Below are 142,467 nucleotides of genomic sequence, written 5' to 3'. Positions count from 1 at the left end.
AAGATTTATTTGTCCTTTTGTGGATCTTGAATAACTTGGTACATACATATCACTGATACCCATGGATTACAACTATAATTTCTGTGGCATTATTTGATCCATCATTAAAAGACAGTCATCAGTATACCACATCAACCTGTATTTATTGAACCTCTGGGCACATTACTATTTTGACATAGAAAACTCCTTCAGCCTCAAGTATTAAAACTGGTTCTATAAAGAAGCAATAGATGCTTTGAACTATTTTCAAAGTTAGGATGTCAGTAAGCATAAAGAAATACTGTAATAGTACAAATCAGACACACATATAATATATAACCTATAACTAGACAGATTGAATAATTCTATTTCTAACCACAGATGGAGCTTATGTCACAATCAGAAGATGGAAATTTTGCAAGGTCCCAGTGTCTTGGTAGCCCCCAGTTAAATTAGGGTTCTAGTACCACAGTGACAAGAAACTTTCCCCTAACAGGAAATGAAAAAGAGCTGGGCCTGGGTGTTTCCACTGTGACTTTCATGGGATACTTTTACCTGGAATGGTCCCGCTGTCCAACCTTCAACTAGGGTTCCCTTACACAGGAAACTTGTTTACATGGTAAATGCCCTTGTGGCTTTTGTCTGATCTGTGTCCAGTTTACACCTGCTTGTTACTCTGTCACTGGGAATCCAATCTTGTATTCTCCCCAGCATCATAGGGAAAACCTGGCCAGGGCCAGCCCCTGGTTCTTCAGAAGGAAAGTACAAATTCAGTATACCACTACAATAGGAAACAAGTTGGAAATTTTTTATTAATATTTAGAAATCTTGGGCTAGGAGAACGTAGTTAGTTGGGAGAGCAATCCTCCATCACTGTGTCATGCAAAGCAGGAATGAAGAGTCAAGCAAAGAGAAAAGAGAACAAGTGGCTATACATTTAAGGGACTGGTATGTAGACCACTTTAGGTTCCTGGACAAGTGCCTGAAGTGTCCATTTAAAGGAAAGGGGCGGAGTCCAGACCGCTAAGCAGGAGACATGTCCCTAATTATTCTCTCTTAATGGCTCAAGCCATTTAAGTGAGTATAGAACTGGGAACTGTCTTGGGCGACTGTGCACTGCTTCTAGTATGGAAAAGTTAAACTTGTATTCAAAACGGATACCAAGGCAACATAAAATTATAAGAATTCACCACACCTGACCTTTGCAATGCTCTGTTTTATGACCTAGAAGAAACAGATCATCTTTAGACATTCTGACTAAAACTCTGGTGACTTAAACATAGAAACCCCAAATACCAAGGGGAATGAATACATTTCTCTACATTCATTAAAATTAACAAGGAAATCAGAAGTTCCTTTAACAAAGCAAAAGGCTCAATGATAAGTTGTGGCTCAACCACCAGAGAATAAAAGGTCTCATTTATTTGATTCCATTAATTTTTAGCAAGCACTTTTGTGTGTCAAGCACTGTTCTAGGTGTTGGCAGAAACAACGATGAGAAAAATGGGCAAAATCTTCTCCCTTGGTGCTTACATTCTAGGGCAGTGTTTTTCAACTTTTTTTTTTTTTTTATCTCATAGCACATTTGACCCATAGTTAAACTCTCACGGAACACTTAAATTATGTTGATCAAAAAAAAAAAAAAAAAAAGAGGCTCAGTACCCATAGCACAGTGGTTAGGGTGCTGGCCACAGGCACCGAGGCTGGTGGGTTCAACCCAGCCAAGGCCAGTTAAACAACAATGACAACTGCAACAAAAATTGTGGCCGGCGTGTATGGGAGGCTGAGGTAAGAGAATCGCTTAAGTCCAAGAGTTGCAGGTTGATGTGAGCTGTGACACCACGGCACTCTACCGAGGGCAACATAGTGAGACTTTGTCTCAAAAAAAAAAAAAAAGACTGAAAAAGAGAATATACTTACTGTGCTTTGAACTTCTTTTGAAAATAATTTGATTAATGGTCTTTAAAATTTTTCGTGGCACACTAAAGATCCTCTCATGGCACACCAGGGTGCTGCAGCGCACTGGTTGAAAATCACTGTTTTAGGGGTCAGAAGAGAGACTGAAAACAAATACTTAAATAGAAGATATAGGTGTCAGAAGGCTTGTTGGAAAATGAAATAAAAATATGATATGGTATCCTGAGGCAGGAATTCAATTTAAAAAGACTGGTTAGGGAGGTCTCGTTGACAAGAGGCTGTCTGGGAACAGATCGGGAGGAAGTCAGGGGGTATAGCTGTGAGTGGGGAAGAGTATCATAGGCAGGGAGAATAGCAAGTGCAAACATCCCCAGGCAGGAGTAGGCCTAGTGTGTCAGAGGCACAGCCAAGGTACCAAAAAGAGTGAGCAAGAGAAACAGAGATAGAACCGAGACTAGAAGGATAATGAGGGGCCAAGTTGTGTAAGGTCTTCCAGCAGGTTTTAAGGACTTTCTCTCTGGATAACATAAAAAACCACTCTGGGGGCTCAGTGCCCACAGTGCAGTAGATAGGGCACCGGCCACATACACTGGAGCTGGCAGGTTTGAACCTGGCCCAGGCAAGCTAAACAACAGTGACAACTGTAACAAAAAAAATCCGGGTGTTGTGGCGGGCGCCTGTAGTCCAAGCTACCTGGGAGGCTGGGGTGGAGAATTGCTTAAGCCCTAGAGCTTGAGGTTGCCGTAGGCTGTGACGGCACAGCACTCTACCAAGGGTGACACAGTGAGACTCTGTCTCAAGCAAAAGAATGGCATGATCCTACACATGTTTTGAAAGGGATACTCTGGGCCAAGCGTGATGGCTCACGCCTGTAATGCTAGCACTCTGGGAAGCCCAAGCAGGTGGATTGCTTGAGCTCAGGAGTTGGAGACCAGCCTGAGCAAGGGTGAGGCCCAATTTTTACTAAAAATAGAAAAATTAGCCACACATTGTGGGTGGGTGCCTGCAGTCCCAGCTATTTGGGAGGCTGAGGCAAGAGGGTTGCTCCAGCCCAAGAGTTTGAGGTTTCTGTGAACTACGATACCATGGCACTCTACCCAGGGTAACAGAGAGAGCCTCTGTTTGAGGAAAAAAAAAAAAAAAAAGGAATATTCTGTTGTGTTCAGATTTTTCTAAAAAAAAGTCTAGGCATATAATTATTTCACTTTAAAATAAAGGTATATGAAAGTATCACATATCAATTGTAAAAGTAAATATTTTGTCCTTAGTGCACAAAGATGTGACTAATTCATGCTCATGTGGCCACGTGGCTGAACAGTGGTGGTCAGAGTTGGAACTGACCCATTCAACCTCTGCAGCCTGCCATGCTTATGAGCAGCTATGCGCACTGAGGAGCCAGCTGGTCAGGGTGAGGAAGACAGACAGACACGGGAGGTGTGGCCAGAACTACCTATCTATCCTCTCACTCCCCAGATGAACACCAGCTTCCTCTCAAGGACACATAAATAGCATTTTTAATAATAAAAAAATTGCACTTCTTTATTTCGATTCATTTATCTAAAAATACAGCATACAGTCAGCAGAACAAAATGAAGAATCCCAAACCTGACACCCAAGGATTCATCAGCACAGCCCTGTTCTTTCCCACCTTTTTTGCTTTTCCTGAACACAGACCGTGGGCTTTAGCAACCTGAGATACTATTTTCTGCTTCTTTGCTCATGCTGTTTTCTCACCTCTTGAAAGGCTTCCTTCCCTCCATTTCTCTTGGTCCAAATGACACTCCAAAAGAAGCAACAAAATGAAATTGAAAGGGCAACGACTCGGAATAAGAAGCCTGGGCAACTACTTGTTAAACTTTGATCATAACACTTAAGTGCTGCTTCTACTGCATTTGTTGTGCATCGAATAGATGACTTTCTGCCATACTGGAAAACAAACCCACTAATTTATTTAACCAACAAAATATGTACTGCATGGAAAGGAAAAAGTTGAGGAGAATCAGGGAGAGAATGTGGGACAATTTTCCGGGATGACGAAGCTCCCATGACAGTGGGAGGCGCTGTCATGAAGCTGCTCTGGGGCTTTTCGGGAGTCTCTCCTGCCCTTGTACCTGCTTACAGGAAGGACAGGAAGAAATCAGACCTACCGCCAACATCTGTGGAGCTTAGGGAAATAACACAAAGGGAGACCCATAGTCCATATGTCATCTACCTCCCTAGCAACAAAATTGCAAAACATGTATAAAATGTATATGTACATGTATAAAAACAGTCTGCAGAATATGAAACTTGACTGAGTTCAAATACTGTTAACACATGTCTGGGTGTTCTGTTGACAGACAAGTGAAGTGATAAATAATAAAATAAAAATAAATGTAATTAATAGATAATCATACACTCCATACAATTTATTTGTATGTCTTTCACTAGTGATGCACCATAAGTACGAAATACACACATATTTTTATTTTTTTCTTTTATTGTTTTAAATTATTATGAGGATACAATTTTTTTAGGTTACAATGTTCTCACTTCCAAGGTTAAGTTCAAGCTGTAGTTCAGTTCGTCATGGTGTGGGGGGCGGGGGGGGCGTATTAGATGAAACCCTGCCAATTGCCCACCCTTCTCCTTCAAATTGCCCTTCCCTTCTCTCCACTCCTGTCCCTCCTTTTCCCTCCCCCTTTCTAAACTATATTTGTATTTTATTGTTCCTACAGACATACAATTGTTTATATATTAGTATTGAATACATTGGGTTTCTTTTTTTCTATTCTTGAGAAGAATGTGTTTCAACTCCATCCACGTAAACATAAGAAATGTAAAGTCTTCAACTTTTCTTATGTCTGTATAGTACTCCATGGTGTACATATGACACACTTCGTCAATCCATTCAAGGGAATTTAGGTTGCTTCAACAACTTGGCAATCATGAACTGAGCTGAGGTAAACATTCTGGTTCAAATGTCTTTGTGGTAAAATTATTTTTGTTCATCTGGGTAGATACCTAGTAAAAGAATTGCAGGATCAAATGGAAGACAATGAAAACTGGTGGGTTGAGATCAGATTGGAAGGTCCCAGGAACTAGAGCTAACTGCCCCTTGCCAAATTAGTTGGAGCTTGTGCTTGTGGCCTTTCCCCAATAGCTTTGCAAAACTCCCTTTCAGGGCTGCAACCAGAGCCTCTGAGTGCCTACCTGGCGAGTCAGTGCAGTCTGGTTGTGTCCTGGCATCAGCTCGTCCTCCACTCAATCCCAAAGTGTTGCAGCACTGAGCTGGAATCTCTGCTGAATCAAGATCCAGACACCTACGCCCCCCCCCCACACACCCCCACCCTCACTGGTGGTAGCTGGAGGAGAATCTGCATTAGACCTATGGAATCTCCTCTCCCTATTACAATCTCCCTCACCACAGCACAAACGAAGTCAAACAGTAGTGGCAGGAGAGCAAGAATACATAGCCAACTTCAACTAAGATTTCTGGCCAAGCTTGCCCATTCAGTGCAAGCAAAGAGGGGATGGGGAAAGAACTCTTTCCATAAGCAAGGGAGGCAGCTGAGACCACACTTCTCCACACTGAAGTTATGACTGCAGCTGTTTCCCTGCCACTACTCAGCGACCCACACAATGGATCAGCCCCTTAGAATATTCCCTAAATACTCAGCTTCTGAAGGGGTCAGTGTGCCAGGCAAACAGATGGGGGAAAGGGTAGCCTATGGGCCCAGAATAGCAGAGACAAAGTTTTTCTCTTTTGTGCCAGGCAAGATGGACACTGGGCTCAGAGCTGGAGCTTCCCGGGTGTAGGAGAACCGGGAACTCGAGACCCTCTCCTGTGGACTGAGGTGAGTGGTCCTTTGTTCCTTGCTTGCTCATGGAAAACCCACCACATGGGCCCCCCAGTTGGGGTAGGGGTCTTCCATCCCTTTGACAAGAGCCTTCCAAGTAGTCACTCTGTAACTATATTCCGCTAACCTTTTTCTTCTTTTTCCTCCAAGTATGTCTCAGTGGGGATGGTGTGTACCTGGCATTCTTCTCCTTTTGTTTAACTCCTTTTAACTTCCCACCCTTGGCTTCTCCGTTCCCTCTGGGCAGGAGCTTCTGAGGAAAGCTGCCTCTAGTGGACATCTTGCTCTGCGCCCCTTCAAAACACGCTGATTTTAGACACACTACCAATAAAAAAGAACAGAATATCTCATTAATAACTTTTGTACTGATTACATATTGATATGATAATAGTTTTGATAAATTATATAAATACATTATTAAAAATTATTTATAGCGAGAGCTCACATTTACTTTCATGTTTTAGATAAAATTATTCACCGAGCAGTCTAAACCTAATTTTAGCTATATGATCCTTTGTCATTTTATTTCTGAGGCAGGGAACATGATAGAACATTTCTAGTGAAAATTGCCCCTTCAGTCTTTTCCTTGAATAGACCTAAGAAGAACATGTAAAAAGCTATGGCTGGAGATCAAGAACCTGGCACATGACTGGGAGGCCCAGGTTCAGATGAAGTTCACCATTGGCTATGCTGTGCCCTGATTTCTCCCTTTCTTATATACAGTTGCTATGATGCAGATTTTTAGATTGCTCAGGGTGAGAGGTAGGGAGGACTCCGAATTCAAATTGACTCTGTGAAGTATATGTAGCACCTGGGACATGGCATAATCTCAGAGATCCGATAAAACCACACCCAAGAAAAATCTTCTTTCTCACAGAAACTTGAACTACTGGAAAGCTTGTTTCTAGACTATGCAAAGTCACAGGAGGTAAGGGACAGCAGCATTCAAAACACATCCCATAAAATTGTATTTCATGTTTTATGTAAGTCTCTGAATGTCTTTTTAAATCAAGGACATCAGAGCCCCCCAAACAATCCTGAAATCGAAAAGGAATTGTAAGTGACTGATGGCCTATCAGATAGAGCCTACGTCTTTAAGCGTAGCACTGATATGAATTACTGTCTGGTGAATTCAAGTAAAGGTAGCAAATTCAGATAAGTCTAGCTTAAAATTGTTAAATCTTTCTTTTTAATATGAATTATGTAGAGTGTGGCAAGAACTCAGAGATTTAGAAAACTCAGGATGTTTGGGCATGGGGCAGGGGTTGGGAGTTGACCGCAGAGGTGGATAAAGTGAATTTCCTTCCAACTAGAAGTGGAGAGTTTGGGAGAAAAGTGTTGGGGCACTTCTCGTGGGACAGGATGGGAAGCAGAGAGAGTCAGGGTCAGGGATGTTTTCCAGCATAGCCCTGGAGTATAGCAAGGTTAAGACTGAATGGGCGAAGGGAAGATGGTAACCAGAGAAGTGATGGCAGGAAACCCCCTTTTATTCTCAGTCTCCCACCTCTTCCGTTCTACTCACAACACAAGCACACACTGTGGGAGAGGTATTTCCTGCCAAGGAGTTTATATACCAGCATTGTAGCCAGGACACGATCTTGTTTTCATCCGTAGGGTAAACAGGTGGCACGGACCATTAATAGGCCCATTCAGAGGCCATGACGCCAAGCAGCCAAAGATAGAGCAGAAATGAGAGAAAAAAGCAACTTTTTTTGAGACAGAGTCTCAAGCTGTCACCCTGGATAGAGTGCTGTGGCATCATAGCTCTAGGCAATTTCAAACTCTTGGGCTTAAGTGATTTTCTTGCCTCAGCCTCCCAAGTAGCTGGGACTACAGGCACCTGCCACAATGCTTGGCTATTTTTTGGTTGTAGTTCTCATTGTTGTTTGGCAGGCCCAGGCTGGATTTGAACCCGCCAGCTCCAGGATACGTGGCTGGCACCCTAGCTGTTGAGCTACAGGCGCCAAGCTGGAAAAAGCAATTTTATAAGATATTATTATATGCCCATGTGTGGGAAAGCAAAGAAATAATATAATTGGTCTCTAATAGGTGGGATTATAGGACTCCCTTCTGACCTTTTGAATTTGATTTGTGGCTTTAGACAAATCAAAGAGAAAAATGAGAGGAAAAGAATTAAATCAAGAAATCCTTAAAAACCTCATCCTAACTGAGGTTAAGTGTAACAAAACATTAATATTGGTATCAGGACCCCAATAGACACTAATTTAAAGGCAGGGCAGTCCTCCTCCCTGAATATTTTATGTTCTTAAATTTGTGTTATACTGTCTACAACAAAGTTAGCCTGTTCATTACTCTTCTTTCTGCAGGGCAAGTATGCTGAAAGATGTTGATATTTGCCTTTTTATTTATTCAACAAATTTTATTAAGCTTTTTCTTCTAGTTCTATCACAATGAAAAATTAAAACAAAAAACTTCTAACCTTTGAACTCATCTCTTTTTATCATATCCTATAAAAGTTATCCATCTAATTAAACATCTCTAAGAGATGACATTTGCATGAACTAATAACCTTTGAAAATGTAGAGTATTTATTTTGTTTTTGCTTTGTTAAGCGAGTCCAACAGAGCAATTTGAAGAGCTGTGCCAAAAGCCTTTGCAAGTTCTTACATGGGCAAAATATTGCTTCAGAATTGTCAAACTGGTTGTGAGACAGATATGAGACTGAGAAATCAGACCATTCAGTCCGTCATCAGAAGGAGGTGAGAGTTCAGGAACAGCTGCTAATCATTGTCAGTAAAGTGTTTTGCATCTGAACTTCCCACTTGACTGAGATTTAACCTTGTAATTATAAAGGATTGTTTAAATGTAAAAGAAAAATACCTCATGTAGTCCCTGATTTTCATTAGATAAAAAATAAAAACATGTATTAAAAAGATGTAAATGATTGTACCAAATTGCTATTGGTGTATGTTTTCATATGATGAAGTATGTTTTTCTCTCTTTCCTCTTTTCTAAATTTAAAATTTTTTCCAAGATTCAAATGACAAGTATTAGGAGAAGAGAGAAATATACATACCCTGTTTCCCCGAAAATAAGACATCCTCCGAAAATAAGACCTACTTACAGGAAAGATAAGACGTCCCCTGAAAATAAGACCTAGCACATCTTTGGGAGCACACCTTAAAATAAGACACTGTCTTATTTTCGGGGAAACAGGATACCTAGTCATCTCATTAACCTGGAAAGGTTGCAGATTTAGACCAATTTGGTAGTTTCTCTGCTCTTATCTATCAGGACTGATGATCAAGTTAGAGAAAAATCCTGCACCTCTACCAAGAACTGTGTTCTCACCATAGGCAGTGATAACACTGACTCTCTTCCTGGCCCTGTGGGCATTTTATTTCTCCACTTCTGCCCAGCCCTCTCCTTCACATGTTCTCCTCACCTCCTCATTTTCCATGCTGTACTTTATTTGACTTTGAATGGAGACAACCACCACCACAATAAAAACCCAAAAGTCCATAAAAATAGGATTATCTTTCTCTCCCACTTTACCTTGATTCCTTTTTCTTCCCAAGGGTTGAGTCATCTCCTGAATCCAAGAGGTATGTCCTCCTACCCCCTTAAGAATTTTCCTTTCATCAAACATCCCCTCCCTGTCTCTGCATCCTAAATCTTTCCCTCTCTATGATCTCTTTTCCATGAGTCTTTAAATATGTTCTCCTTAAAACACAATAGCTTTCCCGAGCTGACATGGCCACCATGCCCCAAGACATCTCCCTTTTCTTTTTCACAGCCATGATTCCTGTGGAGTTTTCTACCTCACAGCCATTCCTTCCATCACTGCACTATGATGTGCACCCACGTTAAGCCTATACAATTTCAATGATCTCCTTGTTGGAAACAAATTTGAAAAGTGTGAAATCATACTCAAATTCTTTTGCATCATGAAAGCACTGACTTGAAGGTCTTCTCTCAGCCACCAAAGCATACAGCCTTCCCATGTTCTCCCCTACTGTTAGCTGCTCCCACTCAGCATGCTTTTTTCTTCCTCTGATCTGCCCTTAAATATAATTGGTGCACCGTTTTATGTCCTCTCTGTTCTTGTATCAAGAAATCTTATCGGCCTGCTGGCTCAAGACCGGCGCAGTTGGGTTCAACTCTGCAGAGACCACGTTCACCAGGGGAGGATTCCTAGCCACACATTTGCAGTCAGCATACTCGGATCCAACAGGAAAAGCATTATAACCACATCCTATGAAGTACATGGCACCTGTTCCATCACAACTTCTCTACAAAAGTGAGAAAACCAACAACGAGTGGTCTGTACAGGAGAGGGTGGAGCAAGATGGCAGCCGAGTAACAGCTTCCTTGCATCTGGGCACCGTGAGTCTGGGGATATAGGACTCCAGGCATCTCTGGCTGGTGGGATCTGCCTATCATCACCCCTGAGAGGATACAGGGAGTCAGCGAGAGACTTCTGGACCCCAAGAGGAGGACTAAAACAGTGGAAAACCGGCAAGTGGTCGCGTGTGTTCAATCCGCCTAAACCCGCCCGCAACTTCCACAGGCACAAGAACTTAAAGAGCAAGAGGAATTGAAAGGAAAATTAGGGCAAGTAAACAGATAAAAGAAATCACCCATGAGGAAGAATTAGCAGAAAACCCAGGCAACATGAAGAACCAGTCCAGAACTACCCCGCCAAGGGACCATGAGGTAGCTACTGCAGAGGATTCCACCTATACAGAAATGTTAGGAATGACAGAAAGGGAATTTAGAATACACATGTTGAAAACAATGAAGGAAATGATGGAAACAATGAAGGAAACTGTTAATAAAGTGGAAAATAACCAAAAGGAAATTCAAAAACAGAATCAAATAAGAGATGAACGATATGAAGAATATAAAAAGGATATAGCAGAGCTGAAGGAAATGAAACAGTCAATCAGGGAACTTAAAGATGCAATGGAAAGTATCAGCAACAGGTTAGACCATGCAGAAGAAAGAATTTCAGAGGTAGAAGACAAAGTTTTTGAGATAACTCAGATAGTAAAAGAGGCAGAAAAGAAGAGAGAGAAAGCAGAACGTTCACTGTCAGAATTATGGAACTTTATGAAGCGTTCCAACATACGAGTTATAGGAATTCCAGAAGGGGAAGAAGAATGCCCCAGAGGAATGGAAGCCATACTTGAGAATATTATAAAAGAAAATTTCCCAAATATCACCAAAGATTCTGACACACTGCTTTCAGAGGGATATCGGACCCCAGGTCGCCTCAACTCTAACCGAGCTTCTCCAAGACACATTGTGATGAACCTGTCCAAAGTCAAGACCAAAGAAAAGATTCTGCAAGCTGCCAGCAGTAAGCGCCAGTTGACCTACAGGGGCAAATCCATCAGAGTGACCGCAGACTTCTCTAATGAAACTTTCCAAGCAAGAAGACAATGGTCATCTACCTTTAATCTACTTAAACAGAACAACTTTCAGCCCAGAATTCTGTACCCTGCTAAGCTAAGCTTCAAAATTGACGGAGAAATCAAATCATTTACGGATATACAAACATTGAGGAAATTCGCCACAACAAGACCAGCTCTACAGGAAATACTTCAACCTGTTCTGCACACTGACCACCACAATGGATCAGCAGCAAAGTAAGAACTCAGAAATTAAAGGACAGAACCTAACCTCCACACTGATGCAAAAGATAAAACTAAGCAATGGACTCTCACAAAATAAGACGAATAGAATACTACCACACTTGTCAATTATCTCAATAAATGTTAATGGCTTGAATTCCCCACTGAAGAGACATAGATTGGTTGACTGGATTAAAAAACACAAGCCATCCATTTGCTGTCTGCAAGAAACACACCTGGCTTCAAAAGACAAATTAAAGCTCCGAGTCAAGGGTTGGAAGACAATTTTTCAGGCAAATGGAATTCAGAAGAAAAGAGGAGTTGCAATCTTATTTTCAGACACATGTGGATTTAAAGCAACTAAAGTCAAAAAAGACAAAGATGGTCACTTTATATTGGTCAAGGGAAAAATACAACAAGAAGACATTTCAATTCTAAATATTTATGCACCCAATTTAAATGCTCCCAGATTCTTGAAGCAGACCTTACTCAGTCTGAGCAATATGATATCTGATAATACCATCATAACAGGGGACTTTAACACTCCTCTTACAGAGCTGGACAGATCCTCTAAACAGAAATTAAACAAGGATATAAGAGACTTAAATGAGACTCTAGAACAACTGTGCTTGATAGACGCATATAGAACACTCCACCTCAAAGATAAAGAATATACATTCTTCTCATCACCCCATGGAACATTCTCCAAAATTAATCATATCCTGGGACACAAAACAAATATCAACAGAATCAAAAGAATTGAAATTTTACCTTGTATCTTCTCAGACCATAAGGCACTAAAGGTGGAACTCAACTCTAACAAAAATGCTCGACCCCACCCAAAGGCATGGAAACTAAACAATCTTCTGTTGAACAACAGATGGGTGCAGGAAGAAATAAAACAGGAAATCATTAACTTCCTTGAGCATAACAACAATGAAGACACAAGCTACCAAAACCTGTGGGATACTGCAAAAGCAGTTTTGAGAGGAAAATTCATCGCTTTAGATGCCTACATTCGAAAAACTGAAAGAGAGCACATCAACAATCTCACAAGAGATCTTATGGAATTGGAAAAAGAAGAACAATCTAAGCCTAAACTCAGTAGAAGAAAAGAAATATCCAAAATCAAATCAGAGATCAATGAAATTGAAAACAAAAGAATCATTCAGAAAATTAATGAAACAAGGAGTTGGTTTTTTGAAAACATAAATAAAATAGATAAACCATTGGCCAGACTAACGAGGAATAGAAAAGTAAAATCTCTAGTAACCTCAATCAGAAATGATAAAGGGGAAATAACAACTGATCCCACAGAGATACAAGAGATCATCTCTGAATACTACCAGAAACTCTATGCCCAGAAATTTGACAATGTGAAAGAAATGGATCAATATTTGGAATCACACCCTCTCCCTAGACTCAGCCAGGAAGAAATAGAGCTCCTGAACAGACCAATTTCAAGCACTGAGATCAAAGAAACAATAAAAAAGCTTCCAACCAAAAAATGCCCTGGTCCAGATGGCTTCACTCCAGAATTCTATCAAACCTTCAAGGAAGAGCTTATTCCTGTACTGCAGAAATTATTCCAGAAAATTGAGGAAGAAGGAATCTTCCCCAACACATTCTATGAAGCAAACATCACCCTGATACCAAAACCAGGAAAAGACCCAAACAAAAAGGAGAATTTCAGACCAATCTCACTCATGAACATAGACGCAAAAATTCTCAACAAAATCCTAGCCAATAGATTACAGCTTATCATCAAAAAAGTCATTCATCATGATCAAGTAGGCTTCATCCCAGGGATGCAAGGCTGGTTTAACATACGCAAGTCTATAAACGTTATCCACCATATTAACAGAGGCAAAAAAAAAGATCACATGATCCTTTCAATAGATGCAGAAAAAGCATTTCATAAAATCCAGCATCCTTTTCTAATTAGAACTCTGAAAAGTATAGGCATAGGTGGCACATTTCTAAAACTGATTGAAGCTATCTATGACAAACCCACAGCCAATATTTTACTGAATGGAGTAAAACTGAAAGCTTTTCCTCTTAGAACTGGAACCAGACAAGGTTGTCCTCTGTCACCTTTACTATTCAACATAGTGCTGGAAGTTCTAGCCAATACAATTAGGCAAGACAAGGAAATAAAGGGAATCCAAATGGGAGCAGAGGAGGTCAAACTCTCCCTCTTTGCTGACGACATGATCTTATACTTAGAGAACCCCAAAGACTCAACCACAAGACTCCTAGAAGTCATCAAAAAATACAGTAATGTTTCAGGATATAAAATCAATGTCCACAAGTCAGTAGCCTTTGTGTACACCAATAACAGTCAAGATGAGAAGCTAATTAAGGACACAACTCCCTTCACCATAGTCTCAAAGAAAATCAAATACCTAGGAATATACCTAACAAAGGAGGTGAAGGACCCGTATAAAGAAAACTATGAAATCCTCAGAAAGGAAATAGCAGAGGATATTAACAAATGGAAGAACATACCATGCTCATGGATGGGAAGAATCAACATTGTTAAAATGTCCATACTTCCCAAAGCAATCTACCTATTCAATGCCATTCCTATCAAAATACCAACATCATACTTTTAAGATTTGGAAAAAATGATTCTGCGTTTTGTATGGAACTGGAAAAAACCCCGTATAGCTAAGGCAGTTCTCTGTAATAAAAATAAAGCTGGGGGCATCAGCATACCAGATTTTAGTCTGTACTACAAAGCCATAGTGCTCAAGACAGCATGGTACTGGCACAAAAACAGAGACACAGACACTTGGAATCGAATGGAAAACCAAGAAATGAAACTAACATCTTACAACCACCTAATCTTTGATAAACCAAACAAGAACATACCTTGGGGGAAAGACTCCCTATTCAATAAATGGTGTTGGGAGAACTGGATGTCTACATGTAAAAGACTGAAACTGGACCCACACCTTTCCCCACTCACAAAAATTGATTCAAGATGGATAAAGGACTTAAACTTAAGGCATGAAACAATAAAAACCCTCCAAGAAAGCATAGGAAAAACACTGGAAGATATTGGCCTGGGGAAAGACTTCATGAAGAAGACTGCCATGGCAATTGCAACAACAACAAAAATAAACAAATGGGACTTCATTAAACTGAAAAGCTTCTGTACAGCTAAGGAGACAATAACCAAAGCAAAGAGACAACCTACACAATGGGAAAGGATATTTGCATATTTTCAATCAGACAAAAGCTTGATAACTAGGATCTATAGAGAACTCAAATTAATCCACATGAAAAAAGCCAACAATCCGTTATATCAATGGGCAAGAGACATGAATAGAACTTTCTCTAAAGACGACAGACGAATGGCTAACAAACACATGAAAAAATGTTCATCATCTCTATATATTAGAGAAATGCAAATCAAAACAACCCTGAGATATCATCTAACCCCAGTGAGAATGGCCCACATCACAAAATCTCAAAACTGCAGATGCTGGCGTGGATGTGGAGAGAAGGGAACACTTTTACACTGCTGGTGGGACTGCAAACTAGTACAACCTTTCTGGAAGGAAGTATGGAGAATCCTCAAAGCACTCAAGCTAGACCTCCCATTTGATCCTGCAATCCCATTACTGGGCATCTACCCAGAAGGAAAGAAATCCTTTTATCATAAGGACACTTGTACTAGACTGTTTATTGCAGCTCAATTTACAGTTGCCAAAATGTGGAAACAGCCTAAATGCCCACCAACCCAGGAATGGATTAACAAGCTGTGGTATATGTATACCATGGAATACTATTCAGCCATTAAAAAAAATGGAGACTTTACATCCTTCGTATTAACCTGGATGGAAGTGGAAGACATTATTCTTAGTAAAGCATCACAAGAATGGAGAAGCATGAATCCTATGTACTCAATCTTGATATGAGGACAATTAATGACAATTAAGGTTATGGGTGGGTGCAGAAAGAGGGATGGAGGGAGGGGGGTGGGGCCTTAGTGTGTGTCACACTTTATGGGGGCAAGACATGATTGCAAGAGGGACTTTACCTAACAATTGCAATCAGTGTAACTGGCTTATTGTACCCTCAATGAATCCCCAACAATAAAAAAAAAAAGAAAAAAAAAAAAAAAAAAATGGAGACTTTACATCCTTCGTATTAACCTGGATGGACGTGGAAGATATTATTCTTAGTAAAGCATCACAAGAATGGAGAAGCATGAATCCTATGTACTCAATTTTGATATGAGGACAATTAATGACAATTATGGTTATGGGGGGGAAACAGAAAGAGGGAAGGAGGGAGGTGGGTGGGGCCTTGGTGTGTGTCACACTTTCTGGGGGCAAGACATGATTGCAAGAGGGACTTTACCTAACAATTGCAATCAGTATAACCTGGCTTATTGTACCCTCAATGAATCCCCAACAATAAAAAAAAAAAAAAAGAAATCTTATCACCACTGTGTTGCTTTAATTAACATCTTTATTCTAGTCTTTGATTTTTGATTGTCCCATATATATGTATAATGTCTAATATATATATATCCCTATATATATATTAGATAACTTACTCTTAAGATATTTTCCACACTCTAGAGGCACAGGATGGAACAGTAGCTCTTGCAACTCAGCAAACATTCACCTTAGGGGTGAAAGGGATGGAAGGGGTGGGGACATGCTATTCTTCCCATGGGAAGGGACAGATGAAAAGAGAATTTTCTTTTCTTTTTTTTTATTAAATCATAGCTGTATACATTAATGCAATTATGGGGTATAATGTGCTGGTTTTATATACAATTTGACATATTTTCATCACACTGGTTAACATAGCCTTCACTACATTTTCTTAGATATTGTGTTAAGACATTTATATTCTACACCTAGTAAATTTAACTAGTACCCTTGTAAAATGCACCGTAGGTGTGGTTCCACCAATCACCCTTCCTCCACTCGTCCTCCCTCTTCCTCTCCCCTTCCCTCCCTTTGCCCTCTCCCCTTCTTCTTGGGCTATAATTGAGTAATCACTTTCACATGAAAGCTATAAATTGGTTTCATAGTCGGGTTGAGTACATTGGACACTTTTTCTTCCATTCTTAAGATACTTTGCTAAGAAGAATATGTTCCAGCTCCATTCATGTAAACATGAAAGAGGTAAAGTCTCCATAAAAACATGGAATGCTTCACAAATTTGGGTGTCATCCTTGTGCAGGGGCCATGCTAATCTTCTCTGTATCGTTCCAATTTTAGTATATGTGCTGCTGAAGCAAGCACTGAAAAGAGAATTTTCACTGGTATTCCAAGAAAGCAATCTCTTTCTTTTCATCTCTCACTTGCTCTCAACAGGTGAGAATGAAAATATACTCTTTGCTGCCCAAACGTTTGTTGGCAAATCTCACCATGAGAATATCTAGTATCGTTGTTTCTAGACATGAGAAGTCCCTACAGTAAATACTCATTAAAGCCAGAAAGGTCTCAGTAGTTACAACATATTTATGCTTCTCATTCATCTATTTCACAATATGGAGTATCATCAAAATTGCTTATAAACAAAGTGGGAAGACACAAATTAAACCAGCAATTAGACAGATAATTATTTAATTATACTCTATTAAACTCTATGAAGTAAATATATAGGATGTTAAGAGTATATAAAAGAAGACCTTGGCTTACATTGGGTAAAGCTTCCCTAAGAAATGTCATTTAATTGAAAGGTAGAGGGTCAGTAGGAGTTACTTAAGCAAACTGATGGAGAAAGAGTCTTCCAGAAGAGCAACCATAAACTCAGTGTTTAAGTAGGCATAAAGGTAGATAAGCCTAAGAACTGAAAGTAGGCCAGTGCGTCCGGAATAGAGAAGAAGAATAAGGGTGAAAGAAAGGCCTATAGGCCTGCTGGGATTAGATCTTGGAGGATGTGCTAAGGATGTTGTTCAGACTGTAATTTCATTGTGGCTTGCATTAGAAAAGGGTCTATTAATCTATTTCCATACTTACCCATCTTTGCATTCTAATGTAACTTAACTAAGATAATTTTAATCAACAGCTATGCAATGTTTCATTTTGAGGAGAAACCCATTATTGGATCATTGGATGAAAGACCAGATTAAGAAAAATAACATTTGGTACTGCAAATTGTTTCAAAATCGGTGATCAAATGGTTTTTACTGCTGACAATGTGATAGGAGGCAAACAGCTTGTATCACCAGAATTGATAGGTGTAATGAGCTAATAAGCAGTTGATGTTGGGTAGCAAAATAAAGATTTTACACTTGCTGCTGTTATGGCAGTAATAGTTAATGTGCAATTAGCACCTGAGGTCATGATAACATGTCCTAGACATTAAAGAAAATATTCGGGTCAAGTATAATAATCTCTGATTTACAAGATTTCTTTTTTCTTGAATATTTTTATTTTTTCAAATTAATATGAGGGTACAAAATTTAGGTTACATTGTTCTCACTTCCAGGGTAAAGTTCCATTTGTAGCAGAGCCCCTCATGGTGGGGGGGTGTTATCCACCCTCACAGTGTGCACATTAGGTGAGTCCCGCCTCACGCCCTCCCTCCTTCTGCTGTAGCCTCCTACCGTCCCCCGCCTGCTTCCCTCTACCCCCAAACTGCACTATATTAGTGTTTTATTGTTCTTATGACATGTAATTGTTTATATATTGATTTCATATTAGCATAGAGTACATTGGATACATTCTTCTTAGTAAAATATTGTAAGAATGATTTACAAGTTTCATTACAAATCCCTTAGTACTAATTTTGTTAATCTACAGAAATGTGATTAAATTACACACATGCACATTCTACATTCTTGTTAAAAGGGAATATTCTAATATTTTTTCTCAGCACATCAAGCAAAAAGTAACAAGGTAAGCCTGGAACAACTCACATAAGAAATAAAAGACGTGAAGAGAGGAGAGGGAGAGGGAGAGGGAGAGGGGAGGAGAGGAGAGGGAAAGAAAGAAAGAAAGAGAGAGGAAAAAAAGAAGGAAGGGAGGGTGGGAGGGAGGGAATAAGGAAGGAAGAAGGAAGAAAGGAAGGGAGGAAGATGAATGAACAACACAGGAGCCAGCTTGGAGTGTCCATTGTTTTAGCATCCGAAACAATTTATTCAAATAAATAAGTACAGTAATGTCTTTCAAAGTAGGAATCCATAGGTCCATGTGAAGATTGATAAATAGAGAGGAAAGGGCTCTTAGAGTAGAATGACAACTGATAAACATGGAGGGTACTAGAGGCAAAATCATCCTTTTGCCTCCATCACCAATACTAATACTTACGTGGCTAGGAGTAATCCATAGATATGAAACCTGAATGTAGATGACTGAGTGATGAATTTGTTAAACAGAATATTTGCATTGTTTCACAGTGTCTCCCCATAAATCTCTGTTGCAAGGGAGAAATTATTAAGTATATTGTGGAGAAAACAGACAACACATTGGTGATTAAAATTAACATCACTAAGGAGACACTGGTGGATAGCGCATGCCTCTAGATATGAGACCCCGAAAAGACACAGCACACTTTTGTAGCATTCTGGCAAGAATAGCATTACCTGAATCTGACTAAGAGGAAATATCAAACAAATAAAAATTCAATAATATTCTATGGAATAACTTGTCTGTGTCCTTCAAATGTCAATGGCTAAGCGACTGCTTCAGATGATAGGAGAACACAGAGACACACAATTGTTTTGCAAGGCATGCTCCTAGACTGGTCTTGTACTAGAAGGAAAATATTATATAAGCACTGTGAAAAAAATGCCAAAATTATAATATAACCATAGATTTGACAAAACTACTGTATTAATATTAAATTTCCCAATTTTGATAACTGTATTGTGATTATGTTAAGTTAAATAGTCTTGTTCTTAGGCAATAGGTTGTATGATGCATGCAAACTATTCTTAAAGGCTTCAGGAAAAGTAAGTCATAATAAATCCGAAGGAAAGAGAATGATGAAGCAAATATGTTAAAATGTTAATAAGTGATGAATCATGTAAAGGGTATATGAGAGTTTTCTTGTGACTTTTCTGTAAATTTGAAAAACTATTTTAAAATTTAGGAAAAAGGAAACAAATAAATATAATATAGTATTCTATTTCAATCCTATGCATTAGTTTATAATTAATTATTTTATGTAGATACATCTAAAGACTAATAGTCATACCATAAAACTGTATTTATTGATATAAATAAATAACTTTTAAAAAATAATGGTTTTATTGATCCCTATTCATGATCTGACTTTTTTAAACATTAGTACCTTTCAACCTTGTTAGGCCCCATTTAGAATAATCTGCATCTATTCTAAAGTCAATTATTTTAATAGCTAATATTTCAAGTTGTGTGTTACAACTGTTTCAATTATTTAAAAAATGGATCATACTGGAGAGCTGAATCATGCTTATAAATAAGCCCCTGGTTTAATAAATTAAGTGCAGTAGAATCACAGTAGGATTGTGGTCCAGTTTTCCAGTATTATCTTTTGATAAGGTGAAATATAATTATTTTTTAAAAGTTAATATCTGCCATTGTATTTACCTATTCTTTTATTCCCTGGTTGTTAACACTACAATGTTATAATCGTTTTTACAACGTTATAACTGTTTTTTTTTTTTTTTTAGCTACTGAATAAAATAGAGCAATAATTGATCTCTACAAATGACCTCAGAGTTTTTATATTCTCAAATGTTCTACATTGAACTCCATGTTCTATTCTTGGACTTGCTCAAAGAAGTTTCTGCTATATGCACTCTTTATTCTGTTTCCTAAACTAGAAATCGTAGAGTTTCTTTTGCCAGCATCAAACCAGTCAAACAACTTCTAATGGAGCTATTAGATCCATCTCTTTATTTTGTCAACATTAACTCATTTATCATTTTCCACACATGGCCGGTTCCTTTTATGACTTTGTACTTTTATACATGTTATTACTTGCAAGGAAGGATCTTTTTTTATGTCTGATCAACTTCTCCCATCCTCCAAGTTTCTTCTCTGATGTTAGACTTTCGAGTAGAGTAGGCAACACCCTGTCATATGCTCCAACAGCAACCCTGTCATTCTTGTGCAATTGTGATATTGTGATTTGTTCGTTTATATGCCTGACATGCTAGATTGTAAAATCCTTCAGCAGCATATCTTATACATCTTTGTATCTCATCCAGTATATAGAATGTGTATCATACGAAGCAAGTATTCAAGAAGCGTGAAATAAATGAATGAAAGAATAAAGAGAAAACAAGTAAATGAATGAATAGCAATAGAATGAAATTAAGGAGATAACACTATGGGAGGGGGATGAGAGTTTTGGGGAGGCAGAAAGTAAGGATTTTTACCCATTTGAAGTTTAGTGATCTATATGTATACACATATGGTCATTTTTTATATGAAAATTTTTTAGATCCAAAGAAGAGTTTTTAGGTAGCACTCAGAAATAAGCCAAATTGATGACAGAAAGAAGGCCGGAGAGTCATCCTTTATCAACTGAAACCAGCCAGCTAGATCCTGTAGGAAAGGTCTTCCTCTCAAACACCCCTTTTGTACAGTCAGGCCAAAAGTCAGCTGGCTATGGGCCCATCACAATCCTCTGTTTTTATGCATTTTTGCAGTGTAGACTACTTCTGCTTGTCTTTTATAACTCCTTGCCTACTTCCCTGGATCGTGTACCTAAGGACTTCCTGCCCTTGTTCTGTATAAAACCCTGCAACTCTCATCCAATTTTGAAACTATCTGAGGTTGATATTGCCTAATTTGAAAATATACCTCCCTTTGGTTCATGGGCGAACTTGTGTCTCCAGCAACCCCTGGCCTGGCCTCTGTTTCCTAGTATCAAAAATAAGGGAGAGGAATACCAGTGACCCAGAAGTTTCCTTCTACCTCTAAAATGTTGTGATTCTCAAGTTAATAATGGTAATGGTAAATGAAACATTGTCTGTCCAGCTAAAACCACACTTTCATCTATCACTGTACCATGGATGGTCTCTGAGCTAGACAGTGACACAGTAAATCAAGGTGACTTTTTGCTGTGGTTAAGCTGAAAGAAGCCACAGTCCAAGTGAGTCATCTGCTTAAGGAGGCAGCCATGTCCGTGTGCTGGGTTTGACTGAAGGAGCCTGAGCCTTGAACATGTCCTTAAGTCAGAATGGCAAGCAGAGCTGAAATACCCTAAATAGCTCCTAAGTCTCTTAGTCTCAGTTCTTGCAGATGTAAAAATAGAAGGACCTTGTGTATGGGGTCTATTATAAACCATACACTGGAAATACCAAAACACGAGCTTCCTCTGGAGAAAAAGAGTAGGAGTTTATCATTCGCCTGTGTGAGGGAGACAGCAAGATCACTGATAGAATCATTATTTCTTTATAGCCAGGTGGTGATATCATGCTGATAATTTGAACTGTAAAGGAGTGTTTCTAACTTCCTAATAAGTCCTGGATTGCGTTTAAGTGATGTCAAGCTTTCAAATGAGGGGGAAAGACTTTGTTATAAAAAAACGGAAAAAATGCCTATTGGCTTGATGTTTTGCAGGCTACGTAGCCATATCTTTGACTGATTATTACACATTTACACAGATAACTTTTGACATTATACAGATGTGGCCTCAGAGGGGAGCACTAATGGGAAATTGTGAGCTTTGGGAGGCAAGGAGGTGAATTAGTTGCCTGTGAGCTGGGTTACATTGTCCTTATTCTGTCTGCTGTGAGAAGAATCCGCCTCGCTTGCTAGCATGCAGTCACTGCAAAGTTGTCACACACTTGCCCCGCCAACCAGTCTGGAAGTGAGGGGTTCTAAGGCGTTACATTCTTAGTCATGGAAATAGCTGCAGCATTGCAAAAACCGGTGCTACTCTCTACCCTATGCTGTAGTGAGTGCCTCTGTTCCTTATTCAATCACGTGAAAGTGTCCAGAGATTTTTTTGGCTCTATAAAGTGTGTGTTCTCATTCAAAGACAATTTCTGGCTTGATTCTGTCCTTATTTCACAAAAGGTACTTTAAGTTTATTATTTTATTTGTTCAAGTGAAGAACAGGATATAAAAATCTGTCTGATACATTCAATGAAACTCTAGGGGAAGTGTGCTTAGTATACATTTTTAAATAATGGAAATACTATGTAAGTTAAGAATAGTTTCTGGCCAAACAGATATTTCATTAGCTCCACTGTTTCTTCAACATCTTTTAAAGCATGACATGTTCAAGCTTTCTCCCATTTTTTAATGATTTATGCCATGATGACTTCAGAACACAGTCCTTAAAAATATTGTTTTATTAATTTTTATTTGCCTCCCACAGGGGATTACTAGTTAAGTGGTAACTATGAACCCTGAGGATTAATTTTAAGTGAGTTTTCTTAGTTTTTTAGAAACTAAGACAGAAATATTGTAAGAAATACATGTGGTAGAAACAGCATGATTTTAAAATCACACATCTGGAGTTTTGATCCTAATTTTGCTACTTAGTAGCTCTGGGCAATGAGAATGACTTCCCTCCATGGATTTTTTCCTCATCTTTGAAACAGAAAAATGCTTCTTTGTATTTATGATTTAATAAAAAAAGAAATAGAAAAATATTTATAATGGAAAAATATATTTTTAAATATTGAATGTGATTACATGTTAAGCTGCTAGCAGAGTAAGCCACAAACTGGACATTAGTGAATATCACTTCCCCGTCTACTCCACCACCCTCCTTTTTTAATAGCCTTACTTAATATTATTACTATTATTTTTTTTTTTAGAGACAAGAGTCTCACTGTATTGCTCTCCATAGAGTGCTGTGGCGTCACAGCTCACAGCAACCTCCAACTCCTGGGCTTAGGCGATTCTCTTGCCTCAGCCTTCCAAGTAGATGGGACTATAGGCCCCCGCTAGAACTCCCGGCTATTAATTAATATTATTAATATTACGTTTTTTAAAGACAGGGTGTTACTCTGTTGCACAGGCTGGAGTGCAGTGGCACAATCATAGCTCACTGAAGCCTCAAACTCTTGGTCTCAGGCAATGCTCTTGCCACAGCCTCCCGACCAGCTGGGATTATAGGTGTGCATCACCACATCTGGCTCTTTGTAGTTTTATGTTTTGCTGAACTTTCTTCTGCCTTTTTAAATTTCTACGTCAGGTAGAATAGCATGAGAACTGTCTCTAGGCTTTACCCACTATTTTGTTCAGTTCTGAGTCCCCACTAATGAAGCTGGTTTACAGCAAGGTGAGAACAGTTGAGCCTGGAGAACGCTAGGTCACTATTCTGTTAAGAACCTACCCTACACCACTCCAGAAATGGAACTGAGGCTGTAGGGTTTTCAGGCATGCACCACACTGACGTGTAGCTATACAAGAAGAATGAAAGTGAGCTAGAATCTCTCCACTGGGAAAATTCTCAGAGGCTTTCCCTGAAAAGTTGTTACTCTGCTTCTGGCCAAGAATTCAACAAAGCCACTTTTGAATTACTTAATTACCTGTATTAAGTGAGAATCTCTCTTTTTTATTAATATTAAATCGTAGCTGTGTACATTAATGTGATCATGGGGCACCATACATTGGTTTTATAAACAGTTTGACACATTTTCATGACACCGGTTAACATAGCCTTCCTGGCATTCTCCCAGTTATTGTGCTAAGACATCAACATTCCACATCAACTAAGTTTCACATGTACCCCTGTAAGATGCACCACAGATGTAATCCCACAAATCTCCCTCCCTCCACCCACCTTCCCCCCCCCTCCCCTCCCTTTCTCCCTTCTCCTTATTCTTAGGTTATAACTGGGTTATAGCTTTCATGTGAAAGCCAAAAATTAGTCTCATAGTAGGGCTGAGTACATTGGATACTTTTTCTTCCATTCTTGAGATACTTTACTAAGAAGAATATGTTCCAGAGAATCTCTTTAAAAAGCTATTCATCGGTTCATCTAGATTTCCTCACAATGTGTCTTTATGTAAATTTACCCTTAATCCAGCTATCATCTGGAGAAGATAGAATACCCAAACTGTTAATACCAACTCTACAGGGAAAGCTCAGTCGTCACCATTCAGACAGTATGTAGTGACAGCAGTAGGAAGAGATATCATTGCCACTCTTTCTGCTGTTATCACCATTCTTCATACAAATTAGAGAGCAAGGCAAGCCCAAATGATGTGTTAATTGAAGTAAATTCGGGAGCCAAGCTACCAATGAATCCTATGCACTTAGCACAGGGCTGGGCATTTATTTAAGTATGCCAAAATTGTTGAAAGAAAGAATTAATAAACTAGATATATCTACATCATACTCACCATGGTACTTTTGGCAAATAGGCTAAGCTCATTTTCCATTCCCATGATATAACTACCCATACTTTTTGTATTTATTTCAGAATTTCCATTTAGGATTGCCTTATAATTTTCTTCTACTAAATCTTGCATCTAAGTTATTTCCTTTGTTTTGAAGAGCTAAATTCATTCTGAACCCATGTTATAAGATCATGACTTCACTCAGAAACTGAGTTTTCAACATGAAAAATGAATAAAATGAACTGTATATTTAAAAAATAAGATAACTTGAGAGTAACTATAAGAGCTGACCCAGCAAATTATCTTTCTGGTCCTTTTTTCTGTGTGAAAAGGAGAGGAGAACATTTTCTATTTTCTTCTTTCTTTCTTTCTTTCTTTTTTTTTTTGTAAAGACAAGAGTCTCATTTTGTCACCCTTGGTAGAGTGCCATGGTGTCACAGCTCACAGCAACCTCCAACTCCTGGGCTTAAGCGATTCTTTTGCCTGAGCCTTCCGAGTAGCTGGGACTACAGGTGCCCACCACAACGCCTTGCTATTTGTGTTGCAGTTTGGCTGGGGCTGGGTTTGAACCCGCCACTCTCGGTATATGGGGCCGGTGCCCTACCCACTGAGCCACAGGCGTGGCCCAGGAAGAACATTTCTATCTATTCCACTGAGTCAGTGGAAAGTCAGTCATCTCTTGGTAGGCATCTAGCGTAGTTAATCAAATTTGCAAAGCATTAAAATCTGTACTCACGTGCCAAGCTGGGAAGGAAGAAGTGAGGGAAGTTGTTGTCTGCTGAGTGATCTGTGTCTGTACTGAAACAGCTGTGGAGCAGCTGGATGAGCCTTGATTATCTATAATTTTTTCTTTCCTTCTGAGATATAACACATATAAACATTGACCTGAAGACAAGGGTTCTGACTGCGGAGTGCCAACAAAGTTTTACAACTGGCTTTCTGGGAAGGAAAGGCAAAACCAAAAAGAAAAACAAAAAACCTGGTTGTAGCATTTGCCAATTTTCATGGTGTACATTGTTCTGATTCTCTCTGATTTTCATGGTATCCGTTGTTCTGATCACAGCCAATTTCCAGCCACCAGTGTGATGTCAACCTGCTCATAACATTCCTGAAAACATATCAGTTGGCGCTCATAAGCAAACTCCAGCACACCACTGATTCTCCTGCTTAGAGTGTGTAGCATGTACCTCCACCCATGATGGAGCTTGACTTCCCTTACTTAGGCATACATTCTTATATTCACTCACTAACCAATATTTATAAAGTGTCTGGTGACACATATGTGAGATAAAAGGATTAATCCTATCCTTTCAGGGTAAATAGTCTAAAAAACACAAATGTTTGAACAAGTGCATGTGATAGTACAGGTGTGTACAGCCTACACAGGCAACAGACATGAAAGTACATACATCTATTTGAGGAGATCACAGAACACATCATTAACAAGTCATTCAGTGGCCATGCTTTGAGTGACTACTACATGTCAGAAAATATTTGATAAAACAAAGGCAAATGAGATACTTCTTTTGAGGTCTTCATAGGAAAGATAGGAGTTTGCAGATACAGGCAACTTCCTTCCCAGTGGAGGCTGGTCTGTTGCATCTTTCTTGGGCACATATGTCAAACACTACAGTGAGCAAAGAACTATCCTTTCACCATCTATTACCCCTACTCTGTCTGTACCACATAACCTGTCACCATTCCAATGTGGGGCCCAAAGTATGCTTATCTGTCCTTGGGAAATTTAGATTCAAAGAGTTTGCATTACCAACTTTTATTTAGTTTTTGTTAAAAAGCATTCTAAAAGGTTGCCAACAGCCAAGAAAGAAAATCATGCTTTCTATTGTTGGAGTCATTGCTATCCTACTTGTAACTTTCTATCATGATAAGGTTTCAACTCTTCCATCATTACAAAAATGTACATCTTTTAGAATGAACTAAAATCATCTCTTTCTAGTTAACAGGTCTTTTTTAGGGGCCTATGATATTGAGATTTATACTAAGCATTATAAAATTTACCAAAGCAATTAAAGAAATAAATTCAAAATGACAAAAAGAAAGAGTATACAAAATTAAACAACATGAATACAATTCTAAGGGTACAGTGATAGGAGACGTATAAGATAGAGAGGAGCATTTTCTAACTTTTTTTGCAGTTTTTGGCCAGGGCTAGGTTTGAACCCACCACCTCGGGCATATGGGGCTAGCGCCCTACTCTGTTGAGCCAAAGGCACTGCCTGCATTTTCTACCTTTTTAAGTAAAATGTCAGTGGATAGCATGGCATTGCTCAGCCTGTACAGCATTTTAACTGATAGCAAGGAGACGGAAGGTTTCTCTGGGTCAGATAAATCTGCACAGGGAATGTTGAGGGGAGAGTGAAAGAGAGTGGTCCCCCTAAGAAGTATTATAACTGAGCAGGAATGAGACCCATGGTAAACCAGGTAAGAGGGATCGTGAACAGCCGCCAAGCACAGAGGTTAAAAGCACCAGTTCTGTGGCCACATAAAAATTTCACTCAATTAATTTTCAAAGGAGGTAGAAGCTATATTTTGTTTGTATCATGCTGTCTTTTAAAATGTAGCTTGCTACATTCACTTAAATGAAAAAAAAAAACAGTTGGTGATTAATTTAAAGAAAGATGGCACAGATTTTCCCCCACAGATTCTTTTTTCCAGTTAATTTAATTTTAATTAAATTAAAATTTAATTCTTAAAAATTTCAAGGGAAGCACTACTAAAATAAAAATAATGACTAAAGAAGAGGGAATAGGCACCCCGGACTTCCTTGTATTGATTGCATTGATTACTGAGCTCAACCCTAAAAGCAAATAAGTTCCAGTTGCATATAACTTGCTTGTTTATTATGGTAAGTCCATGGGGTCAAGTGGTCCTGAGATCAAGGTCAGTCTTACTTGTACAAGGGGGTCAGTGGCTTTCTAAACTATATTCCTTCAGGGATAACAAGAAGTCTGCCTACTACTCAAAACAACCCCCCTATGTATTGACTGATTCCTGATGCCTTTATGAGGAAAAAGTCTTTTCCTTCTCTCCAAAGAGAGGAATTTTAAATTAAAATACTCTGTACATCAAGTTAGTTTAAATTTGTTTTAAAATATCAATGAATGATGCTGATTTTATCATGCCAGTAAAATAATGAGTTTTGATCTAATGAGAGAGTATCCTAACATACGACAACTTTCTTTGCTCAAGGAAAAAGTTGGCTAGTATATTTGTGTGAAATAGCACTGGACCATTAATTTTCTTCTAAAAATAACTTACTGAAATACATTAGAAAATGCAACTCTTGTTTTCCACAACTTACAGGAAATGTATATTTTGAGTAAAATTTAAATTATAACCTCAATACCTTCACATTTTAAAAAATTAAACATTTTTAAATCTAAAGAGTATAGTCTCTGACCTCTAATAAGCACCATTTCTTAGACAGGAAGGACTCCATGTTATTGTAGAAAGATAAAATTTCATATGAAAAAGAGTCTAAAATGATTTACTTTTAGATTCTATGTCTATTGCTACAAAAGGCAGTTATAGTTGGTATCTAAAACCACACAGTTTTCAAATAGAATCCATATGGAATCACAAATAATCTCTTCTAGGCAAAAAAAAAAATGGGGGGGGAAATTCAACAGAAGCAGACCAGAAGGAGAACATTACAAGTTAGTGTAACAATAACAGGTGGATGTCCATCAATTTGGCAACTAAGTATCTATCTGTATAAGACAAATCTAGTGTATATTTTAGGAATAACACCTGTAGACTTAAGTATTACAAATTTCAAACATAAGTTCATGTTTTTAAATTTTTAGTAAATATACCCAGATATAAAATTACAGTAATAAACATGATTGTGTTACAGCTAGTGAAGTGTACATTGGGCTATCAGAATGTCCAAACTGCTACAAACTGGGATAATAAGCATTGTTTTTGGCTATACATTAAATAAGTAAACATTAATGGATAACCAAAAAGATCTATATATACTTCCGTGATCTCTGATGCCACAGATAAGCAAAATAGTCCTCATAAAAACAGCATGTGGCTGTGTAGTCACAGGTTGGACACCTTTGTACTCCAACCTTTCCAGAAAACAAATTGGAAACAAATATCAAATGTCTTTAAAACTTATTTATGATGATTAGATATTTCTAGCCAGCTATTTATAGATTTTATTAGAATTTTTTAAAGATTCAATTCTTAGTGCTATTTATTCATAAAAGCAAGAATTAACTCTCCAACAAAGAAATGGTTACACAAATCATACTATTTTCACATTATGAGATATCATGAAGCCAATAACCATTTTCTGAGAACTTAATAATATTATTTTAAAGGTTTGTGATTAATGGAAAGATTGATGGTAAAATATTACAGATATATGAGCATAAAATGTATTAAAGAAGGAAAGAAAATAAAAGATATTATGAAATTTCAGTTCTTGATAACTTATCATTGCCAGACAACAATGGCTGCTAACATAATTGATGGGGGGATCTTAATGCTTCTCATTTAATTCACATAGAGCAAATCCATTTTAATGCATTACTTTTTAAATATTAACAACTAGGAGAATTCTGGGAAGATAGCTGACTAGTAGCAACCCTCGGCAGAGGCTCCTGACCAGAGGAAGAAAAACTGGATGGAATCGAACTCTATGAAGCCAAAGATGGGGAGCTGAGCCAAGAAAGAAGTTCAACAAGCTGTAACTCCAAGGAAGAGCATTCAAGAAACCAAATTACGGGTACAAAGCTTATTGAATAGAGGATGGGAGACCCCTCCCCCAACCAGGGGGTCTGCTGCAGGTTATCTGAGAACAAGCAGGGACAAATAGACCTCTCATTTGACCTTGCTGGAGAGAGCCACTGAACTCCAGGTCTCTTTCTCCTGGGAGGTCCCACTTATGAACCTAGACACCAGTCCGCCAGGCATAAAATTAAACAGATATTTTCCCCCACAAGTCTAAACTCCCAGTCTACCCTTTCCCCCTCACATCATGGTCTGAAGTTCTGCCCCCTGCAGAGCATAGAGTGTTTGGTCTGGGCCTGAGAGAACTGGGCATAGTGTGGACTGCCAACCATCAGGACGGAATCTGTGACTAACGGGGAAGAAAGGGACACTTGGTGGGAGGGGGAGCAGTCCCCTAGTTATGACTATGCCCGGCCAGTCATAGTGTTGACCCTCGGTTCTGGCTGTGTGTGGTGGGACAGGGTGAGAACCCCCAGCTCTGATGGCAGTGACATCAGGAAAGTGGTTGCCCCGTGTGGACTGAGTTTGGCAGACAGGGCTGGTCCCCAGCCCCTGCTGGGCCTGTGAGCAGAGGCTTGATAGGCATGGACTGTGACCTGAGAGCAAGGGCGTGATCTCCTAATTCCAAGAGAACCCTCCATCAGTGGCTTACGGAGTGTGAACCAAGAACTGAGGGGTAGGGCATGGCCCACTGTCTCTAGCAGGGCTGGTGAGAAGAGGCTTACCAGGTGAGGACTGAGACTTGCGGGTGGAGTGCAGTGTCCTGACTCTAACAGAGCCTGTGAACAAAAGCTTGCCAGGCAGTGGACTGAGACTGGCAGGTGGGGGCATGGTCCCTTGACTCCAACTGGTCTGGCAAGCAAGGCTAGCTGTGTGTGGACTGAGACTGGAGGGCGGGCCCCAGAGCCCTAACTACAACAGAGGCTGCAAACAGAGGCTTGCCAGGCAATGGACTGAGACTGGCAGGCAGGGGCATGGTCCCCTGACTCCAACTGGTCTGGCAAGCAGAGGCTAGCTGTGTGTAGACTGAGACCAAAGGGTGGGGCCCAGTGCCCTGACTCCAACAGAACCTACAAACATAGGCTTGCCAGGCAGTGCACTGAGACTGGGATGCAGGGATGTGGTCCCCTGAATCCAACTGGTCTGGCAAGCTGAGACTAGTTGTGTGTGAAATGAAACCAGAGGGCAGGGCCGGTGCCTTGACTCCAACAGCACCTGTGAATAGAGGCATGCCAGGCAGTGGACTGAGACTGGAAGGTGGGGGCATGGTCCCCTGATCCCAACTGGTCTGGCAAGCAGAGGCTAGTTGGATGTGGACTGAGATTGGTGGGTGCAGGCATAGCCCCTGGCTCCAGCTGGGCCTGTGAGCAGAGAAGTGAACAACAGGGTGGACTGAGTCTGGCAGATGGGAGTGTGGATTCCTGGCTCCAATTGTGCTGCTGGAGACCCTTGAATCCCTCTCTGTTGGGCAGGGTTTGCACTGCCTGAGACAATTTGGTTGGAACCCGTGTCTGAGGCTGTCCAGTCAGGGATATTCTGAGGTTGACTTTTGAGTTCTGTAGTGGAAAAGAACTGAAGGGTGGGAGCTGGGCGCCAACCTGTTTGTATCTCTTCACAGTCGAGTTTTAAACCTAATACTGTGATTTCTTAGGATAGAGTAGAGGTTGGCTGATAACAAACAGAGCTAGCTTGTGCTATCTCACCAAGTAGGTCCTCAGAGTCTCTGGCTAAAACTCTCAAAGAGGCCTTTGTAAGGTTGTAGGAGATAAGGCACAATTACAAAGCCTAGAACTTTGGTAAGGTGCTATATCTACTACCTGGGAACTCCAATTCAATCTCAACCTACCAGTTTCAAATGATGGAAAACAAACATGGTAAGGAACCAACAGAAAAACTCTGGCAACATGAATAACCAGAGTAGATCAACCCCCAACCCCCCCCCACACAAGAAATGACAAAGTAGAGACAACTGAAGATGCCATGCAAAAACAAACCCATATAAATATGGATATACATATTTAACAAGCTATAGTAGGAGAACTAGCAATGGGACTTTCTGTCCTTTTATGGGGTCCATGTTTAAAAATGGCCATCCTGTATGTCAAAAAGGTGAAACAAGGACCTGAAAACCCTGTCTGTGCATGTTCAGTAAAGTGGTAAACACTTAATAGTTGATTGTCTTTTTTTTGCAGTTTTTGGCCAGGGCTGGATTTGAATCCGCCACCTCCGGCATATGGGGCCGGCGCGCTACTCTTTTGGTTGATGGTCTTTTATCAGGAAAGAATGCTCTTCTGGTCCTTGGAAAATAAACCTTGATATTTAGCAAGGGAGGACTAAAATGATGCATGTTCAACCTCCCGTCCCATCAAGGCTGGTAACTCAGTTTTAAGGTTTCTCTGGGGTCCCTTTGGCCAAAAGGGGTATGTTCAGGCAGTGGGGTGGGGGTTATGATTTTATTTTTAATTCACAGTTATTACAAAGCAATCATAATTGAGATAATATTGCATTGCCTCAGAAGCAAACAAAAAATAGGAATAGGAAGCCTAGAAACAGAAGTACAAGTGAAGAGAAACGTGATTTATGACAAGTAGCTTTACATGGCTAATCAATAATAAAAGATGGACAATTCAATAAAAAGTGCTTAATAACTGTAATTACACAAAACAGAATTACATCTACATCAAAAATCGCTGTCAATAAGATAAGCAAAAGCACAAGTGTTAGGAAATTATGAGACTACTTATGACTCTGGAGCAGTTTGGACTAAATAAACTTTAACTTATTTAAGAAGTTAAAAAATAGACGATGTGTAGGAAGAAGACTTTTGCAACATATATGAGTCCAGCTTCTGGCTAAAACCCTACATCTGGCTTTTCAGGCCTGAATGTGGGCGAGGACAAAAGCTTTACCTGAATCATTCAAAATTAACCAAAAGGAAACATCATAAATACATGGCTAGTACAGCCAGGAAATATCATCCCTCTGTTCAGGTTTTTGTTTTTCTTCTTCACTCAAAGCATTATCGTCATTGTATTAATCAGTGTTCCCCAGAGAAACAGAACCAATAGGAGGTGTGTGTGTGTGTGTGTGTGTGTGTGTGTGTGTGTGTGTGTGTGTGTGTGTGTGAGAGAGAGAGAGAGATTTATTCTGAGCAACTGGCCCATGTGATTATAAGGTTGAAACGTCTCATAATCTGCCACCTGTAAGCTGGAGTCCCAGGAAAGCTAGTGTTAGATTTCAGTCTGAATCCAAAGGCCTAAGAACCAGGGGAGAGAGTGATGAAAATTCCTGACTTGGGCCTGGAGTATATAGAATGAGGAGTTCCAGCTCCAGCAGTGAAGCAGAGAAAAAGAAGCAAATTCCTCCTTCCTTCATCTTCTATTCTGTTCTGGCCCTTAACAGATTGGGTAATGCACAATCATATCAGGGAAGACATACTCTCTGAATACAATGGAATAAAACAATGTAATATAAAGCTATGGGGAAAAAAAATCAACCACTTACAAATGTAAAACTCTCAGGTTTCATGATATTTTCATCTAAAAATAAAACCAATTCTACATACAAATTTCAATGATCTCAAGTAAACTGTCTAAAGATTTCAGACACAAAGTTTGAAGTCTCCTCTGATCTGGGAAAATTGCATACTGTATCCAGATTTCTCTTGCCTTTTCCCCTTCAGGCGTTGTTGCGTGAACCTGACAGCATTATTAATGCATCTCAGTCCATTATCCTGTGGCTTTACTAAATATGGGAAGATCAGAGAAACATGTCCTTAAATGAAGCAAATGTTACTGCTGTGGAGGGAGGAAAGCTCTGCTCCCCCTTTCCTACCACACAGGGGGCTGCAGGCATTCGTAGAGGAGTGTGTGCGAAAGAAGAAAAGATGAGCTGGCTCCCTCAAGTGCTCCAAAAAATGAGCTATAGGATAAAAATGCACCTTCTCAAAACCTCAGGAAATATTTTACCCTAATAAAGTGCTGATGGAGAGCTGAAATTTTCAACTGTGATGATCATTTTTTTTTTTTTTTTTTTTTTTGAGACAAAGTCTTACCATGTCACCCTCGGTAGAATGCTGTGGTGTCACTTAATTAATTGCTTAACCTCAAACTCTTGGGCTTAACCAAGTCTCTTGCCTCAGTCCCCCAAGCAGCTGGGACAAGGGTACCCACAATGCCCAGCTATTTCTTTGTTGCAGTTGTCATTGTTGTTCAGGCCCGGGCTGGGTTCGAAACCGCCAGTCTCAGTGCATGTGGCCAGCACTGTAATCACTGTGCTATAGGCACCAAGCCAACTGTGAGAATCATTTGACTGTGAGTACTATTTTGTGTTTATAAACCATTTTGTACAGTTATTGCATACCAATATTTTTAAGTTATTTTGGCTTTTTCCTCACGGCATTGTCTTTCATGTTCCAAAGCTGGAAATAATGAGCTGGATCATCTGTACCTAGAGACTGTCCTGAAGCTTGCAGCCCCAGGGGCTATTTGTGCCCCAGCCCCACTCATCGCATTGTAGGCTGCCCTGCCTCTGCTCTGGTCACACTGCACACACTGCACTAAGGCAAGTGGGACTGGTTGTCCCTTTGTTTTCTCTCAACAGACAGGTCTCTATTCATTCCTTTCATGTTTACATCACTGCCAAGTTCACAGCTGTTTATTCCTTTTTCTTTCTCCTTCCCTCCTTTCTTCCTTCTTCCCTTCACTCCCTCCCCGCTCCTTTCCTTCCTTTTTGTCTGCTAGCCCTTAAGTAACCTCTTCACTTAGTCCCTGTGATAGACTTTGTATACTTTTTCTCTCTTGTGCCAATCCTTCAACATCAATTTTACAATTCCACTAACAAAAAAAGATAGACGAAAATGGAGACACAACAGTGTTGATCAGTGACCTACATAATGCTCTGTCTAAAGATTTGAAATAGAAATAAAAAATACAGCACATAGTAAGTTAGAATGAGAGAGTGTTTTCTCCCTAGGAAGTCATGAGCAGAAACAGAAACATGAAAAATTAGATAGCACATACGGAGATGGAAGATTTCACTGTTAAGAGCCCGTGACCAAAAATGTAAAAATCAATTGAATATCCAAACTGATTTTTAGAAATCAGATCTTAGATTTTTGAGCTGAATTTGATTCAGCTCAATTTATGTTTAGAGAAGGACACACATGTTTCATGCCTTGAACTTGTTCATTAAGAAAAAGAGTAGGGCGCCAACCCCATATACCAGAGGTGGTGAGTTCAAACCCGGCTCCAGCCAAAAACTGCCAAAAGAAAGAAAAAGAACACATGATAAAATATAACAGTAAATGGTATCCTTAATTTAGAGTTGAATGAGAAAGATAGAGGGATTAGAAGAAAGGGAAAAGGGGAAAGATAAAGGAAAGAATAAGAGACAAAGACACAAAACAGAAGCAAGAATAGTGTAGGAGGCCAAGTGTCGTGGCTCATGCCTGCAATCCTAGCACTTAAGGAGGCCGAGGCGGATGGATTGCTTGAACACAGGAGTTCAAGTACAGGAGGCCAGCCTGAGCAAGAGTGAGACCCTATCTGTAAAAACAGCCAGGTGTTGTGGTGGACACCCATAATCCCAGCTACTGGGAAGGCTGAGGCAAGAGAATCACGTGAGCCTAAGAGTTTAAGGTTGCTGTGAGCTGTGATGCCACAGCACTCTACTGAGGGCAACAAAGTGAGACTGTCTCAAAAAAAAAAAAAAGAATAGTGTAGGGAAAAAATGTTGGCAATGATAAGAGGAATAATGGATGTTGAGCTCAGTCTGTATCAGGCACTGTTGTGGTGCTTTATTTATATGATTAATTTAACCCCCATAGAACTCTGAAAAGTAGGCCATTAATTACTCAGTCTTATAGATGGAGATTATCTTATGAGTAAAGCTGAAAAAAGGAACCAGATGTCTTCCCCCTTCCCCTAGGGAAGGCCTTTGGGATTAGCCTACCAAATACAGCCATCCTGCTCCAGTTTCCAGGGAAGAGTCTCAGCCTCTGTGTGCCAAACACGCTGTAACTGAGTCTGGAGAGCTGTGTGATTTCAGAGCTCAGTATCATGAAGCCAATGTTCAAACACACCTAAGGCTCATACTCTATACCATTGCAACAACACCATGAGAAAAAGAACCACAAAATGGTAATGGCATACAGCAGTAAGTACTTATTTCACTCTTGCACCTGTGAGTTACATGGCAAGGCTCTGCTCCATGTGTGCTCATTCTGGGGTGTCTACAAGATCAGCCAGCAGCAGCTATCCAAGGCAAGTTTTTGCATAGCAAGAGTAGAGCAGAAGAGCAGAGGTGCACGAGGGCAAGTACATTTCAAATTCACATCCACACCATCTGCTTACATCCCACGGACCAAAGTGAAATACCTGGGATTGATTCTGTGCATTAGAGAAAGGAAACATGGCAGTTACATGGAGAAAGGAGGTAACAGGGAGAGAGACGAAGAATAGGGCCAATACTTGAATCTACCATCCTCTAACATCCCCAGCAATTATAATCGAGAAAAAACAGAGAAATGCAGACAGCTTCAGAGGAATTTGAGGAGTCTGTGGTATTCCCCCATTTCTGTTACACAGCTATACTTCCGGTTATACTGAATGAACCATGTGTACGTCCACATCTTTGCTGCTTCCTATTTGAAGTGCCTTTCCCTCTACTCTTCTGCTTGGTAAAATGCTGCTAATCTTGCAAAATTCAGTTCATGTGACACCCCTAGTTTTAAGTCTTCAGTGATTTCCCACCTTGGTATCACTGTGTCATTGCAAATCTGCTTCCCTTACCACATTTGTAGTTCCTCCAAAGCAAGGAGTGCACATCATAAATCCTGTAGCTTCTTGTATCTAACAAAGTACCTGTAAAAATAACAAGGGCAACGAAGTTTAATCAGAACTGCTAAAAATTAAACATTTGTTTTAACCTGGTATTCACTTTGCTTCTGGGTGTGAAAGTTGGTTAGTCCTGAAATAACTGAATTTTGAAACAGCTTTTTCACTTATGTGACATATTTATTTAGCTCTCAAGATTCTCAGATCTAATGAGAGAAATAGGCATTTGGCAATTGTATGCACTTGAAAAAGAGAATGGAAAAAATGTTGTATGAGAACAGCAGGGTGTTTTCTAATGCCCTGTAGGTCAGAAGATATAAATTACCAGTTAAAAATAAAATATTGTTTTTCTTCTTCCTTTTCTACGCTTCTGTATCCCATCACCACCACCCATCCATAAACGTGGCGCATTTCCCTCCTCTCTTTTCAGGAGTGATTGAATGCCTAAGAAACTGGCAGGCATGCTATAGTCACCTGGCTTGAAATAGACAAAAGTTAAGCAATTTAAACAATATTATGAAGGGCAGGGGGCATCTTTCTGATGGAAGGATTGTGTGGCCTGAACTTCCCTCACCTCTCAATGTTTGAGCTGATCATTCATAACACCTGGAAAGAAGCTTTGTGCTCATAAGACCTTTTACATTTTCCACTGATCTTCACAGTCACCCTTAAAGATGAACAATATTTATACTTACTAACCCAAGATTGATACAACACACACACACACACAACTGGCTAGAGAGAATTTGGCTTTTTTTCCCCTTGAGACAGAGTCTAACTATGTTGCCCTCAGTAGAGTGTCGTGGCATAACAGGTCACAGCAACCTCCAATTCTTGGGCTTAAGTGATTCTCTTTGCCTCAGCCTCCCAAGTAGGACCTGCCACAATGCCCAGCTATTTTTTTGTTGCTGTTGTCATTGTGCAATAGCACAGCAAAGCTTGAACCCACCAGCCTTGGCACACGTGGCTGGCACTGTAACCACTGCACTATGGGCGTCGAGCAGACTGGCTAGAAAGAATTCGAATCACCATTGTTTGCTTTGGAAGTTAAATCAGAACCAGTATTTCCTACATCATTTTGAATCTTTCTTTAAATCTGTTCATGTCCAGTTGAGTTATATTATGATATGTAGTAGACACTTTTAAAAAATGGCAACTTAAACAACAAAATATAATATCAAAGAGTTTATTTTTTAAAGCCTTTCAATTGCCTCATACTGTGTGGTCTAAATGAAACCACTATAGCTATATATTGGAGATTGCTATTCTCTAGGCTGTACTATAGCTCACTATTTAAATATTTTTGTGAATATTTTAAACCAAGATAGCAAATGCAAGTTATCCTATTTTGATCGTAAGAACATCACAGAGTAACTTTCAGAATGTTACTGAAATGTTGCATAAAAGGATTTGGATTCCACATTCAAAATTGTTGCACAATTTTGTTATATAATCAAATTGGTTTTCTTTGGTTGTTTTTTAATGGTGACTAAATGATTTTTGCCCACATTAGGTACTGCCTCACTTTCTTCCATTTCTTTTTGGCAGGAACTTTTTTTGTAATTATGGCAAGCAAAGGACTGAAACTGTCACCTCCCTCTCTTGCCCACTATGGGTCCTTCCTGCTGTTCTCATGAAGAACGAAAAGAAGGAAGGAGAGAGAGTCCTACAGGGAGATGCTCAGTGAGCTCTGACGTGATCAAAATGTGTACAGATTCCACAGAGGCTGCCCACTTAATGACTTCTGGGGAGCATATATGCTTTTGCACTTTTAAAAATTAATACACATTGGGAGCAAGATGGCAGCCGAGTAACAGCTTCCTTGCATCTGGGCACCATGAGTCTGGGGAGATAGGACTCCAGGCATCTCTGGCTGGTGGGAACTGCCTATCATCACTCCTATGAGGATACAGGGAGTCAGCGAGAGACTTCTGGACCCCAAGAGGAGGACTAAAACCGTGGAAAACCGGCAGGTGGTCGCGTGTGTTCAATCCGTCTAAACCCGCCCACAACTAAGTTCAGTAGCAGTGAGACTGCAAACCAGAAAGGCCTTACCTGTGAACTGTTTTGATGTCCTTGGACTTGGCACTGAGTTGAACTGCCTTGGGGAAGGCCTGAGCGGGAGTGCGGAGAACTTTGGCCATTGTCTAGGGCCCCAGTCTGAGCCGCTGAGCCAGACAGAGCTAATAGTGTTTGGCGGTGGGTCACACGGATCCATTGTCAGTGATCTGCCCCGGCAAGCTCCGCCCTCAGGGTCGCAGAGCTAGAAACGGGTGGGAGCTGGTAACCCAGCAACCAAGTAGCCTAAGGGTGGGGTCTGAGCCGCCTTGCAGCCCTAACCCTCAGGGGCAGAGTGAGACCAGTTTTGGCACACTGGGTAAGTGGATAGCCACTTCAGCAGCGATTCCAGCGAGAAAGCTGGGAAAGCTTCTGCTCAGCAAGTTTACAAGTTCAAAGTGCCTTGTAAGCAGGCTGAAGAGAGATTTAGAGTGTCTACCTGCTGGGGTTTGAGAAATCAGCAGCCTCCAGTCGTATCAGAACTGTGACTAACATCTCATACCCCAGAAGACCACGTGTTGCCCAGACAATATTCAATAACATATACAAACTGCTTTGTTTTTGGTTGTGTATTTTTTTTTGTTTGGTTGTTTTTTTTGTTTGTTTATTTTGACGTTGCTGATGTCCTTTTGTTTTTTTAATTTCAATCTTTTCCACACAGATCCCTTTTTCTTTCTCAATTTTCCTAGTTTAATTATAATTTCCCATTGCTGCCTTTTTTAATAACTTCAACTTCATTTTTGCTAGTGTTTCTACCGATATAATTTGGTTTTTCACCCAATTTTATCCCTGTAAAGTTTTCTGTTTGCTTGTTTTGGTTTGATTTATAGCATTTTTGTCTTTCCTCTCTACTTGGTGGAGGTGGGGTACTGTGTCTGACCAGGTTAGCAAAGAGCTGCTGACCTCAAGGGAACCACGCAACTGGGCACCCCCAGAAGGTGGGGTTTTTTAAGGTTGTGTCAAAGTACCCTACTGTACACCTATATTGCCCTGTCTCCCTCTTTCTGTGCCTCTCTTCTTTTTGTCAATATTCCTTTTACCCACCCCCTCTCCTTTCTCTATCTTTCTTTTTTTCTTATCACTCGGTCCTCCTTTCTTTCATCCCCTTTTTTTTGCTCTTCAACCTTCTCACCCTTCTGGTCCTGTAACCCTTAGTCCACAGGCACAAGAACTAAAAGAGCAAGAGGAAGTGAAAGGAAAATTAGGGCAAGGAAACAGATAAAAGAAATCACTCATGAGGAAGAATCAGCAGAAAACTCCAGGCAACATGAAGAACCAGTCTAGAACAACCCCACCAAGGGACCATGAGGTAGCTACTGCAGATGATTCCACCAGTATAGAAATGTTAGGAATGACAGAAAGGGAATTTAGAATACACATGTTGAAAACAATGAAAGAAATGATGGAAACAATGAAGGAAATTGCTAATAAAGTGGAAAACAACCAAAAGGAAATCCAAAAACAGAATCAAATAAGAGATGAATGATATGAAGAATATAAAAAGGATATAGCAGACCTGAAGGAACTGAAACAGTCAATTAGGGAACTTAAAGATGCAATGGAAAGTATCAGCAACAGGTTAGACCATGCAGAAGAAAGAATTTCAGAGGTAGAAGACAAAGTTCTTGAGATAACTCAGACAGTAAAAGAGGCAGAAAAGAAGAGAGAGAAAGCAGAACGTTCACTGTCAGAATTATGGGACTTTATGAAGCGTTCCAACATATGAGTTATAGGAATTCCAGAAGGGGAAGAAGAATGCCCCAGAGGAATGGAAGCCATACTAGACAATATTATAAAAGAAAATTTCCCAAACATCACCAAAGATTCTGACACACTGCTTTCAGAGGGATATCGGACCCCGGGTCGCCTCAACTCTAACCGAGCTTCTCCAAGACACATTGTGATGAACATGTCCAAAGTCAAGACAAAAGAAAAGATTCTGCAAGATGCCAGGAGTAAGCGCCAGTTGACCTACAGGGGCAAATCCATCAGAGTGACCGCAGACTTCTCTAATGAAACTTTCCAAGCAAGAAGACAATGGTCATCTACCTTTAATCTACTTAAACAGAACAATTTTCAGCCCAGAATTCTGTACCCTGCTAAGCTAAGCTTCAAAATTGATGGAGGAATCAAATCATTTACGGATATACAAACATTGAGGAAATTTGCCACAACAAGACCAGCTCTACAGGAAATACTTCAACCTGTTCTGCACACTGACCACCACAATGGATCAGCAGCAAAGTAAGAACTCAGAAATCAAAGGACAGAACCTAACCTCCACACTGATGCAAAAGATAAAACTAAGCAATGGACTCTCACAAAATAAGACGAATAGAATACTACCACACTTATCAATTATCTCAATAAATGTTAATGGCTTGAATTCCCCACTGAAGAGACATAGATTGGCTGACTGGATTAAAAAACACAAGCCATCCATTTGCTGTCTGCAAGAAACACACCTGGCTTCAAAAGACAAATTAAAGCTCCGAGTCAAGGGTTGGAAGACAATTTTTCAGGCAAATGGAATTCAGAAGAAAAGAGGAGTTGCAATCTTATTTTCAGATACATGTGGATTTAAAGCAACTAAAGTCAAAAAAGACAAAGATGGTCACTTTATATTGGTCAAGGGAAAACTACAACAAGAAGACATTTCAATTCTAAATATTTATGCACCCAATTTAAATGCTCCCAGATTCTTGAAGCAGACCTTACTCAGTCTGAGCAATATGATATCTGATAATACCATCATAACAGGGGACTTTAACACACCTCTTACAGAGCTGGACAGATCCTCTAAACAGAAATTAAACAAAGATGTAAGAGATTTAAATGAGACCCTAGAACAACTATGCTTGATAGACGTATATAGAACACTCCACCCCAAAGATAAAGAATATACATTCTTCTCATCACCCCATGGAACATTCTCCAAAATTGATCATATCCTGGGACACAAAACAAATATCAACAGAATCAAAAGAATTGAAATTTTACCTTGTATCTTTTCAGACCATAAGGCACTAAAGGTGGAACTCAACTCTAACAAAAATGCTCGACCCCACCCAAAGGCATGGAAATTAAACAATCTTCTGTCGAATAACAGATGGGTGAAGGAAGAAATAAAACAGGAAATCATTAACTTCCTTGAGCATAACAACAATGAAGACACAAGCTACCAAAACCTCTGGGATACTGCAAAAGCAGTTTTGAGAGGAAAATTCATCGCTTTAGATGCCTACATTCAAAAAACAGAAAGAGAGCACATCAACAATCTCACAAGAGATCTTATGGAATTGGAAAAAGAAGAACAATCTAAGCCTAAACTCAGTAGAAGAAAAGAAATATCCAAAATCAAATCAGAGATCAATGAAATTGAAAACAAAAGAATCATTCAGAAAATTAATGAAACAAGGAGTTGGTTTTTTGAAAAAATAAATAAAATAGATAAACCATTGGCCAGACTAACTAGAAATAGAAAAGTAAAATCTCTAATAACCTCAATCAGAAACGATAAAGGGGAAATAACAACTGATCCCACAGAGATACAAGAGATCATCTCTGAATACTACCAGAAACTCTATGCCCAGAAATTTGACAATGTGAAGGAAATGGATCAATATTTGGAATCACACCCTTTCCCTAGACTTAGCCAGGAAGAAATAGACCTCCTGAACAGACCAATTTCAAGCACTGAGATCAAAGAAACAATAAAAAAGCTTCCAACTAAAAAATGCCCTGGTCCAGATGGCTTCACTCCAGAATTCTATCAAACCTTCAAGGAAGAGCTTATTCCTGTACTGCAGAAATTATTCCAAAAAACTGAGGAAGAAGTAATCTTCCCCAACACATTCTATGAAGCAAACATCACCCTGATACCAAAACCAGGAAAAGACCCAAGCAAAAAGGAGAATTTCAGACCAATCTCACTCATGAATATAGATGGAAAAATTCTCAACAAAATCCTAGCCAATAGATTACAGCTTATCATCAAAAAAGTCATTCATCATGATCAAGTAGGCTTCATCCAGGGATGCAAGGCTGGTTTAACATACGCAAGTCCATAAACGTTATCCACCATATTAACAGAGGCAAAAATAAAGATCACATGATCCTCTCAATAGATGCAGAAAAAGCATTTGATAAAATCCAGCATCCTTTTCTAATTAGAACACTGAAGAGTATAGGCACAGGTGGCACATTTCTAAAACTGATTGAAGCTATCTATGACAAACCCACAGCCAATATTTTACTGAATGGAGTAAAACTCAAAGCTTTTCCTCTTAGAACTGGAACCAGACAAGGTTGTCCTCTGTCACCTTTACTATTCAACATAGTGCTGGAAGTTCTAGCCAATACAATTAGGCAAGACAAGGAAATAAAGGGAATCCAAATGGGAGCAGAGGAGGTCAAACTCTCCCTCTTTGCTGATGACATGATCTTATACTTAGAGAACCCCAAAGACTCAACCACAAGACTCCTAGAAGTCATCAAAAAATACAGTAATGTTTCAGGATATAAAATCAATGTCCACAAGTCAGTAGCCTTTGTATACACCAATAACAGTCAAGATGAGAAGCTAATTAAGGACACAACTCCCTTCACCATAGTTTCAAAGAAAATGAAATACCTAGGAATATACCTAACGAAGGAGGTGAAGGACCTCTATAAAGAAAACTATGAAATCCTCAGAAAGGAAATAGCAGAGGATATTAACAAATGGAAGAACATACCATGCTCATGGATGGGAAGAATTAACATTGTTAAAATGTCTATACTTCCCAAAGCAATCTACCTATTCAATGCCATTCCTATCAAAGTACCTACATCGTACTTTCAAGATTTGGAAAAAATGATTCTGCGTTTTGTATGGAACCGGAAAAAACCCCGTACAGCTAAGGCAGTTCTCTGTAACAAAATAAAGCTGGGGGCATCAGCATACCAGATTTTAGTCTGTACTACAAAGCCATAGTGGTCAAGACAGCATGGTACTGGCACAAAAACAGAGACATAGACACTTGGAATCGAATTGAACACCAAGAAATGAAACTAACATCTTACAACCACCTAATCTTTGATAAACCAAACAAGAACTTACCTTGGGGGAAAGACTCCCTATTCAATAAATGGTGTTGGGAGAACTGGATGTCTACATGTAAAAGACTGAAACTGGACCCACACCTTTCCCCACTCACAAAAATTGATTCAAGATGGATAAAGGACTTAAACTTAAGGCATGAAACAATAAAAATCCTCCAAGAAAGCATAGGAAAAACACTGGAAGATATTGGCCTGGGGAAAGACTTCATGAAGAAGACTGCCATGGCAATTGCAACAACAAAAAAAATAAACAAATGGGACTTCATTAAACTGAAAAGCTTCTGTACAGCTAAGGACACAATAACCAAAGCAAAGAGACAACCTACACAATGGGAAAGGATATTTCCATATTTTCAATCAGACAAAAGCTTGATAACCAGGATCTACAGAGAAATCAAATTATTCCACATGAAAAAAGCCAACAATCCCTTATATCAATGGGCAAGAGACATGAATAGAACTTTCTCTAAAGACGACAGACGAATGGCTAACAAACACATGAAAAAATGTTCATCATCTCTATATATTAGAGAAATGCAAATCAAAACAACCCTGAGATACCATCTAACCCCAGTGAGAATGGCCCACATCACAAAATCTCAAAACTGCAGATGCTGGCGTGGATGCGGAGAGAAGGGAACACTTTTACACTGCTGGTGGGACTGCAAACTAGTACAACCTTTCTGGAAGGAAGTCTGGAGAAACCTCAAAGCACTCAACCTAGACCTCCCATTCGATCCTGCAATCCCATTACTGGGCATCTACCCAGAAGGAAAAAAATCCTTTTATCATAAGGACACTTGTACTAGACTGTTTATTGCAGCTCAATTTACCGTTGCCAAAATGTGGAAACAGCCTAAATGCCCACCAACCCAGGAATGGATTAACAAGCTGTGGTATATGTATACCATGGAATACTATTCAGCCATTAAAAAAAATGGAGACTTTACATCTTTCGTATTAACCTGGATGGACGTTATTCTTAGTAAAGCATCACAAAAATGGAGAAGCATGAATCCTATGTACTCAATCTTGATATGAGGACAATTAATGACAATTAAGGTTATGGGGGGGAAGCAGAAAGAGGGATGGAGGGAGGAGGGTGGGGCCTTAGTGTGTGTCACACTTTATGGGGGCAAGACATGATTGCAAGAGGGACTTTACCTAACAATTGCAATCAGTGTAACCTGGCTTATTGTACCCTCAATGAATCCCCAACAATTAAAAAAAAAAGAAAAAAAAATTAATACACATTTTAGAATTTCTAAAATTTCAAAATAAATTCTCTCCTTTTTCCTATCAAATTAGATATATAGTAACACATTTCAAAATGTGGCATGATTCATTCAAGTTCAAGTCATTTGTCAGAGAAAAAAAAGACAGGAAAGAACATGTTTCACATTAAAACAAAACCAATTCAGTGTTCACTTGGTTCTCCTCTGGACGTGTATCTTCCACATCAGGTTTAGTTTCCCCATTATGGGCTTCTCAAGTTACCTGCATAAATTTCCTGTGCTTTTCTTTGGCACATTAAAATATTCCAGGTTGTTTTAATTATTTGGGCAGATGCTACTTGATTTTTGTATGTGAATTAGCTTTTCTTGGTGCTCAGATGACATGAGGATGTATTAGCAAGTACGGCTTCCTCTGCCTCTTTCTGTTGTCCCTTCTTTCTTCCAGTGGAAAATATAAGTGACAAAGCGACTGAAACGATTGAAGAATTTATTCATTCATTCCTTCAGTAAATAATTATTCAGTTCCTATCATCTGCCAATCACTATACCATATAGAGGTGAGGAAGAAAAACATAAAGACTTTTTTAAAAATGCACAATCACAAGTGCACTGAGGCTTATACTTAAGTATAAAGCATTCTGGGTGTGTGTGAAGATCTAATCCGTAAAACAAAAACCACTTGAGTATTAAAACAGAGGGACTTTGTTTGAGGGAAATGGCTACACACAGATGAACAGAGAAGCCCAGTAGAGGACAGTGAGACCCGCCAAAGCTCAAACAGTGGGAAATCACTCGAAGGGATAAAAGGAAGCGGTGTTATCGGAGTACAGGGATCAGGGTCACTGAGATGGAGCTGGGGCCACACTGGGAAACACAACTCCTGTCGATTGTAACACCACTGGCAAAAAGATGGAAGAAAGCCATAGTCTCCATCTTTCTCTAACCCTACAGTTTCTTTCCAGTAATTGTCATTGGCTATAAACCAACTGACGTTGAGAGTTCATCTTTTGCAAAGTAGAATAGATCAAAAAGGGGACTAGAGGGTAAATTCACCCAGGACCTGCCCAGAGAATGTACATAGAACAGGAGAATGTGACGTAATACTGGAATTATCAGGGATGAACCTGCTACTCACTCCCCACCTGTCAGCTTGGCGATGTAGCCCCATAATCTATCACCGAGAAGAGATTTATGCCTAAGCAACATTTGTGTAACAACAGATAACACCGTAGGATTGTATAAAAGTCCTACCAACATATAAATGAGGGAAAGGAATCTTACATAAAAGTACAAATATCAGGTTGGCCTCAGCTTTCTCCTCTAGCAGAAGAAAAGAATAAGGGAAAGGTGAAACCTAAGAATAGATCACTAGCCAACTTGAAATTCATGTGGGAATAAGGGAAAAGGTAGCTCATATCCATGGGCTAAGAAATAGGCAATACGATGTTCCTATTGGGAAAAATGTAAAAACGAAATACAAGGTTAAGTCTACATTCTTCTAAATAGGATCTAGAACACTAAATGAAACTTTGAAAAATTACTGAGATACACAATGTACAAAAACAATTTTGTAGTAAATTAAAATATGTAACAAAACCCAAAAACCAAAAAAGAGAAAGGAAGGTGAAAGTAAAAATGCTAATTTTTTTTTAACCAAAAAAGGAGGAAATCACAACTATAAGAGGGATTTTACCTAACAAATGCAAGCAGTGTCACCTAATTCTTTTCACCCTCAATGAACCAATAACAAAACAGAGTAAATTAAAACGTCATACTTTGTTTTGACGGATTCTTGGAAAATGTAAATAACCATAATACAGGATGTCCTACAAGTCACCATTCATAGGGAAAATGGGAAATTGTAGCTAAATATACCTTTATTTACGAAACATCAAAATATTTGCAAAATATTCTCTATGTGTTGGTCACTTCTTTCTGCACACATAAGAAGTTTTCTCTCTCTCTCATGGCAAACATGTTCCAGGATATCTGCTATTATAATTCTTCCTATATATGGTGACTTTTGTGAGGCCCTGTAGAATTAAAATCAGAATGTCTAACTTCTAAATCATTGAGGGTAATAAAATGGAATGGTTCACGTAACGATAATTCAGAAAAATCATATACACATGTGCACACTCAAAGACAAGAAGCATATATAACTTGAGGTATAAATCTCAAGCCATAAATAAGTACACAAGGAATTTGATTTTCTTTTACTTTGGCTCAAATGAGTTTCTAACGCCTCCATTCTGACTGGAAAGTGGACAATTTTAAGGTCAGACTTTAAGGATTGCTACTGTCTGCCTTGGTGGTCTAACAACATTCTGAGGGGTTTATATAATTGTGCAAAGGCGGGCAATCTAGTCCCTGAGATAAAAACACATTAAGTTGCCTGTGAAATTCACACAACCAGAGTTTGCATCGCTTTTTCAAGTCTTGCAGCTTTCTGATTCCACACGTCACTTAGGGCACAGGAATTTTTCGGCAAAATTTCTGCCTGCCTGTGGCCCAGATCCATAGCCATCAGATCCTGTGGTTCTTCTCAGTGGTTCTGCAAGGAAGTTGCCAGGCTCAGACACCCTACTCTTTCTCTCCGCCAAAGAAAATTTTTTTAGTCTATAAAGGAATCCTTACTCTAGTTACCTAATACTGACCAAGGCATTTTGTTTATGATCTCAAATCATCTCTCTTTTATTTAATCAATTATCTTATAGCTCCTCCTAAAAATTACAAGCTTTTTGTAAAGTAAAACCAAAGAGCTTTGTAGGCTATTTCAGGTTTCCTCTTGTCCAAATCACTCCAGTGAGACGATGAACATTGAGATATGTATGTAAACGGGAGGGACTTACACACATGCATTTGTGTGTGTGTATATATCCCTTTAGACAAAGTAGAATATCATGAAGTATAAACCTTAAGTAAAAAAAGGTTAAATCAATTAAACAAATGTAAATGGCTTAAACTCCCCTAAAACAATGGTTTCCAACTTTTTGGCACCAGGGACCTGTTTCATGGAAGACAATTTTTCCATGGACAGAGTGGGGTGGGGGAGGGGTTAGGATGATTCAAGTACATTACACTGCCACCTCAGATCATCAGGCATTATATTTTTCCTAAGGAGTGTGTATGATCTCTGGCATATGAAGTTTATAGTAGGGGTCATGGTCCTATGAGAATTAATGCCCCTCCCATCTGATAGGAGGCAGAGCTCAGGGGGTGATGCAAGCAATGGGAGAAGCTGTAGAGATGAAGCTTCCTGGCTAGCCCATTGCTCACCTCCTGTTGTGTGCCCCACTTTCTAACAGGCCAGGGACCTATACCAGTCTGGCACCCAGGGGTTGGGGACCACAGCCCTGAAAGATAAATACTATTAGACTGGGTTGAACAAAATGCTGCTTGCAAGAGACACACCTAAAATAGTGGAAGGAGAATAATAACAAATTGTTAAATAATAATTTAAAAATATTTGCCATTGTGGAGAAGTGTTTATAATACTTTATTTTGCTAAGTATATATGTTTTTATAAATGTTCATATGTATAAATATGGCTATAGCCAGATTATATCAATCTATTTTTAAAAACATTCTCGAGTATTAGTGGTTATTTTTGTGTAATGGGATTATGAAATTTTCTTGTTATTTTATTAACTTTTTTGTATATGCCCAAGAACTTTATATCTCTAAAACAAAAATTTGTATTTTTAATGCCAGTAGAGAATTATACTGTTTAAAAAAATAGCTATGAGAATAGTAGGCAATGTCATTTATTACGTAGGAAGGGTCTGAAAGAGGGACTGAGGATGAGAGAGAGACAAGAAAGTAGAAAATCACAAAGTAACGAATTGTAGCCACTTGATACATTTACTATTTGACAAAAATATGCATATTAACCCTCATTTGGGATTTCTGGAGTGGTGACATCACTATTAGATGTTCAATTAGATCAAAATACTTTTTAAGGTACACAAAGTCTTTTGGACTTATTATAAAAAATGCAAAAAAGTTCATAAATGGAATATAGGAAAGAAAATTTTATATGCATCAACACTGAAAGCTACGAGGACTAGATATTGAAAAAATCTGAGTGTAGAACATGTTATGGGCTGGGGGGAACAGTGAAACAGTGACTCAACTTGAAAGAGGAAGAGAATAATTACAATTGGGCTTGTATTTTATGAAAACTCAAATAATAGAAGAAATGGCCATCCAATTTTTTAGATTGGGTTAAAAGTTAAAGGGTAAACAGGTGTTGACATGATAATACTGCAGTGCATTAACTTTTAGTCTCTGGTTTACAACATTGGTTATTGCAATGAAAGGTATTTTTACAGCAGGTTAAGTGTGCAGGTCTGCTGACTTTCTATACATCTAGATGAGCAATCAGAATACTACTGGAATAAAAGGGGGGAAAGTGAAGAGGACTAGATCTTGGGATAGCAAACTTTTTGTTTCTAGGGTATAGGAAGTATCAGATAACCAAGTATCAGATAACTTGGTTATCTGATATCTTCCTAGCTCCCATCTTCCTGTCTTCTCAGGACACTTAAATCACTGCCAATCCTCATCTCCAATTTTACTCCCACAGCTGTAAGTGAATAAGCAGTTTACATGGGAGTAGAAAAAAGAATGCTTTTTATCTTAGCGTTTACATAGTAACAGTATTGAAAATAATGTCTTCCATTGTGCTGCTCTCCTTGAATTTTCATCAGTTGCCAAGATTTTTTTCCCTTCTCCAAATTCCTCTTGTACCTTAGACCACTTTTGGTAGTTTTTAAGTAAATTTCTACACATTTTTTCTCCTCAATTTGTTGTAGATATATTGAGAACTGGCAAGTAACTAAACATGTACTTGGAAAAAAATAGGGCATGAAAATAATATGCACAAATGACAGACTTTGTTTTCTATTTACTTACTAAGGTACTATCAGGGACTACACAAAGATGTCCAAAGGTCAAGCCCCTTAGCCACAGATCCCAACGTTGGAAGGTTGTAGTATCACAAGTCCATATACAAAATTATGGCACAAATAATAAATTAAGTCACTCCCCCAACCCCGCAAATAAGTTCTTCCAAATCACCATTTAATCAAGTGACTTTCCTGTTCACCAGAGCATAATGGCTTAAGATCCCATTTCATAGTAAAGGAATTTAATGCAATACTTCTAATAATAACTTCTTCCTGCCAGCGCAAACTGGACTCCCACTTCTTCCTATCATACACATCTCTGTACTCTAACACTTGGTGTCGTGCCATTAGAATATTCCCCTTACTTATTCATACCTTATCTACCACAACTGCAGAACTCCAGGCACACGATAACGCCATACAAAACCCTGCGCTGAGAACTAGACAAAACTCTAGCAGAGCTTCTAGCAACATAAAGCCCCGTGTCTAAGATGACCCCAGCCACCTGTACAGTGCTTGCTTAAGCTGAACTAGTTCTAGCCAACACACAATTGACAATAGGCCCTTGATCTACCTTTCTTCGTGCTTTTAGTAAGAGGGGTTTATTATGTGTGTCTCTTGCAACTCAGAAGCCCTCTCTCAAGGATCTGAAAATCACTCCTTTAAAATGAAGGATAAGGATTATCTCCCATCCTCTGTGAGAGGTTAGAATCCTAACTTAGATAACTGCCAGCTAACAAATATAGCTGGCCTAATCACATTTACACTGATCAACAACTCTTTGTACTTCTTCAGACTCTAATGAGGGCTCACATTCCCCTTTCTTCCTCCCCTTAAAAAATCACACCTGCACAAATCGCAACATAGCTCAGTTTTCTCGTTCTGTCATTAGTTACTAAATAAAATCCGCTTTCACTTCTTTAATGCGTAGCTGTGTTTATGTGGTGTAATATGACCTCCCTGTCTGCTGCATAATACAGGTAATGGTACAGTATTTCAAGCTTTCTGAACTTTATAAATGCAACGTCACATTCAGGACATTCAACTCAGGTAAGGTATCTTAAAAGGACAGCCTTCAGGATGTTTCCCTACCCTCCCTTTTCGCTATTGCCTTCACCTGACTTCCTTCTTACAACTCCTATGTTTACAGTGGATCATACCAAGAAGCGGAGTTCCGCAGCCCTCCCTGCACCAGCCCTAACCTGCACCGCAGAACCGAAAATTCTAAGCAAGAACAACTGGAGGCCGCCGTCGCAGTCTCCCTCGGGAAATGGGCGCGGGAAGAGTGGTCTCGCGGCGGGGTTGCGATTTCCCGGTTCACGGGAGAAGGAAACAGGGGCGCAGAGGCAAGAGAGCGTAGGAGCGTCGACAGCGCGACCCGCAGCCGCGCGACGTGGGACAGCGCTGGGACGGCAGCGGGGCGGAAGAGGGTCTGCGGAGAGCGGAAGAGGGGCCTGCAGAGGCGGAAGAGGCGGGATGCAGGGCCGGGGAAGAGGGGTCGCGGAAAACCGGAAGGGGAAGTCGCCGCCCTACCGTTTAGGGCCGTGGGGCCCTCGGGACTGCTGTTAGGGCTACACTTGTTAGTGCCGTCCAGGGGAGACTCCTAGACGGTCGCTGTGGAATGGACTCTACACCTCGGGGAGCATCCCCGTCACCCCCGGCTCCGCTGCTTGTCTCCTGCGCAGACGCAGCACACACCTGCCCTCTACTGGGCGTGGGGACGCACTGCAGGGCGCCCCGGACCGACTTTGCCCAGGGAAGGAGAGTGCTGGGCCAGGAAGAGTTAAAACTTCCAGGAAAGCGCAGAAAGTAGCGACGTTAATCTTTCCATAAGGAAAAGGAAATTTGCTTTCAGCGCACCAGCTTAATACCTGAATTCTTAGGTAATGTCCCCTGGGACCTTTGTAATTGTCTTTGTACTTATGTATTATGTTGCTTAATTAGAAGTTTGTATAGTGCAGCCAGCTTTTTAACAACAAAATCAACTCAGTTTTAGTATGGGTTCCTTCTAGAATTTGCGCTGCAATAATCCGTTCAGCACTGCAAAAAGTGTAGGGGGGTAAAATCACAACTTACAGGATGAAAATGCTGAAAGGGGCTTGAGAGAGCGTCAAGGCCAACGCCTCTCTTTTCTTTCCTCATTTCCACATCTGAAAGCCTACTGTATACCTGTTATTGCTGTGAGTGCTGGAGTTACAGAAACTGGACATGGGGAGGAATAACAAAGGACCTTTTTGACGAACTAGCACTCCACTGGAAGAAACAAACTTGCAGTAAGAGGCATAGCGTGAAATCAGCCGGGGGCGGGAGGAACGTTGTAATAAAACAGCTGATCTTTTCATGACATCTTATTGGTTCCTGACCCGAAGGTGAGTGGATAATAATCAATTTCGGGCACGGCCAGTCAGCAGCATTTCCCCCATTCTAGGACGGGAAGCCAGATTGTGAAGAGGCATAGACTTGAAACAAGGTGAGTTGGGAAAGTAACAACTAGGTACAGAAGTAACAACTGGGGTACTGAAGCTGGCCACCTAGCAGCTCTTCACCTAGTTGTTACAGTCACAAAAATCATCGTTTATAGAATATGTAGTGTGTAACACTACTCTTCCACTGTTTCAGAACCCTATTTTTAATCATATAGCCTGTATGTGAGCTATGTTCTTGCACATTCAAAATACTTGTGATTCAAGGCAATTATGGAGTGATCTGAGTGTCTCAGGTTTTAAACGTTTGACACATTGATAATTTGTTTTTTTAAAAATGTAGTTGTTATTTGGAAGAAAAGCTGAAAATGAGGACTTTGGTTGAAAGCTTTTGTATTCTCCGTAAATGTGACAATAAACAGGCTACTGTCACAGGGATGTCCAACCTGTGGCCTAGGGGGCTGCATGAATTTTATGTGAGGAATATTTTTGCTTATCTGCACTATCAGCTATCATGAAATATCTGTACAGACCTTTGGGGTTTTGTTTATCAGCTTTCATTAGTGTTTGTATATTTAATGTGTAGTCCAAGGTATTTCTTATTCCAGTTTGCAACAGAGAAGAAAAAAGGTTAGCCTTGATAGAGGAAAGCTGCATACAAAGGAAAATTTTAACTAATTGTAAAATAGAAATATAGTTGTATCTTAGTGTATTTTGTGTTGCTACAAGAAAACACCTGAGACTGGGTAATTTATAAAGAAGAGAAATTTATTTCTTACAGTTTTGGAGGCTAGAAAAGCCAACATCTGGAGAAGGCTGCCATTTCCAAAATGGCTCCTTAAAAACTCAGTCTTTAATGGCGGGTGGGTGTGAACCCTGTGATCTTTCATGGCAGGAGAAAGAAGGGCAAGAGGAACAAACTACTACCATAAAGCTCTTTTATAAGGGCACCTCCCAAAGGCCATACCTCCTAATGCTGTGCATTGGGGATTAAATTTCAGTATGAATTTTAGAGGGGACAAAAAAAAAAATAACAACAGCATAACAGGGAATTGTTTTATGTTTGTCTTATAAATATGTTTTGGGAAGGGGATAGGATATAATTTTCATTCTGCAGTAGATTAGCTCTAACAATCTTTTAAAAGAAATAATACTTTGAAAATATGTAGAATAAGAGTATTTTAATAATTTCCTCTGTCCATAGCTCCACCATAAGGAACTACAAAACAAAAGGTGATCTGAGCTTGTTTCCCTTTAATTGCGTGCTCCCCAGCAGAGCTGGTGTATTGCTTGATTTTTGTTGTACTTCTGCAGAATTTCAAAAACTAGAAAAAAATGAAGGGAAATAGAGTATCATAATCCCAACCACTGATTTAATGCTTAGTGTTAACATAATCCAAGCACAGTTTACACCTATAGTACATCCTTAGAATATGTGATAAAAGTTTGCTGGTGAGAGAAAAAAAGACACCTTTTTATGAAGTTAAGACAGTAATGTAAATTTAAAGCAACTCTTTTATTAAAGCTCAAGAAAAAGACTTCATTTTCAATTAGGTGTTTGAATTATTTTTGGTTTATGTGTGTATATTTTGTTTTCCTAGTGAAACTGAAGACTTTTGATCATGAAGATGCTTAGTTTTTTTCTGAAATAGCTAGCAAAGGGGAGATCACTGGTAATAATTCACCAAATAGCTGTTCACCAAACAGTTGCTACACAATTACCTTTTTAACAAATGGGTGACCATATTGCATGTGTGTACGTTTGAATCATAGCCTATTAATTTCTTGGCCATAATAGCCAAGTGTTGTTTCCTTAATAGCCCGTATGCCAAGAAATGCATCAGTGTTTTTGCAATTCTTAGATTGCACCTAAAGTTCTAGCTGTAATCTACTTTAAGTAATCCAATGAAGAATACCAGCCTGAGGGTGGCACCCGTAGCTCAATGGATGGGGCACCAGCCACGTACACCCAGGCTGCTGGGTTCGAACCTAGCCCAGGCCAGCTAAAACAACAATGACAACTGCAACAACAACAAAAAAATAGCCAGGTGTTGTAGCAAGCACCAGTAATCCCAGTTATTTGGGAGGCTGAGGCAAGAGAATTGCTTAAGCCCAAGAGTTTGAGGTTGCTGTGAGCTGTGATAGCACAGCACTCTACCCAGGTCAATAGCTTGAGACTCTGTCTCAAAAAAAAAAAAAAAAAGAAAAAAGAATACCAGCCTGTTTTAAAATATTTGTCTTAATTGCTAATCTAGTTATTGAGTTTTTCAAAATTTGTTTTCATGAAAGCAAAGAAGACTTCAGCTCACTTTGAATGACATATTTTGATATATTTTTCCATTTTTCTCACAGATTTTGACCACTGAACTTCAAGTAGTGAAAGGAGAGATGAAAAAGGAAGAATAGTGGGTTGGGGACAAGAGGGTTATGACTATGAATGGAGCTTATGAATATAAAACTTCATAATAAATCCATCCTGTCATGAGTATACAGGTTTAGTTGACTAATCTGTTTCAAGCCCTATTGCTTGTCCTTTCTTAATAATTTGAAATTTGAATTTGAAATTTTTAGTTTAGATTTCTTCTACTAGCTAAGAGAACTTGAAATAACTTGATATTTACATTTGAGTGATAACTTAAGAAGTCTCCAAAATCCTTGTTTTTTCATAACTACTTTATAACATATTTGAAGTTTTTCTCCCATTTGCTATGGACCTGAATTTTCTACTTTTATCACTTTATTTCTCTTTCAGGTTTGTTCTTTGGGTTCATGTTCAAGTTCTAAGGCCCCCTTATTTTATATCCTTTCGTTTTTTTCATTGAGAGTCTGTTCATTGATTTTTTTCTCCTAGGGGTGTAGATTAGAAATATATGGTTATAAATATGCAGTTTCTAAAAGTAAACTGAAATATCTTAAGCTTAGTGGTAATATTTAACAATAGAGTTCTATGTACCTGAGAGCAAGAAAACTGCCAAGAAAAGGATTTGTTTTTGCCTAGGGCAGTTTTGCTCTCTATTGCTAAATATTGAGTATGAAATTGATAACAGACGAAGATACTAAAGGTACTTTTAAATATTTAGTTATTTTCTTTTGCAGCTTGTGACATTTGACTGCTTTCTTGGTTACTTATTAGTTCTGTTTTTCACATTGACCCAGACCTTACTAATCCATTCAGTGAGTCACCCAATGCTTATGGGAAAAAATAAAGTTATGACAGTTGAAAACAGGTCCCATCACGGATTTGTGATGCAAGATAGAGCAGCTTTTTTCTTGGAAAAAATAGCATCAAGTTCCTTATTCTTGTGTATCATTCTCTAAAACAAGCACCTCAATACCTTTTTTGTTAAATCCTCTAGAATATATTATAGTGTATTAGGTCACAATCTAATAAGAGTCACATTTCTCCTTGAGATATAAGAGACATGCTGGGCTGCTGGTCTCTTCAATATTGTGTTTATAAGTGGGTAAAATTTTGAAATACTGTTCACAAGTTTGTGAAGTATGTCTGTTTGGAGTTTTACATCCCACTGAGTACTCTTTTTATTATGGATACTTACACAATGCCAAGTATTCTGCTGAGACTTCCACAAAAATGTCATCTGAAGATGAAGCAATGTAAAGTGGAAAGAGGGAATATTGCATTGTAACCTTCTTTTTGATGGATGTTGTTCATTGGTTTCGTACATCATTTTATAACTCACAGATTAGAGACATTTTTAAAGCTTTAAAACAAATTTGTGACATTCCTTTTAGCTACTTGATGATTTTTCACTTGTTTATATTTTCCTTCATCAACCATTTATTAGTATATTTTATGTGATGAGGACTGTGCGAGGCACTAGTGACACCGAGTATGTGCTTCAGAGTACTGCTGTCAGGAAACATCCTCCCGAGGAAGGCAAATGAAAAATAAAATGATGTGTGTCATGTGTTGAGATAGAATAACGCTCTTACAATTTTCTAGAATAAATAAAGGGAGTGATTATTTCTACTTATGAAATCACTGTTAGGTAAAAACTTAGGAATTCGGATTTAAATATGATGGGGAATTTACCAGGCCAATGAGGGAGGAAAGAACATTTCGGGGGGGAGGGTACTAATTATAAAATGGCATGGTGGATTTGTGGGACTCTGGTTATTATGTAGACATGTCATGAGTGAAGAGAGTCAAGGTTTAGATAAGAACCAGATCAGATCAGAAAGGGCATTCATTGAACTTGATCCTTTTGTAGTAGAGAACCATTTATTATAAAAGCCTTAACTTCAAAATGTCCTGATTGGATTACAGAGCTATCCACACTAACACAAGGAATGGTGTGAAACTAATTGGTGACCACTGTATCAGTCTACATCAGTGTTTTTCAACCTTTTTCTCACGGCAGACTTAAACTTATAGTAAAACTTGTGTGACACACTTAAATTATGTTGATTAAAAAAAAGTAAAAACAAGAATATATTTACTGTGCTTTGAACTTCTTTCGAAAATAATTAATCTTTAAAAATGTTCATAGCACACTGGTTTAAAATCACTGATCTAGATGATATGTATTAAGATTTGCAGTACATTAGTACTACAAGGAATAGAGGGCTCAGAGCCCGTAGCACAGTGGTTACGCACCAGCCACATACACTGAGGGTGGCGGGTTTGAACCCATCCTGGGCCAGCTAAACAACAATGACAGCGGCAACAAAAAGTAGCTGGACATGGTGGGGGCGGGGGGGCTGGAGTCCCAGCTACTTGGATGGCTGAGGCATGAGAATTGCTTAAGACCTAGAGTTTGAGGTTGCTGTGAGCTGTGACACTATGGTACACTACTGAGAGTGACATAGTGAAACTCTGTCTCAAAAAAAAAAAAAAAGGAAGATGGGAAAATAAGAAAGAGGAGCTGTTTTAGAGGTACACTGTATATGGGAGGTAAGGAAGGATAAAGAGATTGGGTTGACCTAGAGGTTTTCTGGCATGAATTACTGAGTTGATGATACAGTGAATAGTTAAGAGAGGGAATAAAGAAAGAACAAGTTTTAGGTGAAGTATGAGTTCAGTTTGGACAGTGATTTTGAGAAGCCTATGATGTATCTGGCAGTGAGGGGTAAGAGAAGTTTATTTCTGGTAGGCAATGGCTTTGAGTCAGGAGTACAAAATAAGGTCTGAGTTGGAGTTAGAAATGTAAGATTTGTTGTCTAATGGGTTTTAGGGAAGTTGTGGGAAGAATAAAACATCTCTAACAAATCAATAATAAAAAGGCAAATAAATAGAAAAAAATGATCAACAAGCTTTATAAGGCACTTCACAAAAGATAATATACAAATGACCAACGAGCTAAAGAAAAAGGGGCTAACCTGCATTAGACATCACAGGAATACAAAATGAAACCCCAATGAGATACTGTTCACTAGAATGCCTGAAATTGGGGGGAAAGATGTATAAGTGATGACAAGGTTGGAGAGCAACTGCAGCGTTATCTGTGGGCGTGTACATTAGTACAACCATTTTGAAAGCCTCTTTGGCAGTTGACGCCTCTAAAGTTGAACAAATGCCCAAGTCTGTGTGTGCACATTACTACATGTAATTGGTGATGTACTGGTAAACTGTCTGTGAGAGAGAAAGAGAGAATGTGTTTGCTGATACTCCCACCATGGTCAATTTCAAGCTAACAGTGGTTTTTTTAAAAAACAACTTGCACAATTCTTCAGCATTTAATGATCTGTTTAAGCAGGGAAACAGTGTACCAGTCAACCAGTTCCATTCCTAGATATACGCATACACCCATCAGAAATGCATACATATTGACCAGTGACACATGCTGGAGTCTTTACAGCAACTCTGTAATGCCAAAACAACCTAAATGTCTATTAACATTAGAATATATAAATTGTGGTATATTTATGTAAAATAGAATACAGCAATGAGAATAATAGACTATTTAGATTCATAATAAGGGTAATATAGTCTAAATAGTTGAAACTGGACATAAAAGAATGTATTCTATTCAATTTATGTAAAGTTCAAGAGCAAGCAAACTAGTCTTGGGTGTTAGAAATCAATATAGTTATTCACATTTGAGGAGTGATGACCAAAAGTTGGCACAAAAGACCTTCTGAAATTCAAGTTACTTCATGTTTCTTGACTCGGGTGCCATTTTCTATTATAGAACGTACCTGTGAAAAGTTACTGAGTTGTAACTTAGGTTTTGTATACTTTTCTGAATGACTTTTTGTATCAACAAAAAATGTTTGCATGGAGCAAATGAAAAGCCTAGGGACAGAGATGAGATTACCCAGGAGGTAGATACAGAGTAAGACGAGGAGAGTGATGGAACCCTGCGGAATGCAAAAACCACATTCCCATTTCCTTCCTCATTTTCCTTGTGGCCCCTTTCAGCTTTTTATATGAAAGCATTGCAGAAGGTAATACTAATAATTCTAATGCTAAGAATAAAATTTCTCTTGGTAGGATTGCTCTTACAAAATTTCTGCATAGAGACTGTTCCCAAGGGGACACTTGGACTGAATTTATTCTTAGATTTTGAAAAAGTTAAGGGTTGGAAGAAATACCCTGATGAGAAAGACCACCTGGAGGCAGGAGATGGTGCTAAATATAGAACAGAAATATTTTTTCTAAATCTTGTGTATTAGATTCCAGTAAATGTAATTATGTTAACATTTTTCGATGATACACTGAATGACATGCTTTGTGAATTATTTGGTTTGAGAGGAAGGGTAAAATGAAAAGAATTCCATACTGACCCTCTTGTAAAGAAGTGCTTTTAGAAATGAGGGGGTACTCCCCATTCAACAGAAAGGTCCATTATTACAGCCTGTTAACACGTAATATTAGAAAATGAATGTCTGTTCATCTGGACAATTGCACATTCATCTCTATTTTCCAGAAATGGCAAAAAGTCTTTTGACGACATCATCCCTGTCAGCAAGGACAAAATTGCTACATCAAATGGGATTGTCATTGTATAGTACATCCCATGGCTTCCATGAAGAAGAAGTGAAGGAAAAACTGAAACAGTTTCCTGGTGGATCTGTTGACCTTCAGAAGGAAGACAATGGCATTGGCATTCTTACTCTGAACAATCCAAGTAAAATGAATGCATTCTCAGGTATTAGAGATGCTTTTTCTCCTAAAGAATCCTACTAAATCTAACCTGTTTGGTTCAGTTGAGTTGGGAGAGAAGATGAGTGAACCCTCAAGGCTCTTACTGAAAAATCATTCAATTAGACATTCTTTATTTTCCAAACTTAATGTTTATTTTATGAGGTAAAAACATGTTTAAGATTACTAGTATACATTTTTTTTATACTGGAGGACAGCATTACTTTTTAGAAGCTTAAATATTTTGAGTAATGATTAAAGGTCCATATTTACTTTTATAGATTTATTCTTATCCTAAATATGTGGGGTTTTTTATTTCCCTTATTAGACTGTAAATCATTTGAGAGCAAGAATTATATTTCTAAAGCATATAGGACATCCTTAGGAAGGGTTACAGTTTTAAATATAGTAATGCATTGTTCAGTGATCGGAACATTAGGCGATTTCTTCATCATGTAAGTGAATATCATAGAGTTAACTTAGATAAAACTAGGTGATATAGACTACTACACACCTAGGCTATATGGTAGGGCCTATTGCTCAGAGGCTACCAACTTGTATAGCATGATCTGTGTGAATATTGTAAGCAGTTGTAATACAAACACACGAGCAATGTGCTCTGTTGCACTACAAAAGGGCAATGGCTTTGACATCACTAGACAATAGAAATCTTTCAATTCCATTAGAATGTTATGGGACCACCATGGTGTATGCAATCTACTGTTAGCAATTAGAAAGGATATCTACTCACAACTTATATGTGAGTTAATAATATTGGTTTAATAGTTATCGTAGGACCACTTGCCTACTGTTTACTTCAGAAAATGGCAAATAAACTAATAATTCTTGACATTGTGGGGTTTTTATTCCAAAAAAGTATACATGGTTTAATGGGGTCTATATAGTAAGTTTTGGAAACTTGTGGCACATGTTCTTTGCCAGTTTTAACCTGTATTATGATCTTTATATTAGCTTCTATAGCATTTCCTAGGTAGAAAAAAATAAAATGAATCATGTTGAGAACAATGAGCTTTATGAACTTGGAAGGTAACCAAAGATAAGCATATCTAAATGTTACTGATTAGATATCAAAATGACAGTCCTTGGCGTTTCTGTTTTAAATTTTAAAGAAGCTCCGGCGGCGCCTGTGGCTCAGTGAGTAGGGCGCCGGCCCCATATGCCGAGGGTGGCGGGTTCAAACCCAGCCCCGGCCAAACTGCAACCAAAAAATAGCCGGGCGTTGTGGCGGGCGCCTGTAGTCCCAGCTGCTCGGGAGGCTGAGGCAAGAGAATCGCGTAAGACCAAGAGTTAAGAGGTTGCTGTGAGCTGTGTGACGCCATGGCACTCTACCCGAGGGCGGTACAGTGAGACTCTGTCTCTACAAAAAAAAAAAAAAAAATTTTTAAAGAAGCTCCAATGGAATTTTGAAAGATACCAAAGTAACAGTCTAGTCTATAAATTATAGAATTGGTGGTTGGTGGCATATGACACACTTCCATAGTATGCCTTGGGCTCCTCAGAGCGTGGTTTCCAACCAGGGAACAAGGTTTACTTGTATTTACACCCCTTTCCTGAACTAACATCCTATTATATTAGCTGTGATATGAGTATGACAGGAATCTCACTTTTTTTCTGTTTACCATATGTCCAATATATATTAGATCTCCTTGAAGTCATATATGTTACATCCATATAGCTTGTTGACTGAGACACTTAACATTTATTGCTGAGAAGTCTGTGTTTTATCTTTACCATAAGAAATAATTTTTCATATTACCATATTCCACATTGTACATTATAATTTTCTTAAGACATATGTAGGATATATTCTTATTTTTCTACCTAATCAGATATTTATGTGATTTCCCAGGAGAAAATTATACTAATAAATTTAAACTTTTAAAGCAGGGCCTGTCATACATACCTCTTTGTCTTACTCCATAGTAGTATACAATTGGCATTACACAATCAGAAAATATTAGTAAAACATATGACCTAAGAGGACTGCTCAACATCTTACGATCTATAAATTATTTCTGTTTTTACAGAGTCTTACATGTGTTTATTACTTCCCCTCTTCTCTCTGGCAGGTGTTATGATGCTACAACTTCTGGAAAAAGTGATTGAATTAGAAAATTGGGCAGAGGGAAAAGGCGTCATTGTCCGAGGGGCGAAAAATACTTTCTCTTCAGGATCCGATTTGAATGCTGTGAAAGCACTAGGCACCTCAGAGGCAAGTGTTGCATGAGCTCTGCATTAGATTCTACATGCTTAGCAGACATCTGTGGCTGAGATATTTATATTTTACTTATGTGATTATTTTGAGGACTTTAATAGCTCAAAGGATCAGAGGGTTTTTTTGTTTGTTTTGTTTTTGGTGGAATTACTGGGGGACTAATATAGAGGAAACAATATATGGGGGAATTATATAGTGGTAATATATAGGGGAAATAAATGATTCTTAAGATTACACCAATGGAGTACTTGCAAAAGGTACTTAAGTAAAATCTTTGACAGTGTTCTTTTTAGTTCAGTAGAGCACTGTAAGTTGTTGGGAGTTTTTTTGGAGAGTGAGAGCGTCAACAACTGTCAACATTTTATTGTATTTGTTTGATCTATCACTCTGTTTTTTTCTTTTCTTATAAGTGTAACTGATCCCTTAAGAAGTTGGTTTCATAGCCAGATGTTGTGGGTGCCTGTAGTCCCAGCTGAGGCAAGAAGGTCACTTGAGGCCAGGAGTTTGAGGTTGCTGTGAGCTATGATGCCATGGCACTCTACCTGGGGCAACAGAGTGAGACTCTGTTTCCAAAAAAAAACAAAAATGTTGGTTTCATTTTCATATCTTTTGTTTAATGAGCAAGAAGAGTTCCAGCTGTGCCTGTTGGGCAGTTTATACTTGATTGAAAAGTAGAGGCCCCGAGATGGACTGGCAGAAGACAAAAATTAGCCCTGAAACATTATGGGAAGGAGAAAAGAATAAAATAGAAAAATAGCGAATGTAAATATTAATCCATTTATAAGATTTAGATATGATGCCACAGATAGTCTGTAGACTACAAGAAGTGTCTTTTCAGAGGGAATACGTAATCATACTCCAGTTATAACCTTCAGGATATAAGTTTCAGAATACGGAGAAGCTTATAACTTCACTGCTTACTGCGCAATGAATGGCTAAAATGTCTTAAGAGAAAGTCTGGTATTTTAGAAATCATTATATTCATAATCTAGCTTGAAGATTTTACCCCCTGACCTCCCTTGTTACCTTTCTAACAATCTTTTGTTCCTTAGTTCTCTGTTGCTTAAATTTCTACAGTGACTTCAAAGTTTCTGTCTAATTTCTTTGTGTTTGCTCTTACTTTTGTATACAGAAGAACTTCTGTAAGTTGACCACCCTAGGGACTGTAACAAATGGGTCAAAATATGGAGGTGGTCAACATAAGGAGCTCGGCCTGTTTACTGATACGTACATGTGGTGCACGTCCATTCTGTGAAAATTGGGTCCACGTAAGCCAGTGGTCATTGCAGGGAGGTGGTCAGTTATGGAGGTTCTACTCCATTTTAGCCTTATTTATTTATAGATAAGCTATTTTAATTCTCTCTAAACCCTTCCATGTTTCTTGAGGACATTAATAAATTCATAAAATAAGCATTATAAAAAATATCTAAGATAAGGTACTTTTGCAAGCTGGGCATTTTTCTACTCTAAACTTAACTTGAAGTAAATTTGATGATAATAGTTCCCTTAGCCCTTGAGTTGAACGTTGTGCTTCTTACCTCTGTTACACTGGGGGGAGTAAGAGGAGCAGGGCCTCAGGTATCTCCAGCTCTCGGAACTTATTCCTTAGTACTTTTCAGTACTTCCCAGCTTCTGTGCATTAGAGTAGGTCTAGTCTTCATTAGTCCTTTACCCTTAACTTATTCCTCATGGGTGAGGGTTTATCTCTTACTGGCTTACTTTCTTTTTTCAACCCAGTAGGACTGAACACATAACCGCTGTTGGCTTAACAGCTTCAGGATACAAATATAATTCAGTTTTTCTTATCACTAGATCATGTTGGCTAGTACTGTTTAACTTTCTATTTTATGATACATTTAAAGCCAAAACACTCATTGTCTGATTGCTAATACTGACATCTTAGTGATACTAATAGTGACGATGATAGATAACATTTCTGTTCTTGTACTATATGTCAGGGACTGCTCTAAGCTTTTTATGTACCAAACTTCATCACTTCTAAGTCCCTTAGTGAAATAGGTACTACACTACACTATACACCATTTTACAGATGAGGTAATTGAGGGACAGAGAGGTTAAGTAACTTGAGCAAAATCCAAGTACTAAGTGGTAAAGCCCACATTCCAACCTAGGCAGTTCGCTCTAGAGTCTGTGTTCCTAACTAGTATCTCATGCGGCTTCTAAATGTCTTTAATGTGACTTAGCTTTTGAACAAAAATTACAATAGCATTCAGGCTACTGTCTGCTTCACCTTTATTTCTATCAAGTATAGATATGTCCATCAGAATTTTAAGTAATCTAAACCTTGCAAGAGAAAATAGCATATTAAAATTGCTTTATGTAGGTTAATAGAACAAGCTCTATTGGAAAGGTTTTTGGCAATATAAATCAGCCTACCTTTAAAGCTTTTTAGCTCTTTGTGCTTGTATTAATTTTCTCTTCACTTTGTGATATATACTGATTTTCTTGATAAAGGCTTTGGATTAGGAAATTTCTACCATATTGGCTTTTACCTTTTCTAGACTGTATTTTTTTTTTTTTTTTTTTTTTAAAGACAGAGTCTTACTATGTCACTCTTGGTAGAGTGCCATGGCATCACAGCTTACAGCAACCTCAAACTCTTGGGCTTAAGAGATTTTCTTGCCTCAGCCTCCCAAGTAGCTGGGACTACAGGTGCCTACCACAATGCCCGGCCATTTTTTTTTTTTTTTTAGTAGTTGTCATTGTTGTTCAGCAGGCCTGGGCCGGGTTCGAACCCACCAGACCCGGTGTATGTGGCCAGCACCCTAACCACTGAGCTATGGGTACCGAGCCTGGACTGCATTCATTTTGTAATTTTTCCATCGGTAATTCATCTCATTGTGTTAACTACATGCAAAAGATTTTACTGAGGATAAAGGCATACTGTCAACCTCAAGAAACTTTAGAGTTTAGGTATAGCAAATACCACCTCCTCTTCTCCTCTATAAAGCCTTCCCAACTATCTCCATCCAAATCAAAATGAAATGTTTCTTTTTTTGGCACTCTTTTCAATTTGTTCGAGCATTTTGAAAATATTTACTATCTTATACCTTGATACTTGTTGCATTTCTGTATCTCTGGTAAGATTATGGAGGACTCGTTTTGTTCCTTAGCCTCCATCTTATATAAATAATGTGTCTAATAATCCAAACGCATAATTAATACAGGACAATATAGATGTATTCAGTTACAAAAATAAAAGAACTGTGGAAACACAGGAGAAAACTATTATTGTGGAATTAGAAAATCTTGATGGAAAAATATTGTATGATCTGGACATTTTTTAAAAGAGAGAGAAGGACAGGCTATTCCAAATCGTGAGAATGATGTAAGCAAAGCAGAGGAATGGTGGTAAGTGTAAGGTATTAGAGGAATGGCAGATAATTTGTTGTGGCCGAAATTGGGATGCTAGATGAGGGATATTCTGTGTACCAGACTTGATCTCACCTGATCTCCAACTATCTCACAAACTTTATTACCATACACCTGATTCCAAACTATCTTACCAACCACAAGGGGTATGATAATAAAATTGGTAAGATAGTTTGGGATCAGGTGAGATCAGGTATTGCCAAGAAATTTAGACTTACTTTATTGTTGATAACAAATTTTGTCACCCTACAAGAAGCTTTATCAGGTATCAGCTGTTTTCTATGACCATACCACCCCCAATATCATCTGAATCCCGGAGGTAAGGCAGGGTTGAACCTGGTTAGTACTTGACTGTAATGTGGCGGTGAGAGGAAACCTCCCCTTCACCTCAGAAGGTTCACTGAAAAATAAACTCACAATAAGGCAGATTAATAAGTAAAAAAAGGTTTATTTACCATGGGCAGAGGGAGAATCACAGAGTAATTTTCCAACATCCCTGTGGGGTCCATAAGTTTATATACCTTCATTTTAGAGGCATGAAGAAGATGAAAAATATAGGTAATTTTGTTTAGGGACAATAAATGGTTACTGAGGAGGATGAATAGATACTTAGGAGAATAAATAGATTGGGGCAAATAGATTGACTTGTCAGTGATTCCTTTTGCAAATTAAATTAACCTGAGAGACAGGTATTATATTTAAACTGATTTGGGCAAGGTCTGGTTGCATTCTTGATGTTCTTTCTTGTAGTAAATTGAGACAACAGAAAGGAAAGGAAGTCCATTGTTTTTCGTGATGTGTCTGTCTGGTTCGTAAAAATAGAGGGAAAGCCCTTCTAAGGCTTGTTGATATCCAAGGGCCTTTAATTCAAAATAACCCTTGATACCAAGGAAGCTTATTGTGGGGGTGAAATTTCCTGAAGTCCTTTCATTCAGAAGCAAAGCTATTGTAATAATCTAATCTTGAGTAACTAAGTCTGACCTGGTGTAGCAGCAGTGAGAATGTAAGGAGGATGGATATACATTGGAAATATTTCAAAGGGAGAACTGAGGGGGAAGTACCTGATAGCTAAAAGAAGGTGGAAGAGTTATGAAATGGAAGATTAAAATTAGTACCAAAATTCTGAGCTTTGTTGACCGCTAGATCAGAACTCTTACACTAACATTTTTCATTAGCACAGACCCATTATATTTATGTAATCTTTTTGCAGAAAGTGTCTAGGTATGTTTTTATCTTTCAACCACCCTTTGCATCAAATTGAACAGGTATTTTTTATTCCATGTGCCTATGGATGAGGAGATTGCAATTCATAGTTATAACTTGCTCATATTCACATTGTTACTGAGTAGCATCAGATTCCAACTCAAGTCATTTACCGCCAGTTGGTTTTGCCATGCTGGATTTGAGGTGTGGAGAGGATATGGAAATGTTTAGTAGATTTTAGCACTTAATAAGAAAACAGGTGGGGCAGCGCCTCTGGCTCAAAGGAGTAGGGCGCTGGCCCCATATGCTGGAGGTGGGCGGTTCAAGCCCAGCCCCGGCCAAAAACTGCAAAAAAAAAAAAAAAAAAAAAAAAAAGAAAGAAAGAAAACCGGTGAAGCAATAGGAGTATATGAGACTTCCTCCTTCCCCCGCCAAAGAAAAAAAGAAAAAAGAAATTATAAATGAAGAAGATAAACTCATGGGTTGGATATTTGGGGATACATGCGTTAAGGGGATTAGCTGAGTAAGAAGAGCGAAGGAAGAAAATTAGAAGGAACAATCAAAGAAAAAGAAAGAGAAACTATGAGAAATTATTAAAATGCTCAAACTGGCCAAAGAAAGGTACCAGGTATTGGGAAGAGGAAAGAAAAAGAGAAATAAGAAAAAGTCAAGTAATTTGACAAATAGGTTATTATTAGAACCCTTTGAGGAGATTCTTTTGGGACAAAGCTGAAGGAAGGTCTTATCACACAAGCTGAAGGAAGTACATGAGATAATAAAGAAGCAGCCGTGAGTTTGGAGGACTATGAAGAAATTTGTTTAAGAAAATTATAATTTGTGGAGATACCAAGATAAAAGCCTTAGAAGTACAAAAAAAAAAAAAATCCAAGTTTAACATTGGCTTTCTCATCCTCCTCTCCCTCTTCCATTGTTTTATCTTCTTTGGGATAACAGGGAAGTTTCTATGCTTCTTTCCCCCACATTATCCTGTATAGAGCTTCACGCTGCTCTGGGGAGGTGATCTGACTCTCCTGCCTACATCTTTGCTAAACCTTGTTCAAATCTGAGCTCAAGGAGCCCTAGAATATCAACAGAGCCAAATGCAGCACTATTCACACTTCAGACAGCATCAAAGAGTTTGAAATGGAAACCTCATTTAAAAAAAAGAAAGATGTATTTTTGACTTTTACTTTCTAAAACCTGAATTACATTTTTTTTATATGTTTGCCTTATACCTTTAGTGTTTATGCTTACTTTTATTTAAAGGATGGAGTGGCCTTATGTATGTTCATGCAGAACACCTTAACAAGATTTATGAGGTAATGTATCATCTTTTTAAAATATAATTTCTAAAATATCCAAATTATTCCATATTATATCTATATTATTCCATTATTTGCACCAGTTTAAAAAAAATAGCTTATTTCCGGTTTATATTTATTCTAACAATGAACTATTTCTTTGTCTCATAGAGGACAGCTGTTTGTTTAAATGAAGTATACAGAATATTTTAAAAATAAGAGAAATGAAGAATAAAAGGAATGTAAGATATAGACATTTACCTAAAGAGCGTATATAACTAGCTGTATTAAGGAATAGACATGGGGAAAGTTAAATGCTGATATTATAGCAAAATAAAAGCACTGATAAAGAGATGACACATAAAAATTACCTAATATTCAAAATCAGTAGACTTCGTAGTGAAGTGGTTGCTATCAGGGGAGGGAGAAAGAGAGCTCTGGATTGGAGAAGGCTTTTACAGCTTTCTAAGGACGATGGAGTCACTTTGCACCTAGACGATAAAAGGGGAAAAATTCTTCTGGGTTATCATTCTGTGTTTGGGGTTACAAACTGTGACATGTTTTGACTCATTAGCTTTCTCTTTTCAAACTCAAGTGTAGATAATTTTAAAATTATGAAAACTAATAAAATTTATATTACTTAAGCATAGTTATTACGTGAACATCACTATATTTTGGGGTACTCGTATCTGAGAGTCTGGAAAGAGTAATAGAACCATAACATTATCATTATAAGGTACTATTTTTATTGTCTTAGCTATTGTTAACTTCCCTTTTCCTATTGCATTTGACTTTTTCTTAGATAAATCTGCAAAGTTATTCTTTTTAAATAATATTTTCTATTTGGGAACAGTGTATGTTAGATTTACAGTTTTGCATTTTGGTTAGAATCTACAAAAAAATTCATACTTTGAAAACATTTTAGATTTACCTTGTAGTATTCAGACACTCCTGCAGACTGTAAAGGTAAGAGATTTGCTACTACCATAAAGTCATTCCTTTACATAGTATTAGTCTATGCATCACTTCAAGCAATAATGAGAAGAATTTTGATGGAAATCTTCATAACTCCCTTTTAGTGCTCTATCTTCTATACCATATTTCTTTCCTTTGGGTATGGCCTTAATTTTCCCATCTTTAACTTGATATCTACCAAATGGACTAAGACAGTATCACATTGAATTATTCTCAGTTGCCAGCTACAAATCTATCAAATGGACTAAGACAGTATCACATTGAATTATTCTCAGTTGCCAGCTACAAATCTATCAAATGGACTTAGTCCATCTATCAAATGGACTAAGACAGTATCACATTGAATTATTCTCAGTTGCCAGCTACAAAAGCATCCATTTATTTAAAGAATGTCACAATATGGCTATATTTTCAAAATAAATGGTGATTCAGGGAGATATTGTGATAAACTTATATGGTATTTAGTATGAATTATTAAATCTTTAGTATTATACTATTCTTCCTCTCATGGTACACAAGGTCAGGGTTCCACTATCCTTTGATGTGTGTTTATTATTATAAAGACAATACAGTACTTCTGTTTCCATTACATTTTAACATATTAAAAACTGACATTTGTAAATTAATATTGAAATTGAAAGTGTTAACATCAATTTTTCCTCCTATATGCAGACTGCCTTTGATAAGCGTTGCACTGGTTCAAGGTCGGGCATTGGGTGGAGGAGCAGAATTTACTACAGCATGTGATTTCAGGTAGGATGAAAATATTTTATATATTCTTAAAAAGGATATTCAATTAGGGGATATTTCCCCTTTGTCATTAAAGTAGATAATTTTAATTCCACCTTCATTATTTCTTTATTACTATACATTTTGAAAAATTAACAAAACATAGTAATTCTGAGTAAATCACATCTGTTATTAGCAAAACTCCTGGGGAGGAAAGCTAAGGAAATATTTGAAACTTCAAAGTTTAAAAGAATTATAAAAAGAAAGCGAACAACTGAACAAAAAGGAAAATAGAATGAGAGAGACTGCTATAGCTGTCATCTCCCCAATTAAAAGAGGTTTTCTGAGATCCTTTTCATATCTTTTTTATACTGTGATTTATAGTACTTTATGGAGTTTTGGGCAGACTAGGAAATAAAGTTAGAGATAGCTATTTGGGAACAGCAGCTCTTCAGTCCTTAGAATTATTTTTAGTATTCGATAGCTACCATATGTAGGAATGACATTTTGTAGAATCGAATGCTTTCCACATGCTTCAAACTGCTTTCTCTGTACTATCCCAAGACCTAGTAGCATGGCTAAAAGGAAATCAAAACCAATGCTCTCTAAGTCTGTACAGGCTCATGCACTTGAGCCTCTTTATAATGCAAAAGGTAATAAATGGCATAATTGGAGGTAAAATGGCAAAACAGTAAAGAGCCTGAGCACTGTAGTCAGAAAGACCTAAGTTCAATCCCAGTGTTCCACTTTTATAATACTCTATTTGACTTTGATCAAGTAACTATTTCATCTCTCTTTGTTTATCTATAAAATGGAAGTATTTTTGTTGAATATTTGTAGATATATTTAAAAGAAATAGTGAATATAAAGATTTTAGCATAATGTTTAACCTAAAGAACATATCAATGTACACATAATTATTGTTTAGTGTCTCAAGATTACTTTATACTATACTCTTTTATAGAAATGCCAATCAGGTAACCTTCTGGCGTGCTTTTAAACTCATTTTCTTTTCATTTGGGATGCTTTAAGCCCTAAGAATAACCCTGGCCTTACTTATAACCCCTTTTGTTCTATTCATTGGACACTTGACCTTGGCTTGAGAAAGATGTTGGAGCACATAGTGAGAGATTTCTGGCAAACTTTTGAGGCTCACTTTCAGACATTCTGCTCTAGCATGTAATGCTCTGGATGTGTCAAAGCATCATGTGCGGTGTTTTAACAATTTCTAACATTAAATTTTTCAAAGTACAAATTACATACATTAAAATGCACTGAATTTAATTGTATAGCGTAAATGAATTTTGATGAATGTATGTACCCATGTTACTACCTCTACCATCAAGACTTAGGACGTTTTATCACTCCCGTATGTTTGCAAGTACCCCTTCTCAGTCAGTTCCCACCCCTCATCTAAGGCAAACTTACTACTTTCTCACTCTGAAGTAGTTTTATTTTTTTTAGAATTTTATGTAAATAAATGCATACAGTATGTACTTTTTAACGTCTGCCTTTTACCAAGTACAGTTAGGTCGAGATTCACATTCACATATGTTGTACTCTGTGTCAATGCTTTATTCCTTCTTAACAGTGGGAAGTATTTTACTGTGTAGACATACTCTTTTTTTGAAATTCATCTGTTTTGGTTTGTATCGGTGGTCTGTTTTATTGCTTAGGATATTCCTTTCTCTGCCTCTGTGTACAGTAAGTATCATGCATGGATGGACACATGAGCTGTTTCTAGTTTGGGGCTATTACAAATAAAGCTTTGTGAATATTCATGTAGAAGTGTTTATGTGGATTTACATTTTCATTTCTTTTGGGTGAAAACCTAAGGATGGAATTGCTGAGTCCTGTGGTAGGTGTGTGTTTAACTTAAGAAGATAGCAAATTGGTTTCTTACATTTTCCTAGGTGGGTTATACAATTTTACATTTCTGTCAGCAATGGACGAAAGCTCCAGCTGCACTATCTACATATGTGTCAACACTTAGCACTGTCAGGCTCTTAGATTAGCTGTTGTAGAAGTTCATGGTGAATTTAGATTTGAATTTCTGTGATGACTGATGGTGTTGAGCATTTTGCCATGTGTTTATTGGCAATTTGATGTATCTTCTTTTTTGCTGTTTTAAATTCTTTGCCCCTTTTTAAAAATTAATTTGTCTTCTTACTGAATTATAAGAGTTCTTTACATATTCTCAGTGAAATACCTTTATAAAAGTCAAATTTAGTATTTTTTGATAACTATGTAAGTATCATGAATATTTATTCTCAGCCTGTGCCCTGCTTTTTAATTTTCGTATGTGTCTTTTGAAGAGTAGAAATTTATAGCTTTAAAAAATTTTTTTTCAATTTATCATTTTGAAATAATTACATACTTTTGAGAAACTTATAAAACTTACACGTATAATCCCCATATACCTGTCACTCGGCTTCCTCAGATGTTAATATAGTGTATAGCCACAGTATAATTACAAAACCAGGGAATTAACATTTATATAATACCTTGTCGGAGACATAACCTGCAAATATCTTCTCCCATTCTGAGGGCTGTTTGCTTACTTTACTTACTGTGTTCTTGGCTGTGCAGAAGCTTTTTAGTTTGATCAAGTCCCAGTAGTGTATTTTTGAAGCTGCTTCAATTGCCCGGGGGTCCTCCTCAAAAAATGCTCGCCCAGACCGATTTCTTCTTGGGTTTTCCCTGCACTCTCCTAGAATCCACAGAGAACTCAAACACATTAGCAAGAAAAGAACAAGGGATCCCATCACAGGCTGGGCAATGGATTTGAAGAGAAATTTCTCTGAAGAAGACAGGCACACAGCCTTCAGACATATGAAAAAATACTCATCATCTTTAATTATCAGAGAAATGCAAATCAAAACTACTTTGAGATATCATCTAACTCCGGTGAGACTGGCCTATATCACAAAATCCCAAGACCAGAGATGTTGGCGAGGATGTGGAGAAAAGGGAACACTTTTGCACTATTGGTGGGAATGCAAATTAATACATTCCTTTTGGAGAGATATATGGAGAACACTTAGAGATCTAAAAATAGATCTGCCATTCAATCCTGTAATTCCTCTACTGGGCATATACCCAGAAGACCAGAAATCACATCATAACAAAGATATTTGTACCAGAATGTTCATTGCAGCCCTATTCACAGTTGCTAAGTCATGGGAAAAGCCCAAGTGCCCATCGATCCACGAATGGATTAATAAATTGTGGTATATGTACACCATGGAATATTATGAGCCTTAAAGAAAGATTGAGACTTTACCTCTTTCATGTTTACATGGATGAAGCTGGAACATATTCTTCTTAGTAAAGTATCTCAAGAATGGAAGAAAAAGTACCCAGTATACTCAGCCCTACTGTGAAACTAATTTAGGGCTTTCACATGAAAGCTATAACCCAGTTATAACCTAAGAATAAGGGGAAGGGAGAAAGGGAGGGGAGGGAGGGGGATTTGTGGGATTACACCTGCGGTGCATCTTACAGGGGTACATGTGAAACTTGGTTGATGTGGAATGTTGATGTCTTAGCACAATAACTGGGAGAATGCCAGGAAGGCTGTGTTGACCAGTGTGATGAAAATGTGTCAAATGGTGTATGAAGCTAGTGTATGATGCCCCATGATCATATCAATGTACACAGTTATGATTTAATAAAAAAAAATTTTATATAATACCTTTTAACTGATTTACAGACCTCATTCAAATTTTTAAAATTATCATACTAATGATCTTTTCCTGATCCAGCATCTAATCAAGAATATTTTGTCTTATATAAATATGGACATCCCAGCTTCACTGTGATTAACGCTTCTATGCTATGTCTTTTTCTGTCCTTTCATTTTAACCTGTGTGCATTGTTCAAAGTATATTCTAGTAGACAGCAGACTATCCCTTGCAGCCTCTATTGAATAGATTCTCTTTTGCCAGAGAGGATACCCTAAAACTATTACTAGCCGTGAGAAGGGAGGTCAGACCTTCTCCTTATATTCCACTCTCTTCTTAAAGACATCCATTATAACTCTTAACAGGCTTAAGGCTACCCATACAGGACAAATTTGCAGGTCCTCAATATACCAAACAAACCACTTAAAGTCAGCGCATTTGTTTAGGAAGCTTGTTTCTAATTAGCAAACCCTTACCTTAACTCAGCATTCTTTTCAGTTGACTCTTGGTCTTTTAGACAAAGCTTAACTCTTTCAGGCCAAACCTATGTATGCCTTCCATGTATTGATTTGTGGCTTTGCCTGTAATTCTTGTCTCCCTGAAATCCATAAACCCAAACTAACCCAACCACAGTGAGTCTCCTTACTCAAGTTTTCTTGGATGTGGTTCCAGGTCATAGTCCTCAAATCTGGCTCATAATATACCTCTTCAAATTATTTTACAGAGTATTATGGCTTATTTTCTATTGATACTACTGTGTATATTTCCTTTTATTCAACTTCATATAAATGGCATCATATAAGGTAGATATAAAGTTTGTGTGCGGTTTACTATGATAAACTATTTTAAATTACACATGAACTCTATATCCAACCTATAAGCAATTAGAACTAGTATAAGAAAAGATTCAGTATCAATTCATACAAAATTTATGAAATTTTATTTTGATTTTTCTTCCTTTTTATAATTTGTGATTCAGGTTTAAATTTATCAGTTAAAATATGTCACTTTGTACCACAAAGAGATTTTAGAATGGTTTTAGTATAGATGACAATTTACAGAAATCCTGGCGGGTTTGAAACTAGTACTTGCCAATCAGAACAGGTTCTTGTACACAGTGGGAAGTGGCCATTTTATATTACAGTGCCCTCTGCTGTCATCAGTGCAGATTGCATACGATGCGGCTGCATTTTATTCTGCGAGGAGAGACAGTCATTGGCTTTTGGCATGATGTGGGACTAAATAGAAAATGCTGTAAGTGTGAAAGAATTAAATGCTTTATTTACTTTACCCTGACATACACGTGATTATGTAATACATAATTTCAACATATATATAATATGTTAATATATGAATATAAAATTATATCTAAATACATAATGTATTTCAAGATTCTAAGCTATATGTAAGTGTGCATTATACTTAAAAATCCTTTACATAAAAGTGAGTGCAGATTATCTTAATTTAGATGTCCTATGGAAAAAGTGAAAATCCTCTAACAGATTCTGGTGTCCATCTTTATTACACTTCTGCATTTATTAGACTTCTGTATCTTTCATATTTATTCCTCGTCTGTTTGGGTGTAGTTAAGGACAAAAGGCAAAACAGCAGGAAAAAAAGGAATCAGAGACTAGTTAATCCTATATGTGGTGATACTGCTAAATTGTCTTATTTGTTGTTCTCTAAACAAAGAAAGGATACTGTATGTAAAGCCTCATATTAAATACCTAATTTTACTTGTTACGACATATCTGAGGCTGCTACTGTCCCTTTGGTTTATTCACTAATACAAGAAGAGCAGCGTCCAGCGAAAACACATTTATTTGTGGACTGAGGTTTCTAGAAGTGGTGTTATTCCTCAAACAAATGCCAGGCACAGCCATACAAAAAAATTTGTACATCTTGGGCTTTTTGTTTCAATTTTTAGTAATACATTTTTGTAATATTTTACAAAAGCATTGGTCTACAACTGATTAGAAATTCTTTTTTAATGATAAAGAAATTGAACTTTTACCATAGAAATTTAAAAAGCAGTAGCTTACTCAACCCTTTCTAAACCTACATACCTAAGGCAACTATAGTTTTTAAAAGTTAGATGTTTGGCTGGCATTGTGGCTCACACCTATAATTCTAGCACTTTGGGAGGCTGAGGTGGGAAGATCACTTGAATGAAGGTGTTCAAGACCCCATCTGTTAAAAAGGAAAAAAAGGATGTTATTGGAGAAATTTCTTACTGAACGAACTTCATTAGTAGCTCAAGTTAACAAGGAAGTGATAAATCAATACAAGTTCCTCTAGCTGATCATTTTTTCCAACTTTATCAGTACTTTGTGGGTTATCTTTTATGACAAATTGCTTTAGTTATACTCTTAAGACTATCTGCTTGTTCCAAAAGAACACCAAAAGCTGCTAAAATTAGAAAGTTCCTTCTTTAAGTATATGTGTTGGCACCTTTTAATTGCCTGGAATTCACTCAACTAACATTTTTACCCATGCCAATGGGAACTACACTAACAGATGGAGATTCACTTAGTATGAATATTACATATAAAAAAATGAGCTCACACAGCATTCTAGCATTGCCCTTTCCCCCAAAATCCCTGTAAGCACTAGCTGATAATAGATCTAATGAACATATGTCAGGAACACTCAAGTCTGCTTGATACACATAGATCCTCATTTTAAATTGCATTCAGTTGAGTCATAATTTTTATGTAAAACAATAGAAAGCCAATAGAAAATGGCTTTATAAAAATGTTTTTTTAGAGCAAGAGTCACCTGTTGATTAAAAATTGGCATTCCTTAATGTTCAGAATCTAGTCAGTCATGCATGTTTCCATTTTAATGGTAAAATTGATGTGAGGAAATGAAAAGCTAGAACTATAATTAAATAATTTGCTTCTATTAATAACTTTTTAATCCATTTTGACAAATTAAACATATTTAATATTTACAGTGAAACATAAAATAAGAAAATATTTATATATGTAGTAGTTTTCCGTTGCTGCTGTGAAAAATTCCCTTAATTTTAATGGCTTAAAACATCTTTATTATCTCACATACATATTTATAGATCTAAAGTTTGACTGGATTCGACTGATTCTAAACCTCATCTTACAAGGCCAAAATCAGTGTCAGTGGACTGGCTGTAAAGGACTGTAGTGAAGAATCCACTTCCAGGCTCATCCATGTTCCAATTGGCAGAATTCAGTTCTGTGTACTTGGAAAACTAAGGTCCTGGTTCCCTTGGTGACTGGCAGCAAGGAGCAAGTCTTTGCTCCTAGAAGCTGCCTCCACTGTTTCTCTTGCTTTCCCCATGGCCATCTCCAGCAATGGTGCTTCAAGTTCCCTCACACTATGAATCTCTGTTATTTACCCTTCTGCTGCATCGCTCTGACTCCAGCTGAAGAAAGTTCTCTGCATTTAAGTGTTCTTATGATTAGACTGGGTACACACAGATAATCCAGGATATTTTCCCTATTTTAAGGACGCAACTTTAATGGTATCTCCAGATTTCCTTCTACCATGTCAGGTAACACAGGCACAGGTTCTGTAGGGCATGGATGTCTTTTGGGGTCATTTGGAGGCTTGGCATAGAGAATATAGTTGTCAGATTTGTTGCTAACTTTTCTCCTTCTGTTTGCTCACTAGTAAAAGGTGGTAACTTTGTTATTCTAAATTAATTTTGTAAACTGTATTTTTATTTTTTAAATTTTGTTTAGATACTTTTAGAAAACATTAGTAATACATATACAGTCATGCATTGCTTTGTGACAAGTATACATTTTGAGAAATGCATTATTAGGCGATTGTATTGTTGTGCAAGAACATTACAGAATGTGCTTATATAAACCTAGATGTTACAGCCTACTGCACACCTAGGCTACAAATCTGCACAGAATGGTGCTGTACTGAATGTGGTAGGCATTTGTAACACAATGGTAAGTATGTGTGTATCTAAACATAGACAAGGTACAGTAAAAATACACTATAAAAGATAAAAAATGGTACACCCATAAGAGGGTACTTCCTATGAATGGAATGGAAGTTGCTCTGGGCGAGTCAGTGAGTGGGGAGTGAATGCGAAGGCCTAGGAGATTATTAGGCACTACTGTAGACTTTGTAAACACTGTACACTTAGGGTTTATCAAATTAATAATAAAAATTCTGTCCTCAATAACTAACTTAACTTACCATAAATTTTTACTTTCTCAACTTTTTTTAAACTTTTTAAATTTTATTTTTTTGAGACAGAGTCTCACTATATCATCCTCAGTCGAGTGCCATGGCAACACAGCTCACAGCAACCTCAAACCCTTGGGCTTAAGTGATTCTCTTGCCTCCAGCCTCCCAAGTAGCTGGGACTATAGGCGCCTGCCACAACACCTGGCTGTTTTTTTGTTGTAGTTCGCGTTGTTTAGCAGGCCCAGGCCAGGTTTGAACCCTCCATACCCAGTGTATGTGGCTGGTGCCCTAGCCACTGAGCTACAGGTGCTGAGCCTTATTTTTTAAACACTTTCACTCTTAGCATAAAACACTCATATTTCAACACTTAGCATAAAACAAAAATATACTTTGTTAACCACACAAAAATGTTTTCTTTCTTTGTATCCTTATTCTATAATTTTTTTTCTATTTAATATTTTTTTTAACTTTTTAAACTTTTTTGTTAAAAGCTAACACAAAACATACATATGAGCCTAGGCCTACAGAGGGTCAGGACCATCAATACCATTGTCTCCCACCTCCACAGCTTGTCCCACTAATAAAGTCTTCAGGGGCAGTAGTGTGCATGGCACTGTCATCTCCTATAGTAACAATGCCTTCTTCTGGAATACTGTCTTAATAACCTGTATGAGGCTGTTTCACAGGAAACACCTTTTTGTAAGTAGAAGATGTGTAATGATTAAAAGTATAGTATAGTAAATACACAACCCAGTGTCATTCATTATCAAGTACTATACCTAATTGTATGTGCTATGCTTTTAAACAACTGACAGAGCAGTAGATTTGTTTATACTATAATTACCACAAACCCGTAAGTTTTGCATTGTGCTACAACATTCTGCAGCTATGGTGTCACCAGTGTACAGAAAATTTTCAACTGCATTATCTTAGGAAACCACCATTGTTTAGGTGGTCCATCCTTGATTGAAACAACATTATTTAGTGAATGACTACATACCTAACTTATAAAGGGTTCTGTGATACAAACGTTGTTTTAAATGCGATTACACCTGCAGCATGGCTTGTTAGAAGTGAGACTCTGTCTCTACAAAAAAAAAAAAAAATTGTTGAATTCTTGAGACAACTTTTGAATTTCTCCTCAAATTTCTAATTCTAACTTTTGAATTGCTCCTCAAATTTCTAATTCCAAATTTTCCTCCATTCTGTTAATCTTGTTTGCAATCCGGATTCTGAATTTGATTTCTGACATCTCGGCCATCTGTTTATAAATGGGGCCTTCAGTTATATCTGCCATATCATTCCTTGGGGGCGGGGGGTTGATCTACTCTGGTTATTCATGTTACCAGAGTTTTTCCGCTGATTCCGCCCAATGATTATTTTACACCATTTGACTTTTCCCCTGGAGCTTTGCCGAGGACCTGTACAGTGCTACAGCTTGAGAAACTGGGGACCTGCTTGGTACAGGGCTAAGTGGCTCTGTCTTGTTTTCAGCTGGTCTCTGTCCTACCCTCGTGAATCAGTTGCTCTGGGTTGAAGTCTCAGCTGTGAAGAAATACCAGCAATTAAGTCACCCCACCCCCCCCATATGCAACAATTGGAAAAGGAAAATCAAACCTTCCCACAACCACACATCAAGGGTACCACTTGGATAGTTCTCAGGTGATTGGCTCAGCTCAAGAGGACCAAAACAATTGTCTCAGCCAGCACCTATCTCAGGTGGGAGAGTTCAAAAGGCCTCCAGCAACTAGATAGCAGTGGTCTACTGTTAGCTTAAGTATGACTCGCTCCAGTGCTCTGTGAGGTCAGAAGGACCCACCCCGCAAATAAATTAGTCTGGGAAGGTTGATGCCTTCTTCCCTACCTTGCACCTCTGTCACACCCAGTCACTGACAACCCTGCAGGGCTGTGACCCAGTTCCCTCCAATGAGCAGATGCTCCAGAGGTTTGCACCTGCCTGAGTCACCGGGAGATCTATGTCTCCTCAGCCAGGCCTCTGCTCTTTGCCACTATCCAGCAGTGGGAGGTGAGGCCTGACAACCTCAGGTGCTTAATGGAGGCTGGGGTGGTTCTCTCAGTTACAGCCCCACTCTTGATTGATCTTGCTGACAGAAGAGAACAACTTCGCAGAATTAGTTTCTGTCCTGGCTAAATTCCCCTGTGGATCAGACGCTGTTTGAATTCACTGAAACTGGGACTCTGCCGCCGGCTGCTGTTTCAGTTGGGGCAGCCGATTACGCTCAGATTCAGCTGTCAGTTCTAGACTCTGCCTGCCCGCCACCTTTGTCTCAGCTATGATTCCCTGAGGGCCAGGTGCATCTTAGGCTCAGTGAAGCGGTCCTCTAGGTCAGCCACATAATCTGCTTGGTAATCTGCCAGTTCTGCACGTGCATATTCTAGTCCCTGAGCTCCGCCCAGGCCAGTACCGCCACAGGCATATGCTTTACTCATAGGGCCTGCATTTCTGTCCTGGATCTGTTCTGCCAGTGGCTGCCACCAGAGAAGATGCCCAGCCTCTTCTGGTTTCCCAGAGAGACAGGGGGTGTGACTCTGGAATATCCCCAAGGGTGTGAGCCCTATTGTTCCCGCCAGGGCTGCTGCTCTGTGCTTCGGGGCACCACCACTCCTATATGGTTCCCTCTCAGCTGACTGTCCTCTTCCTACCCTTTGCCTCAGAATCAGCACTGACCAGCAGCAGTCCATGCCCTGTCCACACCTCTTGAGAAAATACCCAAGAATCTGGACTCCATGGGGTACTGGGGGTTCAGAATTGAAGGTAGAGAATATATACAGTTTTATACAGTTTTATGCCTGGCAGGAGAGTGCCATGACACCCTAGTAGGGGAAGTAGGCCCGGTTTGCAGAGGGTCTCTCCCGTGGGATAATGTGGGAAGATGTCTGGACTCTGCTCGCTTGTTTGTATGGAGTACTGCGAGCCCTTCTCATGGGGGAGGGGACTCCTGTCTGCTTGGCCATGGATTTTGTACCTTTTATTTGTATTCTTCAGATCGCAGCTCGCGTCAGCAGGGTTCATGTGCGTTCTTCAACCTTCTCTCTTGGCTCAGCTCCAAACCGTCGGCTTACTTGCTAAACTTCTGTCCTTTAACTCTCCTTCTGGACGCAAGCCTCTATGGAAAGCTGGCTGCAGTCAGCCATCTTGCCTGGTCTTCTGTGTTCTAATGACCTACAATATCATCTTATAATATACTAGATTTCCTAGTACATGATACATACGGGGTCTGTTGATTTTCTGTTCTATTCCATTGTTTCCATTTTTTCTCCATCATAATTAATTCTGTAATAACTACTTATACATAAGGCTTTATCTACTTTTCACAGTATTTCCTGAAAATATGTCCTGTAATAGTACTATTACATGTACTTACTCAAAGGATATGAAAATGTTCAAGGCTTTTGATAATTGCCAAGTTGTCCTCCAGGAAGCATGTTACCAATTTACACAACTACCAGTAGTAAATGAGTATCTGTTTGAGAACTTCCTTTCTTACAATGATCAGTAATCCTTTAAAAGATCTTTTCTAGGGCGGTGCCTGTGGCTCAAGGAGTAGGGCACAGGCCCCATATGTGGAAGTGGCGGGTTCAAACCCAGCCCCGGCCAAAAACTGCAAAAAGAAAAAAAGATCTTTTCTAGTTATCAAAAATAATACTTCAACTTAATTTGCATTTTTATAGATTTTTAGTGTGGCATACATTTTCATATATTCATTGATTGTGTCTCAGAGAGAGAATTGGCTGCATTTCTTTTTTCATTTTTCCTTTGGGATGTTGAGTTGTTTGTATACCAGATAAAAACAAATTTTTATTCTTCCATCTCCCTAGTGAAATAAAATTTTCAACTATACAATTCAGAACCTGTCCATCCAATTTGCTTTCCATCTCTAACATTGTTTTCATGAATAAAAATAACCCTCATCTTCAGATATTAACATTTCCAGCTGCTACCCATTAGTTCAAAGCATTATTACAGAGAAAGGGAGTTGTAAACACGCTTTCCCCAAAGGAGCTTACTGTAGGTAGCCTTTTATTAAAATACCAGCTTAATGAATAAAATGCAAAATATATAATACTCAGACTTGTACATACACAGTAAATGCATGCACACACATGCATCCCTAAAAGAATGGATTCCATTTCGATTTGGAAGTGTCTCTACTCTGAATATGAGATTTAGGAAGCACTCACCTTGCCCATGTTGCTTTGTTTTATAATTGTCACATTACTTGGAACTTCTTGCTTTAGAGCCTGTGATATCAAGTAAATCCACCTCTGATCATGGCTAGGATTATTGACTAGATATTAAAGTCAGACTTCAGTATTACAGAACATTTACTTGTCTGCCTCTTCCTCACTCTACCACCATATAACATACAAATAAACATTTTCACTCCTTCCACTATATACTTTCTTACTCAAGCAGCCCCTGTATAAAATGAATGGAGCCTCATAAGACCAGTCATGTGAGAGCTGGAAATCAGACAGCTGAGATTATTGTAAGAATCCGTAGGTTCTTTCTTTCTGTTTTCCATAGCTTGTCTTGTGATGTAATGGCAGGTGGACAGCAAAAGGGACAAGGTTTTAGGAAAGTACATGTGCGAAAAAATTAAGTTAATATTCAAGACATGATTTTTAAATTGTTTGAGTCGATGCCATTACTAATTACGTAATTCTCTGTGCCATATTTCCCTCGGTCAGCAGAGTTTGCTTTGTCGTCTTTGGCTCTTAATATGCTATGTAAAAGGACCAGCAGTTTCTGACCCCTAGACTCAAGCTTATTTAAATCAGTGATTCTAAAACTTTAAATTTATTACATCATGTTAATTTTGTAACATCAATGCTTTCCTGAAAATTTCAAGATATTCATGCTGTTACTTGTATTATGCAGTTCTCCTTAAGAAATTTTAGAGGGATAAATGTATTTTTCTTAAAATAAAATCATTTTGGAATCTTCTGCTTTAGCCCTATCTATAGAAGAACAAACTGCATGAATTCTAAATTTTTAGGGAAATATAAAAATTGCATGTATTTTGTGGTCTCCATCATATACAAGGTGTCCATAAAGTTCATGTGTAGTTTACGATGTAAAACTGTTTTAAATTGCACATGAACTTTATGGACACCCTGTATAGTCTTCATTGAAGGATAGTATAACATCATTTGCTGGGTTTCACAGTGTGATTATAGCTTTTACTTTGAATACTTTAGGGATTGAGTCATTTTAATCTAGGAAAATACTTTATACTCTCTAGCAGAAGCACTACTGTTAATTGTACTGACTTATCAATATGACCAACTTAATAAATAAAAGTTAGTACATATAGTTTAATATGTGTCAGACTACAAAATATATACAGCTTTATATTTCCAAATGAAAGTTTAAATACTGTGGTCTACTATAGATACAGCTGAAGCAGTTTCACATATTTTTTTTTAATCATACACACATGATCCAAGATTATCTATAAAATAATTGTGGGGTATGTATGTTCTAAGTACCTGTCACGTATTAACTCATTTAATACTCATAATAATTATATGGTATAAGTTCTATTTATTATGTTTATTTTGTAGACAGCAAACTGAGGCCCAGAGATGTTAAGTAGCTTTCTAAGATTTAGAGATGGAATTTCCTCATCTTCTCTATACCAATTTTCTTTTTCCTTTGCAGTGTTTTACAAGGTATAGTATGCAGTCCGTCTTATGACCAAGCCCAGCAGTCTGGCTTCGGAGTCTGTGTACTTTACATCAAAGCTGTACCGTCTCCCAATTCAATTATTTCTGTCCTTTATCACTAATTTATTTAATAAACATCTTTAAAAACTTTTCTTGTAGGGAGATTTTAGTAAAAGTTGATAATTTCTTTTTAGAATTATTCTTGCAAACATTTATTCAGAGACCTGACACAGTTAATTCATCAGGAAGTAGGAGCTCACTGAACAGTCGTTCTGGGTATAAACACTGGACTTTGTCAAATGTGATCCACTTTCCTCAGTTATGGGTAGTTTTTCCTATAACATTGTTTCATCAAGACAGCAACAAGAAACATACCCACTTTTGATTAATTTCATCTCCTCTTCCCAGCATGTCACATGATATTTTAAACATTACTGATAACAATGTCACTAATAAGTCAGAAGACTTTATAATTATTTTACATGTCAAAGTAAGGGCTAGTGTGGTTTTATAAATTGAGTCAGTTGTGTTTAGAATTACAAGAGCTAATTCTTCCAGTACTCTACCCCTGCTGTCAGTTACATTACCAGGTAACTGCATCTAAACACCAGAAGGAATTGTTGTATAGTTCTGTAAAATCAGGAAGCAGTTTCTGCTTTGGGGTGTATCTTTTGATTTGGATTATGTCTTCTTCAGTTACATTTTTCAACTTTTAAAATCTGATATTTTAACTTCAATTTTCATGTTAAATAGTCCCGTGAAAGGTTCCCATCCGAATACTGTATACTTCTATCATTGTTGAGTAGACCATTTGTATTCGTCACCAATAAATTTTTGTTCACATTTATTTAATGTATATTAAATGTGTATCAGTATAAAACTATACCCTAGGCATATGATTTATAAAGAATGGAGACTAGAATTTGATCACAAGTATTTCCACAAAGATTACCTCAAGACCTGTAGAGTTGTAAAATATAATGCAAAAAGGCACACTTTACCTTGTAAAATAAAGAAAAAAGCACAAGGTATAAGATAATAATGAAGATGATTCTTTAGAAGCAAAGAATTCCAAATATAAATATACTTAGTAATAACTTTTGTTGTCATAGCTCATCTACATTATTCTAACATCGAGGACTTTAGCCAACTTTTATGTTCTGCTTATTATAAATGAATATATTCCTGACATAATTCTTCACATACTTCATTGTAGGCATAGCTCTAAGCCAACATCAGTGTCAATTCCAGGATTACATTTAAAAGTTACAAATTTAATTCTTTCTGTGAAAAGCTTTATAGAATTGGGTTCAATATTAACAATATTCCTATCTCTAAAGGAAATGTGGTTTTGTAAATGTCTATAATTTCTACTTCTTATTTGTGACATTGTCTTCTGAGGCAGTACTCCTCCCACAATTTTGTGCTAGATTCAGATTCTTATGAGACTTGTTCTGTCTTCCTCCACATTTAAAAATTATTAAAAACTACAATTTTCATTGCTATTTGCCTCTAGAATTTTTCATACTAGAGGCATATTTTCCTTTGTAGATTCCCAGGGTATGATGGGATTCTGTGGCAATTCTATTCTGAAATAATTCTCCTGTTTAAGGGTCAAGGACTGAGTCTGCTCTTAGTGTAAAAGAATACCTGCAATTGAATATTTAACACTTAGGGAAACCAAACTAATTTAAGGTCTTCTTTTATGTAGTGAGTAGGTTGAAAGCAAAATTTTTGCTTAAACAAAAGTCACATAACTTACGGAAGTTTCTCATTGAAGCATGCAGTCAAAACTAACAGACAGTATTTCTTAAACCACAAAGCTTTACTCAGTTTGATAGTAAAGAAATACTTAACTGGCAGATATAAAGCCTTTTGCTAGGCCCACCAATTTGTGTTAACTCTCCTTTATTATTACTTTATTAATCATTCTGTTCATAAAAATCTCATAATTTGGGAAAACTGAAGCCCTGCTATAGGGAATCATTGCTGTCAGGCTACTATCCCCAAACCACAATTTTCTTACTGGTTTCCCTTCTTCCACTTGTGTCTAGCCAACTATTTAGTTTACCAGGAAGTTAATAGGACACATGGGTTTAAATCCTGGCTCTGCCATAGCTGTATGGACAGTTCCTCAAAGTGCCATAAGATGCTAAATAAAATGTATTCATTTATACAGCAACCAGAACATCCCTCATAAACTAGTCAATGTCTTCTAAATAACTTACTTAAAAAATAAAATCTGGACTGCTTACTATAGCCTGTTAAGTCTACTTCTCTGATTTCATCCATTATTCTGCTTTCTCTGTTCCAATTATGGTGACCTTGTCCCCAGAGATACTAAGCAAGTTCTACTTCAAGGCCTTTGGGCCTTGTAATTCTTTCCTCCTCAAGTGCTTCCTTGCAGATTTGTCCATTGCTCACTCCCTTAGGTAACTGCTCAAATATTCAGATGCCTTCTCCATCTAAAAAGCACACCCCAACATACATAACCTCATGCTTTAGTCCCTGGCCCAAATTTACTTTTTATTTTTACATGTGAACTTTTTTTTTTATTTTTAATGAGACAGAGTCTCACTTTGTTGCCCTCAGTAGAGTGCCACGGTGTCACAGCTCACAGCAACCACCTGGGCTTGTTTCTCTTGCCTCAGCCTCCTAAGTAGCTGGGACTACAGGCCCCGCCACAACGCCTGGCTATTTTTAGTTGTTGTTGTCATTGTTGTTTGGCAGGCCTGGGATAAATTCGAACCTGCCAGCTCCAGTGTATGTGGCTGGCGTCCTAGCCGCTGAGCTACAGGTGCCGAGCCATTACATGTGAACTTTTAAAAATAAGATTAATAAAAAGGTACATAAGATTAGGTTAAATGTTTGCATTTGTTAAGCAGCATCTCAGTTGTAATTGAGTCCTTCACCCAGGAGGTCTGCCATAAACCTTATACACTGTACCTGTTAGGTAGGAGTTTACTTATTTACCTTGCTTTTAGAGGACTTGTCACCACTGACATTATATGCTTTATTGACTTTCTGTCCAAACTGGAGTGTAGCTCCTGGGCACGGAGATTTCCATTTTGCTTTTTTCTGCAGTCTCAGCACCTAAATTTGCTAGATAAACTTTCCATTAAAAAACAAAACTTGGGGCGGCGCCTGTGGCTCAAGGAGTAGGGTGCCGGTCCCATATGCCGGAGGTGGCGGGTTCAAACCCAGCCCCGGCCAAAAACCACAAAAAAAAAAAAAAAAAAAAAAAACTTGGCCGGGCGTTGTGGCTCACACCTGTAGTCCCAGCGCTGTGGGAGGCCGAGGCGGGTGGACTGCCTGAGCTCAGAGGTTCGAGACCTGTATGTAACAGCAGCGAGCCAGAGTAAGACCCCGTCTCTACTAACATCAAGAACATCGCCAGAGGAAGACAAAAAAGAGTACTTCAAATGAAGAAGAATGAACAAGGAAGTTGAAATTAAAAATAAAAAAAATTCAAAAAAAAAAACCAAAAAACTTTTTTTTTCTGAAGACTATTGAGCACCGTAATTTATGTTTTGTTTCCCATAGCATACACCTAGAATGTCCTACGCCCATCCTTTCTTGATCCAGGTTTTTCTTTAGTTCACCACTGACTTTTGAAGGATAAAATTTGTGCTTTTAGAAACAAAGTCCTTATTTACAAAGGATAAACAAAGGTAACAAAACCACTGACATTGTTGACAAAGGGAAGTGTTAGGTATTATATAAATTAAATTCTAGATGAAACAGCCATGTTTTTCTAACCTTCAGTTTTTAAAAAGATGTGTGATTTCATATCAGATCATGAACACTTGGTGTGTGTGTAGCTACAATTGAGGTTTTTCTTTTTTCTTTTGCAGGTTAATGACACCAGACAGTGAGATCAGATTTGTCCACAAGGAGATGGGTATAATACCAAGCTGGGGTGGCACTAGCCGGCTCGTCGAAATAATTGGCAGTAGACAAGCTCTCAAAGTGTTAAGTGGTGCCTTCAAACTGGATGCAAAAAAAGCTCTAAACATAGGAATGGTTGAGGAGGTCTTACAATCTTCAGATGAAACTAAATCTCTAGAAGAAGCTCAAGAATGGCTTATGCAATTTATCAAAGGGCCACCAGAAGTAATTAGAGCATTGAAAATATCTGTTTGTTCAGGTAAAGAGCTATATTTAGAGGAGGCATTACAGAATGAAAGAGATCTTTTAGGAACAGTTTGGGGTGGACCTGCAAATTTAGAGGCTATTGCCAAGAGAGAAAAATTTAATAAGTAGTTTTTAAAAATGTGGACGTAGTATAAAGTTTCAATGCCCTTCCTGAAGTTAAATGGCATTAATTATGCATATCAGAATTACTTTGAAGGCTACTACTAATAGTCTGATGTTTTTAATATTTTTTTGACTATATGAACTCTTTAGCCTAGCTTTTTTAAAAAATCAAATATTTGGGTATTTACCAAGTAATCTGGCACATTTAGCTAAAATTTTGGGTTAAAAAATATCTACATTTTTTATATTTCTGTAATAGTTTTTGGCTGCTAACTAAAGACCAGTGTTTAAAAGGAAAAGCTTCTACAGAAAACCTACTCCGGGGGTTATTTTCCTAAAATTTTTGTTCTGTCCTTGGAAATAAAAAGCACCTCACTACCCCCTACAAATTTGGAACTTTATTTATTTGATCTTTCAATAACTACTTGTCAATCTTCAATTATCTCCTAATCAGAAATAGACATGATATAGAAAGTCAATTGATCCTATAAACCACCCTTTCATTCGTATAGCCTGGAGTTTCCAAACTAGTAATAAATACAATAATTGAAATTGAAGCTACTCACAGGGACTCATGAAACACTCTGCAACGTAAGTTTGCATTTTACATCAGATTTCTATTTTTTTTTTTTTTCTGATAAACAGCTAACCTTTCTTCTTTTATAACTAGCTGTCTTTTAAAAGTAAATTAAGTATCCCAAGAGTGGGCACACAGGTGCACAGAGGGAAGTAAAAGTCATTGGAAATCAAGGTGGGGGGAGGGCCAAAAATTTACCTAACAATGAACACCATTTGGGTGATAGGCACACTAATTATCCAACTCATTCATTACAAAAGATATCCATGTAACAAAAACATTAATATTAATACTTTGAAATTTAAAAATAAAAACACACAACTCAAAACTTTTATGATCATCCGAGTAAGACTTAAAAAATAAACCTTGTAACACAAAAAACCATGTACGTTCTAATTCTGACCTATCACAAGAAGTAAAAGAGTTTCAAAGTAGTGATAGTTTTGGTGATGCTTGTGGCTCAGTGGGTAGAGCGCCAGCCCCATATACCAAGGGTGGCGGGTTCGAACCTGGCCTCAGCCAAACTGCAACCACCAAAAAAAATTGCCCGGCATTGTGGCAGGCACCTGTAGTCCCAGCTACTTGGGAGGCTAAAGCAAGAGAATCGCCTAAGCCCAGGAGGAGTTGGAGGTTGCAGGTTGCTGTGAGCTGTGATGCCACGGTACTCTACCGAGGGTGATAAAGTGAGACTGTCTCTTAAAAAAAAAAAAAGTAATGACAGTTTTTATTTGCTATTTTTAACATTCAGTTCACATTTGAGTATCACAATAAAAATAACTTGCATATGCTTTATCAACATTCTACTATTCTAAGTTAGGCAAACTAGTAAGACATTACTTTTTTCAAAAAAAAAAAATTGTAGATTATGTCAACTCAGTACTTCCAACTTTGCCACAGACAAAACTGCCCAATGAAAGACAGTTATGTGTCTATTGCATTTATATAAAGTGAATTTGTGTTGGCTAAGGCTGTTTATAAATGTGCCATTTTATCCAGAGTGTTAGAAAACTAATGAAGAGTGGAGGGGAAAGTATAAAATATTAATGGTATAAGCTATTTGAGAAATTTAAGTACCACAGGCTTTATTTCCAACATATAGATTTTGCTTAAATATTCTCTATGTAGAAATCAAACTTTTCTGACCTTCAATTTAACCAAATCAAACTACCACTTCCTTAGTGACCTTTGACTACAAATGGCAAAAAGTTTCCATCTTCTTCCACAGTCAAACAAGAGACAAATTCATTTTGTTAATTCTAGTATTTATTAAATTATAAACTTTGTAACCAAAAAGAAAAATGTGGATCAAAAGAAACCTCAAACTCTTAAGAACTAGACAGCAAAGCCTATGGGAACAGCACGAAGTGTGTTACAAAGATTCTGAATCGTGTGTTATTAGCTGTTTTCTTTACATTTCTCCCATTTTAATAACTTTACTATAAAATAGTTGTTATTGATCTATTTTAAATTCTCACATTAAGCTTCCTGCTCATACTGGATACCAAACATCTCCTAAGTGCCAAATTTTAGTAATGGTTTTATACCAGTCCATGCAGAAAAATAAGACATAGTTCAAGAGTCAGATGAGGACCATTAATGCACAGATAATACACACACATTGGCCAAAAGAAGTGAAGAAATTAACAGAAAACTATGAAGTAAACAGACCTCAAGAAAACTGGATTATTACTCAGCGGCTCTCAACTATTAACACACGGGTTCCTTACATTAAATAAATTTCTCTCAACAGAGACATGTTAGACATTTTAATTACAGGTCTATCCTTCCCATATCCCTTCCCACCCCAATTCCCAAAATGCACTACTAGGGATGAATATAATGTTATGTGGGCAGAAATTTACAGATACCCCTTTCAACCTTCAGCCGTGGAGCTGAAGACTAAACTTCAGTTACTGTGCACTGTCCATCAGGCCTTCTAGATCTGACACCGACACTCACCGTCCCGCCCCCAGCTACTGATCGACCTGATCGATCAGGCACTGTCTGGTTTGCACTGGGAATCAGAAGTCTCTGCTGGGTCAAGGAGTGCTGTGCAACTACTGCAGTTACATCCTCACCATCACTGCTGGCATCTGACTCGGTCTCTTCAACAGAGGTGTCTGGTGCTGGTGCCCTTCCTGAAGATGGTGATTCGTGATCTTCTTCTCCTTCCCCCCTGTGACTCCTTTCAGCTATGTTGTCTCCGCTGAGTTGTAAATGAGAAAAAGAGTCTTCCAGAGAAGTGCTTGCATCAGGGGATGGTGTTGCAGGGCTTGTTAATTGCCCATCTACTGACGTCAAAGGCCTTACAGAGGACGCTAGAGGCTGAACAGAAGCTCCGCTCTGTGCTGATAGACTGTCCGCTCCATCGGCAGAGCTCTCTCGCGCTAGGTTTACAGCATTAGCATCACAGTCTAGCCTGAGTCCAGCTACTCCCTTCTTTGGTATATCTATTATATCTCGCTTAATCTTCCTGCGACGTCCATGTTCATTTCTCCTATACTGAACCATATTTTCAAGATCAGCAACATATAGAAACCCAGCAATTAACATTTCAGTGTTCTTTTTACCTTTGGAAAAGGCATCTTCCAGCTCTCTACTAGTGCGTTCATCATACTGCCACCACCCATTTCTTCCTTCGTAATACCACGCATATTCACCATTTCCTCTACTTGCTGCCTTGAGTTCTTCTGGTGACAGCAAGGTTGGCTTGTCAAGAAAATCCTCTGGAATTTCTTGTCGACAAAGGGCACACCGCTTTCCAAGCCAGGAAGCTCCTTTTACACACAGATAGCAGAAAACATGCTTACAGGGCAGACTGACTGGGTGGACACATGTTTGCAGACAAATGGCACATTCAGGGACGGTTAGAGAAGGTGTGGCATTAGAACAGGATTCATTTGCTTTCCTGTTCGTAGGAAGCATGTTTATTGAGTGATCAATTTCACCACAGCCAGCCATCCTAAGAAAATAAGAAAAAACATATGTAATATTAATGTTTAATCCATCCTTCTAACATCTTAATGGAAACTCTTATTAAATACTAAATACCTATTACACACATTAAAAACAGTGAGACCCCGACTCATGGAAAAAAAAAAAAATCCTAGAATAGAGATCCAAAGAGGAAAGAAGAAAAGTGAGTGTAGAAATCTTTTTGATCTGTGTTTGCGTGTCATCAGTTTTTACTTATAGTACACAAATGTTAAGCAAAAAAGATACAACCACCAAGGTATATGCAGAGTCTCATTTTGTCACCCTCGGTGGAGTGCCACAGTGTCATAGCAACTTCAAACTCTTGGGCTCAAGTGATCCTTTTGCCTCAGCCTCCCAAGTAGCTGGGACTATAGGTGCCCTCCACAAGGCCCAGCTATTTTTAGAGCCAGGGTCTTATTCTTGCTCAAGCTGGTGTTGAACTGGTGAGCTCAAGCAATCCACCTATCTCAGCCTCCCAGAGTGCTAGGATTATAGGCGTGAGCCACTGCGCCCAGCACTAAGGTATATATAGATTTTAAATAAATATATCATTTTTACTCATAGAATTTGTAAGACAGAAATGGATTTAAAAATGCACAACCCATTCAACTGATTTTATAATCAGTCCAGAAAGTAGTTAGAGAAATAGAAAATAGCTAAAATTCAGATTACAATTATAGAAGCCAACAGTTTTATAGCCTTTTAGGATATTACTTTGGTGGTTTTGTAAATACTACCATATATTAATATGGTTTTGGTAACTGACAAGTAGAACATCTGAAATTAAGACTTTAAAAATTGAAGTTTAACTCTAATTTTTTAATCATCTTTCTTTCCCTATGTTCCCCCAAAGACTATTATGAAAATTTTTTAGCCTCCTAGTTAAGAGATATCCTGACTCCCAAATCATTCAGAAACAATGTAAGCCAAAAAGAAATTCTCAAAATTTATTTTTATCTTTACTCTGCCTCATCATCATTCCTCTTTGTTCTGGATGGGCTAACTGCTAGTTGCCCCTCAACATCTAGTTAGAACCATCCCTTACCTCCTCCAAGACTTGATCAATATTCTGTCCCTAAATTTCAAAATCAATCAATATGCTAAATTTAATGGTCTCTTTAGCCCCAATCTATTTGATCCCACTGCATTAAATGACACTACTAACCACCTACTCTCTTTCTAAAACATTATCTTCATTTCCATTACAGCACTCACTCCTAATTCTCTTCTCTTTTTAATTTTTTCCATCTTCCCTAGCTCCCTTAAATAATCACTACTACTCTTGAGGCTCTGTGGGTGGCCCTATTTTTACACTATATTCTATGCCTAGACAATCTACTGAATATTTCAATTATTATCTATATGACTCCCCAAATCTAAAATCCAGAATCACTCCATGTCAGACCCTAACATCCAATTCTATATTTAAAGTCTACTAAGTATTCTCTAGGCATGTGACATTAAACATAACTAAAACCAGAATTATCTGCTCCCCTAAATCTGCATTTTCTTCCTTTGTTTTCTATTTTGGATGAAACTTAGGGCCATTCTAGTGCTCCCCTGTCCCTTTGTCACATCTCTTTTATGCAACAGAAACTTCTTCAAAATATGTGTCTTGTTCATTCCCAAACTGTGTGACCCTAATTCCAGGCTCTTGGACATACTCTCTTGTATAAAATACTAGCTTTCCAATTGACTTGAGTCTCTTCTTCCAGTGTTTTTTCTTCAATTCAATCACATCTATTTAGTCCTTTCTCCATCTACAGTACTGCAGTTGTTTTAAAAGTAAGTTACCAACTACTGCCTGCATAACCTAATCCAAATCCTAAACACTGGCTTTCGGAACCATTGATACAGCCTTTGCAGTAAAACGGACTAAGTGAAAATCCTGGCTCTATCATACATTCTCAGTGTGTTGACCTATGTCAACATTTCCCAAAATTCCTTTAAGAATTAACATGCTCTCTTCTGGAAATGTGGACCCAGAGGTCTGGATGAGGGTCTACTAGGAATCTGGTTTTTAAACAAAGGTACCAAGAGATTATTCTCAGAAAAACATGGTAACACTGACCAAGGTATAAGACTTAGTATCTCTAACCCTGTTTCTTCCTTAGTAAGTAAAGCTACTACTATCATACACAGAGATTCAATAATCCAAGTAGAACCAGAAAGCACCAGACAATATAGGAAGTACTAAATAAATAATGTTCATTCCCTTTAACTTAATTTGAGGTCTTTCTCCCACCCTACCACCATGTAGAATTATTCCCTAATTCCTGTAAAATGCCTTGATGAGTAGGCAGGCATACCCCTCCTCATTCCCTTGACTTGAAAAATATTTCCTACTTTTCTCTATTAAAATGTTATTTATTTAAAGCCAAGCTAAAAAGTCTTCACTTCATTCCATCAAATAGAATTAATCTCTTCTTCCTCTCAGTTCCCGTAACATTTTATTGTTATATCAATATGGCATCTGCCCTGCTGTTTGTTAATTATATATGTGTCTCACTTACTAGATCACAGTAAGTTCAGTGATGACCAGCACCTAAACCAGTGGTCCTCAACCTTTCTAATCCCACAACACTTCAGTACAGTTCCTCTTGTGATGACCCCCAACCATAAAATTGTTTTTGTTGCTACTTTATAACTGTAATTTTGCTTCTGTTATGAATTATAAATATCTGATATGCAGGATGTATTTTCATTGTTACAAAGGGATCGCGACCCACAGGTTGAGAACCACTGACCTAGACTATCTGACCTATATAAGTAAATGGGTGGGATTAAGTAAAAGATATATTTGTTCCAATTTTAAAGAAAAATGCTTATTGGTTATTATTTTTTCTTTTATCAAATTCTCAACACTGAATAAGAATGACACAGTCATACTGAAAAGTAGATAGTAAAAGTTACTCAACTGTGAAAATGTAAAATAATATCTAGCAGAGTCATGCTTTAGTCCAATAATTTAAGCACTGCAATCTCCAAGATATTAAGTCAATAAAATAACTCACTGAATTTTCACTGTGGAAAAAATGACACATCAATAATACTAGAATGAAGTTCAGTATGGGCAAGTTCAAGGTTGTGGAACCCTTTATTAATCAAAGATTAAATAACTGGAAAGCCAAATTCACTAAGGGTCAAAGTGAATCAATATGAATAAAGAGCAATAATGTATATTATGGTATAAAGAAAGTCCTTCTCTTTAGTGAAAATAAGTTTTTAGTAACTAATGTTTTGCTAACCCAGAAGTCGCTCTTATTTATAAAAGCTGATACTATGTGCCTTGCTTGGTTATTTAATTACTACCCTGTTTCCCCGAAAATAAGACATCCTCTGAAAATAAGACCTCCTTACAGGAAAGATAAGACGTCCCCTGAAAATAAGACCTAGCGCATCTTTGGGAGCACACCTTAAAATAAGACACTGTCTTATTTTCGAGGGAACAGGGTATGTAAAGAGAAGGTAAGAATCTAGAGGACCTGAAGCTCTTACCAGTCTTTTAGCCTTCTATGAGCAAATTCCTCTCTCTTCAGTTTCACTCCTTATAGTGATTTCTTTTCCTCCGAGGAAACTTTTGGAAATGCACACTAACAATAATGTAATGTGAATAAAATTGTTAACTCTATTTAAAGTATCTCTAAGTCAACAGAAAATGCTTATTTTGTATAAATAAAAGTAAAAATGGCAGATACTTGATTTACTGTACTTTATACCAACCCATTAATTTACTGCAGCTTTGGAAAAACCACAGTACTGTACTTACATTTCTATTACAGATCACAGACACCTGCACAGAAATAAAGCATCTTCTTCACCAGCAGCCAACAAGCTTGCAGTATTTTCTCTTCCACTGCTGGTTCATTCTTGTTGCTACAAAAGAAAAAAATTCCAACATCAGCTTCTCTTCAGGCTAAGATCAACCCAAATCAATTATGTACCATCCTGTAACAAAATGCAGTGACCAATTTTACCTTAAAAGTGACGAAAAATTCAAGACAAACATGTCTGCTCTCACCACTATTACTCAACACTACTGTTAAGTTCTATCAAAACAAATAGATTGGTAAAAGAAATAACAGACATACAAATTGGTAAGAAAGAAGTAAAACTATCACTAGTCTATATAGAAAATCTGAAATAATTCCCCAAAAAGCTAATAAATTCAGCATAGTTGCAGATTACAAGTTCAACACACACATAAATATCATTTGTGTTTTGATACACTGGCAGTCAACAATCCAAAGAGGAAACCAAGAAAGCAATTCCATTCATAATCATATCAAGCAATAAAATAGCTGGGAATCAACTTATCCAAGGAAGTGAAAGATTGTACATTGAAAACTGTGAAACAGCCTGTGGCTCGGTCGGTAAGGCGCTGGCCCCATATACCAAGGGTGGCGGGTTCAAACCCGGCCCCGGCTGAACTGCAACCAAAAAATAGCTGGGCGTTGTGGCGGGCACCTGTAAGTCCCAGCTACGCGGGAGGCTGAGGCAAGAGAATCGCTTAAGCCCAGGAGTTGGAGGTTGCTGTGAGCTGTGTGATGCCATAGCACTCTACTGAAGGCCATAAAGTGAGACTCTGGCTCTACAAAAAAAAAAAAAAAGAAAACTGTGAAACAATATTGAAAGAAACTAAAGAACAGCTAAGAAAATAGAAAGAAAGCTGGTGTTCACGGATTGGATGATTTAAACATGTTAAGATGACGATAACTACCCACAGTGATTATAGATTATATGATTATATATATATATATATTTTTTTTTTTTTTTTTTTTTGAGACAGAGTCTCACTATGTTGCCCTCGGTAGAGTGTTATGACATCACAGCTCAAAGCAACCTCAAACTCTTGGGTTTAAGGGATTCTCTTGCCTCAGTCTCCCAAGTAGCTGGGACTACAGGTGCCCACCACAACGTCTGGCTATTTTATTATTGTTGTTGTAGTTGTCGTTGTTTGGCAGGCCTGGGCCAGGTTCAAATACGCCAGTGCCGTATTTGAACACCACGTATTTGGTGTACGTGGCCGGTGCCCTAACCGCTGAGCTATGGACTTCCAGCCTCAATATAATTCTTTTCAAAATTCCAACAACTTTTTTTGCAGAAACAGAAAGGCCAATCCTCAAATTCACATGGAATTGCAAAGGGCCCCAAATAACCCAAATAATATTCAAAAAGATACTTCCCAATGTCAAAACTTAATATTAAAAAGCTAGAGTAACCAAGACAGGGTGATAATAGCATAATGACAGATAAATATACCCAAAGTATAGAATTGTTCTCCAAAAATAAACCCATAGATCTATTGCCAACTGATTTTTTTAAAAGGGTTTCAGCAAGTCTATTAAATGGAGAAAACAGTCTCCAACAAATGCTAGCACAACTGGATTTCCACTTGTTAAAGAATGAAGTTGGACTTCTACTATGTAAAAAAGTTAACTCAAAATACATCAATGATCTAAATATAAGAAGTAAAATCATAAAACTCTTAGAAGAAAACAGGGGCAAACATTCATGACCTTGGACTTGGCAATGGATTCCTAGATGTGACATCAAAAGCACAAGAAACAAATAGACTTTGTAAAAATTAAAAACTTTTGTTCAACAAAAGAAATTTTCAAGAAAGTAACAAGACAACCTACGGAATGGGAGAAAACCTTTGCAAATCATATAATTGATAAGGATTTAATATCCAGAATATATAAATAACTCCTGTAACTTAGCAAAAGACAACCCAGTTAAAAAGTGAGCAATGATTTGAATATTTCTCCAAAGAAATGTAAATGACCAAAAAGCATACAAAATGATGCTTAACATTATTAGTCTATAGGAAAATGTAAATCAAAATCACAATGATATCTGAGGGCTATAATTTTTTTTTTTTTTTAAGAGGAAAAACTGACAAGGATGCAGAGAAATTGGGCTCTCGAACACTGATGGTGGAAATGTAAAATGGTGTAGCTGCTGTGGTTAACAATTTGGTGGTTCCTCAAAAAGTTAAACATATAATTACTATATAATCCAACAATTCCACTTTTAGGTATTTACTAATAAAAATTGAAGACAAGGACTTAAAACACACTCATACACCAGTGTTCACTACTGAAATATCAGTCAAAAGGTGTGAATGGCTAAACAAAATGTATACCAATCCAAGAGTGTAATGTTCAGGAATAATGGGGAATGAAGTTCTGGTATGTGCTACAACATGGATGAACCATGAAAACATTTATCAAGTCAAAGAAGCCAGACACAAAGAGCTAAGTATTATATGATATCACTTATATGAAATATCAGGAGTAGGCAAATTCATGGAAAAATTAAGTATTAAAGGTTATCAGGGGCTACGGGAGAGGACAGTGGGTGTTATTGCCTAATGGGTTCAGAGTTTGTTTATAATGATGAAAAAGCTGTGGAAATACAGTGGTGATGGCTGCACAAAATTGTAAATGAAATTAATCACAATGAATCATAAAATTTAAAGATGATTAAAATAGTAAATTTTACGTCACTTGTATTTTATCAGGCACTATCCAAAATATCATTTCAGTCATTAATTTTCTGTGTTCTCATTATTTCCTCCATCTACTTTACCATGCCCACACCAGGAGGCACACTGTATCACAGAGAAAATCAAGCATGCATGATAACTAAAGAGATACAGACCTCACAGTAAAGCCAAGATAGTCTTCCTGAATCTTTTTTCAGTCTCATGTGCCTCTAACAGTGTAGGCATATCTTTCTCCCTAAGGTATCTAAGATTCTAGTTTTAAAGATAAATATTTTTAAGCCACATGTGGCTTCTAAATACAAGCTGACTTACCCATGTAATGTTTAATGATTCTGTTTCAAAATCAGAGAACTTTCAACAGTAACTGACTAAAACAAGGTTTATGAGTAACCTGCTTTTGTTTCACTCTGACTTCAGATGAGATGGACCCCACTGTTATGACTTTCCTCCTAACCTTTCCACTTTACCCTCTAGGGATCTACTACTTTAATGGCACCACGGAAGACTCTATTCATTTCCCTCCTGCAGCCCACTCAAACAAAGTATGCACCCACCCACACACTTCCTATCTCCAAAACAGAGGTGACACTACTGTTCTAATACCATTACAACTGGCTACAGCACAGTCCACAATCCCCTACAACTGTTCTCACTCAACTTTAGGGCCTTAACTTCATCTTTTCACTACTGATCATTCCCTTTACCCTAACTCCTGACATCACTGTGAGCCTATTTAAATATCCACCTATCTCAGAGGTTCCCAAACTTGCCCCAATGTCTGTTCGTCAAAATCACTGAAGTTCCTTATTAGAAATGCAGTCTCAGGCTCTAGTTCATAGAAGTGCTAGGCCAGCAGACACAGGCTTAAGCCCAAGAATCTCACCCTGGGTGATACTGTTGCAGGTTGTCCATCATATACAATTTGAGAAACACCCTTCTCAATCTCCAATTCCTAAAATCCTAAATTCAATGAAGCTCATCTCCCCAGCAACAAAATATCACGGCCACATTTGGAACTAGCTGTCATCTAAAACTGCTGCCTTGATGAAATCTAAATCCCACTCTCAGATTACTTACTCATTCCCACACCTGCTCTTTAATTTCATGGGAACTTTCAGTCTTTTGTCATCCCTTTCTTTTATCCAACTCCTGATCTCATTTCCTTTCCTGCTCAATCTGGAATCCAATTATTTTAACTACTTTCTTAACAGAAGTTGGCTGCCTCGTGTCTTTTCTCTCATCTAAACACATATTCTACAACCTCCACTTCAGCATGATTCTTACAGTATAACATCTCAGTGTCCATGCTTTAACCACTTAATGTTAATGGACAAAAAGAGAAAATCCTCTTACACCACCCACTCATCCCTTCCCACACACCACTAACTAACCACACCAAATTCTGTCAACTTGTGTCTCTGCTACCTTTAGAATGCAGGCATTTATCTTGTACTCTTTCGCCACTGATGGTGCCCAGTTTAGGCCTTTATCATCTCTCACCTGCACTACTGTTGAGCCTAACTATCTTGATTTAGTATCACCCCCTCAAGTTCACTCACTAATAAGCCTTTGAGTGATATATTTAAAGACAAAATAGACCATGTTCTTTCCATATTTAAAGTCCAATATTGGCTCCCCAGACTATGCAATAACGAGAAGGCTCCTCAGGACAACATTCAAAGGCCTTAATGATCTGAACCCTGAAGAATTCTCTAAGCTTATTTATCTCTGACAACTACTCTTACAGCTTAATACTCTAGTTATGCCAAATTACTCACAGTTCTCCAAATCTCCCTTTGTATCCTATCTGGTATAGCTACTGTCTTTTACAGCTTTTTTCTTCAATACATCAAACAGGAATAGTCATCCCTACTAATTTTCCTGACTACCTCTGGAAGTAACTGTTTCTTCCTCTGTATTTTGTGTATTTTTCTATTACTGAACTTATCACATGCACTGACATTGTTTATGAAGCTGGACTTCCATTAAACCAAGAGCCCTCTGTAGATAAAAACTATATTTATATTTCTAAGTGGCTAGCAAACTGCCAATTTTTGTTGATTTGAACTGGTATTTGTTGGATGACTGAAAAATTAACTTTTTAAAGTAACCATTGAAAAAAACAAAATATTGAAGAATTAAATTTATTTACATAACACAACATTTGAGTTCTAATTGTAACAAGGCATACAAACTATATAATGATATGTATCTAATATATAATCCTTTATTTAAGAATTTTAAAATCTTAAGTATTTACATTTACAAACACAAGATTCAATCTTTTTTATCTTTTGAGAAACATATCATTTATCTATTTAGTGACAACAAATTTTCCAGAACGCAGATAAAAAACCAAGCATAAATTAAAATGGGTTTCTAGACAGCCAAAACAGATTAACAAAGCCACTTCGCCAATAAAGGTAATAAGACTGTTCACTAGGATGACCACATGAGAGCTGAGCATCTATACAGTTTGCCCCTTTGTTTCTTGACATATTCCAGTTTAGAAAATATACTATATACACCTCTAACTTCTAACTATCACAAAAATTTCTGGACCATCATTCAAAATTTAATTTTATTTTACCCACATTTCTAAAATGGAGATACAAATATTTTAAGATATACCAAGCCATCATTTTATACTTACTCCTAGGATATATTTGATTTAATGTTACAACCCCTAGTTTGGAAGATTTATTTACTTCATCTAAAAATCTTGTTTTATCTGTTTATACTTTAGTAGTCAGATGATAGAAGGCGCAGTTTTACACCTAGGAAATACACAGAAACACTTGTTCTAATTTCTCCCTCTTCTCTTACATTTATTTACACATTTTCTAACATACCTCATTCATCATCCTTTATTCAGGTCTTGTCCATAAATATTTTATCTCTGAAAATAAAGTTGATTCTTAAAGGAAGCTAGCAAAGTAGCTCCAAAATAATGCACAAAAAATCCTCTAAAAAAATCCCTATTTGGGCACCTAAAAAAGTTGTCAACATTTTTAAAAAGCAGTTTCACCTAGTTGAGATAAAGCTATAGCCACAAATATTAAGTTGCTTTGCTACATATACACTAGGGGAAAAAAAGTAGTAAAAAAAAGTTCTAGTTAGTCCAAGGGGATATAGCATCCTCATTTTGCTTCCCTTACTTGAAGACTAATAATTGAATTCAAGTAATTTATCAACACGGAACAGGGACCTATTTACTCAGTAGTACTCAAATAACACCAAAGTATCATGAACAATGACATTTTCCTTTAATACGAACCTCTTCTTTAATACAAAGAACACCCTTCCCCTCATCACACCCCTGTAGTTACATTTAGCTCTTAACAAAAGATTGTATCAATGACCTTAATCCACCTTCTAATATGACCTTTCCTTATATAATAGCCCTTTCAAAAACAAACAATATTTGTTCAGCCTGATATTTTCTCAATTTTTTTTTCTCTAATTCTGGTCTACAATAATTTCTAGGACTCTCTTAGAAATGCTTTCCTCTAATTTTCAAAATCTTCATGATTTCATTTCTTTTTCCAAAGATAATAAAATAATCTCATACAGTTGATCCCTGAACATGGGTTGGAACTATACAAGTCCACTCTATATATGAGAATTTTTTTCAATAAACACATTAAAAATTTGTTTCGGGTTTATGACAATTTGAAAAATTCACAAACAGTGTAGCCTAGAAATATCCCCCCAAAGTTAAAAAAAATGTATCCCATGATTGCACAAAATATATGAAGACTTTGGTCTATTTTAAATATAAATGTCAAATTATAAAAAGTTAAAATTTATCAAAACTTACACAAACACAGGCTCAATCTATATGGCACTATTAGCAGCCAACAGAAATGTAAATTTACAATATTAAATCATAACTGCATAGAATTAACAGTAGTACATACTACACTACTATAATTTCATAGCCATGTCCTGTCCTATTGCGGTGAGCTCAAGTATTTTAAGTTTCTAATTAAAATGTCGTGTGACACTAATCATCTCCACAGGAGCAATTCCTCTCTTCAATAAAATACATCCTACAGTATAAACTGCTCTGATCGTAGTCAGTGCAATACCATAAACCCTGCAGAACACCACGGGACCCATATGAGTGCCATTAGGGATGCTAGAAGTGCTCCCCAGAAACAGAAAAAAGTCATGTATTTCAAGAAAAAGTTGAATTGCTTGATATGTACCATACCCACAGGTCTACGGCTGCAGTTAACTACCATTTCAGACAAATGATTCATCTTATAAACACATGATATAAATTTATAGGGTTAAATGCAGTAAATATATTTTTTTCTTCCTCGTGATTTTCTTAATATTTTCTTTTACCTAGTTTACTTTAAGAATACAGCACATAACATATATAACATACCAAATATGCATTAATTGACAATTCATGTTATCAGTTAAGATTTCTTGTCAAGGGCAATGCCCGTAGCTCAGTGGGTAGGGCCCTGGCCACATACACCACGGCTGGCAGGTTAGAACCCAGTCTGGGCCAGCAAAAACATTACAGCAAATACCGAAGGTGGCGGGTTCAAACCCGGCCCCGACTGAACTGCAACCAAAAAAAAAATAGCCAGGCGTTGTGGCGGGCACCTGTAGTCCCAGCTACTCGGGAGGCTGAGGCAAGAGAATCGCTTAAGCCCAGGAGTTGGAGGTTGCTGTGAGCTGTGTGATGCCATGCACTCTACTGAGGGCCATAAAGTGAGACTCAGTCTCAAAAAAAAACAAAACAAGAAAAAAAAACGAAACAACAACAAAAAAATAGCCAGGCATTGTGGTGGGTACCTGTAGTCCCAGCTACTTTGGAGGCTGAGGCAAGAGAATCACTATGCCCAAGAGTTTGAGGTTGCTGTGAGCTGTGATGCCAGGGCACTCTACCCAGGGCAACAGCTTGAGAGTCTGTCTCAAAGGATAAAAAAAAAAAAAGATTTCTGGTCAAGAGTAGGCTATTAATGGTTAAGCACTGAGGGAATAAAAACTTACATACCCTGCCAGAGATCATACCTCAAGCAATCCTCTAAGGAGGCTGAGGCCAGAGGATTGCCTAAATCCAGGAGTTCAAAGACATCACTATAAAAAAGAAGTGAGAGGATCACTTGAGTCCAGATCAAGGTCATAGTGAGCTGTGATTATGCCACTACACTCTAGCCTGGGAGAAAGAGTGAGATTCTGTTCTAAGTACAAAAAAAAAAAAGAACCCAAACACAACATTTAAACTTGTATTTTCTACTGTGTTGTGGGAGTTGATGTCCCTAAATCCATGCATTGTTCAAGGGCCAACTGTACTATCTGCCTATGTCTTAGAAATTGTTAAAATTATGACTTTTAATTATGTACTTTCAAAAATGTATTTGTAAAGCAACATAACTTAGCTCTTCTAGATCAAGATTTAGCAATACTACCCTACCAAAAAAGGAACTCCAGCTAAAAGCAGACGAAAAACTTTACAGCTGTATACAAGAATCCTGCAGTAACCCTAAGAGTGCAAACATATACAACTTTAGTAAATGCTGCAAGCTATGGTGACTATTTAAGTTTTTTTTTTTTTTTTGGCCGGGGCTGGGTTTGAACCCACCACCTCCGGCATTGACTATTTAAGTTTTTATAGCCCATGGATATATCTTCAAATCAGAGACTAAATAAATGGTGCAAGCCATGTATTTCAAATTTCCTATTAAGGACATTAAGTACAATTCTAAAAAGGTAGAATTAATTTCAGTACTATATTTAACTCAATGATCTATGATGTGTATTACCATTTCAATGTTCATTCAATATAAATATGTAATATTTTACATTCTTCTGTGTATACTCTTTCAAATACACCATGTATATTTTACACTTACACCATAATTCAATTGAGGCTGACAAAATATCAGGTGCTTGATAAGTCACATGTGGCTAGTGGCTACTATACTGGACAATGAAGGTCTAGAATGTCTTGCATATTAATTTTTTTTAATTTATAAAGGAAAGAGGTTTATTTGGTTCACATTCTACAAGCTCTACAAGAAGCATGGCCCTAGCATCTACTTCTAGTGAGGGTCTCAGGAAGCTTCCAATGAGGTATCTGAACAAGAGCAGTTTTTGACAATCAGGATGACTGGTTGGTTACCTTCTCTATACAAGGTTTTTAAGAGCTCTGCAGTGAAGAGGGTGCAGACATGTCACTTGGTGGAAGAGGTGTTGAGTTTTCAGACCTAATATTAATAAAAATTCTTAGCTTCCTTCTGTGTAATTGGGATGCAAAGTTTCTCATTTGGCTCTGTATGAATATTTTTCTCTTAAAAGTTGCCTGAAACTTTATTTTGTGAACAAAAGGAAAAGTACAAAATGAATAGATATGGCAGTTCCAATGTTTTGTTACTATCAAACTCAACTTCTTCTCTAAACAGATTTAACATGGCTCCATGATATTTCTGTCTTAGGGAGTGAACAGATAAACTCTACTGTCTAAAACAGTATGAAGTATGCCCTTCTGTTTCAGACAGATATTTTCTGCTGGGTGTATCTTATTACTGATTACATTTTATCCCCAAATTAAAAGGATAGGTTTAGTGACTCCAAATCAGGATTGTTATCTTCCAAAATTTAAAACCAGATATGCCTGATTCTGACAGCCTGTCTTTCTCCCCAACATACCATGTTGCCTCACTGGGGAACAGCTTCTAAGTGGAGGGCAGAAGGGACTAGGAGCAATGTATGAGAAAATTACAACAAACTTTCACCCATCAGCGTTCGGTAAGTTGTATCTTTAAAATTAGGAGATTTATTCTTCAACAACAGCTTATACACAGCTCCCAATCTTCTCTGCAATTCTGAAATTCAAAGAACCCTTAATCTGTATTCATCTTTTTAATACAAAACTGGTAAGTTACTACAGATATCACTGAATGGAATAAATGAACTCCATGTTAATTTACCCAGAACTTTACTAAACAGAAATTATTTTTAAAAAATGGAATATTCTGTTGTAATCAAAGTTAATAAGTTTAGATGTGCCCAATTTTGCCAAGCTGATCCATCAACTATAATCCCTGAGAATTATACAGTTGATCCTTGAACAAATTTGAGGATTAGGGGTGCCTACTCAATGCACAATTAGAAATTCATGTATAATTTTAGACTCTCCCCAAACTTAATTACTGATACCCCAATACTGACTGGAAGCCTAACAGGTAACATACACAATCAAATAACATACATTTTGTATGTTATATATATAATATATACACACACATATGTACATATCTATACAAAATGTTATATATATTATATATACAAGAAAGCTGGAAATAAAGTATTAACAAAATCATAAGAAAAAGAATGAATATGTATTTACTACTCATTAAGTGGAAGGTCTTCAAAGATCTTCATCCTCTTGAGTTTAACACTGAGTAGGCAGAGGAGGAAAAGGGGAGGGGTTGGTCTTATCTGAGAGACAGCGAATGCAGAAAAAAAAAATCCTTCTGTAGGAGGCCCCTCACACCTCAAACTGAGTTGCTCAAGCATCAACTATTATGTCAATTGGGCACAAAATAGAGTATGCTTGTAATAGAACAGTAATGTAAAAAAAATCACTAGGAAAATTTTTGTATTATTTGAAACCAAAGGTTTCTAAAAAGTGGGGCAAGAAGTGATGCTTTTATTTTAAGCAAAAGGAAGATTTAAGGTAGAACAGTGAAATTTTAACTACAGGCCAGAATTAATTTAGCAAACATAAACAATTCAAACATACATAATTCCTGCTACAAAGAATGACTTGTAAATATACACCAAATTCAGCATGATGTTCTTATCAAGAAGGTAACATAAAAAGAGAAAAGATTTAAAACTAAATGAGATACTTTACCCCTTAACTATTCTGAAAGGAAAAAAAAGTAGCAGGCAAAATGTGATATAGGGAATTTAAGGCTTTACTCAACCAAGTAAATAAAAAATAAATATAACAATGACGTAATATTGTACTATGAAGAATTTGTGACCATGCAACAAATTCATGCTGTCACTTTTCACATCAGTCACAAACTCAAGAAAGTTTTTATTTCAGATTCAAATAAATGACTATCTTTAATCAAAGAAAAAGATGAGCATGTAACATCAATATAAAACACAGAAAAATATCAAGTCATAAACTTGCGAAGATTTTCTGTATTTTCCTAATTAACAGCTGTTTAATGGTTTTTACCCTTTATTCAAAATACCCAGAACTGAAAACATTCTATATAAAAGTTTTCAGTGACAGAAAAAAAATCCAACTTTGGTGTACAACTCAAAACATAACAACAACAACAAAAAAAAAAGACCAGAAGAAAAGAGCAGTTGTGATTTATCAGATACATCTTAATATTTCTTAAGAATCCTAAACTGAAAGACACAACTAAATGCCCTAATTAAATTTTAAATTTTTAGCATTATCCCATTAAAAATTGACTTTCAAAAGCATAAGTAACGCTTGGAAACAAGTCTTCAGTCAAGACACTTCAACTAAATGAGGTGCAATACTCTATTAAAGAATTACTTCCTGTATTTCTAATTACCTACCGTAAAAAAAATTACTGTATGACTATCTACTTACTGCCAATCTTAATACTTAAAAATTAAACTTTTAAATTTCCCCTAAAAAAAATGTGGACTTTATATTTTGAGTTGTACATGTGAATACTGTCTTTTAATCATATCAAACTTTGAAGTTTTGTGGCCAGCAACCATTTTATAAATAAGAGGCTCTTTTGCTAATTATCTGTGTGACCTTCATCAAGTCATAACTCCCATGTCTTTGTCATTTCACCCTACTCTATAATTCTGTAATTCTAAGCTCTAAGCTTTAATTAACATTCATTGAACAATATTTTGGGTTTTAATTAACGCAAAAGGTAACAGACGTGGAAAACTGAAGAGCCCATGAGTAAACACAGGTAGTTGTATCCAGTATGAATAAACTGGCTTCCATACCTACAAAGACTGCTCCTAATCAAGCCTGATGTTTCATGAATTTAGCTTGGTTAGGCACAAGCAGACAAGAGAATGGAAAAACTTTTTTTCAGAAAATTTAGAATTAGAAAATTGCACCTTCTAATACTAACACTGGAGGAAAAAAAAAAACATTAAAATTTCCAACAGAGAATGTTGTCAGGCACTTCATGCTATTACATAGCTAATACTAAACAGATCAATATTGTGAAAACATTAACATTTTTTTTTCTTCTAAGTATCACTTTCGATCCTTTCAAAAAGTCTGCTCCCTTCTTCTGACAATTCAAGTTAGTGGAAACAAAACACTGTATCAGTAGACAGGTCTCCTTAAAAAAAATTTTTTTTTCTTTCTTTTTCCTCCCTTGTCTAATGACCAGCTATTTGGAGAAAGCTTTCCTGATGATTATAATTCCACCAAGTTCTGAACTAGCAAATAACAAAAACCTTTGTAAGTACTGTATTTTCATTCTGCCCACAACTTACATTGGACCATTTGAGAAATAAATTCTAAATTAATGGCTGGGCTTAACACCATCCTCCACTTTAAGCATACAAGGCCAAAACAAATATCTAAATCTATTTTTAGAGTGGCATTCAGTCATCCAGTTTTCTCTTTAAAATGAGATTTACTTGACCTATTTTTCATGTGTTTTTAGAGCAGCAACACACACAAAAAAATTCATTAGTCAAAAAACATCAAAGCCAACATCAAAACTGGTGTTGTCACTTTCTTCATGTGTCCTTACATGCCACGTCTTTTAAAAGTCTAAACATACATTCATTTACTAATATGTCTTAGGTCTTTCAAATTCTGTGATGATATACCGTTTTGAATGCCAACATTATACTTCACATCCCATTTGAAACAAGAAATGGGGGGGCGGGGGGGCCATAAGCCCAGCACCTGAAATGTCAATCATACAAAGAACAAAGCATTTTCTGTCATTTCTTGGCTTTCTTCTCATCTGTCCTACACTGTTTCAGTATTACAAAAATCATTTAAAAAAACAAAATGTTCAAACTTGAGAAATAAATGCTTTCTAAAATGGACTTAAATAAAAACATATACCAAAATAAGTAACAAGAAAAAATAATATAGTTGCCAGATCGTGTGCGTAAACTTACAGTCCTATAGATTTTACCCATGGAGAGAACGGTTCCATTGCCACCCTCTCAAAAAACAATTTTACAGCCTTTCTGTAGGAACCTTAATAAACAGAGACAACAATGGAAGACCCGCACTCTTGCGGACGGGATAGAGGGTAAGAAGAGAACTCCGCACCCAGCAACCAGAAGAACAAAGCAACAGCCTCAGCTTTTAAGACGCAGGGAGGTTGGGGAGGCTCAACGGATACTCCGAGAAATCTAACCGTTCCGATGCTCCAACAGCCGTCCAAACAACTAAGAATACGCAGCGCTTAGTTTCGCTAGGACAAGGTGGAGGGATTGCTCTACTTCCTATTAGCCTAGACCCTGACACTTAGGAGGAGGGGAAGAAGAGAAAGCAGCAGCCGGAGACACTCGGGGAAAAGACAAAATGCAAACTGTACGCCCTGGCTTCGATCTGACCCAAGGCCCAAAGTGTTTAACGGGAAACAGGGAGCAAGTTACCCCCCGAGTCATCGCTACCCCTAAACCTTGAGATCAGAAGGTCCCTGGGTAGAGGCCTGACACCACCGCCGAGGGGGAGGACCGGGACCCGCCTGCCACCCAAGGCAGCGGCGCCGACTCGGGCGGAAGAGGCTGCGCAGTAATGGCCGCTGCTCCGCCTCTCGCACCCCGACCAAGCCCGGTCCGGCCGTCGCCCAGGACAGGGGCTGCAGCACCTGCGGGCAACGCAGAGGCCGTCACAGTCCTCTCGCCTGCGACAACAGCCAAAGCGGGGGCGGCGGAAAAGGCTGAGCTGTCCCAACCCGCCTCCGCGCGGACAGCCGGGGCCGCGTCAGACCAAAGGCGTTCAACTACGTACCGGCCCCTGACCCCGCCGCCGCCCCTTTCAGGCCCCAAGCGCAGGGCCGCCCCGGGGCGCGTCGCGGCGGGAGGTGACACGGCCAGCTGGGCCTCCTCTCCCCGAGTCAGTAACCCGGAGGGACCTCCTCACCCCGCCCCACCGCGAGGGCTTCGGCTCGACTCCCACCTCTCCGGCCCCAGCCGCGGACACCTCGCAGTCTTTTTCTCTTCGGCCCCGGAGCCCGCAGCGGCCGGGGACGCGCGCGGCCGTCACGTGACCGGCCGGCGCGCTCCGGAAGCGGCGCGCTCGTGAGCGAGCTCGGGCGCCTCCCCCGCCGTCCTCTTTCCCTTCGCTCCACCCTTGGGCCCCGCCTGTGCGAGCCAGCGATTTGCCGGGCATCTTCAAACAACTGCTGAATGTTTACTTGCCTTAGGGGCTAGAGGCTCTAAAGCAAGTCCACTGGAAGAAGATTGGGGGTGGAAAAGTTAGAAGCGTGTAAGACCAGCAGGGAGTGATACTCAAGACGCCGGGTTTGAAACCCCAAAGAAGCCCTTGGGCGCCGAGCAGAGTTTTGGCCTGAAGATCCCTCAGCAAAAGTCCTGTTTGTTCCCGTTTATGAAGAAAAGGGGAGCAGGGGAGGAAGAGTGCACTAGGACGTTCCAATTTATTCACTTTCGGAATGATTGAAAATATAATAAAAGTGTATATTAATTTCCTTTTGACGGAACAGTGCTTAAGAAGCTGGAAGCGCAAGAATCTAAAATAAAAGAAATAGATTATTTTATCTTAAGAGTGTGTTTTTAAATATCAAACGCTAGCGTTCTTCACTTTAGCATGTGCATTGCGTTTTTCAGATCTAAGTATTCTTAATTCATATTAAAATGAAGGTGAAAGAGCATGCCTTTTATCTTTCAAAGAGTATATTTAAAAAGTATATTTCAACACTATGACAATATATCTTCTTATGTACAGTTAACGTTGCATTTTGAGATTTCATTGACTTCATTCACGTTTGGAAGTTTTCAGTGTCCTTAAATGTATGGAAATGTGTACATTTTCTGTCACTCCCTGAAATCAATATATTTCACAGTTCTTGTTCACATATATCAATACATAAATCAATCTCTGGAAGAGTGTTATCTAGTTCAGCGATGTTCACTCATGTCAGCAATACTGTTTTTCGTATAAATTCTAACATTGTAGATATACAGGGTGGACATAAAATGTTCTTGTGCAATTGCACCCTGTAGTTTTGCTTTCAGCTTAGTTCCCTACTTTTATTAGACAACCCGTTTACCCTTCTGTCCTACACAACCCATGAACAGGTATTAGCAAAATTCAATGTGTAAAGATTCCTGCTTGAAGAGATGATGCTAACAATGTGTCAGGCAGTGTTCTCAGAGCTTTAAACCTATATATTCATTTAATCCTCATAATAAGCTATGGGGGAACTACTATTGTTATTCCCATTTTATGGAAACGGACACTGAGCTGGGGTTTGAATCCAGGAAGAGATAAGAGGTCATCTAGTCCAATTCTTCATTTTCCTATTTTCATCAATCAGGAAATAGAAACAAGAAGGTTAAATGACTTGCTTAAAAAGACCTACTTGTTTGTTATAGAGCTGGGATCAGAACACAGGTATGTTTCCTGGTCTAGGAATACTTTTAATTTAGGAAAAGTTTTTGACAGTTCTTCAGTTGCTCTGTGTGCGTATTTAGAACAGGTTCTTTAAATTAATGTTATAAATTATATTCTATCTATCTGTCTTTACAATTAGCACATAAGACAGGGATGAATCAACAGGAATCCCTCTGTAGTGTTCTTCCAGTCATCAAACCCTCTGTCAGCCACACTCACAGTCTTTGTCATTTCAACAAATGACTGTTCTTGTCCAAACTCACCTGTAATTCATTACTTTCTCTTATGTTCCATATCCATTTTACAAATAATCTGTTGACCCATCCTTCAACAAAAGTCCAGAATCCTGCTACTTACCACCTTATACAATCTACATCATCTCTTGTTTGGATTACTGTATTATAGTAGAACAGAAACTGATCATCTTATTTTTGTCTTTGCTTTCCTTTGAGTCTGTTGTCAACACAGAAGCCAAAGTAAATGTATTTAAAAAAAGTAGTGCTATCGGTATTGCCTGTGGCTCAAAGGAGTAGGCCGCCAGCCCCATATGCCGGAGGTGGCGGGTTCAAACCCAGCCCCGGCCAAAAACTGCCAAAAAAAAAAAAAAAAAGTAGTGCTATCATACCATATCTCTGTGTAAAAGTCTGCAATGGCTTCCCAACACAAAGTGAAAACCAAAGTCCTTACAATGTCTTTAAAATCCTCCAATTATACCTCTCTGACCTCATAGACAGCTCACTCAGCTTTGTGTTCTTAGAAAAATAGACACCTCCCTTCTCCCTTTCATTGGCAGAACCAAACAGAAAACCATTTGTACAAGGATTCTTGAAAATGACCTTTTCTCACCTTAAAGAAGCAAAGTATGGAAGTGCCAGTGTGAGGCTAGGTATCAAGTACCTGGTTCACAAAGTTTAAAAAATGATTCATTATATTGCTCAAGGTGACAGATGTTCTAAAATAAATAACTAGAATAGTAGATTGCCTGTTATTTTCTATGCACTTAAGAAACTTTATTTTTCAGGATAATGATCCAGATCCTTAATATCTTTAGCCTATGTTACTGCAAGACAGTTGAAACTCAAAGTTACCAGTATTCGTAAGTTGCCCAGAGTAGAACTGAAGTGAGTAGGGAGACCCTGCCTGAGCCACAAGTACGGGCCACAGTCAATAGAGTCAGTAAAGATAAGAATCCTGGGAACAGGAGTGCCATGAACTAAGCATGCTATTTAATATCTCTAAACCTCCATTTTCCTGCATGTAGGCATAAAACAGGAAAATTATTACCTCTGTTCATAGATCTGATATGAAGTATAAGATAAAAAACTTAGCCAAGGTGGAAAGCTGTTCTGATACATATGTAACTAGCCTCAAATTCCCAAATTAGTTCCACTAGACCTAGTGTTATCAACCTTCCTAATGCCATGATGTATTTTCATTGTTACAAAGGGATCGCAACCCACGGGTTGAGAACCTAGAGCTCTCATTCAGTCCACTCCAAAGCAACCAAACAAACACTCATTATTTCTTAACTTCCATTGCCTTGTGGTAAAAATTAATAAATTATTTCCTAAACAAAAACATTATAATTTCTCAAATATAAATTTGAAGCCCAAATCTGATTTTTTGACAATTCCAGTAATACAGGTTACAGATTCTAATTGTTAACTTTCACAAATAAAAGTAAATCCGTAGTAATTATATTGGTTAGAACTCATCTTCAATATAGAAAATTTTTCTTCTAATTCCATTAATTCCACTTTGGGGAAGATTGTTTAGAGTTAATTAAGGTCTTTCTACAGTAACAAAATCCTAAAAATAAACTTTATTTTGCATAACATGGAGTGATCATATACAGCATTGTCATGTTTAAACTTAGTCATTATTATTCTTTAGACTATAATTCTATTGTGACAGAATTAAGGAAATAATCACCTTTGACGGGATAATCTTGACTCTTGCTAGAGATTTTCAGATTTACTAAGGTTTCCAGGGCCCCCATCTCACAGATGGCAGATTGTGGGACTTCTTAGCCACCATAATTGTGTAAGCTAATCTCTTGTAATAAATCTCTTTCTATACAAGTATGTATTTCCTATTGGTTCTTTTTCTCCTGTAAACCTGACTAATACACCCATGGTCCCTAATTTCCACCTGGGGTCCATGAGATTCTGGGAAACACTAGTCCATTTGTAAATGAAACATGCAAAATGCACTGAGCCAGGAGGTGCATACCAAGGCTAAGGATGGTAAAGGTTTGACCTAAGACAGTACTATCATGTGAACCTCCAAGACTTTGGCAAATAATGTAGGGTACAGACCTCTTTTTCCTCTGCATGACATCAAGTGCAAATGTTACACTTGGAGCTGGCTTTTTTCTGTTGCTACTATTCGTGTTGCTACTATGAGGGAAGCCAGCGAGAAATTGAAACTGATACGTGGAGGACAGCAGGACTCAGAGAATGGAGAGGCCTCGTTGAAACACATTTATAAAGCTGCCACCCTATCTTTGTTCTTCTCACATGTGTGAGCACAGACAGCCCCTGTGTTGTGTAAAGTCGGTTTGAGTTATGTTTTCAGGTGGTGTTTACACGAAGAAACATGTAAGACATGCTACAGTTCCTACGTCTGGCTACAAACAGTTCTATACTCCGGTTACAAACTTTCACATTCTGGGCCCTCCTACTTTCTTAATGCTACTAAACTATTGGTGACATAGAAGGTAAACATGGGGGAAAACACCAAACTGAACAACTGAGACATCTCTTAACCTTCAGGATAAATAGTTGGGGGCGGGGAACAACAAGGAGAAACTGCATGATAATTTAAGGTTAAATCTATAGGCACATAATAATGTTTGTCTCTGTAAGAGAAGAATATAACTTATATCTAGGTGCCCATGTAATAATTACAAAAAAGAGACAGGGAAGAGAAAGAAACTCATGTATTTAGGCTACAAAGAATACTTCAGTGAATTTCTCAAATCAAAAGTTCATCAGGTCATAGGTTCTGACGCAACATAATTAAATGGTGGAATAATGACTGAATAATAATGACAAGGTATTAAGTTGGAAGAAAATCTATCATTTTGAAGTTCAAAATAAAGTCTCTGAATTTTGAGCCAACAATAAAATGAATTTTAAATTTGAGACAATCTTAAAATAAGAGTACAAAATATATAAGGCCTTAGCATTTTTTTGAATGTGGGCAAAACTTAGGGAAAATTTATAATCCAAAAAATTCTATCACTAAAATAAAGAATAAAAAACAAATATTTAAAAAGGAAACAAGAATAGATAGAGCAATTAAATCCTAAATTTAAGAATCAAAGTAGAATTATTAATAATCTAAAATTTTATTTGGATGTAAGAATAAATTCATAATATACTAGATTTATCTTGGGCAAATTTTATTAAGAAAATAATATAGGGCGACACCTGTGGCTCAACAGAGTAGGGTACCGGCCCCATATGCTGGAGGTGGTGGGTTCAAACCCAGCCCTGGCCAAAACCTGAAAAAAAAAGAAAATAATGTAAAACACCAACACCAAGCATTATTAAGAATGAAAAATGTTGTTACAAATCCCAGAGATGTGAAGGAAGTTAATATTACTAGATAACACTATACTAATAAATTTGAAAATTCCAGTCGCATGAGTAACTAGAACATCCCAATCTTATTTGTATGCAAAGAAATTTTTCTTACACTTTGGAATAACCGTACCTTTTATGTGAAACCTCTTTCCCTGTATCTTTGATGGTTTCTTCTCATCAATTATCTCTCAGCTTCAAGGTCACTTTCTCAGTGACATTTCTCTATCTTTCTCATTACTCATAATTTTTCAACATTCCTCTGACTGTCACTGTCCACAATATCACACTCTTGATTTCAGAAAAGCATTTATCATTATCTAATATTTAAAATTTTTATTTTTTTGTTTATTATCTGTCTTCTCTTTTGAGAATGTTAAGTTCTTTAACGATAGAGTCCTGTGTGTCTTTATTGTCCAGTGCACACAGAATAGAGGCACATAGTTGCTATTAATGAAAGTCTAAAGTAAATACATTTTGTTTTGGAAAACAAAAGTGACTAGAATCACAAAACATATATCTAGTAAGAATAAATTATATTAGAAAGAAGTCCCAAGGCATAAAAATGTACTGGAAATGACCACTTTCAAGCTTTCCATGGCTAAAAACTCTATAATTATGCTGTATAAAATTTTGATAGCCCATAAAAATTATGACCAGGTATCCAAACATATACTCAGAAAATTAAAAAGAATAAATTAAAAAATTTTAGAACCAAAAGAAACTTATGTCAAATATAGACATACAAAGTGAATATGCAAAGTGCATTTATATATTAGCAATAACTATTAGAAGATATAATTTCAAGGTGGCACCTGTGGCTCAAGGAGTAGGGCGCCAGCCCCACATACCGAAGGTGGTGGGTTTAAACCTGGCCTGTGCCAAAAAAAAAAAAAAAAGAAGATAAAATTTTAAATCAAAATCTCAAAAGATGTTGTTAGAAATGAACACGGTTATTCTTAAACTTACCCAAATGTGCAGGAAAAAATAGGCAAGAAAATGTTGAAAAACAATACCCATGGAGGGATGCTAATTTTGTTTTTTTTTTTTTTTTTTGGCTGGGGCTGGGTTTGAACCCACCACCTCCAGCATATGGGACCGGCACCCTACTCCTTGAGCCACAGGTGTCGCCCAGGGATGCTAATTTTGAAATAGGCGAGGATACTTTTTTTCTTTTTCAAATTTCCTAAAATACTCTCAAAATAATTATAGTTAAAGTCATTGTGTGGCATTTATTATTTTGAAAATAATGTGGGAATGGTGGAAGAATATACCCTCAATAGCATACAAGTGTACAGCATTTGATGAAGGAAAGATGAGCTCTTAACAAGAAAGACTATGTTTTTCAACAGACAATTTTGAGGAAAAATTGCCTATGTGGAGGAAAAGTACATTACATTCACCTCCTACACTATAAACCAAAGATTACAAACTGACCACTCTTCTACTACCTAAGCCACAAATGTCTACTACTGTTTGTGGCATGGTATTTTAAAACTCAGAAAAATTTATGTCAAATATAAATGTTTTTTAAAATGGGGGAAAAATTTATCAGAAGATACAGCAACTTGGATTCCCAGATGGCAGCATTTGGCAAGAACAGAGGGGTGGCAGCCCTCACCACCCCCAGTGCTCTGCAATTTGGCACAGTTCTTTCCACCTCCTATTTGATGCCGGTTTGGCTCACACATTTATATGGCTGGCTCCTGTAGCCATTTGAGAATAAAAGCGCTAGGTGGGGAAGAGTTAGATATAGAAGATAGAACCAGGTGGTGTCTGTGGCTCAAGAAGTAGGGTGTCGGCCCCATCTACTGGAGGTGGAAGGTTCAAACCCGGCCCTGGCTAAAAAAAAAAAAAGAAAAAAAAAGATAGAACCATGAAATAAAAGAAAATACAGGTGATTATTTAACTGGTTTTGGAAAACTGGCCTAAGCCAATTGGATCTTGTATAACTCTTAGGTTGTTTTTGTTCATGACAGTAGCCTCCAAAATTTAAAGGATTTACTACTTCCATACAACCTCTCTATCAGGATGCAAAAAATACAATTCTGAGACCAAATTCTGTCACATGTACAACCATTAGGAAGTGGGCAAAAGATTTCATTAAGGATCAAGCCTTGGTGCCCTCCCCAAGTGAACAGGACGCAGGGCTTCCTGGATTTCTGTATACTGTTCATGCAAGGGTGGGATGTGTCTCTGAATTTTTTCCCCTGAATTTATAACTTAAATGTCATTAATTGTACCAATAAGAATCCATTTTACTAACAAAAGTCCTTTTCTATTATTCATATACTGTCTAGAAAAAGTTCTGGGGGTGATCAGACATAAATTAGCTATGGCATTTCTATAGTCTTTGGAATGTGGGTTTTCTGATTAAATGCTAGACTATCACTTTTTGTATGGGGATTCCTGATTAGTGCAAATGACCACATGGAAAGCATAACTTAGGGCAAGTAGTTCATACATAATTACATACTGTCTATGTTAAAGTTTCAAAAAATGAATACCATAGCATTGGTCTTTATAGGGAAACATTTTCCAAGCATTAAAGACATGGAAGAAATTATAGAGAAAAAAATATGTTTGATGCCATAAAAATAGCAAGCTGCACATCAAAAATCCCTTAAATTGGCGGCACCCTTAGCTCAGTGGGTAGGGCACCAGCCACATACACTGAAGCTGGCAGGTTCAAACATAGCCCAGGCCAGCTAAAACAACAATAACAACTGTAGCAGTAGGCGGCGCCTGTGGCTCAGTGAGTAGGGCGCCGGCCCCATATGCCGAGGGTGGCGAGTTCAAACCCAGCCCCGGCCAAACTGCAACAAAAAATAGCCAGGCGTTGTGGCGGGTGCCTGTAGTCCCAGCTGCTTGGGAGGCTGAGGCAAGAGAATCGCGTAAGCCCAAGAGTTAGAGGTTGCTGTGAGCCGTGTGACGCCACGGCACTCTACCCGAGGGCAGTATAGTGAGACTCTGTCTCTACAAAAAATAAATAAATAAATAAATAAATAACAACTGCAGCAACAACAAAAAAATAGCTGGGCATTGTGGTGGGCGCCTGTAGTCCCAGCTACTTGGGAGGTTGAGGCAAGAGAATAGCTTAAGCCCAAGAGTTTGAGGTTGCTGCGAGCTGTGATGCTACAGCACTCTATTGAGGGTGACAAAATGAGACTTTGTCTCAAAAAAAATTAAATGGAAAGAATAAAAAACTGAAAATATTACTAGCAAATATTTCCTAAATGACATGTATATGTTGTTTTATTACACATATATACGTATGATAAAACATAATTTAAAACATTATGTGTGTGTGTTCTTCTGTTTTCCTCATAGTCATTTTGTTTTTTTACCTTAGTATGAGGAATGGTTACATGGGGTTTTGTTGAATGTGTAGCGTACATGCATTGCTCTGGAAGTATTTTCTTTCACCCCAGCATTCTCATCTTGCTCCTTTGCTATTCTGCTGTTGTTTCTGATTCTCTTGAGGTTACTCCGCTGGCCACAGATTTTCTTCTGGTCACCACTTATGAAACCCCATCTTGATCTCGAGCAAAGAAAACTTCCTCCTGTAGTGCAAATGACTGTTTTGTTTTTGTTTTTGGTGGGGGCAGCTCATTCTGTTTTTGTCACGCACCAGTCATCCCCCACTAACTCAGAGGTTTATTCTTTGCAGGGGAGTATCCGTGTGTCACAGACACCAGAAGCCTCAGAAAGTGGCTTATGTTTTCTCATGGTTGTTGCTGCTGCTGTCTGCACAGTAAACACAGCCACCAAGGCAGGGGAAGCTCTAGAATAACGTCGTTGTGTCAGCACAATGCCTAGAGCCCCAGAGAGTGAAGAAGACCTTCCCTCCTCTAATAGTGGAGGCCCACCTCATTTCTTTAATCTACTTAGCCTCTTTCCAGAATGATTCATCTTGAGAGAATCATTTCTTTTATCAAATAAGAGGCGCTTTGCACTAAGGTTTAACTGGCCATCACAACATTGTGCTGCATTGATACATTTCCCAAAATCTGTGTTATTCAGTTAAGCAGTGGACATCTGTTGTTTATGCCTGCCAAAAGTCCATTTCCCCTTCTTTTGAAATGGTGCCCTGAACTTGTATTGAGAAAGCTGCTCCTTCAACATTGGATACAGCCAGGAAACTGTCAGTCAAGGTGTCCCCGTTTCCCCTGGCCAAGGGTTGGACCTGTGACCCAATCAGATGCTTTCCTCTCCTTGGAATTTGGAGCTCATGTGACGCGTAGAAAAAAAAAAAAGTAAAGGCAGTTTGCACTGATGAATCCAAGATGTGGGATTAATGACTGGGACTGTCCTTTAGTTTCCATTTTCCCCAGATATTTTGTTGCTTGATTTCTCTAAGATTGACTCAAAAACTGTACAAAGGTGTCCTATGTTCTTCAGTCCTGTTATATACATTCTTTTGAGCTTGTTAGGCTGAGTTGATTTCTGATTATTGTACCTAAGGAATCCTAACTGATATAAATTCTACCCATGATTGCATTTCTATGTTAGTATGTTCCTTCCCCAAAGTTTCTGTTACTGGGTTTCACCTGTCTGCTAGAATAGAACAGTGAATTGTTCCTACCATCTCACCAGCACCATCTGTCTATCTGGTTTATTTTTCTCATGAGATGCTGAATATACGCACAGGGTAGGGATAGCATCACGTCACACCTGGAATGTGGTTATTGTGGTAAAATCACTTCCATGATGCAGTTTCAGTTACAGTGGCTTCATTCTTGGATTTCATTGCCTCAACTCAAAAGCATCTTTGATTGCTTAATTAAAAAAAAAAAAGAAAGAAAAATGTGAATTAAAGTAAGCATCAGTGCTATAGGGTTCTTCTTTGGCCCCTTGCTGCAACCTGCAGGAATCAGTAAGTCAACGCAAGTACAAATGGACTGAAGTTTCTGAGTTCTGGGATGAAAAACTGAAGATTTCCACTCATCTAGGAGTGTCTCTTTAAACATATAAGTTGAAAACAAAAACCTACTCACTATTCTTGGAAAAGCTATTTTCATATTTGTATGTTATACCCTTAACTCTTTCATATGAGTTTTAAGATTACAAATTCCATGAAAAAAAAAAAAAAACTGTTAGGAATATATATTGAATGACACTGGATTGATAGATTAATCTGGCATAAAGTTGGCTAATAAAATATGGGATGCCCCATTAAATTTGAAGTACAGGTAAACAACAAATTTTATTTGTAGTCATGTGTCACATAACGACATTAAAGTTAATGATAGATTGCACAGAAAATAGTGTTCCTATATGACTATAATGCACTATTTGTACTGGACCTTTTTATGGTTAGATGTATAAATACTTATTGTGTTACGGTTGCCTACAATACTTCGTACTATTACATGTTGTGCAGGTCTATAGCCTAGAAGCAATAGATTATATCATATACCCTAGGCTATACCAACTAGGTTTGTATAAATATACTCCATGATTACACACAAAAAAAATCACCTAACAACACATTTGTCAGAATGCCTCCCTGTTGTTAAGTGATGTCTGACTATATGTCTATATTTGTATATATGTCTGCCTCTCTCTCTGTATTCTTATGCCTTATGTAATGAGTACAATAATTTTTTAACATAAATATGTCCCATGTAATATTTGGGAACACATACTAAAAAGTTATTCTTCATTTATTTGAAATTAAAATTTAACTGGGTTTTATATATTTATATTTGCCAAATCTTGGCAACCCTAATTTAGGAGAAAATGAAAACTTTAAAATATCAACTCACCTTTTCCGCAAACATGCTATCCTCTCTACTTATTTAGGATTTACATTACTAAATAATTTGGGTTGCATATCTTGCTTAATTTGTTAAATTTATTCCTAAGTGATTTAAAAATTTTCAAGCTTCTGTGAGTATCTATTATTACAAAGGAACCCTATTTTTGTATAGGGTTTTTACAGCAAGCAACCTGTTTTGCTTTATTAATCTATAATGTGTTTTAAATTTATGTGTTCACAATAATCTAAACTAAATAGAATAAGCTTATATTTCTTCCTTTCTAATCCACATCCATTTTATTTCTTTTTATTAGGACCTCTTAGGACCTACTAGGACCTCCAGTACAATAGTCAGTAGAAGTGATAAATCACAGCAGATATCCTTATCCTCTTCTTAATTTAAAAGGGATCTATCTATAATTTTGTGGGGGTCTGAGTCCTACTCCCTTTGCTGGGATTTGCATTGAGAGCAGTCAATGCGAGAAAAGACTCAGACTCAGTTATCTCAGGTGCCGTAACCAACAGGAGCCTGCAACAGGTGTATAGTACGGCTAGTAGCATCCAGAAAGTGCTGCAGCCCGATCCCCTCACCCAAAGGTCTCTTTATTCAGGCAAAAATCCATAAATCATGTTCACAACATAAAAGATGAAGTTAATTTTAGTATTCAATTTAAGATGACCCTAGCGATCATTTTCAGTAAAAGATGGGGAAACAACAGAGGGGAACTTGAGTAAACACATCATGTGATTATTACAAATTAGGGGGTAAATTTTATTTTCCTAACTCACTTCACTGATTTTTAGCTTATACCTGCATAGGACTCAGGCAATAGTGATCTTTGGTAAGCATTTTGTTCTCACCTTCAAGATGTCAAGAAAAAACCCCGAATAGCCAATACCTGACTCAGATAGTACAACCTTTCTGGAAGGAAGTATGGAGAAACCTCAAAGCACTCAAGCTAGACCTCCCATTTGATCCTGCAATCCCATAACTGGGCATCTACCCAGAAGGAAAAAAATCCTTTTATCATAAAGACACTTGTACTAGACTATTTATTGCAGCTCAATTTACAATCGCCAAAATGTGGAAACAGCCTAAATACCCACCAACCCAGGAATGGATTAACAAGCTGTGGTATATGTATACCATGGAATACTATTCAGCCATTAAAAAAAATGGAGACTTACATCCTTCGTATTAACCTGGATGGATGTGAAAGACATTATTCTTAGTAAAGCATCACAAGAATGGAGAAACATGAATCCTATGTACTCAATTTTGATATGAGGACAATTAATGACAATTATGGTTATGGGGGGGAAACAGAAAGAGGGAAGGAGGGAGGGGGGTGGGGCCTTGGTATGTGTCACACTTTATGGGGGCAAGACATGATTGCAAGAGGGACTTTACCTAACAATTACAATCAGTGTAACCTGGCTTATTGTACCTTCAATGAATCCCCAACAATAAAAAAAAAAAAAATTCTTTAAAGGGGACCCATTTTTACCCCTTTAATCTATTAAAAAACTACACTGACATGGTAAAAAAAAAAACAAAAAAAAACAAAAAAAAAAAACAAATCAGGAGGTATCATGTTACCAGACTTTAGGCTATACTATAAATCTATAGTGATCAAAACAGCATGATATTGGCACAAAAACAGAGAGATAGATATATGGAACAGAATAGAGAACCAAGAGATGAACCTAGTCACTTATCATCGTTTGATATTTGATAAGCCTATCAAAAGCATTCACTGGGGGAAAGATCCCCTATTTAACAAACAGTGCTGTATGAACTGGCTGGAGATCTATAGAAGACTGAAACTGGACCCATTAACATCTTTCACCTTTAACAAAAATTAACACTGGATAAAATATTTAAATTTAGGAGATGAAACTATAAAAATACTACAAAAGAGTGCATGGAAAATGTTTGAAGAAATTGCCCTGGGAGCATATTTTATGAGGAGGACTCCTCTGGGCAATTGAAGCAACAGCAAAAATACATTACTGGGACCTGATCAAACTAAAAAGCTTTTGCACAGCCAAGAACACAGTAAGTAAAGCCTTAAGAATGAGAGAAGATATTTGCAGGTTATGTTTCTGACAAAGGTCTGATAACTAGAATCCACAGAGAAGTCAAACTTATTAATAAGAAAAGAACAAATGGGGCGGTGCCTGTGGCTCAAGGAGTAGGGCGCCGGTCCCATATGCCAGAGGTGGCGGGTTTAAACCTAGCCCCCGCCAAAAATCCAAAAAAAAAAAAAAAAGAAAAGAAAAGAACAAATGATCCCATTTTTTTTTTTTTTTTTTGTGAGCAAGAGACTTGAACAGAAGCTTCTCTGAAAAAGACAGGTGCATGGTCTACAAATACATGAAAAAATGCTCATAATCTTTAATCATCAGAGAAATGCAAATCAAAACCACTTTGAGATATCATCTCACTCCAGTAAGATTAGCCCACATCACAAAATCCCAAAACTACAGATGTTGGCATGGATGTGGAGAGAAGGGAACACTTCTACACTGCTGGTGGGACTGCAAGCTAATACAGCCTTTTTAAAGGAAGAAGTTTAAAGAATACTCAAGGAACTAAAAGTAGACCTACCATTCAATTCTGCAAGTCCTTTACTAGGTATATACCCATATGATCAAAAATAATTTTACAGCAAAGACATTTGCACCAGAATGTTTGTTGCAACCCAATTCATAATTGCCAAGTCATGGAAACAGCCCAAGTGCTCATCAACCCATGAGTGGATTAACAAATTTTGGTATATGTATATCAGGGAATAGTATGCAGCCATAAAAAGATGGAGACTTTACGTCTTTTATGTTTAACTGGTTGGAGCTGGAACATATTATTCTTAGTAAAGTCTCTCAAGAATGGAAAAAAAGTATCCAATGTACTCAATACCATTATTAAACGAATATATAATCACCTACACATTCTTATGAATGATAAAACAAAACTATAGTCCAGAAAGAAGGAGGGAAGAGGAGGGAGAGGGAAAAGGAGGAGAAGGGGTGGGAGGTGGGACGATATCTGGTGGGACTTCACCTAATGTGTATAATGCAATGGTACATTTCAAAACAATTAGAAGTGTAAATGTCTTACCACAACAAATATGTAAGAAAGGTGATGGTTGTGTTAACAAGTTTGATATAAGCTTTCCACATTGTATATCAAATCAGCACATTGTACCCCATAAATGCATTAATGTACACAGTTATGATTTAACAAAGGAAAAAAAGATATCAATCAGGCCATCTATAGCACCTGGAAGGCCAGAATCCTGGCCTCGGGTCAGACAGGATCTCTGGACTGCTAGCCCTGAGTTGTCAGGGGCCAGACACCCTGTGCTCTGAGTAACTCAGACTCTGGTCTAGACAAGTTCTCCAGGAATGCCTGGTCTAAACTACACTGCAAACCTGACTCCTATATAATTTCATAAAAATACTGCTAATTGAACATTTAAACAGATAGTTTTGAGCAGGTTAATACTTTTCTATTTCTAGTTTGCTGAGCGTTTATAATTATTTTTGGCATGAATGAATGTTGAAACACATTAAAGATGTTTTCTATACCTATAAAGATTATCATATGTTTTTTCTCTTTTAATTTGTTGATATGGAAATTACAGTAATATACTTCCCAGTGTAAAAGCTTCTTTTGGTATATGTGTTCCCAAATTAGTCATGGTACACTCAGACAAAGACACACACACAGGCTTTGTTGGGATCCATTTGCAAATATTTTGTTTAAAGGCTTTAAAGTCCATGAGAAATCAGCTTGTAGTTTTCCTTTCTTATGGTATTTATATCTGATCCTGGAGTGAAGACTATCTTACTCTCACAAGATGACATCACTAGAGGGAAATTTCTTCTTTTTATGTTCTTTAAAATAGAAAAGTTTGTAGAATTTGGGGTTGATCTTTCACTTCAAACACTAATTTTTAAACTTCAGCATGCATCACTGTAATATTCATTGACCTCACACCCAGATTTTCTTTTCTTTTTTTTTTATAGAGACCGAGTTTCACTTAACCACCCGTGGTAGAGTGCCATGGCTTCACACAGCTCACAGCAACCTCCAAATCCTGGGCTTAGGCGATTCCCTTGCCTCAGCCTCCCAAGTAGCTGGGACTACAGGTGCCCGCCACAATGCCTGGCTATTTTTTTGTTGCAGTTAGGGCAGGGCTGGCTTTGAACCCGCCACCCTTGGTATATGGGGCCGGCACCCTGCCCACTGAGCCATAGGCACCATCCACACCCAGATTTTCTAATTTAATAGGTATGAAGTGAAACTTGAGAATTTGCATTTCCAACAAGGTCCAGGTGATGATGATGCTTTTGTTCTCAGGAATATAATTTAAGAACCACTGCTTCAAAATTTGTGAAAACTCATTTATCAAAGCTGATGAGCTTCCTTGTTTTGCTTGTTTTGTTAAGTAATGAATGACTTTATTATTACTATTTAAATGACTTTACTATAACTTTATTATTACTATTTAAATGACTTTACTATTACTATTACTAAATTATTACTATCTTAATGATCTGGTTTTTGTTAGGTTCCTTTGAGGTCTATTCCAGTAGATTATATTTCCCTAAGAAACTCTATTTTGTCCAAGTTTTCCCTTTTATTGACAAGGTTATTCAGAATATTCTCTTATAATATTCTAAAGTTTTACTTCATTGTGCCTTATTTTTCAATTCTAATATTGCTTATTCATGATGTCTCCAGGATGTGCTAAAGCTAGCTCATATTGGGCTTTCCAGAGCCAAGAGTCTGTCTATGTATGTCTTCAAAATTTGAATTTGGTGGCATCTTGTTGGTAGATTAAAATTAGCAATGGCAGGGATACTTACAATATGGAAATTAGAAACCTTTATGAATCGAGGCCTAAGCCCCCGCTCCAGAAAGAGCTGGTTTACCAGTACGACTCCATCCCTCTTTCCCTCTCTCCTTCTGAGGAAACTTGCTATAGATTTTTTTTCCTTTTCTTCTCTCTCTATTTTTTTTTAAATAAAAGAGATAGATACATATTTATACATTTATGCTCTGTCAATGAATGCAGCTGCATCATCTTAGCTCACTGCAACTTCACACTCCTGGGCTCAAGTGATCCTCTTGCCTCTGCCTCTCAAGTAGCTGGGACTATAGGTATATACCACCATGCTAGCTAATTTATATATTTTTTGTAACAAGGTCTTATTCTTGCTCAAGCTGGTCCTGAACTCTTGGCCTCAGGTGAGCCTCCTCCCTCAGCCTCCCCAAGTGCTAAGATTAAGGGGATGAGTCACCACACTTGGCAGATTTTTCTATTTTATTAATTTTTTAAAAAGAATTTTTAGTTTCAGTCTGTTATTTGTCTTTATATTAATTGTTATTTGCTCTTAGTTTTATTAGTTTCTCTGCTTTATTCCTAGTATCTATCCTATTTTTTTCTTTTTTTTAGTTCTTGAGTGGATTATTGCCTCATTAATTCTTAGATTTTTCTTATTTTGTAATGCATGCATTTTAAGACTGTACATTTATCTCTAAAAACTGTGTTAACTGAATTCCACAAGTTTTACTATATGGAAGTTTAATCGTAATTCACAACTCAATATTTAATAATAATCTCTGTCCACTATGATTTCTTCTTTGACACATGGTTTATCTTGAACTATGCTTTTCTAAATGCTTAGATGTTTATTATTATGATTTTGAGTAACTTGCTTTTTATCAGCCATGTTTTCATTATTAATTTTGTTTCATAGTGGAAAATAAAATTTTTAATGATTTATAACTGGGAGCAGTTATAAAATGGGTACATATGATATTAATTTGGGGCATTTGTTGAGACTATTTTGTGGCCCAGAACCTGGTCAACTTTTGAAAATGTCTCATGTGAACTTGAAAGTAATGTGCATTTCCTAGTTCTCCAAGTTATTAATTTTGTTGCTCAACTCCTGTCTTTAAAAAATTGATCTGCAGGGCGGCGCCTGTGGCTCAGTGAGTAGGGCGCTGGCCCCATATGCCGAGGGTGGCGGGTTCAAGCCCAGCACCGGCCAAACTGCAACAAAAAAATAGCCGGGCGTTGTGGCGGGCGCCTGTAGTCCCAGCTGCTTGGGAGGCTGAGGCAAGAGAATCGCGTAAGCCCAAGAGTTAGAGGTTGCTGTGAGCCATGTGACGCCAGGGCACTCTACCCGAGGGCGGTACAGTGAGATTCTGTCTCTACAAAAAAAAAAAAAAAATGATCTGCAATGACTATCAGCTTCTGAGAGAAATGTTTTAAAATTTTTCACTATTTAGATGCGTTTCCATACTTTGTTCTCCTTGTTTAACTGAGATCCCAGCCCCTACTGAAATACTTCTTTGTCAGGACGTCAACTTCACTTTTTTCTCTTTTTTTGCTTTACTTCTTTGTTTATGGTTCCTGGAGGTTTTTCCTCTGTCTTTCAAGTTGAGAGTTGTATTAAGCCATTACCAAAGTATTCCATCTGGAATTTTCTATGTGTTTATAGTCAGAGGGAAGCACCTATACCAGTGCACCCTGCTGCATTTGCTCATGCTTTTCTCATAGTTTCCAATACTATTATTATTATTATTTTTGGGACAAAGTTTCACTTTGGCACCCTTAATAGAGTGCCATAGTTTCACAGCTCATAGCAACCTGAAGTTCTTGGGCTCAAGAGATTCTCTTGTCTCAGCCTCCTGAGTAGCTGGGGCTACAGGTGCGGGCCACAACGCCTGGCAATTTTTCAGAGATGGGATCTCCCTCTGGCTCAGGTTGATCTCTAACTCCTGAGATCAGGCAATCCAGCTGCTGTGGCCTCCCAGAGTGCTAGGATTACAGGCATGAGCTGCTGTGTCAGGCCTCAATTCTACTGTTTCTTTTTACTAAGGTACAAATTCCAACTTTCAGCCTTGTAATTCCTTCATGTTTGTTTTCTCATTTGCTATTCTTTTTCTCCTGATTTATTAGACTGAAACTCCTACTCTCTTGTTATTTTTGACTCAATCGTATAAAAGCACTCAAGACTCTTGATCTGTCTATAAGGATTTCTTTGGGGGGTATAGGTATGAATATAATTTTCTTAGTTTCTATTTGTCACATTATTCTGTCCTTCATTTTTTTTTAATTTGTTGAGGCTTTGCTTATGCAAAATCATGCATTCATTTTTTTATATCACAAAGATAATTGAAAAGTCTGTGTAACTTCTGCAGAATTTAAATAATACATAGTTATTAAATAAATCTTTTTAATGAGTTTATGAAGTGATACCTTGTAATTAGGTTTTTATCCAGTTGACCATTCATGAATTGAGAATGGCATGGTACATTTATTTATTCCTTTTGTACTTCTGAAATTTTTTTCTTAGTTTTAGCTATTTTTGCATTATATTTTTGATGGTTCTCAAATAGTCTTTATTCAAATGGTAGTTAAATAAGTTATTTTAAGAAGTGATGTGGAACACCAGAGATTCCACTACAGAACTCTTAGATGTGACCAAGGAATACAGCAGTGTCTCAGGTTACAAATCAATACTCATAAATCTGTAGCCTTTGTGTATACCAACCATAGTCATGCTGAAAAAACAGTCAATGACTCTATTCCATTCACAGTAGTGCCAAAGAAGATGAAATATTTGGGAGTTTACCTAATAGAGGACGTGAAAGATCTCTATAAAGAGAACTATGAAACTCTAAGAAAAGAAATAGCTGAAAATGTTAACAAATGGAAAAACATATCATGTTCATGGCTAGGAAGAATCAACATTGTTAAAATGTCTATACTATCCAAAGTAATATACAATTTTAATGCAATTCCTATTAAAGCTCCACTGTCATACTTCAAAGATCTCGAAAAAATAATACTTTGTTTTATATGGAATCAGAAAAAAACCTTTAGTAGCCAAGACATTACTCAGAAATAAAAACAAAGCAGGAAGAATAACCCTACCAGACCTCAGACTATACTGTAAATTCATAGTGATCAAAACAGCATGGTACTGGCACAAAAACAGAGAGGTAGATGTATGGAACAGAATAGAGAACCAAGAGATGAACCCAGATACTTACTGTTATTTGATCTTTGACAAGCCAATTAAAAATATTCAGTGGGGAAAAGATTCCCTATTTAACAAATGGTGCTAGGTGAACTGGCTGGGGACCTGTAGAAGATGGAAACACCTTTCACCATTAACTAAGATAGATTCTCTCTGGATTAAAGATTTAAACTTAAGACATGAAACTATAAAAATACTAGAAGAAAGTGCAGGAAAAACACTTGGAGAGATCGGCCTGGGTGAATATTTTATGAGGAGGACCCCCCCCACCCCGCCCCAGGCAATTGAAGCAACACCTAAAATACATTACCGGGACCTGATCAAACTAAAAAGTTTCTGCACAGCCAAGAACACAGTAAGTAAAGCAAGCAGACAGCCTTCAGAATGAGAGAAGGTATTTGCAGGTTATGTCTCTGACAAAGGTTTAATAACCAGAATTCATGGAGAACTCATACGTATTAGCAAGAAAAGAACAAGTGATCCCATCGCAGGCTGGGCAAGGGACTTGAAAAGAAAATTCTCTGAAGAAGACAGGTGCACGGCCTATAGACATATGAAAAAATGCTCATCATCCTTAATCATCAGAGAAATGCAAATCAAAACTACTTTGAGATATCATCTAACTCCAGTAAGATTAGCCCACATCACAAAATCCCAAAGCCAGAGATATTGGCATAGATGTGGAGAAAAGGGAACATTTCTACACTGCTGGTGGGAATGCACACTAATATGTTCCTTTTGGAAAGATGTTTGGAGAACACTTAGGGATCTAAAAACAGAGCTGCCATTTGATCCTACAATCCCTCTACTAGGTATATATCCAGAAGACCAAAATTCACATAATAACAAAGATATTTGTACTAGAATGTTTATTGCAGCCCAATTCATAATTGCTAAATCACGAAAGAAGTCCAAGTGCTCATCGACCCACAAATGGATTAATAAATTGTGGTATATGTACACCATGGAATATTATGCAGCCTTAAAGAAAGATGAAGACTTTACCTTTTTCATGTTTACATGGATAGAGCTGGAACATATTCTTCTTAGCAAAGTATCTCAAGAATGGAAGAAAAAGTATCCAATGTACTCAGCCCTGCTATGAAACCAATTTATAGCTTTCATCTGAAAGCTACCCAATTAGAGCCCAAGAATATGGGAAAAGGGGAGAGGGAGGGAAGGGTGAGGGGAGGGGAGAGGAAGGATAGAGGGAGGGTAATTGGTGGGACCACACCTATGGTGCATCTTACAAGGGTACATGTGAAATTTACTATATGTAGAATATAAATGTCCTAACAAAATAACTAAGAAAATGCCTGCCTTGAAGGCTATATTAACCAGTTTGATGAAAATATTTCAAATTGTATATAAAACCAGCACATTGTACCCCATGATTACATTAATGTACACAGCTATGATTTAATAAAAAAAAAAGTGATGTGGTATATAAAAAATGCAATGCTTGGGTGGTGCCTGTGGCTCAAAGGGGCGGGGTGCCCACCCCATGTGTTGGAGGTGGTGGATTCAAACCTAGCCCCGGCCAGAAACTGCAAAAAAAAAAAAAAAAAATGCAATGCTAGATGAAGTTATATGACTATTAAAGAGTTATTGCAGCTTTTTCTCATTGCCACATACATCACATCTTTCCTATTTACTATTTTTTTGAATCATCACTTATTATTTCAAGATTTCATGAATAAATAAAATGGCATTGCTTATATTGTCTACATTTTCCGTTTACATATTGCAGTTAAGATGATCAGTTCTGGAAACAGGCATCATAGACACAACTTGGTCGGATCTATGATACACTCACTGCGTATGTCTGTTTACCTCTTTGTCTATTTTCTCACCTGTAAAATGAAGTTAGGTGTGGAATTCATACACAGACTTGTATTAAAATTAAACACTCTGTTATATGTAAAGTGTTTTAATACTGTATTACACACAACCCTATTATTTATATATTATGTAGCCCTATATATAGTATATATTATATACAACCTATATTATGTATGATATATAATATACATATATATGTATTTTATGTAATATAACACTTAGCAAATAGTGAACATTCAGTAAATGATAGATCTCAAAGTTAGGATAATTATCCTTAAAGCAACATTCAAATACTGAGAAGTAAATTTAAAAAACAGACATGTTTAAACATGTTCTAATTTAATATCATCGATTTTGTGGCCCACACTATAGGAATAATTTGGAAACAAATTTTGTAGGATTTTGAAGTGTAAAAAGACTATAACACTACTATTTAATAAAACATTTGTTGTATAGATTGTAAGGTAGCTCAAATTTTGTAAGTTTTGGTTTAATTATACAAGTGTTAGAAATAGTTTTTGGTTTTGAGTAGGATAATATTACGATGAAGAAAGTGGTGAAGAATAATCTAGTTAGCATTGGTGGGCAAGATATTGGAAAAGGAGTCCAGAATAGAACTAGAAAGCCCAGATAGGAGTTTATTTTTTACCAAGTGATACACGTATATAATGACAAGAGCTCTACAAGATAGAATTGAGAAAAATTGGCAAACATTGCTAAGGAATAACAAATATATCTTTGTAAAAACTGACAGTTTCTAGAATTTAAAGTAAATCTTTAAAAACTAAGTCCTTCATACATCTATACAAATCTTAGAATTCCTGCAGGGAAAATTAGCTCTTATTTCTATTTGAAAAAATAAATATTTAAGGAGATTTATGAGCAAACAGATATTTGTTTAAAATACACTTTAATTTTTTTATATCTTACTCTATTTCATTTTATTATTTTTTATTGTGGTGAAACATAAATAACATAAAATTTGCCATTTTAACAATTTTTAAGTGTGCAGTTCTGTGGCATTAAGTACATTCGTGTTGCATACCACCCTCACCACCATCCATCTCTAACACATTTTTTTTATTTCTAAACTGAAGCTCCATACTCATTAAACAGTGGTTCCCTAGTTCTCCCTCTTCTCTCTCTGGCCAGCACCATTCTACTCTCTGTCTGTGAATTTGACTACTACCTCATTTACATGGAATCCCATCCTTTTGGGATGGGCTTATATCACTTAGCGTTAAGTGATCATGGTTCTCCATGATGTAGCCATATGTCAGAATGTCCTTCATTTTTTTTTTAAACCATCACATAAGGAAGCATTTATTTGAGATTTAACATGAAATCATACAAATAAAATGTATATAAACACAAATCCACATTGACTTATAACACAGATAGCAAAAGAAGAAGTAAAACTGAAGAAAACTAATTGCCAGCCATACACAATTGGATACAATTGTGTCTTGTACCCTAGAAAGTCTTTCACAAAATAATCTTCTTAGATCAAGAGAAGACCAGTCCTCCATGTGATCCTGCAAGATGGGTTACATAGCATTTCCTCTTGTTTTCTCCAATGTCCTCCTGTAGTATGGCTGGTAATTGCCACTGCCTCAAGACGCCTTGCTGTCTGGGCTCTGTGGGCCACTGTAGCCTGCATATCTCTGTCCATAGCCATAGCTCCCATAGATGCACCCAGGATAAGCATATCTGCCATGTCACTGCATTTTTGATCATCGCCATTGGTACCCTTGCAATTTCCATATCCTTGATCATAATAGTATTAAATCCTCGGTTCTAGTTTTGGCCCTGACCTTTGCCTCTACTCCTAGGATCCCCTCAGCCCCTGGTTGCAATGCCTCTTCCTCCCTTTTGCTGTTGCTGTTGCTGCCTATACATTTCTTTGGGCTGTGCAACTTCAATTTCACACTTACTTGATGATACCTGCTTTCTAACAATTTCTTTCTTTCTAGTTTTTTTTTTTTTGCAGTTTCCGGACAGGGCTGGGTTTCAACCCACCACCTCCAGCATATGGGGCTGGTGCCCTACTCCATCGAGCCACAGGTGCCGCCCTCTTTTTTTTTTTTATTGTTGGGGATTTATTGAGGGTACGAGAAACCAGATTACACTGATTGCATTTGTTAGGTAATTATAATATTGTGTCTTATAATTGTGTCTTGCCCCCAAAAGCTGTGTCACACACTAAGACCCCCACCCCCTCCCTCGTTCCCTCTCTCTGCTCTTCCTTCTTTTCCCACCCCCTCCCTCCTCCCCTCTTGCTGCTCTTCCTTTCCTCCACCTCCCTCCCTCCTTCTCTGCTCTCCCTTCCCTCACCCCCCACCATGTACTAGGTCATTAATACTATCCAGTTATTAAAAAAGATAGAGACTTTACATCCTTTGAATTAATGTGGATGGAAGTGGAACACATTATTCTTAGTAAAGTATTGCAAGAATGGAGATGCATGAATCCTATGCACTCAATTTTGATATGAGGACAATTAATGACATACACTTTAAATTTTTAAATGAGAACTTTCTTGTCTTGTGAACTCGAATTAGTTCAAGATGAACTAATAGGGATCAGATTTTACTTACATACATTGCTTTAAATAGCTACAAAAAAAGATAGATGAGACAAAAGTTTTCAGACATCACAAAACTGTGATCCTTGAGAGAAGAAAAAAGACAATGTAGGGCAGCACCTGTGGCTCAAAGGAGTAGGGCACCAGCCCCATATACCAGAGGTAGCAGGTTCAAACCCAGCCCAGGCCAAAAACTGAAGAAAAAAAAAAAGCAATGTTAAGTCTGATGATTTTACCAGTTTATTGGTCAGAGGTAGTTTTCATTCCGCAGTGCAGGCATAGAAACCCAATCAGAGCCCAGTGATCTTGCTAAGTTGAAAAGAAAACAACAACAATGGGTGGCGCCTGTGGCTCAGTCCGTAAGGCCCCGGCCCCATATACCGAGGGTGGCGGGTTCAAACCCGGCCCCGGCCAAACTGCAACCAAAAAATAGCCAGACGTTGTGGCGGGCGCCTGTAGTCCCAGCTGCTCGGGAGGCTGAGACAAGAGAATCGCTTAAGCCCAGGAGTTGGAGGTTGCTGTGAGCTGTGTGAGGCCACGGCACTCCACCAAGGGCGATAAAGTGAGACTCTGTCTCTACCAAAAAAAAAAAAAAGAAAACAACAACAACAAGAACCCAGACTTGCGCAGGCTGAGCTGGCTAGAATTTGCTATCTGAGACAAAAAAGAAGTACACCAAAAAGAGTCCCAGAGATTTTTAGAGGAATCCCTTGAGTCTACAACTGAGACGTGATCTACAAATGAGCAGCCAGCATAAAGGAGTAGACAGAATAATTTCTATAATTCACATGGGATTGGGAATTATTCATGTTCCTGGCAATGAATGTGTAAAGATCATATAATACAAAGTGCATAAGATAGAATTCTCCGAAGGGTATCACCTTTGTGGGACTACACTGGCCCCACACTGAAGGCTGCTTTGGGCATTCTTCTAATAACTTCCTTTCATTGCTGAAAGAAGGATTCCCCCACACTAAATGGTATGAAATAAATGAACAAAGGGTGCATGAAAATGGATGGTAGAGTTTGGCATCAGTTTATTGGTCCCATAAACTCCCAGGGTGGTAGTGGACACCATATGCCCTGCAGGGCCATCTAGAGGTTATACTTAACATAGAAGTAGAACAAACCCAAATGGGCTGTGTGAGACAGGCTTTGTGGTAACAGGAGGTTGTAGCAGGCTTATCTGAACAATTCTGTAGACTAGCAGTGAGGAAAAAAACATTAGGTTGAGGACCAGGTGGGGTGCAGCTGGTCTGTGTGGTAGGGAACTGGCCAGCTGCTCAGCCTCTATGCATAGATGGTACATTTGGCAAGATCAGGGGCCTCATGGCTGGGACTTTGGGACTATGTGAGTTTTGAAGATATCAAGATAACGCTTGGAATTTTAGTTCTTACACTACACACACACTGTAAAAAAAATGATAAGGGAAACTCAAAATGATCCAACTGATTGTAAGTAACTTACCCCTTACATAACTTATACATTCCAAATAACATGCTAGAATAAAATTCAATGCAATTTAAGCAACATAATATTAAGAAACTGTAAATATAAAATTGATGATGTTTATTACCAATCAAAATTAAAATTAAAAATGTTCTTCGAATGAGCCAAAAACTATAAATAGGAGAAACATCAGTTAAAAGAAATTGATCTAGAAATAATAGCAAGGATGAAACTAGTAACTATGTGTAAACAGCTTTTACAAATGCTTACCAAGTTAGAACCGAACAAAAATGATGAGGAAATAGTAGTATATATAAAAACATCCCAGATGGAAATTTAGAGATGAAAAATATAATAACTGAAATGGAAAACACACTATATGGAACTAAGATCAGACAAGACACCTTTGAAGAAAAGATTAGTGTTCTTGAAGATATAGCAATGGAAACTACCCACAATGAAGCACAGAGAGAAAAAAATATTGATTAAAAATGCCCAACAAGGAATCAAAATCTAGTAGGATAATATCTAGTAGTTTAATATATGCATAATTGAAATTCTAGAGAAAAGGTGGAGTGGGGGGTGTCAAAAAATATTTGAAGAAACAATGGCTGAACATTTTCCAAATTTGATGAAAAATATAAATCCATGGACCCAGGAAACTCAATAAAAATCATTAAGAGAACATGCCAAATTACATCGTAATCGAATTACAAAAAATCAGAGAAAATCTTCACAGCAGAGAAAAGGTCGCACAAATTTAAGACTAATAGCAGACTTCTGTTAAGTCAAAAAACAGTGAGTTAACAGCCTCAAAGAACTGGAAGAAAACATGGTCAACCTGGAATTCTTGAGCCAGTGAAAACACATTTCTAATATTAACATAAAATAAACATTTTTTAAGACACATAAAGCGAAGGAATTGTCAGAAGACATGTACAACAGGAAATAGTAAAGAAACATCTTAAACAGATGGAAGATTATATCAGAAGGAAATTTAAATTTAAACTATAAAATGTAAAGCACCTGAAATAGTAAATAGATTAAAGGTGAATATCTTATTTTTAATGCATTTAAAACATTTTTCAAAGACAATGACTTTCTAAAGCTAAAGTTGTATCAGTGTATTGGGAAGTTTAAGGCATATGCAGAATTAGATGTATGACAAAAATAGTAGGATGAAATGTATGACGAAGCACAGGGGGAATGAACATTTACTACATATGATTTTATGGCTGTGAGAATATACATGGGTTTAAAAAATACTATTTAAAGGTGAACTGTGATATTATTGATGTATATTATAAACCTAAAGCAAGCACTAAACAATGAGATAAGAAGTAGGTAAAAAAGTCAATATTAAGAAGAAAATGGAATAAAAAATAATAATGAATTCAAAAAAAGGTAGAAAAGCAGATAACACAGTAGATAGATCAATTAGAAAATAAATGGCATTATGGTGGATTTCAATACATAAATATTAATGTTTACATTAAATATAAATAGTCTACCATAGCAATTACAAGGCAGAGATAGCCAGATTGGATTTTTCCTTTTTTAAAGGCAGGCCCATGACCATGATTTCTGTAAGAAATTGAACTTATAAGAAGGGGCAGATAGATTAAATGTAAAAGCATGGGGAAATATATACTTTGCATGGGATAATGTGTACCACGCAGAGGTGAATCAAAAGACTGAGGAAGGACTTTGACTTTGGGCAAGATGACAAATCAAGGATACCCACACCTAGGTACCCAATTAAAATTGTATAAATAATGAGAAATAATAATTTTCAAAACATTGTACGTAAGATAAGAAGAACAGCTATTTCTCAGACATGAGAAAGAAATGAGGTGGTCCTATGATCATCACAGTTTAATGCATTAAGAGAGCTTCCAGGCTGTTTAGTAGGAATGAAAATGGATACGTTTCTTAAAAGATATTAATTGCTAAACCTCACTCAAAACAAAGTAATCTAAACACTTTTATGTCTGTTAAAGAAATTAAAATTGCTGTTGTAAACCACAAAGATAACTGCAGTCTCAGTTGCTTCCTTGGTGAGCTCTAACAAATATTTAATGAAAAAGGCAGTGTCAATTCCACACAACCTGCCGCAAATATTGATAACTAAGAAATACTTTTCAACTTGTTCTATGAGGTTACTATTAAACTAATACCACAGCAAGGCAAAGGTATTTCAGGAAAGAAAAAAACAAAACAAAACAAAACAAGAAGTTCTACTTATCAATATTTTCATAAACATCTACAAAAAAAATTCCAAAACATTTTAGCAAATTGACCCCTAAAATACATTCAATGAACAATGTGTTACAAACAAGTGGAGTTTATCCAAAAAATACAGGGTCAGTTTAACAGAAAATACAACATTGTATGACTATATCACAAGCTAAGGAAAAACAATCATATTAAAAACTTATCTGGGTGAACAAGTAAATAGAAGCACTTGCAAAATCCCACATCTATTTCTAATAAAAATTCTTGGTAAAGAAAAAGCATGAGAATATTCTCTCAACTTGATAAAAGGAATCTGGAAAAATCTACAGCATGTGAATATTTTGTGGTAAAAGAAGTAATGTTTGACCTTTATGATCAGAAATAAGACATAGACGTCTGCTCTTCTCAAATCCGTCACTGGCAGGAAGGACGTTGTCATAGCAGAGTTGTGTATGAATATGAATAGTTGCGCCGTGTACACGTGATGCCTGCCTGCGTACAGCTTAGTACCAGGACGAACAGGAAGGACACAGCCTGCAGGATTCCTTCCCAGCAGGCAAAGCCCATAGACTACAACTTTTCAGTGCTTCTTTTCATTTAATAATTTTGTGCCCAGGAGTTCCACAAAGACCACACTGCCAAACAAGTTAAATTTAGGGAGGAGTCCTTTTATTGAAGAGCCAGCTGGCGACTACCTCAGTGTCCCAACGTGGGATTTCTGAGAGCAGCCCCAAGTGCTTAGGGGATCTGGTTTTTAAGGCTTGGTCTGCATCCTGGTTGGCACGCAGGCTGTTCAGGTGGGTCTGAGTAGGGTAGCAAGCAAACATCGAACAGAAGCAGAATTTTGCGGTTAGTTAATCATACATCTTTGTTTTAATATTTTCCCTTATACATCTTAGTTTCAGTACGCTCCCTACCTGGTATTGTTTAAAAGTCAGCCCAGGAATAGTTGATATCTCCCCGTCTGTTTCCCAGGAGTTAGCCAAGCAAGAAATTTGGAATGAACTAGAAGCAAGAAATTAATTAGTACTTTCCCATCCATCTTGGGAGTGAACTAGACTTCTTTGTTTTTTTTTTTTTTGAAGGCTTTCAGTCTGGAAATTTGCTGGGAGTTAACTGGTATTTTTCTACTTTAGCCTAGGCCTAACAATCTTTTGGTTAACTTGACAACAAGCAAAGACTATTTTGGATCCCAAATTCTGCCTAGTAGTAACTGAAATTCCATGTAGGATTAATTTAAAGCCATTTTGCTTTATTTTGGTTTAAGACAAAAATGACTTTTTAGGAGTGAGAACACTCGCTAGGAATCAAATGTTTTGCTTGTGATCTCTGTTTTGTCATTTAGACAAGTACGTAGCCTCAGTTTCTCATCCAGTTAAAGAAGGGCTTGACTAAAAGACCCTAAGATTTTCTTCTAGTGTGGAGATTGTATAGGTATCTAGATTAGTATATGTCAAATTTAGTTTGAATCTGAATCACCTGGAGTTAGTTAAAGCACAGATTCCTGATGCCCGTGCGTGAGAGTTGGGAATTCTAGATTCTCATTCAGTAGATCTGGAGCCCTGGGGGTGGAGGGAGATAATCCGCATTTCTAACAAGCTGGCAGGTCCTGATGATGCTGCTGGTCCTCAGGCTATATTTGGAGTAGTATTGGTTTAAAACTAGAGATTATACTAGTTGCAATTCTGTCTTAAGACACTAGATGATGTATTTTCGGATTAAAATTTGTCAGAAATACTTTAGTAAGGCTAAATGTTTTAAATAGCCCAGTATAAAAAATAATCATGTTTCTATAAAAACTTAGTATTTATTATTTCATATTAGCATTTACTGTGTTTGGTTGGTTAATGAAATACATTGGTTTATGTGTATGTATCAGTAAATTTAATATCTTTTATTGAATATCTTTTTATGTGCAAAGCTTTTGCTTTGTATTTTGGGGACACAGGGTCAGGACTTCTGCCTTTGATGAATTCATAATCAAGTAAGGGAGACAGACATAAACATAAACAATTCATGAGTAAATCATAAATAAAAATGCTAAAATAGTTATTATAGAAAAAACCCACAATATACTCCCCTTAAAAACCAGGGAGTGTGAGGTAGAGATTACTTCTAAATGGGGGCTGGGGGGAAAGCAAAGAAGAGGAAACAGATGGGGTAACCAGATCATAAAGATATACAAAATAGATAATGCCAGGCTAAGGAAATCTATATAAATAGACGTGGAGATCTATGTTGAGTATTATTCTATTTTAGTAGACAACCAATCTATCAGGAACTTTCTTTTGGGGTAAAATATGCGTTTTTAAGTATATTACTTTTACATTATGAGAATTATTAAGACATAATGTTACCTAAAAAATATGCTTAGTTACAAAAGCAATTGTTATAGCCATAAAAGTTTTTACTTTAAAAATCTATTCTATTAGCTTTTAAATTCAATTTCTTCTAAACAATAATATCTTCTAAATTTTCATGTACTTGTGCAAAAATGAAAAATATGCAAACGGGAAGTTTTAAAATTAAATACTGGTCAAATCAAATCCCCCAAAGAACAAGTAATATTTCTAAAAATAAATTTAGGGTAATAACCACAATGTAACATGTATTTTCAAATTTAATGATAATATGTAATTATATAAGTCATATATAGATATTATCTTATTTATTTGTTTTATAAATTAAAGTTCCAGGGCACAGAGATTTAGCCAAATCCATGGACTACGTTGTGGATTTTAGTCATTTTTATCGAGTTCCTTACTGGCATTATATTATAGTTGAAGTACTATTCATAATAATTACTACAATTTATTGAATGTCCATTATGTGCTATCTGTCCATAAAATTCTTTTTAAAATTTATACCTTCTTCAATTTATAATATGCATCTTCTTCAATAACCCAAACAACCCTAGAATATAGGTAGTGCTAACTTCATATTATGTAAGATTTAAAATCATGCATCTTGCAAATGGTATTGCAGATTTCTGCTTGACTACACAGTGAAAGTTTTGGCCAAACTGATACAGGGTTCCCCTGTTCAGGTCTAGATAGGGACCCCCATTTTCTTGGCCTGGGTGAACTCAGAAATCAGTCTCATCATACAGCAGATTCTCTTTTCTAGACACCAATAGGTCCTTTCCAGTTCGACTTCTCTGGGCTACAGCAAGGTCATGAAAAAGCAAACTGATCAGTACTTCATCTGGGCAGTGCTCCCTAGAGTAGGGAGCACACATCCTAATGCCTTGCCGGGGGCAAGCACTGTAAGGACTGTATTCCTTTGCTAATTTTGGGATTATTTTCTGCTTGCAGGCCCCGGGCCAATGGTGAAATATTCGGGACCTACAACTCCCCAAAACCCCCGCCTGCAGTAAAGGAAAAGCAGTAAATACACCTCTCCTCAAAAGTCCCAAACAGGCTGCCCACTGGGCTCCTGCTGCATTGCCAGACGTTCTGTGTCCCTTCTTTCTCTCAACTATTTCTTTATCTTTCAATAAAGTCTGTCCTTTTGCTTACTCGAGTGATCTGTGGTTTCATTTTTTGAAACTCGAGATCAAGGACCTGCAGAAAAATTCTGGCTACAATAGCACCTATTTTGCTGTGAATATTTTATTTCGGCCTGGTAAGGAGAATTACTGCTGATATAATTACTTAATGGTTAGTCCTAGTGCACTAGGCATGTATCCATTTATACCTATTTGTATGTCTCTTAATTAAGTATTGTATGTATCCAGATATATTTAGAGATTGAATACCTTCAAGAACATAAAGTTCTTAAGTTAATCTTAATCACGTTTAAGATTATTCTTGAAAACATGGTTGTATAGAATTGAGAAAATCACGTAGGCCGTCAGGACAATATGCACAGGGTAAACACGTCATTTAGAACGTAAAAACCTTCTGGGCCACATGGTATAGTATGTTTCATTAGTTCCAAATAAAGGTGTGTGATTATAACTACAAGTCTGTCATTTCATTTCTTTCTTTTTTCACAATTATCCAATCTTCAGTTTTACTAGTTGTCTCCAAGAAAATTTCTGCTCATAAATTCTACCTTCCCGTGATACTTCTTTCTGGAAAGAACCCATGGCTTAGACCCTTGCTAGTTTCTCAGACATCTGTACATCAGTTTCTGCTTGAGGAGCCACAGACTCTTTGATGTTCCTCCTAAGCGGGCATTGAGTCTCTTTGCCCTCTCCTTGGGCAAAGAATCTGGGCTGGCAAAAAGCTATTTCCACTAACAGAGGGCAATGAAGGTGACTATGGCAGTTCTAGACCTTGTTTTATGACTTTGGCAGCTTCTCCTCTTAAAGCCCCCAAATGAGTTAGCTCACACTGCTGAAGAAACCACATGGAAATCACTGAGAATAAAGGGAGAGAAGTGTAAGGGTCCAGCAGGGGTCCTCAAACTATGGCCCTGGGGGCCAGATGCGGTGGTGGCGGTGGGATTGTATTGTTCCTGTTTTGTTTTTTTACTTCAAAATAAGGTGTGTGCAGTGTGCATAGTTTGTTTTCTTTAAACCATAGTCTGGCCATACAACGGTCTGAGGGACAGTGAACTGGCCCCCTGTTTCAAAAGTTTGAGGACCCCTGGTAGCTGATCCTAGCCTTCCAGCTGACCATGGCAAGGTGTCCTGATTGGGAGTGTAGCCACCCTAGATCCCCATGTTCAACACAGCCTCCAGGTGAAAAACTGGTGAATCTGCGCTCTGCATAGCTAAACAATTGCCCATTTGAGTAGGCCTGATTTTCTGACCTACTGAAATGACATATACTGAAATGGTTTTTGTTTCAAACCATTAAGTTTTGGTAGTTTTAACAGCAATAGATAATAGAAACAATTAGGTATTCTGAATCTGGGACTTAATTTTCCCTTCCAAGATAGTTCATGTCAATTCCCCTTTTCTCTCTGTGCTAAAGATGGTTAGTTGTCCCCACATTGCACCATCATGGCCAGTCCCTCCATGTTTAAAGGCTTCCTGCCTGAATTCCAGTCCCCAAGTCTCCTTGAGCTGATCCAGCCCTGCTTATTTATATGAACATCCTTTCCTGCCTTGGTTTGTATATTGGTCTGCTTCTCTAAAGTATGCATTCCAGTTTGGGTAAATCAATCTATGTGATTATGTTGCAATGAGACTGACTCTCTTTACGTCTATCAGTTTTCATCCCCTCTTTGGGATACGTATGTGTGTGTCGCTGCTGATGCCTTTCTGCCTTATTTTTCTTTACCTTTGTGTATGAGTTAGTTTTTGCAGTTTAATTTTCTACTTTCCCTTTTTTTTCTCTGCCTCTTTCTACTCATTTCTCTGACTTTCTCCGAGGGCAGGCAGTCCAGCATACACAGTGGATCAGAGGTAGTGAATTAGAACTTAGACTCTGGAGCCCAGTAGCCTGGGGCCAGACTTCCGCTCTGCTGTTCACTCTATGAAAACCTTGGGCAAATCTCTTTACATCTCAGTGTTGTGGAGTTTTCTCATCTGAAATATGAAGACAATAATAGTCCCTCGGTAGTAGACGGTGTTCTGATTCTCACTGTGTTTCTTTGTCTCCATTCCTTGTCCCCTGGTCTTTTCTTTTGTTTTTCCTCACGTTTCCCTGGATGGTAACTGATGTGGAAATTTTATTATTTGCTGAGTAAATCAATAGAATTCAACATCCCCATTATTAATTGTAAAACATGAATAGCTCATAAGACATTTCCCAAAGAGGCAAAACATTTCTCCAAGTGATATAAGAATCTTTAAACTCATCTGAAAACGGACTTTTTAATTTTTCTCTCCTCAAGTCAAACATACATAATAAAAAAAAATTCCACATCCAGGCTTAGTTTAAGGAAGGATGTCAGTCTTTTTTTCTTTTTCTTTCTTTTTTTTTTTTGGAGTGATACATCTGACAGATAACATTCCAGGGAGGGATAATTCTGTGAGTGAACTGGGAGGCTTGTGCAATTTCTGACAGAACATCTCCAAGTTCATTATTTTCTCTTCTATTCAAGAGAACATATTGCCTTAGGTAGTGTTTCTCCAAAGCAGAAGCATTGCAATTCTGAGACAGGGATTTGTGCACAAGTGATTTATAAAGGAAGTACTCACAGGCAATATCAGGAAAAACCCCAAGTCAGCAGGACAGGAGGGCAGAAGCCTGGTACGAGCCTCAGCCTTTTGGGGGAATATCAAATTCTCTGTAATGTAAAATTTGTCATGGCATTTTCCTGATTGGAGAGGAAAACAACTGGGCTTTCGGGCTTTCATATCTTCGCATCAGTAAGTAATTGACCAAGAGCTGGGGGTGTGAGAGGTACAGAAGCTTTCCTGAACGTTCAGCTCCTTTGCTCTAAGTCTGTTGGCCTCAGGCAGTTTTCATAACAGTCTTAGGTACCGGCCAAAAACTGGTGAAGGGCTGCTCAGGAATCCAAAAGAGATTCAAAAGGATCTGGGCAGAGCACTGAGGGTGTCCTGGCCCTACACATATTAAAATGCAAGGGATAAGAGTAAAAATACTTTAAGAATAACATTTGAAACTGTTCAAATTTACTTTTAAAAACAAGTCACTCACAAGTGCTGGCACTTTTAACACATAGCAGCTGTCACCCTCCCTATCTAGTGGCTATACCTTCTGTGTCACAACATGGTTATATCTAACTAGCTTAGATATATAGATATTCCCCCAAAAGGCTTAGTTCCATTTTTCTTTTTCTATAACATAATGGTAACATAGCATATCTGTGCCTTAATTCAAATTCATTTTTCTTATGTTATGATTGTATCTGCAAGTTGGCACAAGTAATAATGATGTAAGAAAGAGCAGAGGATTCGTTTCAGGGTTAATTGCTAACACAGGTTCATTAACCTTTTCAGGTCAGTAAGAATTTCAAATGAGGTGGCAATAGTGGGTTGCTCTGACCTTTTTGGGTGTTTTGAAATCACTCAGGCCACTGTGAAAAGGTCATGTTGAGAGAGAGGTCATTGCTTACTGATTCCCTGATTTCAGAGCTGCCACACGGACCCTCGAGCCCACTCCTGGGCCCTGCAAAGCCGATTTCCATAACTGGCTCTTAAACCACAGAAAAGGTTAGCTGAGGCCAACGCACGCAGCAGGGAAGTAGAGAAGCTTGTATTTGGCAGCCATGGCTTTCTTTTTTTGAGTCTCTTTTTGCATCCTCAGAGAGTCCTGTGAGTCTGTACTTCTCTTCTACCAAAAGAGAAGGAAACAAAACCTGGGTTTTAGCTGTTTCTGCTAGAAACTCTATGGTCCTGTGTATAAAATGTCTAAATAGATATACACCCCAACTACTGTAGTCAGTGTTCACATGGGACAATTTAAAGTTATTACCCTACCTGGAAATAATTTTTTGCTAAGTTTGTAGAATATGATGCCAATGCTTTCTTGAGAATTTCCTTCCCTCCCTCCCTTTTCTTTCCTCCCTCCCTCCCTGGTCTCTTCCTTCCTTTCATCCATCCACCTACTTGAGAAAGAAACAGACAAGGGGGTGGGGGTTGGGCAAAAGCACACATGAGCGTGTCAAGGTTAAAAAGTAAAGCAGGCTGAAAGTATTTTGTGGAACAAATTAGAAGAGTCAACTCTCTATAGAAATCAA

At 37.7% G+C, this 142,467-nt stretch overlaps 2 protein-coding genes and 1 non-coding gene across 7 annotated transcripts; 1 reads left to right on the top strand and 2 right to left on the bottom strand.

Annotated features, from left to right (window-relative positions):
• Positions 1–16,495: 16,495 nt before the first annotated feature.
• On the bottom strand, positions 16,496–16,602 carry LOC128586868 (U6 spliceosomal RNA). Its single transcript, XR_008380327.1, has one exon. It is a non-coding gene; the product is annotated as a U6 spliceosomal RNA (small nuclear RNA).
• Positions 16,603–51,238: 34,636 nt separating this feature from the next.
• ECHDC1 (ethylmalonyl-CoA decarboxylase 1) lies at positions 51,239–86,712 on the top strand. 2 transcript variants are annotated; one of them, XM_053590414.1, is made up of 6 exons: positions 51,239–51,388; positions 58,819–59,040; positions 61,124–61,266; positions 67,132–67,184; positions 68,814–68,894; positions 86,284–86,712. In XM_053590414.1, the coding sequence occupies exons 2-6, from the start codon at positions 58,821–58,823 to the stop codon at positions 86,690–86,692; spliced, it is 906 nt and encodes a 301-aa protein (XP_053446389.1). In that variant the 5' UTR covers positions 51,239–51,388; positions 58,819–58,820; the 3' UTR covers positions 86,693–86,712. The 2 variants fall into 2 exon arrangements, with proteins under 2 accessions (XP_053446389.1, XP_053446388.1); XM_053590413.1 differs by lacking the exon at positions 51,239–51,388 and adding an exon at positions 51,855–51,975.
• Positions 86,713–88,515: 1,803 nt separating this feature from the next.
• On the bottom strand, positions 88,516–108,040 carry RNF146 (ring finger protein 146). 4 transcript variants are annotated; one of them, XM_053590409.1, is made up of 3 exons: positions 107,894–108,040; positions 94,009–94,115; positions 88,516–90,225 (listed from the first exon to the last, which is right to left on the bottom strand). In XM_053590409.1, coding segments are annotated over exons 2-3 (1,065 nt in total). In that variant the 5' UTR covers positions 94,011–94,115; positions 107,894–108,040; the 3' UTR covers positions 88,516–89,162. The 4 variants fall into 4 exon arrangements, with proteins under 4 accessions (XP_053446384.1, XP_053446385.1, XP_053446386.1 ...); XM_053590410.1 differs by having other exon boundaries at positions 107,726–107,991; XM_053590411.1 differs by lacking the exon at positions 107,894–108,040 and adding an exon at positions 107,583–107,679.
• Positions 108,041–142,467: the final 34,427 nt, after the last annotated feature.

The sequence above is a fragment of the Nycticebus coucang genome, chromosome 5 (assembly GCF_027406575.1).
Source record: "Nycticebus coucang isolate mNycCou1 chromosome 5, mNycCou1.pri, whole genome shotgun sequence".
NCBI lineage: Eukaryota > Metazoa > Chordata > Mammalia > Primates > Lorisidae > Nycticebus > Nycticebus coucang.
The sequence above is the reverse complement of the archived record's forward strand: the minus strand, read 5'-3'. Positions and strand labels throughout refer to the sequence as shown.

Coding starts and splice junctions, on each gene's coding strand:
- ECHDC1 (XM_053590414.1), top strand. CDS start 58,821: ATGGCAAAAAGTCTTTTGACGACATCATCCCTGTCAGCAAGGACAAAA. Junction 59,041..61,123: donor TAAAATGAATGCATTCTCAG/GTATTAGAGATG, acceptor TCTCTCTGGCAG/GTGTTATGATGCTACAACTT. Junction 67,185..68,813: donor ACCTTAACAAGATTTATGAG/GTAATGTATCAT, acceptor TCCTATATGCAG/ACTGCCTTTGATAAGCGTTG.